Raw genomic sequence first — 144,179 nt, forward strand, 5'->3', positions numbered from 1 at the left:
ACCAGTGATTCAATGGCCCATTCATAAAGTGAATGAATCAGCTGTTTAAATGAATCGAATGAATGAATGACTCATAAAGACATTTACAATTGTAGTTTTTTATTTAGATTTCATTTAAAATAAAAAAAAAACAGGAAACAAACTTTAAAGGGATAGTTCACCAATTTTTATTTATTTATTTATTTATTTATTTATTTATTTGTAATTATGTCATAATTTACTCAAACCTTAATGCCTTACTGTACTTTCGTTTGTGGAACATAAAAGAAGTTATTTGAGGACTGTTGGTAACAAAGTGACTAAACAAAACAAACAAACAAAAAAACTTCTTTCATGTTCCATTTATGGTAGGTCATTGTAGCCTAAACATTTATATGTAATAAATTTTATGCTGAATCAAATAAAATATTTATTTGTAAAGCTACTATTTGTAGTGTCTACTTAATGCTTTCTCAATTAAAGGGGTCATCGGATGCTAAGTTCACTTTTACATGTTGTTTGAACATTAATGTGTGTTGGCAGTGTATAGACAAATCTACCCTATAATGATAAAAATCCATGCAGTGGATTAATTAATCTGTAAAAATAATATTCCCTTTTTTAAATCAAGCCGTTCTCAGATGCCTGTCGTTGTGGCATCACACGAACAGAGGCCGCTCCCACGATAGTTGACTGACATGAGCTCTTACCTCAGATCAGTTGTAACAGTCCAACCATCATGTTTTGATGCCAGAGCAGGGATGTAAGTTAGACAAGAATTGAGCGATTGAGGTGTGTTGCTTGATGTAATAATGAACGTAGTGGTCGTCATTTACTCCTGACATCTGAGCCACTAAAGAAGCAGTGGATTACGTTTGTTTGTGAAGGGAATGCGCCTCCCGATCTACATATATCAGTCTATGTTCACGTGAATCATTCGTGATCCAGCTTCACTTACAGCAGAAGTGAGTATAAGCGTTTTTTTTATGAATCTTTGTGATCGCCTTTCATAATAATGTGCTAGTTAGCAAGTTTAGCAGCTAAACGCTAAAATGGCTAAAATAAACAGGCTCGTCACTCCACAGAGAGAAAAGAGGGGCGGGGCGAGCAGAGCTCATTTGCATATAAAGCAGTCTCAACCAGAATGGGATGATTTTTGCAGAGCTGATTGTGGCAAGGTAAAAAGGGTGTTGTTTTACACAACCATTGAGAATTTTTAACCAAAGTATATTATAGACTTTTCATTAAGACCCTAAAGAATCATATCAACTTGTGGAAAATGGGCATCCGATGACCCCTTTAACACAAAAATAGCTTTAAATAAAACGCTAGGTAATTTGCAATTAATTCGATTAATTAATCGACACTTCATGTCATTCATTAGATTAAAAAAAAACGAATTGAAATATATATATATAGAGAGAGAGAGAGCGATAGATAGATATATTGTGGTGTGGTTTGCTAACACATACATCATGTGCTCATATTAGAGTTTGATTTTCATCTAAAAATGTTAAAATATGGTTTTAACAAATAGAGTTAAATAATTTCTGTTGATCTGAATTATAAATGATCTGGGTTCTGTGCCCCGTCTCCTGTTCTCCATACAGGGCATAAGTGCTGAATTAGTATTTATATGTAATGAGATAAAGAATAGCCTGTATGTGTGTGTGTGTGTGTGATTCATTCTACTCTGGGTAATGGCAATGCTAATGTGATTGTTAAGAACTGCTGGCATCAGCATATTGCATTGGCTGTTACTTTTAATCAATGGTAAGGAGAAAATCAGAGCCGCTCGTGATTGCACAAATTATGCGGCTGAAGAAGTCAGCGTGGCGTAACTACGCAAAACACAGTTAACGTGACAGTTGCTCTCCATTGGCGGTCGCTCAATCAAAACGTACCTGATCGACGCCCTTTGACGGTAACGATAAAGCACGCAAAATTAGTGTAAGGTATGAAAGAGCAACAAAAAGCAGCGGTAGTGCAAACAAACCTTTCTCCTCCTTCACAAAGCAATCAGCCGAACTTTTAATATGTCCGTGGAATATTAGCGGGGTCATTGTGTGGACGGTGATTAAGCGACAGTTTAATCTCCCGCGCTTCTGGACGGCGGGGGTCGACGGGGTATATTTGCATTAGCAATCTCTGTGAAACTTTGCTAAATTGGCTGTAGTAGAAATCTCAGCTAATGTGATCTAATTTAGTTTTCGCCGCTCTGCTGTGAATGTCAAACATGTCTGACCTCGTCCGTTAGTTATCCAGACAGCAGCCGGAGAATCTTACAGGACGACAGGTTTGAATCAGTCTGATGAGCCTTGAATATCAAATAACTAGTTTTGCATTTTATGAAGAAAATATGAGCGGGGTGTGTTCATTCATAAGTTGACGCTGTTGTGGTGGGTTAAAGTAGGTTGGTAGTTGCTATGCAGTTTCTAGGGTGTTGCTAGGGTGCCTGTGTGTGGTTGCCTAATGGCTAAAGTCAAAAGATCATCCAATTAAATTACTCTGTAAAAAGTGTTAGTCATTTTACAGAAAGATACTATTAAATGGTAATCGCTATGCGGTTTATAGGGTGTTGCTAGGGTGCTGTGTGTGGTTGCGTAATGAGCATAGTCGAAAAAGCATAAAAATGGATCACACTGTAAAAAAATATTAGTAACTTTACCTGAAAGTTTGGTTTAATGTGATATTTTATTTAATTTTACAATAAAATACTCTCAAATTAATGTTTTTCCAAGTAAAAACTATGAATTACCATATAATTTACTCTAAATTACTTCGCCATATTCTGTGAAAAACTGCAAATGATTTAACATTGTATTATATATAGTTTTATAATACAATTTACTGTCAAGTTTATGTTTTTTGCTAGCAAAAACTGCCAAGAAATTACCATATAGGCCTAATTCATGGTGAATAATGTATTTTAGGGTGATTTGTGTTATATTTTCTGCTATTTATTGAATGTTATGTATGAGTATTGGCCATATTATGTAGATAAGCCACATATTATGAACTTAAAAAAAGAATACTGTCAAATTTACATTATTTCAAAGTAAATTACCATATAGTTTACAGCAAAAATCAGTAAAAGGATGTTCCCAGAAGTGACACATTCCATATATTTTATATAAATAGTTTTGTTTTGTTTTTTTGTTCATATTTTTGTTATCAGTAATAACATTTGGGTGATTTGTGCTACAGTTTTTTTATTTAGCATATGCTTATTGCAGTATTTAGATTTTTGTGTGTTTATGCTCCGTTTTTATATGAGTATTGGCCATATTTTATTGGTAAGCCAATTTACCGTATATGAACTTGGAAAAACACTGTCAAATTAATGCATTGAATAATGCACATTAGGGTGATTTGTGGTATATTTTCTGCTATTTAGTGAATGTTATATATGAGTATTGGCTATATTATACTGATAAGCCACACTTATCTTTATGAACTTTAAAGAATACTGTCAAATTTACATTATTTCTAAGTAAATGTAAAAATTACCATATCATTTACAATGAAAAACAGTAAAAGGATATTCCCTGAAGTCCCTGGTTGACACATTGTATACTTTTTGTATAAATAATGATTGTTTTGTCTTATTTTTGTTATCAGTAATGTACATTAGGGTGGTTTGTGTTATGTTTTCTGTTATTTATTTTATGTTTATTGCAGTATTTAGATGTCATGTGTGTTTGTGCTCCATGTTTATATGAGTATTGGCCATATTTTATGTGTAAGCCACTTAACAGTATATAAAAATGTAAAAACACTGTCAAATTAATGTTTTGGTAGTAAAAGTTAAGAATTACTGCATAAGTTACCTTCGTATATACTGTGAAAAACTGTAAATGCATTAACGTATATGTAGTTTTACAAAAAATACTTTCATAGTTTTGTTTTGCAAGTAATACCTATGAATTATCATATAATTTACTTAACATATGTGACCCTGTATCACAAAACCAGTCATAAGGGTCAGTTTTTCAAAATTGAGATTTATACATCATCTGAAAGCTGAATATATAAGCTTTGTAAGGTTTGTTAGGATAGGCTAATATTTGGTCGAGATACAACTATTTGAATATCTGGAATCTGAGGGTGCAAAAAATCAAAATATTGAGAAAATTGCATTTAAAATTGTCCAAATACAATTCTTAACAATGTATATTACTAATCAAAAATTAAGTTTTCATACATTTACAGTAGGAATTTTACAAAATATCTTAATGGAACATGATCTTTACTTAATTTCCTAATGATTTTTGCCATAAAAGAAAAATCAATAATTTTGACCCATACAATGTATTTTTGGCTATTGCTACAAATAAACCCCAGCGACTTAAGACTGGTTTTGTGGTCCAGGGTCACATATATGGTGAAAAACTATACGTGGTTTAACGTCGCATGAATTACCATATGATTTAAGGTGAAAAACAGTAAAAGTACATTCCCAGAAATCCCTGTGTGACACCTCACATATATTTTGTGTCAGTAATTTAGTTTGTTTTTATTTTTGATTACCAGTAGGGTGATTGTTTTTTATTTTCTCTCATTTAGTGAATTATTGCAGTGTTGTGATGTTGTGTGAAACCCTGCTATTGTTTTTTTTTTTGTTTTTTTAAATGCTTAAAGTTATGGGTTTTGCAAGTAAATCTATGAACTATCATGTAAGTTACTATAAGTAACCTTGCATTATACAGTAAAAAAATGTAAATAGTTTAACATTGTATTATATATAATTTTATATATAAAGAAAGAATGGTCAAATTTATTTATTTTTTATTTTTATATATTTATTAATAAAATTATTTTTTTATTTTTTGCAAGTAAAAACGTATTGTGGCACCTATATTATTATGGTCGTTATCCTATGCGACCAAAAACAATGTCACAGTATTTTTTTATGGTGAATTTTTCGCCAGTTTTTGACTGTAAATTGAACAGGAAATTTAGCTGTAATGGGAGACCAGCTAATAATCCTAGGCACCTCTAATGAAATAATGTAAATATGATATGCATAATGTTTATTTTGCACGAATCGGATCTCTAAGCTGTTTACACAACGAAACCACAGAGTAACTAGATAGAGAGTTGAATTTTGCTTATTTATGAAGTGGCTTTTATGGTTTTGCACATATCTTCATCAGTCTACAGTTTTGTTAGACTTTGACTGCTGGTATTTTTGTATAATATATGAATGCAGCATGTTGGCAGAGAGAGCGCGTGTGTGTGAGAGAGAGAGAGGGAGAGATGGTGCTGGTGATCTCCTCCATTATTCATTAGGGTTCGTCTCAGACGGTAGAAGAATCCGTAGTGAGGTGGATTTGCGAATTATTATGATTCCGGTTAGCCAGCTCCAATAAGACCTTTAACTCCGGCGAGCTTAAGGCCTGTCATCCCCCGTTGACTTTAATTATAATTTCTATTCCCTCAGCTTTCTGCTGCTCTGTGGTTTTCAATCATCACACACACATCCACACGCACACACGTACACACACCTGTTTGGCCTCTCCGACCCTCTCTAGAGGAGACGCACGGACTCTGACAGCCCTATAAAGTCATTAATGGCTCCTGTAGCTCATGTTTGAATATTACGCTGAATCGCGGTAACACGAGGTCTGTGGAAAGCGGCTGATTACAAATCTTCTGGCCTTTTCCGGACACAGTTCCACTGATAGGACTGGTGCGATTCAAAGGCACATTCTGAGCTATTCTTGCGCAGTTCCTTTAAATGCATGTCGCTCGCTCTGGGCAGGAAGTGTTCATGCTGACTAGTTTAACATCACCATCCGGTTTGTGTTTTTCTCTGTGCTGGTTATCCTGTCACTATTCTGGATAACAATGAGGAGTCATCATGTTTATAGATCCTGTTTATGTTTCATCATGTTTACATTCAAATATAGATTTACTTCATATGATAATATAGTTTTATTTAATAATAGATTTTATAGAGTCTAATATAATTGGATATTTCTAATATTTACTGTAGATAATTTGAAATGCACTTTTGTTCGTTCTTTGTTGAGCTTCTTTGCTTTATATTTGTATGCATACTTTTTTAATTTTCCAAACTGTCTATATATTTCATGTATTCATTAGTAGATAGATATATGTTAAAGTGTAATTTAAATAGATATTGGTGATGAATTAAATGGAAGTGTAAAAGTCTTTTGTGGGCTCGATTGGCATGTGTACAGCAAGAGCGCCAGCTGGTGGAAAACATTTGCACTGCATTTTGTTATTTTTATTTGTATTTTTTTTTAGTAACTCTTAAATGCATTAAGATTCATTAAGATTTTATTTGTTAGGTTCAAAATTGTATTCTGCACTGCATGATCTAAATATCTGAACTGAGCAAAACAACTTAAACCCAAAAAGATGACTAAAACTAAATTTAAATAAGTAATATCAAAATTATTATATTATATTATATTATATTATATTATATTATATAATTAATATATTTCAAATAATTTATTAATGTAATAATAATGTAATGTAATATTATTATTGTTAAATATAACTAAATCAATTATTTTATTTCAAATAATAAATTACTACATTTTATATACATTATTTGATCATTTGAATACATATTATAATTAAATATTAATAAAATGTAAATATTATTAATTATTAACTAATAGGTATGCGGTTTATTATCGAATTATTAGTATAATTCAAATAATTTATTAAATAATGTAATATTATTGTTAAATATAACAAAATAAATTATTTTTTTTAAAATAATAAATTAATACATGTTTTGTACATTGTATAAAAATTATAGGAAAACTAAAATGAAATGTTATTTAGTATTATAGTTAATGTTATTAAATAACATTACCTATAATAAATCATTTAACTTTAATATCAGATATTTTTAAATATTTTATTTTTAAATAAACAAATAAATATTATTTATTTATACTTGTGTTATTCTCATTTTAAGAATTGGATAAATAATTGTGAATGCATAAAATTAACAGTATGCTGTAATTATGAATAATATATTTGAAACATATGAATTTTATGTTATATATATATATATATATATATATATATATAAATTATTTAATAAATTGGTTAATATATTGTTCAATATAACAAAATAAATTATTTTATTTAAAATAATAAATTATACATTTTATATACATTTATAAAAAATAAATGATAAGAAACCTGAAATCTAATGTTATTAAATATTAGTTAATAATATGTAAATATTATAAATGATGAACTATACTGTTATATTATTAAATATTGCATTGATTTATGTATAAATGAATAAAGATGATTAATTTCTCCATATGCTATTCTCATTTTGAAAACTGGATAAATAAATGTAAATACACAAAATGTACAGTACTCTGTGATTATGAATTATATATTTCAAATATCTAAATTATATATAAATCATATATTTCAAATAATTTATTAAATAATGTGATATTATCATTGTTAAATATAACTAAATTAATTTAATTTATTTAAAATAATTAATACATTTTATATTCATTATATAAAAATAATAAATTATAAGAAAACTCAGACTTAATGGTATTAAATATTATAATTAATGTTTTTGAATTTTAGTTAATATGTAAATATTATTAATTATTAACTATATCAGATATTATTAAATATTGCACTACTTGATAAATAAATAAATAAAGATTATTCATTTCTGCTTGTGTTATTCTCAGTTTAAGAGTAGTTGTTAATAAATTTAAATGCATAAAATGAACAGTATGCTGCAGTTGTGAATAAACATACATGAATTGTTTATTATTTATTTATTTATAAATCAATTCAATATTTAATAATATCTAACATTATAGTAAATAATTAATAATATTTGATATATTAATAATAAAATAATTTAGGTTTATAGTTTCAACCATTTTTTAAATTTTAAAATGTCACAGTTACATGAATAAAATGCTCTTCATTGCTGTTGTATTTTCAGATTAATTAGATTGTTTGAAAAGAAAATGATGCACTTTGGTGATCCTTCATCATGAATGAGGTAAAAGATCTCCAGCCCTGCAGGTCACATGCATTCACAGAGAAATGTGAAATAAAAAGCTCACGTGTGTCTCATGGGAACTGCTGCAGATTAAACACTCACTTCTCTCAAGTCAGTGATCTCCATGGTGTCAGCAGACGCTCATTACACACGTTTACTCATTACACCGACAGGATAGAGACTTCCCACAATTAACGCAGCGAGGACCTCTGAGAGCAATCCCAGGATGCATTGCACTTTTTAGTCCATGTCAGATCAGTTGCTCATGCAAAACATCTTTCTAGATTTCATTTCATGTTTAGGAGTTATGCCTTGTTGACCCAAGTCAAAAGAATTGACTTTCAAGTCTATTAAGTTAAAGTGTAATACTTAATGTCTGGAGTTTCTTAGAAGCAACAGTAATAGCAATACTAGATAAAAAAAGTTTGTCAATACATACTTTAAGTTGGCTTGAGAAAGCCGGACCGAAGTTTGAAAAAGTTAAAAAGTTAAAAAAATTCAAAAAGTTTAAAGAAAAAAAAAAACAGTTTTAAGTTCAATGGTTTTCAGTCTGAAATAGGTTGAAGTTTAAAATAGTTTTAAAAGGTTAAAGTTTGCATGTTTTGAAAGCAATTCCGTCTCAGATAGATAGATAGTCTCGGATAGTTACTAGCATGTTTTTAACATGATTAGCAAGTTGCTAGCATGTTTTAGCCTGATTAACAAGACGTTAGCATGTTGCTAGCATGTTTCTAGCATGATTAGCAAGTTGCTAGCATGTTTCTAGCAAGATTAACAAGTTTCTAGCATGTTGTTAGCATGATTTTAGTATGCTTAGCAGGTCCTAGCGTGTTTCTAGCATGATTCTAGTATGATTAGCATGTTAATAGCATGTTGCTAACATGATTAGCAAGTTACTAGTATGTTTCAAGCATGATTATTAGGTTGCTAGCATGTTTTTACCATGATTAGCAGGTTTGCTAGCGTGTTTCTACCATGATTAGCAAGTTTTTAGCATGATGCATGTTTCTAGCATGATTAACAAGTTGCTAACATGTTGTTAGCATGATTCTAGTATGATTAGCATGTTGCTAGCATGTTTCTAGCATGATTAGCAGGTCCTAACGTGTTTCTAACATGATTCTAGTATGATTAGTATGTTGGTAACATGTTACTAGCATGATTCTAACATGATTAACATGTTAATAGCATGTTGCTAGCATGATTAGCAAGTTACTAGCATGTTTCAAGCATGATTATTAGGTTGCTAGCATGTTTTTACCATGATTAGCAGGTTGCTACCATATTTCTAGCATGAATATAGTATGAATAGCAAGTCAAGTTGCTAGCATGTTTCTAGCATGATTAACAAGTTGCTAGCATGTTGCTAGCATGATTACCAGGTGCTAACATGTTTCTAGCATGATTTTAGTATGATTAGCAAGTTGCTAGCATGTTTCTAACATGCTTAGCAGGTCCTACCATGTTTCTAGCATGATTAGCAGGTTGCTAGCATGTTTCTAGCATGATTAACAAGTTTTTAGCATGTTGTTAGCATGATTCTAGCATGCTTAGCAGGTCCTACCATGTTTCTAGCATGATTCTAGTATGATTAGCATGTTAATAGCATGTTGCTAGCATGATTATTAGGTTGCTAGCATGTTTTTACCATGATTAGCAAGTTGCTAACATGTTTCTAGCATGATTAGCAAGTTGTTAACATGTATTTAACATAATTACCAAGCTGTTACCATGTTGCTAACATGATTCTAGCATGCTTAACATGTTAATAGCATGTTGCTAACATGATTAGCAAGTTACTAGCATGTTTCAAGCATGATTATTAGGTTGCTAGCATGTTTTTACCATGATTAGCAGGTTGCTACCATATTTCTAGCATGAATATAGTATGAATAGCAAGTCAAGTTTCTAGCATGTTTCTAGCATGATTAACAAGTTGCTAGCATGATTAGCAGGTGCTAACATATTTCTAGCATGATTTTAGTATGATTAGCAAGTTGCTAGCATGTTTCTAGCATGCTTAGCAGGTCCTACCATGTTTCTAGCATGATTCTAGTATGATTAGCATGTTGTTAATATGTTACTAGCATGATTCTAGCATGATTAACATGTTAATAGCATGTTGCTAGCATGTTTTTACCATGATTAGCAGGTTGCCAGCATGTTTCTAGCATGATTAGTGGTTTCTAGCATGTTGTTAGCATGATTCTAGTGTGGTTAACATGTTGCTAGCATGTTTCTAGCATGCTTAGCAGGTCCTACCATGTTTCTATCATGATTCTAGTATGATTAGCATGTTGTTAATATGTTACTAGCATGATTCTAGCATGATTAACATGTTAATAGCATGTTGCTAGCATGATTATTAGGTTGCTAGCATGTTTTTACCATGATTAGCAGGTTGCTAGCATGATTCTAGCATGATTAGCAAGTTGTTAGCATTTTGCTAGCATGTTTCTAGCATGAATAGCAAGTTACTAGCATGATTCTAGTTGCTAGGCTTGGCTAGATAGATACATAGATTAGAAATATTAGAATGGAAGTTTGAATTGATTAGAAATAGTACATAGAAGGGAACTCTTGATTTAGTCTCAAGGGAGTTTAAGTTTGAATTTTGACTTATTTAAACATTTCGTCAAAGTAAGTCCATGGGATTTTTATGATTTCTAATCTTTAATTTTATGAAAACTATAAGTCGGATCAGTTAGAAAAGATACAGCAACCCGAGTCAGATCAGTCTGAAGATCTGGGCTGAGTTTGGTGGTTCTAGCTTGAAAGCTCAAGGAGAAGCAGCGCTCAGAAATTTGGCTAAGAAGAAGAATAATAAAAAGCTTTATCAAGCCAACCTACTAATCAACCACCATTAACTAGCTCAATAAAAAGTCATTGTGAGGACATCGGTCTCTCATGGAAAATCTCAGCAAGGCCTGAAAATGTTTTAGAGACTCATTGTACAGTATTACAAGCTCTCCAGATAATTCTCCATCCCCTCACAAGTGGTTACCAGCTCTATTTATGCCTGGTAAGTACCCGAGAGAGAGCGTGCGAGGGTCTCTGCGGTATATCGCTCTGTCAATATGCCCCACTTGCAGGTACACACGACTGGGATGAAGTCGCTGACAAACACGAGGAAGAGATGACGACTTTGTCATCATTTATTGTCGCCTTTTTCCTTCTAGGATTCTCTTGTTCTTCACGGAGCGAGAGTTGTGTCGGTGAGTGTTGTGCGACAGGCCTCATTTAGAGACAGGTAGTCAATATTTCAGCGCGTGTGTGAGTGTGTGTTTGCGTCCTCAGCAGGTAACGTCAGTTTGTCGGTGTCTGTCAGCAATAACTCCACTCTGCTGGTTGACTGGAACAGCGGGAGCAAACAGACGACCCAATGCGCTCTGCTCATCTCAACCGAAGGAAGACAGGAGATCCAGATACACCTTTTACCAAGGTTAAATCTTATATCTTTGACAGAGGCTGGGAAAAATGTTTCAAGATCTTCAGTAAGTGATGGAGTATCTCGGCTGTTTTTGTTCCCGTTTCAGGTCTGGATCGCTCCTACTGGAAAACATGACATTGAATGGCAAACACTCCTTCTTATGCACTTGTTTTGAACAATCTCAGGGACTCTTGTGCTCCAAGAACATAACCTTTGTTATAGGTATTTTTTTTTGTTTGATAAGCAATGTACAGTTATAGCTGTGCAATCACATACATACATTAAAGAAATTGGGCTAACAGTTGAATGAGCAATGAACAGTATTCATCACACGATTTAAAAATCTTAGTTTACAGTGCATTAACTAATGTTAACAAACACAACTTGTGATTTTAATAATGCATATGTAAATACTGAAACTTAACATTAACTAAGATTAATAAATGCTGTAGAAGTATTGTTCATTCTTAGTTCATGTTTAACTAATGTTAACTAATGAACCTTACCGTAGTTAGTGTTACCGAAATTGGCAAGTTTTTACATTTGAATTGGCAAAATGATACATTTTTATTTACTTTAATAACAAGTATTTCAGAAATTATTCAGCTGGTTATAATTGGATTAAATATCTTAATACTTTATAAAATTATTTTTAAAAAATATATCTTTTTTCTAAATTAAAAATTATACAGTTTGTTTATTTAATATAACAATATATAACAACTGAATCTAATTATATGCAAGTATATGCACAAATATATTTGACATAAACACATAAATATAATTTCAAATTTATTTCTACATTTAGTCAATAACTAGGATTAAATGACTAAATGTAAGATTAATTAAGATGTATAATTTTGATGACAGGTATTTGTGAGATGATTTAATGGATTATAATTGGATTAAATATCTAAAAGCATTATAAGTACTTTTACAATACTTTATAAAATTATTTAAAAAATGAATTTAATATTTTTCTAAACAAAAAAAATATACATTTTTTTAATTTAATGTAACATAATATATAATAATAATATAATTATATGCAAGTATATGCACAAATATATTTGACAAACACAAATATAATTTTTAATTTATTTCTACATTTAGTCAATAACTAGGATTAAATGAATATATGTAAGATTAATTAAGATGTATAATTTTGATACTTTATCAAATTATTTTAAAAAATGAATTTTCATTTTTTTCTAAATTAAAAAAATATACAATTTATTTAATATAACATAATATATAGTAGCTGAATATAATTATATGCAAGCATATGCACAAATATATTTTTTAAATGTATGTATATATTATATTTATAAATAAATATAGATTTATTTATATATTCAGTCAATAACTAGGATTAAATGACTATATGTAAGGTGAATTAATATGTATAATTTTGGTAACAGGTATATATGAGATGATTTAATGGATTATAATCGGATTAAATATCTAAAAGCATTCCAAGTATTTTTATAATGCTTTATAAAATTCTAAAATATAATGAATTTTATTTTTGTATTTATTTTTCTAAAGTATAATAATATAATTTATTTATAAAACAACTTAATATGTAATAATTAAATATATAATTAGGTACAAGAATATATACAAAAAAATGGCATAAATATAATTATTTATATATTTATATATTTTGTTGACAACTTTGATTAGATGACTATAATGTAATTTTATATTCATAACTTTGGTAACAGGTATTTATGAAAAGATTTAATGGGTTAAACACTGCCATTCACATTTTAGGAGCGGTATGATTTTTAATGTTTTTTATGTCTCTTTTGCTCATCAAAGTTCCATTTATTTAATCAAATATACAAAAAAAGTAATATGTGAAATATTATTGCAATTTAAAATAACAGTTTTCTATTTTAAAATATAATTTATTTCTGTAATGCAAAGCTGAGTTTTCACGATGCTTCAGAAATCATAATATGCTGATTTATTATCAATGTTGGAAACCCTTGTGGTGCTTAATATTTTTTATACCTGTGATACTTTTTTCAGGATTTTGTGATGAAGAAAAAGTTTAAAAGAACAGTGTTTGTTTAAAATAGAAATATTTTCTAACAATAAATGTCTTTACTATCATTTTTGATCAATTTAACACGTCCTTTCTTTCAAAGAAAGAAAGAAAAAAATTTACTCACCCCAAACTTTGAACGGTAGTGTACATCGTTACAAAAGATTTCTATTTTAACTAAATGATGTTCTTTTTAACATTTGATCTATCAAAGAATCCTGAAAAAAATATTACAGGTTCAAAAATAAATAAATAAAAATAAAATAAAATATATTAAGCAGCACAACTGTTTCCAACATTGATAATAAATATTAGAATAATTTCTGAAGGATCAAGTGATACTGAAGACTGGAGAAATGATGCTAAAAATGCAGCGTTGCATCACAGAAATAAATTCTATTTTAAAGTATATTAAAACAGAAAACCACTATTTTAAATTGCAATAATATTTCACAATATTACAGGTTTTCTGTATTTTTAAATAAATAAATGCAGCCTTGATAAGCAAAAAAATACTTATTCAAAAACATTCAGAAATATAATGCTATAGACAGTGGTGTTTTGTAAATCATTTTATCTGATACACTAATCAGTAATTTTTATATCACAATCACGTTTTTTCTCTTTTCTTAGGCGCTGTTTCCACACCACCTCTGGTCCTGATGTCAAATACTCAGAGCTCTGCCAGTTACATCAGCATGTAAGTCTCTTTCCAAGGTTCAGTTCAGGTTTTTGTATAATCATACCTGCTGTCATTACAGAAAAAAGACTTGAGTACTGTCTTGTGTCAGAAGTTTCCTAGAAAACCACTAGAGGGCATCAGGACACAAGATACAGAAACACATGACATTAGACGTGATGCTTTTGTCTTTGACGCAACACTATTTTTTATTTTTTTTTTTATTTCTTTTAATCGTTATGATGTATTTATCAGTGAGTCACTAAGGTTTGTACTGCATACTTTTTTTTTTTTTTTTTTTTTTTTTAGAAACAGTATATAAAATACAATCCAATGCAATGACCAAAAAAGAAAATATTATATTATTACATTTTCTAATCAGACCAATTAAATAAGTGTATTGCATTGTGGGATACAGTATTCTACACAGTGTGCATACTGTGTACAGTATGCAAATAATCTGTATGCACTAAATACCCACATGACCTTCTGCATTTGCCTAAATGTGCAATACACAACAGAGCACACTGTGGCAAATGAGGTGAGGTCATGTGACAATTTGTTCCTGTTTCATATACTATTATGACAATACTAGGCATATACAATACTATATAAAATCAAAGAATTAATCAGACAGCATATAATGTGTATAATATAATTTTAGATATTTTTTTTACTAGTGGGTGCAGGACACTATAGTTCATTTATGTAAGTGAGAATAGCAAAATAAATAAATTGTGACATATTATGATGGTATATTTGATAAAAATTTGAGACCAAAAATATTTCAGACACTTCGACCTGATCATATTTTGCTTTGATTAATTGCTAATGCGACCTTTTTATACCACAGACTGAACAAAATTAAGCATTGCTTGCTAATTGGTCAACAAAGTACTGAGAGTTGTGTAAATATTGTCATACTAACAGTTATCAGATTTTTTGGTTGATCGTAATCCATTGCATACCTTTCTATCAAAGTTACCTGACATTATCAAGATGCATTTGTTCTGACACAGTTCTTGTCATATCTTTATTTTCTATAGCAAATAAACTGTGATAATGTGAGAAATGTTGAAGGCATCTGAATAAATTTTGGTTTGACAGTACTATACTATAAAGCTGATATTCCATTCCAAAATGAACCTGTTCACTGAGATGACTCATCTGAACCGATTCATTTAAATGAATCGGAACATTTGCTCGTTTTATTCATTTCGAACACATTTTGAACACATTTTCTGATGACATTTATTTTTAAACACAGTGTTAACAAAGTACCATTTTCCCCCTGAGCCTCTCTTATCATCCGTAAGGAAATCGTCAGTATTTTTCCTGAAGTAGATTTACTGGCATTCAGAGTTTATCCTCTTTAAAGATAGAGAGGAAATAATTAAACTGAATGCGTCACAGATTCCCCCTGCTAGAAATCTCTGTTTCTCTGTTTCACACCTGGGAAAGTGTCATCCTCTGCGTCACAGTATTTGTAATCTCTCCTATTTATTTAAAGAATGTAGTTTTGCATCAAAGCATGCTTAGATAGAAGTCGTTCAGCGGGCTGTAAACAAAATATGGCTCAGTCATAGGCCTTCTCTAAATATTTAGAGAAGAGTTACGGGTTATTCCTGTTCATCTAAACAGGAAAGAGTCACTTGACAAACCCAGCTGGGTCTTTTCATATATATTTCACGATTAATCGACAGATATCTCCCTAAAGCGTTTTTTTATCTGCCTTCCTGGAAAGCAGCGTCGAAAGTTATACTCTAATCACAAGGCCATATAATTGCAGTCAGATAGCGTGGCATCTGTGTTTGCTGTTGTTTATTCAAATACTGATGAGGTTTAAAACTCACAAGCACCCAAAAATAACCTCGTGACCCGTGATGTCGGTCCATCTCAAAGCGGTCCTTTTGTGGACAACACCTGCCGCTGTCTCATGGTTTACACACAAGCCTCGTTCGCCCACAGCCGTCTGTTTACCCTCGCAGAGAGAAATCAGAGATCAGGGCGATGCTTCGCGGAGGTCGCCTTCGTTTATGAAGCTCGCTTGTCATGTTCGGCTTTGTTTTGAGGCAGAAATGAAAGATATAAAGTCAAACAAGAAGAGTTTACAGATAGCAAGCCGTTGCCCTCAGTGACACTGAACGTGGCCTAATTGTTGAAGGAGCAGTTTACCTAAAAATCTAAATCAAAATGTCATTATTTAGATTAATACTGTGATTGTTTTGTGTGTTTGCAGGAAATGGTTGAGCAGCGGCATGTTTGGAACGACTTTAGCGACATTCGTCATTATTGTGATTTACATTATATACAGAAGATGGACGGGGAACGGCGTCTTCCAACTGCGTCTGAGATAAAGACTCGCCTGGGAATTTAAAGGAACAGTTCACCCAAAAATTAAAATTTGCTGAAGATGAACTCACCCACAGGCAACACACGATTTGATGAGTTTGTTTGTTCATGGAACAGAATTGGAGAAATTCAGCCTTACATCACTTGCTCACCAACTGATCCTGTGGAGTGAATGGGTGCCGTCAGAATGAGAGTCCAAACAGCTGATGAAAACATCACAATAATCCACAAGTAATCCACACCACTCCAGTCCATCAATTCCTCATCTTGTAAAGCCAAAAGCTGTGTGTTTATAAGAAACAAATCTATCATTAAAGGAGAAGTCCACTTCCAAAACAACAATTTACAGATAATTTACTCACCCCCTTGTCATGCAAGATGTTCATGTCTTTCTATCTTCAGTTGTAAAGAACTTATGGTTTTTGAGGAAAACATTTCAGGATTTTTCTTCATATAATGGACTTCAATTTTGCCCCCGATTTTGAACTTCCAAAATGTAGTTTAAAAGCAGCTTCAAAGGGCTCTAAATGATCCCAGCCAAGGAAGAAGGGTCTTATCTAGCGAAACGATCTGCCAATTTTTTCGAAAAATAAAAGTTTGTATACTTTTTAAGCACAAAAGCTTGTGTAGCACAGGTTAATGCATGCGCGTTCGCGACTTACCATTGAATCATGTTGAAAGGTCACGCGGAACGTAGGCGGAACTACAGACCCAGTGTTTACAAAGCGAACGCGCAAAGACTAAGAAAGTGCAAGTAAGTCAAACGCTGTTTACAAACAAAAAGGTACAATGTGTCGGACGATTCTTAAGTCGTAGGAGAATCAATACCTTTTTTAGCCGGAGTACACAGACGATGAACTTAAACGTGACTCGTAGTAGTGATGGGAAGTTCGGATCATTTTACCGACTCTGACTTTTGAGTCTCGTGCAGCAAAATGAACGAATCTTTTTTCAAGTCATTTAGTTAATTTTTGCAAAATCAGCGTCACGTGACAGCCCCATAAGATGAACGAACGACTCGAAAAACCCGAAGACTCGAAACAGGTGAACTAATTCCAGTACAGAACCTAACAGACGACTCGTTCTTCGCGAGTCACATTAAAGATTCATTCAAAATGAACGAATCGTTTAAGAACGACCCTTGGATGCGCATCCCAGAGCCTGTTCTACATGAGCTTTTGCGCTTAAAAAGTATACAAATTTTTATTTTTCGGAAAAAATGACCGATCGTTTCGCTAGATAAGATCCTTATTCCTCGACTGGGATCATTTAGAGCCTTTGAAGCTGCATTTAAACTACATTTTGGAAGTTCAAAATTGGGGGCACAATTGAAGTCCATTATATGAAGAAAAATCCTGAAATGCTTTCCTCAAAAACCATAATTTCTTTACGACTGAAAACAGAAAGACATGAACATCTTGGATGACAAGGGGGTGAGTAAATTATTTGTAAATTGTTGTTTTGGAAGTGGACTTCTCCTTTAAGATGTTTTTAACTTCAAACTGTTGCTTCCAGCTTAAAAAATAATAACATAACACTTCCTCCAGTGAAAAAGCTTAGTCCTTGCTGTCCTCTCACATCAAAATCCAAAAACATTTTTGTTTAGAACTGTTTTTCGGACTGTTTTCACTCATAAACACTGTTTGATCTGTGTATATTTCTCCCCTGATTTAGACCAGATGACTATTTAATAAACATGAAGAAGTCTTGATGATAGATTTGTTTCATAGAAACACACAGGTTTTCACTTCACAAGATGTTAATTGATGGATTGGAGTGGTGTGGATTATTGTGATGTTTTTATCAGCTGTTTGGCCTCTCATTCTGACGGCACCCATTCACTGCAATGGATCCGTTGGTGAGCAAGTAATGTAATGCTAAATTTCTCAGCTTATTTTCATTTTTGGGTGAACTATTCCTTTAGGAGTTTACAGAAGAGACATTTTTACTGCCACTGTCATTCCTCTCAAGTATACTGAATTTGTATTAACTAAACCGCAGTGGATCTTGGACATGGACAGAAATACAGTTGTGCATTTATCCAGTAAAAAGTCTTGACAAAACATTTCCACTTGACAAAAAACTATGCAAGACATGTGAGTTGTGAAAATATGACTGTAACTTGATATACAGTACTGAACGGACATGTATTTTTATTTGCATCAAAAAAACATTGGTGTAATTTTGCAATAAGGTTCCATTAAATAATGCTAGTTAATGCACTAACACGAGCATTAAGCATATATATTAATCTTTGTTAATAAAAATGCAACTGCTTGTTCATGTTAGCTCATGTCTAATAAATAATATAAGATATAGCTTTTGATTATAATAATGTATTAGTATAAGGTGAAAAGACTGTAACTAAGATTAATAAATATTTTAGAAGTATTTTCATTGTTAGGTCATGTTAAATAATGTAGTTATAAAATATTAATAAATGAAACCTTATAGTGTTACTAAAATATTTGGACACAGCTTTTAATTACAGAAAAAAAAAATTTGATTGTGATTTTTGGGATCCATGCATGTTTTTTTTGTCTTGTAGCTTTCTTATTTTGTCTTTCTTCTCATTTCCATTTAAACTTTTATACCATTCCTAAGAAATACAATAAACATTTTGCCATCATTATGCGAAAGGAGGTTATTGCACTTGGAAGCGTATCAGTAAACATTAATGCATCATTTAGAGAGATATGAAACATATTTTTGGGCATCTTTTGTCTCATATGAAAACACTACAGCTAAATTTGAAACTAAACTTAGAGCCTGATTCTCCGAAACTCTGCTTCCTAAACGAATATATCTCATAAACAAATCAAGGGACCAAAAAAAAAACAAAACATCAAAGTCACGTGCATGCACTAAGTCACTAGCCCAGAACTGAACATTATCTAGCATAGAAACTAGGTTGTTTACTGTCATAGATTCAGAAAGCACATTACAGTAATTGTTTATTTTAAAAAAGAACCGTTTTTGCAGCCGCACACATCTCTCACCTGGCAGATGAAAGGCTGCTAATGAAGGCCAAAATGCTCTCAGCTCAAAGAAGAGCTCTTAAAGCAAGTGCTCAGACAGGATGTGCTCAAACACAATGCTGAAATTGCTGTCCAGGCCACCATTACTAACAGAGATGAAATGACTAGCTGTTACTAAGTTCTAAGTTAGAGACAACAGAAAGACTACAGCAGACTTTGGCAGTGTATGTAAAGGTGTATGTTCAATCAGCCAGTCATTATAGCAAAATGACAGACAGAAGAGTCCTGTGTCACTGCCATGGATATATATATACAGTGGGTACGGAAAGTATTCAGACCCCCTTAAATTTTTCACTCTTTGTTATATTGCAGCCATTTGCTAAAATCATTTAAGTTCATTTTTTTTTCCTCATTAATGTACACACAGCACCCCATATTGACAGAAAAACACAGAACTGTTGACATTTTTGCAGATTTATTAAAAAAGAAAAACTGAAATATCACATGGTCCTAAGTATTTAGACCCTTTGCTGTGACACTCATATATTTAACTCAGGTGCTGTCCATTTCTTCTGATCATCCTTGAGATGGTTCTACACCTTCATTTGAGTCCAGCTGTGTTTGATTATACTGATTGGACTTGATTAGAAAAGCCACACACCTGTCTATATAAGACCTTACAGCTCACAGTGCGTGTCAGAGCAAATGAGAATCATGAGGTCAAAGGAACTGCCTGAAGAGCTCAGAGACAGAATTGTGGCAAGGCACAGATCTGGCCAAGGTTACAGAAAAATTTCTGCTGCACTTAAGGTTCCTAAGAGCACAGTGGCCTCCATAATCCTTAAATGGATGACGTTTGGGACGACCAAAACCTTTCCTAGAGCTGGCCGTCCGGCCAAACTGAGCTATCGGGGGAGAAGAGCCTCGGTGAGAGAGGTAAAGAAGAACCCAAATATCACTGTGGCTGAGCTCCAGAGATGCAGTCGAGAGATGGGAGAAAGTTGTAGAAAGTCAACCATCACTGCAGCCCTCCACCAGTCGGGGCTTTATGGCAGAGTGGCCCGACGGAAGCCTCTCCTCAGTGCAAGACACATGAAAGCCCGCATGGAGTTTGCTAAAAAACACCTGAAGGACTCCAAGATGGTGAGAAATAAGATTCTCTGGTCTGATGAGACCAAGATAGAACTTTTTGGCCTTAATTCTAAGCGGTATGTGTGGAGAAAACCAGGCACTGCTCATCACCTGTCCAATACAGTCCCAACAGTGAAGCATGGTGGTGGCAGCATCATGCTGTGGGGGTGTTTTTCAGCTGCAGGGACAGGACGACTGGTTGCAATCGAGGGAAAGATGAATGCGGCCAAGTACAGGGATATCCTGGACGAAAACCTTCTCCAGAGTGCTCAGGACCTCAGACTGGGCCGAAGGTTTACCTTCCAACAAGACAATGACCCTAAGCACACAGCTAAAATAACGAAGGAGTGGCTTCACAACAACTCCGTGACTGTTCTTGAATGGCCCAGCCAGAGCCCTGACTTAAACCCAATTGAGCATCTCTGGAGAGACCTAAAAATGGCTGTCCACCAATGTTTACCATCCAACCTGACAGAACTGGAGAGGATCCGCAAGGAGGAATGGCAGAGGATCCCCAAATCCAGGTGTGAAAAACTTGTTGCATCTTTCCCAAAAAGACTCATGGCTGTATTAGATCAAAAGGGTGCTTCTACTAAATACTGAGCAAAGGGTCTGAATACTTAGGACCATGTGATATTTCAGTTTTTCTTTTTTAATAAATCTGCAAAAATGTCAACAATTCTGTGTTTTTCTGTCAATATGGGGTGCTGTGTGTACATTAATGAGGAAAAAAAAAATGAACTTAAATGATTTTAGCAAATGGCTGCACTTAACAAAGAGTGAAAGATTTAAGGGGGTCTGAATACTTTCCGTACCCACTGTATATATTTATATATATATATATATATAGTGTATATGTGTGTGTGTGTGTATATATATCTCAGTCTCAATTCATAAAAATAACCCAATAAACTATACAATATGTTTAATATTGGGCTTAGTAAACAACCCGAAGATGAAATGATTCGCAATGTGCGCTCCGAAATTACGTGTCTGAATCAAAAGAATCGCGAATCGCGTTCCAAAGTTCCGATCTAAATAAATGATTCGTGAACCGCGCTCCGAAGTTCCGGCCTGAATCAAATGATTCGCGAACCGCGCTCCCAAATTTTAATCTGAATCAAAAGATTCGCGATACGCACTCTAAAGTCCTAATCTGAATAATGATTCGCGAACCATTATTTAGATCGAAACTTCGGAGTGCGTCCACATCTGAAATGATTCGCGATATCGGTCGAAAGATTCACGAACCCGCTTACCTCCGATCTGAATCAAATGATTCGCGATACGCGCTGCAAAGTTCCGATCTGAACAATGAGCGCGTCTGGAGCTGAAATGATTCACGAATTCTAGGCTATACGATGTCACCCTGTTCTTTGCAATGAAAGTAGACCTTTCTTTATCTTTTTTCACTTTTTATTTCATCATCTATTATTTTCATTACTGTAAATGTATAGTAATGATTTCTAATATATCTGGTGTGTCTGTTCTTAATCTCCATTTAAATGTTTATTAATTTGTTTATAAACCTATTTTTTAATCGATTTTACCCTGTTCTTGTCATGAAAATAGACCATTTTAAATAAAGATCTTAAAAAAAAATCAAATTATTTGTTCTATTTGATTTTAAAGCCACTTTGCCAGTCTAACTTTTAAACTTTTAAACAATGTAAATTTTAAACATGATTTAAACGTTCTTACCTTTTTAGGCAGGTGAGATATTTAGAAATTTATAAGCAAGACTGCTCTGATATCACATAATTTGCTGTGGGTCTGTATGAATGTTTTTTTATTTTCTCATTTCCTCGTCTCTGACCTTTAAAGCTGCTGGAAGCGATTATTTTTGGAATACCAGTCATAACGTCCTTAAGACCTGTTATTTATCACTAAAATACGTGTTTTTAGACATTCAAACCTGTCTGTGGGACAGCGAATCAGAACCGCTCTCTGTCTGTCAATCATTTGTCGCACGACATCCCGTTGGCTGAGACGTCTTTGGAGGGCGGGGTTTTGGAAGGAGCGAGGTATCATGAACCTGCTGTGTCTCGTGTCACCGCTAGATGGCAAGATGGACGTTTCTGCTGCGGCCAACCCTGACAAGAAACGTGAGTTACCGGTTCATGAATTACAAACGCTGCCAATCTCTCATTATAATGTGCTGCTGTACATCTGATGAAGCATGAAAATTCATTTACAGCACGAATGAGTGTTAACTGAAGCCATACAGTGTGTAAATTCACATGAAAACGCCATAGCTGGAGTTATTTGTTTACTCTGGATGTGTTCGGTGTTCCAAGCAGTATGAGTTGTTTAACCCTCTGGGCCCCTTCACCCATTTTTGACCGAAAAATATTTTAAAATTTTAAAAATCGTAGCTTCATCGGAATGATATTACACTTTGTGACTTTTGTTGCATTAGCTATGTGAACACGCAAAAAAATCATGGACATGATTCGGATATGTTAAAGGGTCACAAAAAAAAAAGTCAAAAAAAAGTCACACTTGGCTCCTTCCCGGTCATAGGAAATGAATGGGAAATGCAAATAAGTTTTTATTTTTTAATGACACCAAATGGCACAATTATCACTTCAAAAAATGGATTTTAAAAGCGTTCACTCTGTTTTAATGTTGCATTTATTGAAAAATACTAATAAAAATATTTTATAAATAAATATACATTAATTCTAATGGGGAAAAATAGCTCATTAAAATTGTATAAATATTGCAAATTGTCATAAAATCTCCTAAAAATTCTAAATAATAATCAAAAAATATTATTGAACAAAAATATTTTACAATGGTTTTCCTGAAAAAACAAAAAGTTACATTTCAAGGCTTCGGGCACGTTTGACCGCGAAGGAGCCAAGTGTGACTCCTAAACAAAGAGGCCCAGAGGGTTAATTGGATAAAACGTGCCAAAAAATAATTAGAAAAGAAAGATAGTGGAGACAAATTTTGATTTTGGTTTAACAAAGCTTTCACAGAGAGTTTAATACGATAAATCCTTAAGGTCTGAAGATTGCTGGCCTTGTACTTGAGGCCTTGTACTTGAGGCCTTGAATGCTGATAAATATAGATTCATTTATTGATTAATTGCAGTTTAATGCATCCTAGAGGGCTTGTGAAAGCTTGCTTTTGAACTGTTTCATATTTTAAGTTTGAAATCTTTAATATTGTTGCGTGATTATTTATTTTTGTCTCAAGTTAGAGGTTTTAAAGATATTTTGTATTTTGAAGCTGATATCCAGCTTCTGGTTGATAAGTATTTGTATTTGCATTCACATATTGTATTTGATAGGGATGCACGATATTATCGGACTGATATCGGAATCGGCCGATAATGACTTCAAATGTAAATATCGGCATCGGCCCGATATGAAACATTATGCCGATATGTTTTGCCGATAAGATGAATATGTTAACTCACATGTGCTAAGGGTGTGCTAGGGATTAGATCATGTCAGCAGTGTGGCTCATTCTTGAAGCAAAGTTTTGACTGAATGAGGAGTAGATTCACTGTTTTGGATCGCTGCATTTAAACTGAGAATACACATACAGAATGATGCATAGCAATAGCACGTGCAGTGGCAGCAGCGGCTATAGGAGAAAACGCGCCGTTGTTCCATTTGGGATAATTTACTGTTGCCTGTTTCATATCCAGTCACTAGATCGCTAAATGCACATTTTAAATGGTTTTATGGTGCTCTTTGTTGTATTTTGAAACCCAATGGCTGTGTTTGCACATGACATGATCTGCATTTAAAATAAAAAGTAATTACGGCGCGCGGTCAGTGAATTCTCTTTCTTCGGCGGCGCAACGGCAAAACACACTGTTGCTCATATGAAACATTTTTCGTGAATATGACACAAGTGAGGTACAAAGCATTCTTTATAAGTTAAACAATTGGTTAGCAGGCAAATGTTAGTAGCGACCATACTTTTGGATTCATGCCGTTCGAGCCAATACATTTAAAGCCATAAGCGGCTGTGTGTCCTGTTTTCCCGGTTGGTCACGAATTGCCACAAACTTAATAATATTTATAGTTTCTTTTCACAAATCATCACCGTCTCACCCTTTAATTTCGCAGGTTTGTTTTCTTGGCATTTACTTTTAATCCATGTTGTCGGATCATTTATGCGGGTAAACTGCGTGTGGGAAATAAAAGATTTCGTGGCAATAAATTAAGAATTCGTTAATACGACTTTTTAATTCGTTCCCTTATTTTACAAATTAATAAATTAATAAAACGTAGGAACGAATTAACAAGTTGTAGGAAATAATTATGTTCGTGTCCTGCAGCCCTGTCAGAGCGAAGTGCACCATATAAAATAATTAGAAATTATAATTAAACATGACTTAGTGACTACATTTCTATTACTTTCTTTCCATGTTGAATGCCTTTGTATTGCAGGGCTCTAGACTGATCAAAACTGTCACATGTTTTTTTTTTTTTTTAAATGTGCAAGTTAAAATTTGACGTGGTCGCACTGCTCCATACAGCGCGGGTTACAGAGTTACAAAGCCGTGGCATATTCAGGATTTCACTGATCACGCGAAGAGTAGTTTTCGTTGTGAGCGCTTCGGGTGTAGAGCCTGGTTTGTATTTGTAGTGTCAGCACGAGCCAGGCGGTGACGGCAAAAAGGACGCGACTATTCTGGAAAGATTGCGGACTGAGGATTTGGTTTTCGAGTAGGGTAAAAGACCGCTTGTTAAACCAGAGAAGGTAAACATGTTGGTATTCTTGTGCAAAAAAAAGTGTACTGTTTTGCCAGTTGGTCACGAATTGCGACATAACTTAATATTTTTATTTTCCCAAATCCTCACCGTCTCACCCTTTAATTTCTTAGGTTTATTTTCTTGTCATTCACTTTTAATCCATGTTTTCGTATCTCTTACTGTGATAAATTGAGGGTGGGAAATAAAATATTTTGTGGGAATAAATTAACAATTCGTTAATACTACATATTAATTCGTTCCCTCATTTTACAAATTAATAAATTAATAAATCATAGGAACGAATTAAGAAATTGTAGCAATGAATTATGTCCTGTTCATGTCCCGCAAAGCACCCTCACAGTCACCCAGTTTAGTTCTACTTTTCTGTTTTCGTTTTGAAATGTTGTATTCAGATTGCAAAATCGAAAGTGAAAGCATCCGAAGTTCGGCTTATAACATAGCAAAAGTAAACTTAATTTACAAAATTCAGATCATAAATAATGCTAGTCTACTGAGGAAAAAGAAGGGATTGAATGTAAACCACTCATTACTATTTATTTAATCCTAACAAATAAGTTATTGTTAAAAACTAACTTTCCAAATAAAATGATATATATCGGTATCGGTATCGGCCAAAATGAGATGAAAAAATATCGGCATATCGGATATCAGCAAAAATCCAATATCGTGCATCTCTAGTATTTGAGATTTGTGTACTGATCTGATGTGAAGATATCTGTCACTGGTTTGTGCGAATGTATCCGGTTGAACTGTTACTGCAGTTATTCTGAGCTGTAGATTGTCTGATGAAGGATGAGCGATCGATACCCATCTGAAGTGATACCCATCCTATCTCACAGCTGCCAACAGCTGTGACAGCATCACTCAATAAGTCACAAAGTCAGCAGGACAGACATTATATCACACACAATCAGGCAGCGCCAACATCAGGAGACAAGTAGAGCAGTGAACTGGGGCTCATGATGTCGTTTGTGTCAGATGTTTCTCCTAAACGTCTTGGGGAGAAATGCAAATGTGACTAAATGATGCAACAGAGTAAACATACAGTAAGAGCGTCAAGCTGGAACATGAATGTGAGATTACTGAAACATCTGCTAAGCATGAGACCGTCAACAATAAACATTACCACTGAAATGTAATGTAATTCAGAGTGAACCTGCATAGGTGTGATTTGATACGACTAGGAATGTGTATTAAATGAGTAGGTTGCTTAATGAAAATTTGATTCAAATGTATTCACCCTGTAGGCCATTCTAGAATAAATGTGAACATGCATTAATTTATCTCACAAAAAAAAAAAAAAAAAAAAAAAAAAAAAAAAATCAGTATTGCTCAAAATGAATACAGAACAGTGAAATGCAACTCGGAATATGATGCAAACCTGCAAGAATTAAAGGGGTCATCAGATGCTAAGTTCACTTTTACATGCTGTTTGAACATTAATGTGTGTTGGCAGTGTATGTACAAATCTACCCTATAATGATAAAAATCCATGCAGTGGTTTTTAATTAATCTGTAAAAATAATATCCCCTTTTTTAAGTCGAGCCATTCTCAGTTGTCTGTCTGTTGTGACATCACATCGACAGAGGCCGGTCCCACGATAGTTGATTGACATGAGCGTCTTAACTCAGATCAGTTGTAACAGTCCAACCACCATGTGATTGAGGTGTTGTGATGCTGGATGTAATAATGAACATAGTGGTCGTCATTTACTCCCAATATCTGAGCTGCTGAAGATGCAGTGGATTACGTTTGTTTGTGAAGGGAATGCGCCTCCCGATCTACATATATCCGTCTATGTTCGCGCAAATCATTTGTGATCCAGCTTTACTTACAGCAGAAGTGAGTATAAGGGGTTTTTTATGAATCTTTGCCATCACCTTTCCTAATAATGTGCTTGTTAGCAAGTTTAGCGGCTATATATGGGCATCCGATGACCCCTTTAAATGTTAAATAACACAGTTATCCTTTATGTATTTAATCTCATTTTATTAACCAATGTCTTTGCTGCTGAGCTTCGACTGTCAAATTCAATCATACTAATAAGCAAAAATTACTTTAGATAAACTAAAATTTGTGCTTTGTTTTTTTATTGCTGAAGAGTGTTGAACTTTCTTCTTCTGTGTTTTACTGTTCAGACATGAATGTACTTTTCCTTTAGCCTTTATTTCACTTTTTGGTGTGAAAGGGCTTTTATATTTACCAAAATTAGAACCTTTTATATTAAAAACAAACATGTAAGCCCAGCCCAGATTTGTAAAGTAGCGAAAAAGTAACTATGTAACAGAATTAGTTACTTTTTTTAGCCAGTAACGCAATATTGTAATGCAGTACTTTTAAAAGTAACCTTCCCCAACACTACTCACCAAAGGATTCTCTGCAGTGAATGGGTGCTGTCAGAATGAGAGTTCAAACAGCTGATAAAAACATCACAATAATGCACAAGTAATCCACACCACTCCAGTCCATCAATCAACATCTTGTGAAACAAAAGTGGATTTGTAGGAAACAAATCCATCTTTAACCATTGCTTATAAACAAAAATGACTCCATAATCCATAATAATTCTTCCTCCAGTGAAAAAGTCCATTCCCTTTTGTCCTCTCACATCAAAATTTACCAATATATTTATTTAGAACTGCTTTGTCTTGTAAACAGTGCTTAATCTGTGCATATTTTTCTCCTGATTCTGACTTTCTGACTTTTTCACTCTGAAAAATCTTGTGAAATCTTATGGAAGGTAAAAACGCCTTAACTATAGATGTTTCCTACAAACATGCAGCTTTTTGCTTTACAAGACATTAAAGGAGAATTCCACTTCCAAAACAAAGATTCACATGTAATATACTAACCCCCTTGTCATCCAAGATGTTCATGTCTTTCTTTCTTCAGTCGTAAATAAATTGTTTTTTGAGGAAAACATTTCAGGATTTTTCTCCATATAATGGACTGATATGGTGCCCTGATTTTGAACTTCCAAAATGCAGTGTAAATGCGGCTTCAAACGATCCCAAATGTGGTTGTAGATGAGCCGAGGAAGAAGGGTCTTATCTAGCGAAACGATTGGTGGTTTTCATTTAAAAAATAAAATTGAAATACTTTTTAATCTCAAACGCTCATCTTGTCTTGCTCTCCCTGAACTCTGTGTATTCTGGCTCAGGACAGTTAGGGTATGTTGAAAAACTCTGATCGTATTTTCTCCTTTAACTTCAAAAATCAATTCAAAATCATCCTACATCGCTGCAGAAATACTGACCCAGTCTTTGCAAAGTGAACATGCAAAGATCATCAAACACCCTTAACAAAAAAGGTAAAAGAGTGATACAGGACGATTTTGAAGTTGAGGGAGAACATGAGATGGGAGTTTTTCGACATAACTGTCATGAACCAGAACAAAAACACATTTTCACTTGAAAAAAGCAATCTTATAGAATCTTATGAGAGGTAAAAACACCTTAACTGTGGATGTTTCCTACAAACATGCAGCTTTGATTGACTGGAGTGGTGTGGGTTACTTGTGGATTATTGTTATGTTTTTATCAGCACCCATTCACTCTCTGACGGCACCCATTCAACGTCATTTTTCTTTTGTATAGCATATTTCAAAAACTTGTTTCAAGCAGCTTTCTTCTTTAAGTACAAGTCTCTCTTTTATCTCACTGGTGTTTGGAGAAGCGCCTACAGTAAGATCTCCTTTGTGATTTGATTTTATTTTATTTTTTTTTATTTTTTTTTTTTTCCTTCTTCCCCTTTCCTTGTGGTGCTTTGGCTGGTCAGGTTTTTATGATGCATAAAGAGGGCCGTTTTGATGTGCTTCACATTTAATCCCAGGTGCAACCCTTCCCTGGAGTCTTGCATGACGCACTCAAAGATTTCTCATCTCTCTCATCCATTGAGAGGTTTCTTTTGCGGTCATTCGGCTCAGTGTGCCTGTGTTTTGGGATAAAGCGTCTGATGATAGGAGGTCCTTTATGGGATTAAGTATTTCCTCAGGTGCTGAGCTGAGTTTTGTGGCACGCACCATTCGACCTGCTGATTATTTGATCTGGTGCATTTTTGCCCCGATTGCTTTGTTTGGGCAAGTTTGGAGGCATTCCTACTGCGGGAAATGGAATGTAGATGCACAATTAAAATGTTTGAGCGCCTGTCCACACATGTTGGGCAGGAGGTGTACATTTCCTCAATACCATGTTGCAATACGTTGCAAAAAATACCATAGAAATATACTATGCATAAAGCATATAACCATATAAAAACATGGCATGCTCGGCAAAGCTATATTTGTTTGATGAAAAATGCAGTAAAAGCAAAAATATTGTGCAATTTGATTACAATGTTTTCTATTTGGTCTTCAGTATCACAAAATCCTTCTAATATGCTGATTTGCTGCTCAATAAACATTTCTGATTATTATTAGAAATCTGTAACATTACAAATGTCTTTGTCACTGTTGATCAATTTAATGCATCCTTGCTGAATAAAAGTATTAATTTCTTACTCATATGTGACCCTGGACCACAAAACCAGTCTTAAAGGAGAACTCAACTTCCAGAACAACAATTTACAAATAATATACTCACCCCCTTGTCATCCAAGATGTTCATGTCTTTACAAATCTCTGAAGAAAAGACATAAAGAAGTTATGTTTTTTGAGGAAAACATTTCAGCATTTTTCTCCATATAATGGACTGATATTGTGCTTCGATTTTGAAATTTCAAAATGCAGTTTAAATGCGGCTTCAAACGATCCCAAATGTGGTTGTAAATGACCCCAGCCAAGAAAGAAGGGTCGTATCTAGCAAAATGATCAGTTATTTTAATAAAAATATAATTTGTTTTTGTTCCGGTTCATGACAGTTAGGGTGTCAAAACTCCCATCTCATGTTCTCCCTCAACTTCAAAATCGTCCTATATCACTGTTTTACCGTTTTTGTTAAGGGTGTTTGATCTTCTTTGCATGTTCACATTGCAAACACTGGGTCAGAACTTCTGCAGCGATGTAGGATGATTTTGAAATGATTTTTGAAGTTGAGGGAGAAAATACAATTGGATTTTTTTCGACATACCCTAACTGTCTTCAGCCAGAATACACAGAGTTCAGGGAGAGCAAGACAAGACAAGCATTTGAGATTAAAAAGTATTTAAATTGTATTTTTTTAAATGAAAATAACCAAACCTTTTGTTAGATGAGACCCTTCCTCGGCTGGAATCGTTTACAAGATTTGGATCGTTAGAAGCCACATTTAAACTGCATTTTGGAAGTCCAAACTTGGGGCACCATATCAGTCCATTATATGGAGAAAAATACAGGAATGTTTTCCTCAAAAATCTTAGTTTTTTTTCTTGTATGACAAGGGGGTGAGTACATTATATGTGAATCTTTGTTTTGAAAGTGGACTTCTCCTTTAAGTCACTGGGGTATATTTGTAGCAATAGCCAAAAATACATTGGGTCAAAATTATAGATTTTTATTTTATGCCAAAAATCATTAGGGAATTAAATAAAGATCATGTTCCATGAAAATATTTTGTAAATTTCCTACTGTAAATCTATCAAAACTTAATTTTTGATTAGTTGCATTGCCAATAATTTAATTTGGACAAATTTTCTCAGTATTTAGAATTTTTTTGCACCCTCAGATTCCAGATATTCAAATAATTGCATCTTGGCCGAATATTTTCCTATCATAACAAACCACACATCAATGGAAAGCTTATTTATTCAGCTTTCAGATGATGTATTAATCTCAATTTTGAAAAATTGACCCTCATGACTGGTTTTGTGGTCCAGGGTCACATTTATATATTGGCTAGATATAGTTGGATGTTTGGCCCATTTGCAGCCTGAAAGGACAGTGATTTGCTATTCTGCAGAGGTGGTCCACATAAAAGCTGCCCGTCCTAATGACTGTGATGAATCACAGTGGTTCAGTCTTGCTTGTTGATGAGAGTGACTTTGAAGTGATTAGCAGTCGGGCGGAAGGTCAGTGTAGTTGGTTGGCAGAAGAACACAAACATCTAAAGCCACCCTCCTCCCCGTCTACGCCTCTCACTCATGCCCCAGTTGTTCAAATATGTCACACCGAACGCTGGCAGCCACCAAAAACAGATCTACACTTAGCATTATCAAGAGTACAGCTGCATACTTTATCTGAAAGTGCACGTCAATAACAGAGATGTAGTTCGTCTAACCTTTTGCAGGTGAAATGATTATATTTCTTAGTTGTGGCTGTGTTACTATAGAAACAGCACAAACCACGCTATGTGCAAATTACATTGACACCCCCTCAACTTCAACAAAACTTTTTAATCTCTAAGTTACCAACAGGAGAATCTGTTTTGTTGATTTTTTTTTTTTTTTTTTTTTTTTTTTTTTTTTTTTTTTTTTTTTTTTTTCCATATCACATGAAGTGCAATACAAAACCATGATGACTTGACTAACAAAAATCCTACTGTAATGACGCTGGTTAATGGTTATATTTGTATTTGGTACTTCAATAAAGGTGCTTCAAAGAACACCATAATAATATCACCATCATAGTGGCTCAAAATCCTGGTATGACCACAAATATTGGTTTAAAACACTTATTTTAAATTGTAGTATTTCACAGTATTACTATTTTTACTGTATTTTTGGTCAAGTAAATGAAGCCTTGGTGAGCAGAAGACATTTCTTTCAAAAACACTTTTGAATGGTAGTATATATACACTGCTGTTCATAAGTTTGGGATCAGTAAGGTTTTTGATGTTTTTTTTTTTTAAAAGATTTCTTATATAGGGGTCGACCTATTATCGGTGCCGATATTAAGCATTTTTGTCATTATCAGTATCAGGCATTTTAAAAACTTAAATTCAAACTAAGTTTTTGACAGAGTCCTTGTTATTCTTCATTTTGACAATAATTTTTATTTTTACACCAGATCTACCAGTCATAAGTAGCAAGGGTATATTTGTAACAATCTTTCTTTTGTCAAAAATCAGTAGGATATTAAGTAAAGATTATGTTCCATGAATATATTTTGTACATTTTTTACCTTAAATATATCTTAAATATATTTTTGATTAGTAATATACATTGCTAAGAACTTCATTTTTTTCTTAGTATTTAGATTTTTTTTTTTTTCCACTCTCAGATTCCAGATTTTCAAATAATTGTATCTTGAACAAACGGTGTCCTATTCTAACAAACCATACTGTGCATCAATGGAAAGCTTATTTATTCAGCTTTCAGATGATGTACAAATCTCAGTTTCGAAAAATTGACCCTTATGACTGGTTTTGTGGTCCAGGGTTACCTATATTTGTTCAAAATATCGGTTATTGGTCAACGTGATCTGTCATAATCGGTGTCGGCATCGACCCTGAAAAACACACATCAGTTGACCCCTAATTTCTTATTCCAGCCTGCATTTACTTGATCAAAAATGCAGAATAACAGTAGTATTGTAAAATATTATTGCAATGGAAAGTACATGTCCCAAATAATCATGGCAATTTCATGGCATCATGCTCACAAAAGCCAAGGTAGTACTTTTTTGCTAATGTGCTTAGTTCTGCATAGGCTGCTTTCTTCACAATAGTATGTGTAATTCAAACAGTACTATTTTAAATGTAAAGAAACATGGTATGTTTTACCTTAGGGTCATTTTGCATCAAATCAATTCAATTTCAGAATCTTCCCCAGCTCAAATTTATGATCTAGTCAGTATTTTTCCTGAAGAAAGATGAACGTGTATAGTGATGAAAGCCAAGATATGAAATGTCATGGATGAATATTTATTGAGTAATCCACTATTTTGTAGAGGGGGGTCAAAATGACAATTTTCACTTGAGATTCGGAGCCATATTACAGGCGCATAAAAATGACTTTGGATGGCAAAAAAAGGATGGCAGCACCTGGGTCACATATACACTGCCCTCCAAAAGTTTGAAAACACCCCTGGCAAAGTGTGGTTTTGGATGATAACAGCATAAATCCTTATTATTTTTTGGTGCAAATACATTAAAGTAACTTATCATTGAAGTCCAGCAATAGTAATTTTCATTTTGATTACATAATAATGGCAACTTTTGGAGGGCAGTGTATTTGTTCAAAATATCGGTTATCCATCTACTTGATCTGTCATAATCGGTATCTGTATCGGCATTGACCCTGAAAAACACATCAGTTGACCCCTAACTTCTTACGCTCTTCAAGCCTGTATTTATTTAATCAAAAATGCAGCAAAACAGTAATATTGTGAAGTAATAGTGCAATTTAAAATGGTGGTTTTCTATTATAATATACATTAAGATATAATTTATACCTGTGCAAAGCTGATTTTATATATATATTTATGAGAACAGGTGAATCTTTATATTTCAGTGATGGTATCAGATGGTAATACTACGCCATTTTGATATATACTATGGTATGATTATTATTAATTTATTTATTTTTTATCATATTCATATATCATAGTATTTACATGGTATTCGAACCTCCTGCAGTGTATACAAGTAATAATGGCAATTTCACAGCATCATGCTCACAAAAGCCAAGTGTACTTAGTGTACTTAGTTTTGCATTGGCTGCTTTCTTCACAAAAGTATGTGTGAAAAAGTAGTATTTTTGGTACAGAAACATGGTATATTTGTATAACACCATAGGGTCATTCTGTGTCAAATCAACCAAATTTCAGCAACTCCCCCAGCTCAATTTTTTGGTTTAGTCAGTATTTTTTTATTTTTATTTTTTCAGAAGAAAGATAAACATGTATAGTGATGAAAGCCAAGATATGAAATGTCATGGATGAATATTTATTGCGTAATCCACTATTTTGTAGAGGAGGGTCAAAATGACAGTTTTCACCTGGGGTCCAGAGCCAAATTACAGGGGCGTACAAATGACTTTAGAAGGACGGCAGCATCATGTTATTTTTACACAGAGATTGGAAGGGTCTATTAGTAAAATCTGTTGACTTTAGCAATGTACGTTGCATTATATGCCAAAAATGGGAATAAAAACATTTTTTCTCCCAAGTTTGCATGCCTGTAACTCAAGAATTATTAAAGATATTTAATGGCCTATTAGATATTGGGTCTTACAAACATTCCTTTTGGCATCTTTATTTTTAAAGCCCTGTGTTCCAGAAATATTGGAATTTCAATGTGGCTTCAAGAGTAAATTGTTAAATTTAACTTATTTTCAGCGGTCAGAAACCAAAAGTGGATCACGTTGCATACACATGATACTTTATTTCTTTTAAAAAGGAATGTCTGAAGAACAAATAATGTTGAAACTAGACATGTATCTTGTTTCCTTATATCATAACAATTGGACATACTTGTCTGAGTGCCATTAATATTCTTTTTCTAAAATTTGCATGCTTGTAACTCAAGAAGTATTAAAGAGATCTCAATATGAATTTGGATTCTGGATCTTAATAAACTTTTTTTTTTTTTAAATCATCATTTTCAAGGCTCTACATGGTTCATTTCCAGACATATGGGGATCTCAATGTGGTTCCTGTCCAGATTTGTCTGATTTTTGTGTTTATCCAGTCATGACCCCAATAGTATTTTTTGTAAGGCACATTTGTATCTATTTTAGACGTTTCTCTGCTCATCTTGCTGTCTGTATTCAGTATATTTTTGATGTTTCCCAGAGTTATTTAGTCAGGTATTGTTTTGAAAAGACAGCTGACAAGATGCCCACTGGAAAACACCCTTCCAGAGCAGCGATCACCCTAATTATCATGAAATCCCGAATGACCTTTTGAGAATAGTGGGATGCTGGAAATCCTCTCTTTCTCTGAGAGGCTGAAAGCTGGTGTCAGCCAGGCAGCTGTCTCCGGGATCTGTTTACTACTTTCCGTGTAATCGATACATCCAGATGCCCGCATTGATCCAGCGCCTCAGATGTTTATCTTGTTTTGTGAAAGAGGAAGCTTTTGCCACGCTTTGCCAGCCAAGTGTCTGTGCATGGGCACGTTTTTGGTTATATTTGTTTGGTTGTATATTGCTTTGATCTTTTGTTAATTAAAACATTAATCAAACCCTTTTTTTTTTTTTTTTTTTTTTTTTTTTTCCTCCACACTGTGACGTCTTAATGCTTTAAGAGTAGATTGAAAAGCAAATTAGCAGAAAGCAAAAGCCAATTAAATTGGGTGTTGCCATGTTATTCATCTCAGAATTATAGATTGCATAAGGTCGGACGTTTTTTAAAAGCCTTACATAAATGATTACGCGAGGGGAACGTCAACAGCAGGCCTCTAGGCTAAATCTTGATTACTTCACACTCCTGATGTAATTTGTGCCCTGATAATGCAAGACCATTGCTGACAGAAACAGGAGTTTACGAATTTGACCCATTAACAGTAAAGAAAGAATTGCAAACTGTGTTTACAACCCTGCAGATGTTCGCTAACTTTCTGTGTTTGTACTCTGGTGTGACTGAAGTGCTTTTTCAGACTGTTAGTTGGCTCATAGTTTTTCCAGATTTATTCTTTAAATGATTTATGGGCTTATACAGTATGTCCTGTGGGCGACTGCATGCATCAGATCATAACAGAGGTTTCTGACAGGGTCAACGAGGACACATGAAAGAGAACTACGCGTATTAACAGCTGTTCTGAGATTAAACTATTATAAATGAACTTAACTAGTTGAATTTTAATTCTCTAACTGTCATCGAGTCATTTTGTACTTTTGTTACACTGGCATTTTAGCGTATTTTATTTCAAGTCGTTACTAAATGAAATTAGTTTGAGTTTTTGTGTTTTATCATATATATCCACTTTTCCACAAAAATATGAAGCAGCGCAAGTGTTACATTTACTATAATCAGAAATGTTTCTTGAGCAGTAAATCAGCATATTAGAATGATTTCTGAAGGATCATGTGACACTGAAGATTGGAATAATGATGCTGAAATTTCGGCTTTGCATCACAGGCATAAATTACATTTTTAAATATATACAAATAGAAAATAGTTACTTTAAAGGGTAATATTTTAAACATTTTTACTGTATTTTTGATCAAATAAATACAGCCTTGGTGAGCAGAAGAGTCTTACTGACCCCAAACCTTTGAACGGTATTTAAAAATAGATATATATGGGTCAAAGACAAAAAAGGATTTAAGCATAAAACTATAAGTGTAATACTGCTTTAAATTGTTGTTTTTCCAAAAAAAAAAAAAATAAATAAATAAATAAATAATAATAATAATTTAAAATCTTTAATTTAATTACGCTTTTGTTTTTGTTTTTCTGAGCAAAAAATAAATATCATAAATAACCTAATTTACAAAAGGCACCCACTAAAATGTCATTCAGTGTAACAATCTCATCAGGAATATTTACAACAAAATCAATTTATGACAATATTAAAAGACAAATTACTTCAATCACCCCAAATACTAATTGGTTACTAACGTTTTTAAAATTATCCATCATAGGTTTTGCCCATTTGTCAGCAAGAATTTTTTACTTATTTAAAACACAATAAAATTTAATATGCTCCCTGATTCTTTTATATATTTTAATATGTACAAGTCAGAATAAGCATGTTGTTTGAATTTTTACATAAAAATTGTGTTACACTGAATGACAATGTAACATTATTTCAACCAAATTTTGACATTTTATTTTCCAAAACTTATTTGTAAAACCTTAAAAGTAGACAATTTACATGCATTTAATGTGCTTTCTATGGACATAAAATCACTTTTGTGTGATATATACATAAACACACACACACAGTAAAATTTTAGTAAAAATTATTTTAGTAAAAATTATATAAATACAGTATAAATTATATATAAATCAGTAAAAATATAATTTATTTTAAAATACATTACCCTTTAAAGTAACTATTATGTATTTTAATACATTTTAAAATGTAATTTATTCCTGTGATGCAAAGCTGAATTTTCAGCATCATCACTCCAGTCTTCAGTGTCACATGATCCTTCAGAAATCATTTTATGATCATCATATGCCGATTTGCTGCTCAAGAAACATTTCTGGTTATTATCAATGTTGAAAACACTTGTGCGGCTTCATATTTTTGTGGGAAAGTGGATATATATGATAAGAATAACAAAAAGACAAACTCAAACTAATTTCATTTCGTAACAACATTTGAAATACAATATGCTAAAATGCCAGTGTAACAAAAGTACAAATGTATTATTATTATAATATAAATATCTTGGAAGAAGAAACGGTAATCCTTAAGTGCTAACTCAGCATTTTCTGATTTCTGAAAAGATCTGTGTCTGCATCTATCCATCCAGGCATGTCTGTTTTCATTGGTTACCTGCATAAACAAAACTGACATTTAGCTTCAAGCTTAAGCATTTAATAGCCGTTGACTTTTACTGTTACTTGGCGCTGATATTTTTTTTGCTTGGAGCTCTTTGGTGGAATTTTTTAATGGCAGTATCAAAATGTAAATTACATGTTTCATCCACAAAAGCCACAGCTAATTTCTAGTTTCTCCCTCTTTGTTCCTCTGTAATTTCTCTGTGATCTGCTGAGAGACATGAGCAGCGCTGTATAAACTGCCGTTGGCTCTTTTATTGCAGACTGTTACAAGAAAATAAAGCAAATCTTGGCAGAGATCGGTTTGGTAGCTGTCTCATTTGCATGGCTCTGACAGTCACGGAAGCTTCGTGTTAATGAAGCGCCTCGTTCGAGGCTGCTAATAAGATTTCGTCTCTGTTCAAACCCACAATGTGTTTAATCTGTCGTAATGATGCTTAACCACCAAATCATTAAACCACACCAAACTGCGTGCTTACGTTATGAATAGAAGAGTCTGGGGCTAGTTGTCACTTGTTGCATTTAGATTATTTCTAGTCAGTTTCTGCAGAGATGGCTTCGAAGGGGGGGGGGGTAGTAATGTTATATCCCAGAAACAATGATATATTACATTTTACACACATTATACAATAGTGTGGCGTGTTGTCACACTGTAAGGGGTAAGATGTCACAATGAAAACTTGCTACAAAACTAAAAAAGGATGTGGACAATATGCTTTTATTTTTTTAGTTTGTGCATGAAACAATTATAATTGGCTATATGAAAATATAATCGGCTACAGTGGCTGTGTGATGTAAATTTTGGGGAACATACACTACCAGTCTAAGTATTTGAACAGTAAGATTTTTAATGTTTTTTTAGACTGCATTTATTTGATTCAAAGTACAGCAAAAACAGTAAAATTCTGAAATATTTTTACTATTTAAAATAACTGTTTTCTATTTTAATATTTTTTTAAAATCTAATTTATTCCTGTGATTTCAAAGCAGATTTTTTTAGCACCATTACACCAAGCTTCAGTGTCACATGATCCTTCAGAAATCGTTCTAATATGCTGATTTGTTGTTGCAAAAACTATATATTAGTGTTGCACGATATACCAGTACTTAAAAAGTGTTGCGATACCCTGCTTTTAAAAACGATACGATTTCGCATCTTGGTAGTACCAGTACTTTAAGAATGCATTTTAATAAGAGCTGTATTTCTGCGTGTCTCTTTTAGTGAGTTGCGCAGACGTGCAGTTTTGTTTACTACACACATACACGTGACGCTCGCTGTGTTTTCAGCCTCTGCCGCCTCAATATATGAGTACATGAACACATGAACATCATCTCTAGAACTGCTCTGAGAGTCACTTCATGAGCATTTTACCATTTCTTTTGCAGAAAACGGTCATGATGTTATAATGACCCTAAAGGTTTTCACAGCAACATGTCAAAATAAAAGTTTGGTTTAACTTGACAGTCAGAAATATATTAATATATTGCTTAATGTAAAGATAATACTACTACTAATAATAAAAATATTATTAAAACAATGTTTAAGGAATATTTACCAGGAAAAAAATATGTACCAGAATTTATTTACCAGAACATTGTAAATACACAACACAGTATTTCTGAAAATAAGTAAATAAATAGCCCATAATAAATTATAATATTATTATTACATTATCCTTTATAAATTCATTAGACGTGCTTTTGATTAATGTAATGAAACGATTAAAATAGAATCCAGAAAATTAATGGAAAACAGAGATTCACAAATAAAACTGAATTTAAGAAAAATAAAAAAACGCCTTTTTATAGAGCCTTAAAAGCATGTCATTTTTGTTAAACTTTTATGAAATTGCTGTTAAATTCTGCAAGTTTCATGCTTTCAATTAATCAGACATGCTTTTTGATAAATTGTTTTTTTTAATGTAACCATTAAAATAGTCCAGAAAAATTAAAATGGAATTTAGGAAAAAATAAAACAGATTTCATAGGGCCCTCTTTATTTAATTGGTGTTTTATTGTAGTTGTCCTTTAGTTTGTTACTTGCATCTAGGTTCTTGTTATTAATAATAAAGGTAAAATAACAAAAAATGACCATGTCACGATATAAATCATTGTTGTGAAATAAAATTACTATATCATGAAATAAGATTTGGCTTTATTCTTTAAGCTAACTTACCAATATAGCGAAGATTTCTACCTACCTGTAGGCTTGGTAGTTGTTCACCATAATCCTGTGTAGTGGCACTTACATGTGATTATTATTATTATTTTATTATTATTATTATATTATTAATGTTTTAATAGATAAAATAGGGCTGTGTATTGCCAAGAACCTGGCGATACGATACGTATGACGATATAGGGGTTGCGATACGATATGTTGTGTTATATTGCGATATTGTAAACAAGGCAATATACTGGGATATTTCTTATTTTATGAATAGGACAGTATTTTTAGGAAAGCTGTAATTAAGAACACACCACCATATGCAAACCATATTCAATGTTATTGAATCCCCTTTTGTGCAGTACGAGGAAAGGGGGAAAATAAAGTGCGTGCAAAATTCGTTAGTTATTAAATGTATAAAATGTAAGCTTTTATAAACAGACCATTTATATTTTTAGACTCCGCTTTACAATTTAAGTTAAAAATTGTAACCATGTCAGATCATTTTGATCTGAACTTAAAAATTACATCTGCTTAATATCAATAAAAAATTAAGTGCTTGCAGGATTCCTAAAGAAAACAAAAGAATTGTAAAACAATAAAATAAATACAGATATTGGACAGATCTAAGAACCTTTTTGTTCTGAGAACTTCACAAGTTTTGGATTTTGCAAGTTTTTCAGTTTGTAATTATGCTCCGTGTGGAATCGCCAAGACCGTGTCGCAAGCACCGCCTCAACTGCACAAAACAGCCCCAGAGAAAGCGGGTACACCACTGCGCCCGGCGCTAAGGCCCTTTCATGGGACGCTGCAAGCAGCGGAACCACAGCGTGGGCACCACCTCGGCTGTATGGGCTACTTCTGTTGCACAGATGGGTGGCGGCCATGTGTTGGTTCCGCTGCTTGCCGCGTCCTGGAGCGAACGTTACCTCAAAAGCCGAAATGACGCCACACCTTACACCGAAGCGGAAGCAGGAACTATTCTTTCATCATCCATTAACGCTAACACGTATTTCCTGTCACCGTTTAAGTTCAGAGACAAGAAGACTCTAGCGGTCAGGATATAAGCTTCAAACAAAGCAACTGTCATGAATCTTGTATGATTATTTATTTTTAAATATCGATATTCCGTTTTTGAGAATCGATACAGTATCGGCGAACAAATTATCGCGATACACGTGTATCGATGTTTTCTCACACCCCTACTGTGATCTCCATTTGGATCATCTATTATTCATTTACTTTTCCTGTTCTATGTTTTTTCGTAGTATTGGTTCAGTAGTAGTATTGTGATATTTTAGTCAGGTATCGTATCAAAGTCAAAATTTTGGTATCGTGACAACACTATTGTGAAAAAAATGTATTTTCATGAATGTTCATGTATTAATATCATGTTGAAATGTTTGTAAATATAGCTGCTAATTAGCATGTATTGGTGCATATAAATATGCCTAAATTAATACATATCATGCTTACTTGTTAATTTAGTGAAAGTGATGCGTTTCGACTATTTTTAACTAGATAATTACTGTGTTTTAGTTCTTGCGTGAACATTTTTTAAATTTAATTGGCTACAGTAGCTGTTTGAATAAGATTATGGAAGTAATTTATGAAATATGTCCTCACTCATTTGATTAACTCGTTTTGATGCATAATATCATGTTAAAATATGTTTGTAAAATATAGCTGTTAGTTTGCATGTATTGTTGAATTAGTGCATATAAATACTGTAGGCTCAAATAAAAAAAATACATAAATGCATAAATAAATATCATGCTTCCTTGTTAATTTTTGCTGAACCTGGTATGCTTTGATTATTTTTAGATATTTTAGTATGTGTATATTGGTTACACTGGCTGTTTGATAGAAATTCTGGGAATAATAATAAATAAGTATATATATATATATATATATATATATATATATATATATATATATATATATATATATATATATATATATATATATATATATATATATATGAAGAGTTCAGATGCAAAAGCCTCTAAATCCATCTGACATTTCTCTTTAAAATAAGCATTGTTATCAGGTTCCTTTGAATAGGTTTCTATGCAACTAGTACCGGCACTTCTAATTGAGCTGAGGCTGGGATTTAGCGAGTTTGAAGTAAAAGTATTTGATGCACGCATACTATGTGTCAAAAGCATTCACTCAGTATCATTATCTCATTTTTGACCGCTTTGGTTTTGCATCTGAACTCTTCATATAAAATGGTCTTGCCTGTTTGCTTCAAAGTGAATTTGCAAAACTCACACTTAATAAGATTCTTTGTATCTAGTCATTTAAAAGCTTGTGCCAACGTGCCAAACGAAAGGTTTACACGTGTCTCAGCATTCACTGCTCGCAGTCACATTGCACCTATTTCCCAGGAAGACATTTGGTTTTATTGATGTGTGCTGTATACGGTATAATGGCGTAAAATAAATGTGTTATGAGTGTTTTTGTCCTCGGGCCGGACTGGAGCTGAGGACTCATTAGCACGTGCTGCGGTGTTTTGCAGACGTCCTCCGTCTCCTGCAGCGCTTGTCAGGGTTGGATACGGTCGCTGAGGTCATTAAGACTGGCAGACCCTTTCAGCGTTTTGGATTCAGTGGCATTTTTAGCGGGATATAAGAGTTAATGTTCAGAAATATTGAGAGGAGAAATGTTTGTAAAACATAAGAGAAACAAATAAGCTTGCTTTTTGAGGAAAGGGATTTGGGAAATCTCATTCACGCTATGAAATTTAGCATCATTAAGCCATTACCTGCGAAATGTGTTTGTTTATTGCGATTGTTTATCAGCTCTTTACTTATCTCGCACTAGCAGATTGTTAGAAAACTCTAAAATGCTGGCCTCGGGTTTGAGATCTTATTTTTGACCTCCCTGCATATTTTTATCTTTTATTTGATGTTTAACAGCATCATAAAATCATTCTATTTTCTTTATTTATCTGCATCTATTTGTTTGTTTTTCTAGTGACTGATATGAAATAATTTTCCAGAAATTCACTGAGGGAGGGGAGGAATCTCCTCATATCTGAGAAGTGAGATCATAAACAGATTTGACCTTGTAAACTCACAATATTGCAGTCCTGGAGGCCTGTTTTTTGTTTTGCTTTTTTCTGATGCCTTTATAGGACTAACATATCGAATATTCACAATTTATATTATTTTGCCTGCATTTGTGAATATGGCAATGAATTTAATGCACTTGATTTGGCTGTTAACTTTTTAAGAGTGATTAGACTAGCTAATATAAATATTATATAGATGATAATAAAAAAAAAAATTATATTTGTTTTACTGTGTGTGTGTGTATATGTGTGTGTGTGTGTGTGTGTGTGTGTGTGTGTGTGTGTGTGTATGTATGTATGTATGTATGTATGTATTATTTCTATTTTACTGTTTTACTACCGTATTTTTTTTATTATATGATTACGTAATATATAGTAATATAGCTGTTAACTGTCATGTATTGCATATTAATAAAAAAAATAATTTTTTAAAAATATTTATTTAGGGAAAAAATTTAATTGTTAGTTATTAAAAACAAACTTTTACAAATGTACTATTTAGGAACATGGATATTTTGAATATAATGGGTTGCCCTTTTGATTTAAAAAAAAAAATACAGATAAATTTCAAGTTTAAAAAATATAATTAAAAACTTGACAATATTAGTGTGTAAATTTTTAGTTATCTGAGCTCACTACCCTTATTCATTTGGCTTGTGTAGTAATTATCTTTGTTATCCATAAAATAACAAGGCAGGTCTAAATGCATTGCTTTTCCATTCACCACATGCTTTCCGTCCTTGGAAAATCTCACACTTTGAACCCCAAGCCAAAGTTGTGGCACAGCAAAACTATCCAGAGAGGGGAGCCTGTTTTTATGCTCTTGGATAACACATTAGACCCAATGCATTATCTTCACTTCAAAAGGCTTTTCACAGTGCTTGTGTGCTGGATTATTTTCCATCAAGCTGATCAAACAAGATGAAGATCACAAAACCTGTAAGAGGAACTGTGCATAAGTCACGCTGGGATCCTGGGGTTTGTTTTCACCTTTGTGTCACCTCTATTGTAGAGGAATTAATTTGATCTGGATGCGTCTCAGTGCTGTCAGATCTGAGAACAGGGCATTAGAGCTTTGATAAATTATCCTCAAGCATCTACTTTAAGGAACATTGTGGGTGAAATTCACCTTGATGACTTTAGACAGCCTCTGTGGCAGTGGCATGCTGATTATTAGACAATCATTTTGAGCTCTACAAATTATTTCTGCCGTTTGAAAGGACAAACAGCAACACAATTAGAGTAACATTTACTTATAGTAGAAGTTTAGCAGTTTAAACTGTGCAGCAATTATGTTTTCAAAAACCAGAATGTTGTGGTTGGTTTGCAGGGGGTTGCTAGGCTGTTACCAGAATGCTGTGGTTGGCTACATGGGTGTTGCTAATGCCAGAATGTTGTGGCTGCTTTCTCAAGTGTTATTGCTAGGCTATTGCCAGGGTGTTATGACTGGTTTCCAGGGTGTTTCTAGACTATTTCCGGAAAGTTGTGGTTAGCTACAAGGATGTTGCTAAGCTAATGCCAGAATATTATGGCTGCTTTCTAGAGTGTTGTTGCTGGGCCATTGTCAGGGGGTTGTGCCTGGTTTCCAGGGTGTTGTTAGGTTATTGCCAGGGTGCTGAGGTAACTTCCAGGGTGTTGCTAGGCTGTTATCAGGAAATTGTGGTTGGTTTCCAGGGTGTTGCTAGGCTGTTATCAGGAAATTATGGTTGGTTTCCAAGGTGTTCCTAGGCTATTCCCAGAATGATGTGGTTGGCTACAAGTGTGTTGCTAAGCTAATGCCAGAATGTTGTGGCCGCTTTTTAGGGTGTTGCTAGACTGTTGTCATGGTGTTGTGGCTTGTTTCCAGAGTGTTGTGAGGCTAGTTCCAGAATGTTGTGGTTAGCTAGAAGGATGTTGCTAAGCTATTGCCAGGGTTTTGTGCCTAGTTTCCAGGGTGTTGTTAGGATATTGCCAGGGTGTTGAGGTTAACTTCCAGGGTGTTTCTAGGTTCTTGCCAGGATGTTTTGACTGGTTTACACTGTGTTGCTAGGCTATTGCAAGGGTGTTATGACTGGTTTCCAGGGTGTTTCTAGACTATTTCCAGAATGTTGTGGTTAGCTACAAGGGTGTTGCTAAGATAATGCCAGAATGCTATGGCTGCTTTCTAGAGTGTTGTTGCTGGGCCATTGTCAGGGGGTTGTGTCTGGTTTCCAGGGTGTTGTGACTAGTTTACACTGTGTTGCTAGGCTGTTATCAGGAAATTGTGGTTGGTTTCCAGGGTGTTGCTAGTCTATTCCCAGAATGTTGTGGTTGGCTACATTGGTGATGCTAAGCTAATGCCAGAATGCTATGGCTGCTTTCTAGAGTGTCGTTGCTGGGCCATTGTCAAGGGGTTGTGTCTGGTTTCCAGGGGGTTGCCAGGCTCTTGCCAGGGTGTTGTGACTAGTTTACACTGTGTTGCTAGGCTGTTATCATGATATAATGGGTGGCTTCCAGGGTGTTGCTAGGTTATTGCTGAGGTGTTGTGTCTGGTTTCCAGGGTTTTGCTAGGCACTTTGCAGGATGTTGTGGCTGGTTACAAGTTGCTAGGCTATTGCCAGGGTGTTAAAGCTTGTTTCCAGTGTGTTGCTAGGCAGGATGTTGTGGTTGGTTTCCAAGGCATTTGGAGGCTTTTTGTAAAATGTTGTGGCTGGCTCCAAGGGTGCTGCTAGGCCATTGCCAGAATGTTGTGGCTGGTTTCCAGGGTATTGATAGGCTCTTGGCAAGATGTCATGGCGGGTTACAAGTATATTGCTAGGTTCTTGCCAAGATGTTGTGGTTTGTTTCCAAGGTGTTTCTAAGCTATTTTCAGAATGTTGTGGTTGGCCACAAGAGTTTTGCTAAGCTAATTCCAAAATGTTGTGGCTGCTTTCTGGGTTGTTGCTAGGCTATTTTCAGGGTATTGTGGCTGGTTTCCAGGGTGTTGCTTGGCTGTTGCCATGATATAATGGATGGTTTCTAGAGTGTTTCTAGGCTCTTGCCAAGATGTTGTGGTTGGTTTCCAGGGTGTTTCTACGCTAATTCCAGAATGTTGTGGCTGGTTTCCACAGAATTGCTGAACTATTGCCAGGGTGTTGCAAGACTGTTGCGATATATTACCAAGTTGTTGCTAGGCAGTTTCTAAGGATGTTGTGTGTGGTTTTGCTAGGCTATTACCAAGATATTATGGGTGGATTCCAGGGTGTTGCTAGGCTATAGCTGAGGTGTTGTGTGTTACCAAGGTAATACCTGGTTGTTGCTAGGCTGTTTCTAGGCTATTGCTGAGGAGTTGTGCACCAGGGTGCTGTGACTGGTTTCCAGGGTATTGTTAGGTTAGTTGATTTCTATGTAGTAAGAGTCCACCCAAAGTCTCTATTATATTCTGGTCTCTAGATTTGTAATTGGCTTCTTTTTCTTTTTAACAATTCCAATGTAATTTTTAGGGATTTAAATCCGTAAATATGACCAACATGAATGCTTGTTTTTGGAAACACCACAAATATTCAATTAAATCAACTAAACAAAACCTAATTTGCAATGCACATTATGCTTGCAAAGTTGTTTATTGTGCTTTTGGTTGTTTAAATCCACAAGAGGCCACCTTAAATGTTAATAGATTTTGATGAGCCAACTGATGTCTTTTGAAATGAGCTTGGTTAATGTTGTTGTGTTTAGTGCACATTGTAGGCACAGCGTATAATTGTGTATATATTGCATAATACCTTTCTCATTTTGTCCACCCAACAAGCATATTGTAAGGTCTGCCTGGCTTTGAGCAGAACTGTGAATCTGTCTCTCCAGCATGAGTAAACAGCACTACCTCATTCATCCCCCAAGACAGAGTGTTTTTTAGTCTGTCAGTAGGTCTCATTCCACCCCGGTTTTCATGAATCAAGTCGAGCTCTTACCTTCAGTCTGACGTCACGACTCCCCGTGTTGCTGCGCAGAGTCACAGACGTGAGACGATTGCCAATATCTTGTCGGAGACAAACACTCTCTCAGGACGAGCGTTAAGCTCAGCCGGCGTGTGCACTGAATAGCAAACAGCTCTCCATTGACACCGAAGGCTTCACACAGCGGCTGTCAATCACTCGTCAGGATCTCTCCTTCGACTGCATTACATGCTGCGTTTAATGAAGTGCCCTTCAATGTGTTTGTCTCATCTGAAGTGCTCACAGTTAGACATGTGCACGCTCCAGAGACTGCTCCAATAGAGATGCACACAGCTGCCTAAGACAGTCATTGTGAATTAAAGGAGACGTGTCATGGAAAGCAGGATTTTTCTTGCCATTTAGAAACTAGAGTTTTTGTTTTGTGTAGACATGCTCACAATGTTAACAGTTTCAAGCTTCCTTCCCAGTCTACTTCATTTATCAAAACTAAACTGCAAAAAATGGTTTGCTAGAAATTGTAGGCCTGAAACTGCTCTGTGCAATTGCACAAGATCAATCGCACATTGTTGCATTACGAAATGTCAGAATGCAAGCACAAGTGCATGTTTGCATTCTCAACATAGTTTATTTCATTAGCATAAACTCTTCAAAGGTCAGTTTTCTTTTTCAGATCAACTACTGTCATGGCAGAGCACCATTTAATAGATATTTAAAGGAAGCACTATCACCCCTTTAAGGTTTGGAGTTAAAGGATGTATATAAAACATGTGTAATGGGACTAAGTGCTTGCACAAATGCTTGGCCAATCCATTGCATTTAGTATTTTTTTTTTTTGGTGTTTTTATCAACAATTTTTGGTTCAGTAAATCACAAAGTTCGAAGTGGACTTGATGATAATTCAAGTGTAGGGTATAGCCTTTTAATATGTTCTAAAAAACAAATCTTGCATGCACAGCATCGTTTTAGGTGTTGTATGCATGTTTAATGAATGCACAGACAAAAATAGGCATGAATGATGTGATTAACTAGCCGCCATGGCAAAGGTCCGACTGCTTAATCTCCGTGTTGCGGACAGCTGTGACACCTCCTAAAGTGAAGTATGGAAACAGCTGTTTAATTTAGCATTATGTGCTTGACCTTCCTCAACCCTCTTTGAGTTCAAGATGACTCGGCAATAAAACTTCAGATGAGAGGCATGTGAAATGGGCCGTTGAAGAAAATAATTCACACATAATCTCTGCGAGCGCATACGAGGAGAGACTTTTCTAATATGAACTGCAGTTGAAATGTCATTGGTCTTTTAAACGTCGAGTGATTGGTTTTCAAATATGGATAACGCCGGCTATGAAGAGAAAGAGGTGTCTGAAAGTCTCAAGAGTCTCTGAGGATTAAATGCTGATGGAGTTGTTAAATGTTTTAGTTCTGACATACGTAAGTGCAGAGAATCATGGGAGATTAAAAGGCTCATAAAAGACAACATTGTTATGCAGGATTGTCATCGCTTGTCTCGTTTGTCTCTACTACCTGACCTCTACTGCTGAATTTTTTACGATTTTTTTGTTGCACAGACAAAAAAAAGCACAGACAAAAAAATATATCTATCTATCCATCTAGCTAGCTAGCTGCCTGCACAGACAAAACCAGGCATGAATGACATCCATCCATCTGTCTGTCTATCTGTCTGTCTATCTATCTATCTAGGCATGAATGACATCCATCCATCCATCATCTCCATCCATCTCCATTTATCCGTATCCATCCATCCATTTCCATCCATCCATCCATCACCATCCATTTATCCATCTTCATCCATCATTCCATCCATCCATCTCATCCATCTTATCTATTCATCAATCTATCATCCATTCATTCATCCATACATCTCCATCTATCATCCATCTATCTCCATCTTCCCACCCATCCAACCATCTCCATCCATTTATCCCTCCATCCACCCACCCCATGCATTCATCCAGCCATTTCCATCCATCTTATATATTCATCCATCTCCATCCATCCCCATCCATCCATCTTATCTATTCATACATCTCCATCCATTTATCTATCCATCCATCCATCTCCATTCATGAGTTCATTCATCCATCTGCATGCATCCATCCATCCATCCATATCCACCCATTTATTCATCCATTCATCCATCTCTTTATCAATCTGTTCATTCATCCATCCATCAATTCACCTCCGTCCATCATTCCCATCCATCCATCCATCCATCTGTATTAATCATCCATCCATCTATCTGTATTAATCCATCCATCCATCCATGCATCCATCCAGCCATATTAATCCATGCATCCATCCGTATTAATCCATCCATCCATCCATCCATCCATCTATCCATCTATCCATCTGTATTAATCCATCCATCCATCCATCCATCTGTATTAATCCATCCATCCATCCATCTGTATTCATCCATCCATCCATCCATCCATGCATCCATCCATCCATCCATCCGTATTAATCCATGCATCCATCCGTATTAATCCATCCATCCATGCATCCATTCATCCATATTAATCCATCCATCCATATTAATCCATCCATCCATGCATCCATCCATCCGTATTAATCCATCCATCCAGCCATCCCCCATCTATCCATCCATCCACCTATCCCCCATCTCCATTCATCTATCCATCCATCCATCCACCCATCCCCATCCCCCATCTCCATTCATTTATCTATCCATCTATCCACCCATCCTCATCCCCATCTCCATTCATCTATCCGTCCATCCACCCATCCCCATCCCCCATCTCCATTCATTTATCTATCCATCCATCCACCCATCCCCATCACCCATCTCCATCCATTTATCCATCCATCCATCCACCCATCCCCCATCTCCATCCATTCATGCATCCATCCATCATTTTTCAAAGTTCAGTGCTTTTTAAACTTGCTTTACTTCAGTTTTATCCTTACATTTAAATGTAAATTTTGCATCTTGTTTGCAACCCCACTCCAAATCCAAGTCAAATTAATGATGTGATTTGAAATTCAAAAGACATTTTAAATTCAGTTTTCAATTCAGAATGGCATAAGTTATATTTGTTGGGCTGGAAATAATAAATATTTTGATACTGGGGTTGAATGAATATATAATTTTTTCGTATAGTTTTGAGTCCCAAATAACACACAAAGTGTGAAAAATTGGTGCAGAAATGCACTTCTTTAAATGTGTCTATATTTGACTCCATATATTTGACTAACTCGGCCGTCTTGTAGAACGTGACTATAAACACACACGAGACAGTGATGAGACACGTTCGAATGACAGAATAACCTCCAGGAAAACAGTGCAGCAGACAATACTGTGACCGTGAGACTTGCTGGATCTAAATTTAAACACCTGAACTTAACCAAGAGGAAGTATTTGGAGGAAGGAGCATTGTTTATTTGCATGTTGTTTTGCAACGTAAGAATTTCCAGTACGGACACACGGATGAAATGGGATGCGTGGTTTCCAGGGCTCAGAATAGCTTGGAAGATTCCTCCATGAGAGTGATGTTATGAGCAGCACAGCAGCATCAGGTTTCAACTGTAGTCACTTCCGCAACACAAACAATGCAGGCGGACATGCTGGTATGTCACGCCTGTGTCTGTCCGATAAAAATAAACGGCTAGACCGCTTCAGGCATGGAAAGTGTGTTGTTTCAAAGGACGCCCTAAAGAAATGCATACTTTTGGTGCACCTGAAGAGCAGTTTGCATGGAATTAGAGCTGTTCGGCATGCACAACACGTAGATATCATTACACGTACAGTTGCAGAAAATAGAAACGGAAAGGGTTTTTGTACCACATGATCTGTCAGTTCTTTTGCAGTGCTTTAGTAGGCTACATTTGCATAGTATTACTATATTTTAAAACATGCTTTGCATGGTCTGACAATAAGTATGGCTACTTTTATGCGTTGAAAACTTAAATGCTTGGTTTCTTGCGATGTGTTATGCATTGTTTTTGGACATTCTGTTGATTTGTCATTTCAAAAGTGACGTGGAATCGTTAGTAAGATGCATTAAAGCTATTTATTTTTTGCATGCAAAGAAAATATTAAATGAATGCATTTTTAATGCCTTTAATGCAAACATATATTTATTTCTAGCAAATATATTGCATTGCTAGAAACAGGCAGAAACGAGCAGAAACAGGTTTTGTAGCACATGATTTGTCAATTCTTTCGCTACAGTTGGCTGCATTTGCATATTGTATTGGAAATATTTTGCTTTGCGTGGTTCAACAATAAGAATGGCTACCTTTATGCCCTGCAAACTTAAATGCTTAGTTTCATGTAATGTATTATGTATTGTTTTTGGAGATTCTGGTATTTCGTGATTTCAAAAGTGACTTGTGGAATCGTTAATAATGTGTTGGAAGCTACAAACCAATCAGTAAATGTGTGTCATTGTTTTTCAGACAAAAGTATGAAGTTGCATTAAAGCTGTTTATTTTTTGCATGCAAAGAAAATATTAAATTAATGCATTTTTAATGCCTTTTTAAAACTTGAAACAAAAATATAATTATTTCTAGCAAATATATTGCATTGCTTATTTTTATTTTTTTATTTTTTTGCACTCTTGTCTACATCTTGATAAACTAGATTTTTTATTTTATTTTATTAGACATCCCAGTTGCAGAAAATAGAAACTGGTTTTGTAGCATGTGATCTGTCAGTTCTTTCAATATAGTTGGCTGCATTTGCATACTGTATTGGAAATATTTTGCTTTGCATGGTTTAACAGTAAGAATGGCTACCTTTATGCTTTGCAAATTTAAATGCTTTGTTTCTTGTGATGTATTCTGCAGTGTTTTTGGAGATTCTGTTGATTTGCCACAAATATTAGCTTAAATTTTAAAAGTGACTTGTGGAATCGTTATTAAAATGTTTTGAAAACTACAACCCAGTCAGTAAATATGTTTAAAGCTGTTCATTTTTTGCAAAGAATTCATGTAGAAATGCATTTTTAATGCCTTTTTAAAACATTGAGAAATATAATTATTTCTAGCAAATATGTGACCTTGGACCACAAAACCAGTCTTAAGCAGCACGGGTAGTATATTTGTAGCAAAAACCAAAAATACATTATGGGTCAAAATTATTGAGTTTTCTGTTATGCCAGAAATCATTAGGATATTAAGTAAAGATCATGTTCCATGAAGATATTTTGTAAATTTCCTATCATAAATATATCGAAACTTAATTTTTGATTAGTAATATGCATTGCTAAGAAGTTCATTTGAACAAATTTAAAGGCTGTTTTCTCAACATTTTAGATTTTTTTTGTTTTTTTTTGTTTTTTTTTGTTTTGTTTTTGCACCCTCAGATTCCAAATTTTCATATAGTTGCATCTCAGCCAAATATTGTCATATCCTAACAAACCATACATCAGTGGAAAGCATTTATTATTCAGCTTTCAGATGATGTATAAATCTCAATTTCGAAAAATTGATACTTATGACTAGGGCTGCACGATTAATCGAACGATGTCGTGAGGCGCGTTTAGTCAATGAAGCCGGTACTTTGATTAGTAGTAAAGCTCCATCACGTGCATTCAGTACAAAATCGAATTCGATTTTGAGCGCGATTTTGGCGTAGCTTGTCAGTGCTTTACGGCTCTGTGTATTGCTTGCTCTGTGTACTGAACGCACGTGATGGAGCTTTACTACTAATCAAAGTACCGGCTTCATTGACTAAACGCGCCTCACGACATCGTTCGATTAATCGTGCAGCCCTACTTATGACTGTTTTTGTGGTCCATGGTGTGGTCCACGCATATATAAATGCCCTGCTAATTTGTAAATATTTTTGTACTTTTGTCCACATCTTACTAAACTTTTTTTATATATATATATATATATATATTATTAGATATTTTATTAGATATTCTTCTTTCCTTTTTTTGCATGCAAGTGTAAACAATACTAACAATGATGCTTGTCTTTGTAAACATCACTAACTAGTGCAAAATCATTAAAACACCTTCTCCAACCTGCAAGAACTCTCTCGAAGCTCCCCGTATTACATCAGGCATTTCCTTATGCTTATAAAACGCGTTTAATTAGAGCCTATGCAGTTTTGTTCACACTTTCAGTGCGAGACTTAACAGGTCGTCTGTGAAGCACTGGCTGTCACAGACCCTACAGCCATTACAGAGGTGTTGAGAAAAGTGCCGTCACCCCTAGACTGATCCCAGACCTGTTAGAAGCTTCTTAGATCAGTACAGTTAGGTTTATGTAAGAACAACCTTGCTGTTTGTAGTGAGAAGTATTTATATTTATATTAAGATTTATGCTTTTTTCTTTTTTTTTTTTTTGCAAATGTTAAATATGCCCTTATGAAAAACAAGTACACTTTAGCATACAGTGCATGCAATTTCATAAGTACTTCTGCTGTCTTTGAAATATGGTTAAAGTATACTGCAGAATAAGCATTTATGGTAAACTAATGTCATTTCTAGTGCAACTTGAATGTAATGTATTTGTAATTTAATTTTTAATGATAAAGTTGCAATTTAGTACATTTCAAATAATAGTTACAGTTCTAATAAAGTACTTTTAGATGTGCTTTAGAATGTTAGTCAATACATTAAAATAAGTGTACTTTAAAGCATCACAAGATAAAAACATAATGTTTTAAAACATTTTAAAGTAAAACTTTTAATTTGACATGATTACAAAGTGCTCTTTTTAAAACTTAAGTGTTTTAAGAAACAGTCATGAAAATGTACTTTATTTGAAGCAAAGGATAAGTGCACATTCATTACAATTAAGTGCATTTTTTCACAAGGGTGTGTATCTTCAAGTAAGATCATTTAGTCAACTTATAGGAGTACAATAGCATATAGATGACCTCAAAACTAACGAATGGTCCCGTTTTGATTTCGTGGGGTCTCTCTTGAGGATTACGGTCCTTTTTGGAGGGTTTGGACGTGCCGTTCAGAACAGCTTAGTGTTGATGGATGCGATCGCGGCAGAGGGGATACTGGGTGTTGGCTGTGTTTCACAGCATTGTTCTCCAGCTATGCTTTCTCCGGTAGGAAGCCCCCGCCGCACTTTTTTTTTTTCTTTTTTTTTTTCTCCCCCAGAGTTCTCCTTGGCTTGCTTGGTAACACACTGTGGGTCTTTCAGGATGCCCCCTCCGTCCTCATATTTAACCCCACCGCCTTCCTCTCCTCACCTCCTCCCCTCCTCCATCGCAAGTGAAAAGCACTTCCTATTTCCCAGCCAAGTGGTATGGGGAAGCCTTGCCAACTCCACAGCTGGTACTGCCATCCACTTTCTTCTGCCAAGAAAGAGATATTTTTCCTGAGAGACTGTCACTAATACATTTGCATGTTGCGTTAAAGTGTTGGTGGTAACTTTATGGCTTGTTATAAAAGCAGTAAGCCATGTATTAAGGATATTTTATTACGGTTACGCAGTGTTGTTGAAATAGAAGTAAAATTAAATGCCATAATCACAAGATTACTCTAATGCACAGTAGTCTAGTAGCTTATTGCGCATATATATATATATATAAACCTAAATAAAAGTAATTAAAAACTGTATAGAATATGTAAAATAATAATAATAAAAATGACAATAATTAATCAAATTACGAAAACTGCAACTAAAAGGAAAATGGAAATATAAAAATAAAGCTACTTTAATTTTTTAAATGTATAATAATATAAATAATAAACACTGACTCAAAAATACTGGAGTAGTTTTAGACAAGTTATTAATTGTTAATAATTAACAGTAATAATTAATTATTAAAACCAAAATAAAATAAATTAAAGCTGTATAGAATATTTAAATAAATAAAAATAATAATAATAATAATAAATGACAATAGTTAATAAGATTACTAAAACTGAAACTAAAAGGAAAATGAAAACATTAAAATTACTTAAATTTTTTGAATATACAATAATATAAATAAATACTGGAGTAGTTTTAGACAAACAATCCCATTTTTGTCAGTAAATATGTTTAAAAAAAAGTAAATGTTTCAGTTTATTATAATTATTCATTATTAAAATTATATCTTATATAATAATAATCTTACTGACTTTTATATAATATTATCCTAATAATGAAATAATATTAATAAATAATTAGTGCTGGGCAGTGATTTTAATAAAACCCAAATAAAATAAAATATAAATATTAGAATAATGAAAACTGTAAATGCTTAAAAAATATGCTTTTATGCGATTATTTGTGATTAATCATTGCTCAGCCCTATAAATAATATTAAATGAAATCTTAAGAATAATAAAAATGTAATAGAGTAGTAGTAATAAGAATAAAAACATTTTTTCTGCCAAGTAATATAGTTTACTTGTGTTAAACTTGTGCATATATACTGCCTTGTTCAGATAAAAGCCATAACTACTGTATGCTCTGTTTATCTCATTTTACCTCCTTTTTTATCCTTTCTGTTTGCTTTTTTCCAATTTTTGCAGTTCTGGAGGCGATCCACATGTTAATGAACGTGTTAACACATCTGCTTAGCTGTCATAAGTGTGAGTGGCATGACTCACGTCCTCAGAGAACATCAGCAGTGACTTTAAAATGCAGAATCTCATTTATGCAGCAGCACTAAAGGAAGACATTACCTGTTTTATGCATAATTTTCTGCACACCTCCGTATCGGCCTCAGCGAGCTAATGATTAAACAGTGAAATGGGCTGTTACATCCTGAGGCCGGGGATTAGAAAAACACATGTTGAGCAGAGGATGTGGGATGGAGAAGCATTAAAATGTTGTCTGTTAGGGAATGTTATTGGCACAAGTAGATGGTGCATGAATTATAGATACAAAAGCGAGTGTGCGAATAAATATTTTTGCTTGCATTGTCTTAAAACCTGATTTGATAAAGGAATTAAATGCATAACAAAAAGTTATTTTATAGCACTCTTCATACATAAAATGCAGCTCAAAGTGCTTCACAAAGTAAAATAAAAAAAAAAAAAAAAAAAATGAAAACGCAACACTGGCAATGCAATTTTTATGAAGCCCATTTCTGACTTTATTCACAGAATTCAATTTTTTTTTCTTCTTTTGTAAGATATTGAGTTCATATCTTAGAATTCTGAGGAAAAAAAGTCAGACTTCTGAGTTTGTATCTTGCAAATCTGACATTTTTCCTCTGAGTTTATATCTTACTGTTCAGAATTTTTTTCAGAATTCTGAGTTTATATCTTGCAATTCTGACTTTTCTCTGAATTCTGAATTTCTTACAATTACAGTATGTTTATTTACCATAATTCAAAGTTTGTCTCAGAATTGTTTTTATTTTGTGATTTTGAGTTTATATTTATAGTTCTCACAATGCTGTTTTTGTCTAACAATTCTAAATTTATATCCCACAAATATAATTTTCTCAGAATTGTGAGAAAAAGAACATATGTGATGTAACCTCGGAGTCATGCCTTTTTTTCTCAGGGTGCATCTTACTATACAGACATTTTATTTTATTTTTTTTTTTTTTTAAATTCTGAGTTTACATCTTGCAATTCTGAGTTTATATCCCACAAATATTAATTCTTTTTTTTTTTTTCAGAATTCTAAGTTTTCATCTTGCAATTTTGACTTTTCTCTGAATTTACACAATTACAAGTTTATTTACCATAATTCAGACTTTTTGTCTTGCGATTTTAAGTTTTATATCTCTCAGTCCTCACAATTCTGAATTTTCATGTAACAATTTTGAGATTTTTCACCTAACAATTCTGAGTTTTTATCTTACAATTCTGAGTTTATATCCCGCAAATATGATTTTTATTTTCTCAGAATTTTGAGAAAAAAGAACTGTGTGATATAAACTCGGAATTCTGACTTTTTTGTTTTCTTAGAATTTTTGCAAGTTTACATCTTGCAATTCTGAGTTTTCTCTGAATTCTGAATTAGTTCACAAAGTTAATATACCATAATTCATACATTTTGTCCCAGAATTGCAATTTATATCTTGCAATTTTGAGTTTATACATGACAGTTCTCACATATCTGAGTTTTTATCTAACAATTCTAAATTTATATCCCGCAAATGACTTCTGAACTGTTACTGTATATAACCTCGGAATTCTGACTTTTTTTCTCTTAATTTCAAAATTACGAGTTTATATACAATTAAGACTTTTCGACTCAGAATTGCACATTTGTATCTTGAGATTTTAAGTTTATATCTCAGTTCTCAAAATTCTGAATTTTTATCTAACAATTCTAAATTTATATCATGCAAATATGATTGCCCCCCCCCCAAGAATTGTGAGAAAAAGAACTGTGTGATATAAACTTAGAATTCTGACTTTTTCACTGATTTCTGAGTTTACATCTTACTACTCTGACTTCTTTTTTTAATTCTGAGTTTACATCTTGCAATTCTGAGTTTATATTCCGCAAGTATGATTTCTGTCCTCAGAATTGTAAAAAGAACTTGTCAGAGTTTTCAGAAAAAGAATTATGCAAAATAACTTCTTAATAGTATAAAAGTCTTTTTCTCTGAATTCTGTTTATTATATATAATTCAGACTTTTCATCTCAGTATTGCAAGTGTATATATATTTCGATTTCCGGTTTCTATATCAGTTCTCACAATTATGAGGTTTTATCTTGCAAAAGTCAGAATTCCAAGAAGCAAAGTCTAAATAGTTCTATATAAACTGAGAATTCCAATATTCTGTGTTGGAAACAGGTTTCCATAGTTTTCACACAGTATCAATAAACAGTTTACTCAAGACTGTTTTGAGTAACTCTGAGTCAAGTCAAATGTCTTAACTTGCCTTTTAAAAATATGAATGCTTGAATTCATACTGAAAATACAATGACATCATTTAAATGTGTGTATCGGCGCTGATAGCATCTGTTAAACTTGCCTGCAGTTGTTTCACACCTCATGTTAAAGTTATGCAACTGTTCAGTAAAGCATTCTGTCATTTAGAACAAGCTGACATGTCTATTTGAATGATGATAACTTGCATGGGAATGGCTATTTTGCAACTTGCGTTCTTATCTGAGCTCTTGATCGTGCTGACGAGAAGGAAAGACATGCAGGGGAAAATGATTTAGCGGAATGATAGAGAATTGATCAATCTAGGAAGACTTTACCCACAGGAAGCCATTACCACAAAGAAACAAGTGTCCTGTATCTCGCACACACAAACACTCGGATAACTTCACGTTGGGTCTAGGTTTAACTCTCAACGGTCTCATTTCAACAGGCCTGTGATTGTGTTTTCCTGTTGCTGACCATGCTGACGTCTTCAGAGACGGGTAGGGAGCAGCTTACCTATAGATAAGACAGGAAGAAAATCAGTCAGAAAATGGCAGCGTGTCACGAGAGTAAGAGCCGTCTACGTAGGGCACTAATGTTTGGAGACCCCTCATTTCCTCACTGTGTTTGGGTTGCACGGTCCCACATATAAACACATCCGACTGTGTTCAACATGTCAGTCAAAGATAATTACAAGTGAATGTTGAACTTGCATGCTCAAATGATGAATGCTCAGTTAAAGAAACGAATGCTTCAAATCAGCATATTAGAATGATTTCTGGAGTAATGATGCTGAAAATGTAGCTTTGTCATCACAGGAATAAATTATATTTTTAAATATATGCAGATAGAAAACGGTTATTTTGGAATGAAATAATATTTCACAATTTTACAGTTAAGTGTGGAGTCTTGTTTTGCATATAAGGGTCAATACAGATATGCATAAAAATATTAAAGCATTAATAGAAGGTTGACTTTGGCAAATATTTAGCAAATTTGGGCATTCCTTTGCAACACTGAGTTTTCTGTGATGGTAAGTTTTCTGCAGGCAAACTTTTTCCAGCAAATGCAAAAATCGAATCGAGTTTTGATTTTTTTTTTTTTTTTTGAGGCCTGTCTGTGGTTTTGTTTTTTCATAAGCTGTTACAAGGTTTTGGGAAGGTTTGAAGTGATTATTGTAGGAATCTGATTTGTTTTGGAGGCAGGTTAGATTCTAAGAGAGAATTTGAGCAATCCGTGACTCACCAGATCAAACACATTCCCTGACGGCTTTCAGCATCTGCCTGCACGTGTGGAGGTGCTACAGAATTCCCTGGAATATGCATTCCTTCTAATCTGTTCTTTCATTTTCCAAACATAAGGTGTGGAAGGGAATGCTTTGTTCTCTTTGTTTTGTTTTGTTTCGTTTTGAAGGTAGATCAGGGTTATTACCGTAAACTAAGAGCATAAAAAAATTTTTGATTCTTGAAATAAACAAAGTCATTTTTATGTTATCTACAAACTGAAACTGAATCAAACGTATGAAGACAACAGTTACTTAAATGACAAAAAAAAAAAAACAACAACAAAAATACTGTCTAAAATATACATGAAAATATCTAAAATAATAAAAAAAAAGTCTATATATTTTTTTAGAAAAAAATATGAAACCTACTAAAAATGCTAAAAATGACAAAGCACACAACAAAAGTAAAACTGTAATATAAATTAAAAAGAGAAAAACTAATTCAAAATATTAATAAAAAAATATAATAGTCATACTAAAATAGCATTAACTTAATGTACTAAATTAACTAAAACTAAAACTGAAGTAAAGAAAAATAATAAAAATGATATATACATATTTTAAACAAATTATTAAGCAAAATTTGAAAGTAAAATATATTCAAAATATTAAATATAATACTAAAATGGTATCCAAATGATGCTAAAATAACATTTCTCATTTTAATGTTGTTAAAACATGAAAACTTGATGTACTAAAATAGCTAAGCTAAAACTAAAAAAAAAACTATAAAAATTACAAACCCAGCAAAATTAAATGAAAACAGAAAATGTAAAAATAAAAACTGATTTAAAATATTTGTAAAAACCTTTCTCGATAGTACTAAAAGAACATTTATAATTTGAATTTAGTTTACTTGGTGTACTAAAATAACCTAGAAATGTAAAAATAAAAGATTGTTCAAAATATGAAATATTGTAAATACTAAAATAGTGTCCGAATGATGCTAAAATAACATTTCTCATTTTAATTTGGTTGAACTTGATGTACTAAAATAACAAAAATAAAACTGAAATAAAACTTAACTATATTGGTATATTTAAAACAAAAACAAAAAACTAAAACTGATTCAAAATATTTGTTTAAAAAACAAAAACCCTCAATATCACTAAAAGTACATTTCTAATTTTAACTTAGTTCACTTGATATACTAAAATAACTAAAAAAGAAAAAAAGAGAAAATAAAACATGCAAAATGTTAGTAAAACTATAGTAACACTTAGATGGATGCTTTCACATGGAAACTTGGAGAGGAATCTCCAGTTGGCTCAGACTGAAGCTCCATATCCTCGCATGACCTGTAATTATAACAGACCGCAGTTTGTTGAAAGAGATTGAATAGGAAACCTGGATGCATTGTACATCTGACACAGTCATTTAGCTCCCGCTCAGGTTCCCTCCTCAAGAAGCGTCTTATCTACAGAAAAACACATCTTGAGGAAAGACCATGTGACCTGCAAAGGTGGAGGCAGGAGTGAGTTTGTGGATTCAGCCTGTCGTTTGTTTGGGCTTTGGTTTCCTTCGCCTCCCCGTGCGCACACACAGACACGCATTTTCGCTCGTCTTTCTTTCATCTGCACGCTGGAGGGTGTGCGCCACACCCTGCCCTCGCATTCCATTCTAGCAAGTCAAACGAAAGTAAGGTGAGAAAATGAGCTGGCACTTGATAGGACAAACTCCCCACAGGAAGCAGAAGCGCAGCCAAAGTGTGTCCACCCAGACAACCAAACCCACTGACATTCCTCCTCCATCCTTATGAAGTTACACACACTAGACCTATGATCTGCATTCATCAAGACGTGCCTCGCTGTGTCAGGTCCTCAAAAATCACTTGTTGCATGTTTCTATGGTAACAGGTCTTAATTAGCTAAACGTATTCACCCCTTCATAACACAAAATGCACATCTTACAGTTTGTTTAGGATATAATAATTGGGATATGAGATTTTATACATGTGTATAATCTAAAAACTGTTAGAACTCCCTACAAAAAAAAGTGCTCATTATTATTATTATTATTATTATTATTATTATTATTATTATTATTATTATTATTATCATTATCATTATCATTATCATTATCATTATCATCATCATTATTATTATTATTATTATTATTATTATTATTATTATAATTATATAATTCTATTGGGACTCCAAAAAGATACCATGCCATTACAATACATTTACTATTATTTAACATTAATTAATTAATTAATTAAAACTATGATGGTATGTCAATACTAAAATAGCATTACTTATTTTAATTTAGTTTGACTTGATGTACTAAAATGCCTAAAACAGTAAATATTATATATAATGAATAAAATAATTCATAAATAAATAAAAAAAAATCAATAAACAAACAAATAAATGGTTGAAAAATAAAAATATAATGATATGAATGATTAAATAAATGATTAAATTATTGAATAAATGAATGAACAAATAAATGCGTAAATAAAACAAAAAATGAATGAATCAAATGTTAAAAACAAATAAATTATTAGAAAATAAATAAAACTAAAATAATTAATTAGTGAATGATTGAGTAAAAAACTTGAATTAATAAAATAAAAAGATGAATAAACAAATAAAATGAATTAATAAATAAAAAATAAAATAAATTAATTAATTAGTGAATGATTAAAAACATGAATTAGTAAAATAAAAAAATGAATAAACAAATAAATAAAAGGATAAATAAAAGAATGAATGAATCAAAAAAATAAATGAATAAATGATTCAATAGAAAATAAAATGAATGATTGAATGAACAAATAGATGGATGAATGAATAAACAAATAAAAATGAAATGAATTAAGAAATAAAAAATAAAATAAATAATTAATTAGTGAATGAATGAGTAAAAACATTAATCAAATTAAAAATGAATAAAAGGATAGATGAATGAATGAATCAAAAAATGAATGAATAAATGATTCAATAGAAAATAAAATGAATGATTGAATGAACAAATGCATGAATGAATAAATAAAAAATAAAATGAATTAATTAAAACAAAGTTAATTAATTAATTTAATTAATTAGTGAATGAATGAGTAAAAAACATTAATCAAATAAAAAATGAATGAATAAATAAATGGATAAATAAAACAGAATGAATGAATCAAAAATTAAATGAATAAATGATTTAATAGAAAATAAAATGAATGATTGAACAAACAAATGGATGAATGTATAAATAAATAAATAAAAATAAAATGAATAAATAATAAATAAATAAATTAAATAAATGAATGAATAAATAACTGAATAAATTAATAAAAAAATAAATCTACCATATTATTATAGATAAATTGGTTGGGACAAAGATACCATTTTCCAGTAACTTAATATTAATGAAAACTATAAAGGTATGTCAAGCATGTAAAATTTTAATTTAGTTTAACTTGATGTACTAAAACGCCTAAAGCTAAAACTGTAAATAATGAATGAATGAATGAATGAATGAAATATAATGAATTAATAAATGTAAAACATACATAAATGGGTTAAAATTAGTGAATGAATGAGTAAAAATAAAATGAATTAATACATTAAAGATAAATGAATGAATAAACATTAAATAAATGGATAAATAAAACAAAATGAGTGAATAAACAAATAAATGGGTAAATAAAACACAAAATGAATAAATGAAATGATAAATGAATAAATAGAAAATAAATAACAAAAAATAAATAAATGAATGAATGACTAAAAATAAAATGAATTAATAAATTAGAAAATTAATAAATAAACATAAATTAATAAATAAAGGAATAAAGATTGAATAGAAAATAAAATGAATGAATACTTGAGTGAATATATGGATGAATAAATAAATAAAATGAATTAATACATTTATAAATAAATAAAAATACATAAAAATAAAATGAATGAATTAAAAATAAAACAAACACGTAAGTAAATAAATAAATGAGTGAATAAACACAAATATATCATATTATTTTATATAATTCTGTTGGGAAGATTCCATGCCATTACAAAACATTTACTATTTTTAATGTGAATTATTTAATTAAAACTATGATGTTATGTCAATACTAAAACTGTATTTTTTTTTTTTTTTATTTAAACTTTGTTTAATTTAATGTACCGAAAATTAAATAATATATAAAAAAAGATGTAAAAAAAATACTACAAATTTACTAAAACTTTACCTAAAATTGAAATGAAAGCCAAATATAAAAATAAAAACATAAAACATTAAATAATCTTATCACCATATGACATTATTTTTTTAGTTTTTCTGTAGTATCTTTAGATAAAACTACTTCTGAGCATTGACATTTTCCTGCTTTTTTTGTTAGAAAGGGAAGATAAATGAGTTTAATCTTAATCTGCTTCAATCTTGAACAGTTTAAACGGTTGAATTTGATTTTCAAAGCCCACAAACTTCATCTTTGGCTGCTTTGTTAGTATGCAGCAGTTGTTTGTCTTGTTTATCCTGAACGGAGAATGTGTCCTTCCAGACAGACAGACGGTTCCCAACACAGATAACACTGAGACATCTGATGAACTGATTCAAATCTTTTATGCTTATTTAGTATAAAACAATAACTCTGGGTTGCCCTGTACTGAGGTCGTCTATTCATTGCTGTGCTTTCGTTCTCATATGAATACTTCTGTTATCTGGAAGCAATCATTCTGTGTTGAGCTCTACCGCTCACGTGTCTCCTGTGTCCCGGCATACTAGTGCAGAACTAATGGCTGAAATTCACAGCCTCCAGGGACCGTTCTGCCCCGCTCAGGCACAGCTGCTGCTTCGCTCACCGCGGTAAATCACTTCGTTAACACACCGCAGGTTTGGGTGGAGAATGGAAGTGAGGAGAGAAATGTTTTGTTTGCTTCATACTGTAGTTGTAATCTCAGAAATGTGAATTTAAAGTAGAATAGACATGTTCCCATTTGTGTTTAATGCCATTTGAATTAGCGCTCATTACCAAAACGCATCTCGAGTACATTTCTAGTGCTCAGATTGCTGTTTCATAGCGCGAGAAACATTGAGTTTTCAATGTATTTGGAAAAAGTATCACTAGAATGTATTTTTGAATTTTGTCTTGTTTAAATCTTAAGTATTTTATATTTTTTTTTTTTTTTTTTTTTTTTTAAACTGTATATTAACATTTGTTATTCAGTTGCCTTAAAGATAAGCTTGCTGCTGACAAAAAAAAAAATTAATTAATTAATTAAAAATGAATGAATAAATAAATGAAAATAAGTGAATAAATAGAAAATAAAACAAGAATTAAAATGAATAAATAAATGGATAAATAAAAATAAAATGAATTAATAAAATAAAATGAATTAAATTTAAAAAAATAAATGAATAAACACATAAATTAATGGATAATAAGATGATTAAATGAATTAAAAATAAAATGAATGATTGAATAAGTAATTGCCAGACTGAATAAATGAATAAACAAATAAATAGATAGATAAAACAAAATTAATAAATTGAATAATAAATAACAATAAGTATAATATAAATAAATAAAAATAAGTGAATGAATGAGTACAAATAAAATGAATAAACAAATTAATGGAGAAATAAAAATGAATGAATGAATGAAAAAATAAATAATTAAATAAAATGAATTGAAAAATTAAAAAATTACTAAAAAATAAATGGAGAATAAAACTGAATGAATATATAAAAAAATAATGATTAAATACAAAAAAAAATGAATGGAAAAATAAATAAATAGATAATGATTGAATGAATTAAAAATAAAATGAATGATTAAATGAATAAATGACTGACTGAATAAACGGATAAATAGGCAAATAGAACAAAATGAATAAATTAAATAAATAAATGAATAAAACAAAATAAATAAAGCATAAATAAAACAAATAAATGGGTAAAAAAAACGAGTAATGATAAAAAGAATAAATAAAAATTGGATAAATAAAACAAAATGAATGATTAAATGATTTAAAAAATAAATTAATAAATTGAGTACAAAAATCCAAAAGAAGGACTGGATGAATGGATGGATGAATAAAAAATAAAATAAATAAACAAATAAAAATAAATTAAATAAATAAATAAATAATTAATTAATTAATTAATAAAAAGTGAATGATTAAATAAATAAATGACTGAATAAATGAATAAAAATTATTGAATTAAAAAGAAAAATGAATAAATTATTAAATGAAAATAGAATGAATTAATACATTAAAAATTAAATAGATGGATAAATAAATAAATAAATAAATAAAAGGATAAATAAAATGATAAATAAAACAAAATTAATGATTGAATGATTTAAAAAAAAAAAATGAATAAATTATTGAATACCTAAAACCAAATTAATGATTAAATGAATGCATGGATGAGTAAAAAATAATAAAAAATAAAATGACTTAAATAATAAAAAAAAACAAATAAAAAAAAATGGATAAATAAAAATAAAATGAACGAATTGATAAAAAATGAATGATTAAATAAATAAATGACTGAATAAATAAATAAATAAACATAAATAAATCAAAATTAATGAATTAAAAAGAAAAATGAATAAATTATTACATAAAATGACTGAATGATTGAATGGCTGGATGAATAAATAATTAAATAAAAATAAAATGAAATTAATAATAAATTAAAAATGAAATAGATAAATAAATAGAATGATAAATAAAAGGATAAATAAAACAAAATGAATGACTGAATGATTTAAAAAATAATAGAATAAATTATTGAATACATTAAACCAAATGAATGATTGAATGAATAGATGGATAAATATAAAAAATAAAAATAAAATGGCTCAATAAAGTAAAAAATAAATAAATAAACAAAAAATAAATGGATAGATAAAAATAAAATGAATGAATTGACAAATGAATGATTAAATAAATAAATAACTGAATAAATGAATAAACGAAACAAAATGAATGAATTAAAAAGAAAAATTAATAAATTATTAAATGAAAATAAAATGACTGAATGATTAAATAAATAAATGGATGAATAAATAATTAAATAAAAATAAAATGAATTAATAAATTAAAATATAAATACATAACTAAATGGATTTAAAAAAAAAAGCAACAAATTAAAATAACATAAATGCTTGTTCCCCAATGCTTTCTCAGAGAACAATTTTGATTTTCCCCATCTGTGGTTTTTCTGTCAAATTACACAAAATCAACAGGTTTTGTTTTACATTTGTAAGTTTTTGCAGAGAACTTTAACGTGCACCCGACTGACCCGCCAGACGCTGAAAACCACCGCCAACATTTCAGCCTTGATAAACATGAGAAAAAAAGCATTTTGTTTATCGCACTTGTTGATGCTCGGGTTGCTAATTGGAGGCTGTTTATAGTATCTGCCTGCTTTAAAAGCCTTCGTTCCAAATTACGCACTGGCATGAAAACACACTCTATCAGCATTCTCATCAAAGCCAAAAGCAAACAGTAATGTGCAGGATTTTTGGTAAGAACTCCTCCTTCACAGGTTAAATCTCTGAGGACCTCTGCATTCAACAGAAATGCTTCATTTGGCATTTCTACAGTCTTTTTAATGCTTTTATGTGACTGGCTCATTACAGGCCTCGTTTTCAGGAGAGTTTTTCTTTTTAGTGGTAGCTAAAGTACCTCCTTTTGCACCACATCCAAATATTTACTTGGCTTGAATTTGTTAAAATGCACGAGAGAGAAAGCCGCTGTGCCATTGGACATTTCACAAAGGCTTTGTATTATTTAGCTGTGTTGCATTCAAAGCTGCATGTAGGGTTTCTCTAGTTCTGTCCAGAACAGATTGATGTTTTGTTGCTTTATGTCTGTAAGAAACAAAATAATAGTGCTAGTATTTGTTTTGTACAATCACTCACATTTACCATGTTTTACATGTTTAACATTTGGTTTAAAGGTCATATAATGTAGAAACTTTTAATCACTAAGCTTTTTATTGCATTAAAAGTGACTTTAATTATTATTATGTGACTCTTAATTATTATTATGTGACTTAATATTTATTCATTTATTTATTTATTTATTTTTAACATTGTCTCTTCTAAAGAGTATTTAATACTAAATATTGAAGGACTACTGAAATGAAAACTGAAGCTTTTCATTTACTCACACGCATGTCATTATTTTTTTTTCTATACAATGACAGTGAATGGTAAATTATACTGTTTAAATAGGATGAAACAGCACTGCAAAACATCATAAAAGTAGTTTATATGACTTGATATACTGTATTTTTTGTTAATATTTTGAATTATAATTTTACTATATTTTACTATAGTGTTTAGATTTGTCTGTTAGTGTTTTTAGCTTATTTTTATTTTTTATATTTTTGCTGTATTTTATGGTCTTTTTTTATATTAGTATATTTATGTATTTATTTTAGTTTTAGTTTAGTACTTCAAGATTTTTAAATGTTCAATTTCAAATACTCAAACTACATGAAAATTCGAATGTTAAAATATTTAATGTTTAAATAATATTTAAATTATATATTTATTGTTTATTTTATTTTTATTTTATTTCAAATAACAAAAAATTTTTTTTTTTTTTTTTTTTGTTTTTTTTTTATGGTTTTAGTTAACTATAATAACCCTGACTTGAGAATTATATTATATTATATTATATTATATTATATTATATTATATTATATTATATTATATTATATTATATTATATTATATTATATTATATTATATCATATTATATCATATTATATTATTAAATTCTCCTGTTTTGTTTAATTTAGTTATTTTTTGTTTTTGTCTTTTTTACTTCTGTTTTTTAACATGTTTATTGTATTCTTTATTTCAAGTAATTTTTTTATGGTTTCAGTTAATAACTCAGACTTGAGTATTATATAATATAATATTATATTCTCCTGTTTTCAGTTTATTTAAAAAAAAATATATATTTTTTTGTTGTGTTTTATGGTCTCTTTAATGTGTTTTTTTTTTTTTTTTTTTTTTTTGAATCTCTGTTTATGTAGTTTATTTATTTATTTTAGTTTTAGTTTTTTAATTAAAAAAAATATATATATCTATCTATATCTATCTATATCTATCTATATCTATCTATATCTATCTATATCTATCTATCTATCTATCTATCTATCTATATATCTCAAAAACTGCTACTTGAAATAACATACAAATTATATATAATATTGTTACTTTAACTATAACATACAATATATATATTGTATGTTATAGTTAAAGTAACAAGTTTTAGACATTTACTGAAAATAGTCCCATTCATTACAGGTGTGTATTAATGTGTCATAAGGCACAACAGAAACAAATGAAATGAGGTGAAATTAATTAAGTAAATAATTAAAAAATAATAATTTTTGGTGAATGATGCAAGGTTTTGCAGTGACATTTCCTATATCTTGTTATCCAGAGCACTTTAAGTATTGCAATCTGGCTTGTACACTGTTGCGATATTATTAGCTTTGCTAATTTCTATTTTAGAAATTCGTATCAAAGACAGTTAGGTTTGCATTGAGTATAGTGTTCATGGTGATGGTCAGAAGGCCTCCGCCTCGCTGTCACAACAGGAGGATGGTGACAAGAGCATCTATTTGTGTCCATTTGGTGTCGGTTCTTAACTTTACACGCTTTACTCACTGTCTGTGTCCATCACACTCGATTGATCCGCTAACATTTACCACGTTACCATCAGCGGCTCATGATACGTCACTCGTTATGTGAGCGCCCACGTCCCAGACACAAACTGTTCAGCGTTTAGATGTTCTTTCACAAGTGAAGGCTTGTGCTACTGGACTTTTATTGAGAAAGTACAGTTGGCAAGATCCTCTGCTCATAGTTTAACTTTATAAAGAGATTATACAGTTGAGGTCAAAAGTGTACATACACCTTGCAGAATCTGCAAAATATTAATTATTTTGCCAAAATAAGAGGGATCATACAAAATGCATGTTATTTTTTTATTTATTACTGACCTGAATAAGATGTTTACATATAGTCCACAAGAGAAAATAATAGTTGAATTTATAAAAATTACCCCATTCAAAAGTTTACATATCCTTGATTCTTAATTCTTTTTTGTTTAGTGATAGTTGTTGATGAGTCCCTTGTTTGACCTGAACAGTTAACTGCCTGCTGTTCTTCAGAAAAATCCTTCAGGTCCAACAAATTCTTTGGTTTTTCACCATCTTTGTGTATTTGAACCAAGCGGCAACCTCCCGGTCTCCCTCTTGAAGCCAACATGTAAGTGACTAAAACTGCAAATCATCGACTGGCCGCTAGAGACTGGCTGCAAAAGGGAGTCATTCCCATAGACTCCCCATGTTAAAATGCCCAACTTTACAGCAGAAAAATATGTTTACAGCCTGGTGCAAAAAGTGGTTTTGGTCTATATAGCTAATTTTGCCCTTCATGTCAACTGTGAGGGGGTGAAATTTTTTTATAACTCATCCATTTAATTTATATTAAGCCTTAAAGTTCTGCATAATTTAGGGCGTGGCCACTTGACTGACAGGTGGATTGCCGCTGCGGTCACCACCGTCGCACTAGGCGGGCGTAGTTTCAGTAACCAGCTCCACCCACGTCCCACCTATTTGCCCATTTTCGATTATCCGAGAGTGATGTGCAGTGACGCGATTCCAAGATGGCAACGGCCGACTCCCGCCCACTAAGAGCTTCAGAAATGCTCTTCAGAAACCTACGGGTGACATCACGGACACTACGTCCATATTTTTTACAGTCTATGATTTGAACCCTTTCCAGCAATGATCAGTATGATTTTGAGATCCATCTTTTCACACTGAGGACAACTGAGGGACTCGTTGCAACTATTACAGAAGGTTCAAACGCTCACTGATGCTCCAGAAGGAAACAAAATGCATTAAAAGCCTGGGGGTGAAAACTTTTGAATTTGAAGATCAGGGTAAATTTAACTTGTTTAGTCTTCTGGGGAACATGTAAGTATCTTCTGTAGCTTCTGAAGGGTGGTACAAAATGAGAAAAAAAAAGATATTTAGGCAAAATAAGAAAAATGTACGCATCTTCATTCTGTTCAAAAGTTTTCACCCCCTGGCCCTTAATGCAACATTGCGGTTCAAGCACTCCTCAGAAGTGCTCAAGATGTGGGCCGAAGGGAAATCAAACTGCACCCCAGCCCAAATCGGCTGGACGCACTATTTTAAGGCATTCTTCATTCTGTTCAAAAGTTTTCACCCCCTGGCTCTTAATGCATCATTTTTCCTTCTGGAGCATCAGTGAGCATTTAAGCCTTCTGTAATAGTTGCATATGAGTCCCTCAGTTGTCATCAGTGTGAAAAGATGGATTTCAAAATCATAAAGTCATTGTTGGGAAGGGTTCATATACACAAAAATGCTGAAATACCAAAGAATTTGTGGGATCTGAAGGATTTTTCTGGAAAACAGCAGACAGTTTAACTGTTCAGCACAACAAGAGACTCGTGAACAACTATTACTAAACAAAAACACCGCTGTGGATCATTCAGATAACAACAGTATTAAGAATCAAGCGTATGTAAACTGGGTCGGGGAACTTGAACGGGGTCATTTTTTATAAATTCAACTATTATTTTCTCTTTTGGACTCTATGTAAATATCTTTTATGTGAAATATCTTTTTCAGTACTAAATAAAAAAACAACAACGTGCATTTTGTATGATCCCTCTTATTTTGATCAAATAATTAACATTTTGCTGATTCTACAAGGTGTATGTAAACTTTTGACCTCAGCTCTAATGGTCTCTAAATTATCAACGTGAACAAAACTTAGCTGTTGCTTACAATCTGTACATGCCTTCTGTTGTCTGATAGGTAGTTTATACTTATTTAGCAAGTAAAAGGCTTTTTAGTATGGTTTAAAATCATGCCCAAATACTCAAATATGATCTGTCAGGCTTTTGGGAACACTTATTTGTTTATCTCTCAATCATCACTGTAATGCATTGCATTACAGAGCTTTGATCATAAAACTAAGCATTTATAGTAAATATCGTCTTACTAAGATATTATGGGGAGATTTAGAGTGACCACTGATATTGGGCTTGCTCAACAAAAGCACATATGCAAGCTTTTAAAAAGTATTTTGTCTATAGGTTCAACAAGCTGTTCCCCAAAAAACAAGAAAGAAAGAAAAAAAACATCTGCCTATTATTTCATATATCAGGGTTTAATGTAATTTAGCTTCAAAAACATTAATTTTTAAATCCATCTCTCTCCATCTCTTTGCCACTGCTTATCTTCCTCTTCCTGTTGAACCTCAAACGAGATGCAATTTTCTGATTGCGGTTCAAGCACTCCTCAGAAGTGCTCGAGATGTGGGCCGAAGGGAAATCAAACTGTACCCCAGCCCAAATCAGCTGGACGCACTATTTTAAGGCATTCTCATGTCCTCATACGCTCCAAAAACAAACCCGGCCCTAAAGATAGCCAACAACAACAGCAGCGATACTGGGCTTGATCAAACCATCAGCACTGTGCTGCACCCAAAGGCTACTTCAAAGGGCAAGATGCTAATTGTAGCCTTGGTTTTGGTCGTATCATTAGTCAAACAACACCCAGTAATCAACAGCACAACCCTCGTGTCACTGGGCGTCCGGTGATGGCGTTTACATGCTCCAACTGAGACCAATGTTTTCCACTACTCACTGAAAGTTCATCAGTTGAATTACTGTACATGTGTAACTGTAACTGTTCATTAGTGTCAGCTTTAAAACAATATACTGGAGCAGTGCTGGTTTGAGTCAAGGATGTTTATTAAGCTGTGGCTTTTGAATCGGAGAGATGTTTTAGTTAATGAAACGGATCATCAAAGATGTAAATGAGTAGATGAGGAAGGAACAGATTTGGAGAAATTTAGCATTACATCACTTGCTTACCAACGGATCCTCTGCAGTGAATGGGTGCCGTCAGAATGAGAGTCCAAACAGCTGATAAAAACTTCACAATAATCTACAAGTAATCCACACCACTTCAGTCCATCAGTTAACATCTTGTGAAGCAAAAGAGGTGTATTTTTAAGAAACAAAATCCATCATTAAGATATTTTACTGTCAGTTTGTTGCTTTTGGCTAAAATATGAATCCTCTGTCCACAATAGTACTTTCTCTAGTGAAAAAGTTGTCTTGTCTGAATCAGGAGAGAAATACACTACCAGTCAAAAGTTTTTGAACACTAAGATTTGTAATGTTGTTGTTTTTTTTTTTTTTTTTTTTTTTTATTATTATTATTTTTTTTTTTTTTTTTAAGAAATCTCTTATGATCACCAAGTCTGCATTTATTTGATCTAAAGTACAATTTTGAAATATTTTTACTATGTAAAATAACTGTTTTCTATTTCAGTATATTTTAAAATGTCATTTATTCCTGTGATTTCAAAGCTGAATTTTTAGCATCATTACTCCAGTCACATGATCCTTCAGAAATTATTCTAATCTAATTTGCTGCTCAAAAAACATTTATTGGTATTATGTTGAAAACAGCTTTTTTTTTTTTTTTAGCATTTATCTGAAATAGAAATCTTTTGACATTATAAATGTCTTTATCATCACCTTTGATCAATTTAAAGCATCCTTGCTAAATAAAAGTATTTATTTCTCTAATTTCTGTCCCAAAAAGAAAAGAAAAATTATACTGACTCCAAGCTTTTGTATGGTATAGTGTATAATGTTCCAAAAGATTTTATTTCAGATAAATGTTGATCTTTGAATTTTTCTATTTATCAAATAATCCTGAAAAATTTACTCAACTGTTTTAAATCAAATCAGCATATTAGAATGATTTCTGAAGGATCATGTGACACTGAAGACTGGAGCAGTGATGCTGAAAATTTAGCTTTGATCACAGGAATAAATTACATTTTAAAATATATTCAAATAGAAAGCAGTTATGTAAAATAGTAAAAATATTTCACAATATTACTGCTTTTGTTATTTTGAATCAAATAAATGCAAACTTGGTGAGCAGAAGAGAGTTCTTTAAAAAACAAAACAAAAAAAATCGTAATGTTCAGAAACTTTTGTCTGGTAGTGTATGCACAGATCAAGCACCGTTTACATGTCCGAAACAGTTCTAAACAAATATGTTGGTGGATTTTGATGTGAGAGGACAACATGAGATAGAGTTTTACATTGGAAGAAGCATTATTATGGATTATAGACTAATATTTTGGCCAAAAAAGTAATGGTTTAAAGTTAAAAATGCCTTAATGATAAAATTGTTTCTTACAAACATGCAGCTTTTCGATTCACAAGATGTTAATTGATGGACTGGAGTGGTGTGGATTACTTGTGGATTATTGTGATGTTTTTATCAGATGTTTGGACTCTCATTCTGATGGCACCTATTCACTGCAGAGGATCCATTCATGAGCAAGTAATACAATGCTAAATGTCTCCAAATCATCTACATGTTGGATGGCCTGAAAGTGAGTGCATTTTCAGCAATTTATCATTTTGGGAGAACTGTTCCTTTTTTATTAATTTAATGCACCCTTGCTAAATAAAAGTATTCATTATAAAAAGTAAACCTTACTGTAGTGTACAATCGTAAAACCTAAACACTGCACATGTTAGTTTTACATTAGTTTTACAGAAATTTTTAAAGGTGAAGTTCACTTGCAGAACAAAAATTTACAGATAATGTACTCACCCCCTTGTCATCGAAAATGTTCAATTGTTTTTTTGAGGCAAACATTTCAGATTTTTTTTTCCATATAGTGGACTTCTATGGTGTCTGAGAGTTTAAACTTCCAAATTGCAATTTAAAAGCAGCTTCAAAGGGCTCTAAACGATCACAGTCGAAGAATAAGGGTCTTATCTAGTGAAACGATCAGTTATTTTCTATAAAAAATTGTCAATTTGAATACTTTTTAACCTCAAATGCTCGTCTTGTTAAGCTCCCATCCCTACTGTTTAATGTCATACTGTTTAATTAACGCTCGTCTTGTCTTGCTCTCCCTGAACTCTGTGTATTCTGACTCAAGACAGTTAGGGTATGTTAAAAAAAACTCCAATGGTATTTTCTCCCTCAACTTCAAAAATCATTTCGAAATCATCCTACATCGCTTCAGAAGTACCGATACAGTCTTTGCAAAGTGAACATGCAAAGCAGATCAAACACCCTTAACAAAAAAGGTAAAACGGCGATATAGGATGATTTTGAAGTTGAGGGAGAACATGAGATGGGAGTTTTCCGACATACCCTAACTGTCATGAACCGGAACAAAACAGTCCAGGCAGAGTAAGACAAGACGAGGGTTTGACATTACAAAGTACATAAATTGTATTATTTTTATGGAAATAACCGATCATTTCGCTAGATAAGATCCATCTTTCTCGGCTGGGATCATTGGAAGTAGCATTTAAACTGCATTTTGGAAGTTCAAAATCGGGGCACCATATCAGTCCAAAATGCTGAAATGTTTTTCTCAAAAAAACATAATTTCTTTACGACTGAAGAAAGAAAGACACGAACATCTTGAATGACAAGGGGGTGAGTAAATTATCTGTAATTTTTGTTCTGGAAGTGGACTTCTCCTTTAAAGGGATAAAATGTCTTTTGTTTACTCCTTGTCATGTTGTCTGAAACCTGTGTGACTTTCATTGTTCCCTGAAACACAGAAGGAGATATTAAACAGCCTATGTCATCATTCACCTTCACTGCATGGAAAAAAAGATGCAGTGAAGGTGAACATCTGCTTTTGTTCAGTGGAAGAAAGAAAGTTTCAAACAACGTGACAGTGAGTAAACGATAACAGATTTGTCATCTTTAGGTGACTATACCTTTAATGACCTTGTGCAAAATTCTATTCAATTTTTCAGCTCAGCTCATGCTGATTTTTGGCAGCGAAGTGTGCTTTAGGTTACAGTACATTATTCATAACTTCAAAATGTTAAATACAGACACATACTGAATATCATTCATGTAGTGAATGTTCTTACATGTGTTAGTGTCATTTCCACTCCAGGAGTTCCTGGAAGGCAGCATACTAACGCAGATGGCCGCGAGTTTCCCTGTCACTCCCACATCCCGTTTCCTTATGTTTATCATCAGACGTTTGAGGGAAGGATGCTTCATATATCCATATCCTCTACAGCTGCACTGTAAAGCTTTGCTTCACAGCTTTCTGAATCAAGGCCACGTGTTACACCCAGCAGAAGTGTCAGGAACTTCTGTACTGGAGGAAACTACATGTGAGGGCGATCACACTCCTTCCAGGATTTATGACAAAGTCATGGCCATGTTCCTGTAGCACATAGACCCTGCCAAAATCAACACGTAATCAGTTAACACAACATCTCCTGAGTTTTCATTGTTCATCACCAATGGTGGGCTTGAGTACTTGAAAGTACAGATACCCCAATAAAATATTACTCCAGTAAAAGTATTAAAGGATTAATTCCTTATCATTTACTCTCCCCTATGTCATCCAAGATGTTCATGCCTTTTTCAGTTGAAAAGAAATTAAGGTTTTTGAGGAAAACATTCCAGGATTTTTCTCCATATAGTGGACTTCAATGGGGACCAGAGGATGTGGAGGTCCAAATTGCAGTGTCAGTCTTATCTAGCGAAACATTTGTGTGCTTTTTTTTTTTTTGTTTTTTTTTTTGGCCACAAATGCTCATCTTGCACTAGCTCAACCTTACGTATTATGTAAGCATTCATGTGTGTTTACAAAGCAAACATGCAAAGAAAGACAAACGCACTTTGCAAAAAAAGGTAAAACGATGTCGGATGAATTTGAAGTTAGAGGAGAAAATGATATGGATATATATATATTTTTTTTTTACCAATGTCATTATGCTATGCATGAAGACATTGCAGAGCTAGTGTAAGATTAGCATTTGTGGTTAAAAAGTACATGATTTATTTTTTTTTTTTTTTTTTTCCCCCAAATGACCAATTGTTTCGCTAGCTAAGATCCTTATTTCTCGGCTAGGATCATGTAGAGCCCTTTGAGGCTGCATTAATTTATATAGTGGAGAAAAATCCTGTAATGTTTTCCTCAAAAACCTTAACTTCTGTGCTTAAGTATTCAAAGTAAAAAAATTATTACCATGGCTACCGTTGTTTGCGAACCAATTTAACAGGTCCATTAAAACGAATTTGCTCATTAATGAATTGGAACCGCTCTTGCGTCACGGAGCAGTGACGATTTCTCCAGTTAAAATAATGAGGAAGAACAACATGTTTTTAAGAAATGGAATGGAATAAACAGTATAATATTATGCTTTGGAATGTAGTAAATTAAAAGGAAACATTCCTCAGAACAAAAACTCTGATAAAGTACAGATACTTGAAAAAGTGTACTTAAAGAAGTTGTTCACTTCCAGCACAAAAATTGACAGATAATGCACTCACCCCCTTGTCATCCAAGATGTTCATGTCTTTCTTCAGTCGTAAAAAAATTGTTTTTTAAGGAAAACATTTCAGGATTTTTCTCCATATAGTGGACTTCAATGGTGCCTGCGAGTATGAACTTCCAAAATGTAAACAGCCAAATTTGATAGCCTTGTGGGCAGCGTGCCAACATACAGCGCCGTTGCGTCCCGTGTTCGAATCCCGACTCGAGGACCTTTCCTGATCCCACCCCCATCTCTCACTCCCACTTTGCTTCCTGTCACTTCTGATCTGTCCTGTCAAAATAAAGGCAAAAAATGGCAAGTAAATAAAACAAGTTACAAAAATCTTGAAAAAAATTAGCAATATTCTCTGCTCCCAAATGCTGGGGGCGTGTCCGCTGTCTGCGCTAAAACCATGCCCACTCACGGGAAAGCTGGCGCCTCTCTCAGCTGTCAAATACAAATAAATTTAAATAAGGGAAAGCTTATAAAATATATAGATTTTTTTGTTTACATGTAACATAAAAGATGACATACTTTTAATAAAGTTAGAAAAATGCCATTACAAAGGTAGAAACAAAATTCCACTGTAAATCCCTTTGTCAAATATCACCTCGTAATGGGAAGGCTAATTATTCATCAGATTTTTGGATTATTGATCAGAAGGTGCCCCTAAAATTTGACTGTGCTCCTAAATTTTGTGTGTTTAGAAACAATGATCTGAATTGCCTTTACACAGACTTTAAGTACAGTAACAAAGTTCTTGGTGGTTGCTAGGGTGCTGAGGGTGGTTGCTAGGGTGTTCCGGTGATTTCCGGTGAAAAGAGTCTGCTTTTAAGTCTTACTGATCTTGTGGTCTGTAGGCTCAGGTCCATATTTTAGTCTTTTTCTTAGGGATTTGTCACATGTTTTATGGTCAAACGATTAATCTGATCACTTAGTAAAATAACAGCACACTCTCCTCAACAGCAGGCATGATTTAAGGAATCATTCATCTCTGCATGACAAGAAATGCATTACCAATTTAAAGAACTTGGCATCCCATCAACTAGAATCCGTATGGAAACACCCATTATGTGAAAACTATCCCCCACATGAATGAGAGGAATGAGAGTCATTCAGGCTGTGGAGTTTTTCAGAAACAGGTTGAAACTGAAACAGACATTGCTCATTTAGGTCTTTGTTTTGCCTTTGGCACAGGCAGTGCTTCTGAAGGCCACTGTGGTGAGTTTCAGTAGGTGGCGCTGTTCATTCAGCCAAACTTGCTGACTCACAGATCGCAACGAATGGAGCAAAGAAGCAATCACTGCAGCCTTAAACCCTGAGATACAGCTGAAGGTGAAGTGAATTGAATGTTCTCCTCAGAGGAGAAACATTGTTACGCGCTCATATATTATGAAACCCGCAGCTCCCAGACCAATACTTACTCTGGTACAATTTTATCCCTTTTGGGAAAACTGCAGTCTATTTCTCTGATTGGTTAGCTTAATAGAGTAGAACAGACTTTGTGAATTAGGGCATGAAGCCCGTTTTGTTCATTTCGCCCCCTCCAAATTTAATAAGCACATTTCTCCTGGAAGAATGAGCGTAATTTAACGAAGAGAATCTGATAGAGAAGCACAGGTATATCTGACCATTTTCACTTCTTTTCAACTTAAAACAGTTTGAAATGAAATACTAGATTAATACTTAATACTATATGCAGTATATACAGTTTACTGACACAGTATAACCTATGTGTGTACAGTAAAGACAACCTTTGTCCAGTACATTTCGCCTGCTTCTCCCATTTGCTTTTGACTAATCAATCAGATAAAACAATAATTTCTCATATTAATTTGAATATTTAACATTCACTTAAATGGTATGAGATGACTGGATTTCAATCTTTTGATTCAGATCGGAACGTGGGTTTCGCGAATCATTTGATTTAGATCAAAACTTCGGAGTGGGTTTGTGAATCTTTTGATTCAGAACAGCGGGTTCGTGAATGATTTGAGTCAGATCAGAGCTTCGGAGTGGGTTTGTGAATCATTTGATTTGGATCGAAGCTTTGGAGCGGGTTTGTGGATCTCTTGATTCAGATCGGAACGTCGGTTTCGCGAATCATTTGATTTAGATTGAAACTTCAGAGCGTGCATCACAAATCATTTGAATCATAATGGAACTAAGCGGGTTTGTGAATCTTTTCATTCAGGTCAGGACTTTGAGGCGCATATGGTGAATCATTTGATTTCAATCGGAACTCCCCAGATATCTTCGGAGTGGGTTCACGAATCATTTGATTTAGTTCAGGACTTAGGAGCGTATCATGAAGCATTAGATTCAGATCGGTACTTTTGGGCAGGTTCGCAAATCATTTCAGTGCTTACAAGTCGCGTTCTGAATAATGGTTTGCGAATCATATGATTTGGATCGAAACTTCGGAGCGGGTTCGTGAATCTTTTAATTCAGATCAGTACAGCGGGTTTGCAAATCATTTGAGTCAGATCAGAGCTTCGGAGCGGGTTTGCGAATCTTTTGATTCAGATCGGAACATGGGTTTCCCAAATCATTTGATTTAGATCAAAGCTTTGGAGCGGGTTTGTGAATCTTTCTTTTGATTCAGATTGGAACATTGGTTTCGTGAATCATTTGATTTAGATTGAAAATTCTGAGTGGGTTTGTGAATCTTTTGATTCAGATTGGAACATTGGTTTCGTGAATCATTTGATTTAGATTGAAACTTCTGAGTGGGTTTGTGAATCTTTTGATTCAGATTGGAACGTCGGTTTCGTGAATCACTTGATTTAGATCGGAACTTCAGAGCATGCATCATGAATCATCTGAATCAGAACGGAACTAAGCGGGTTTGTGAATCTTTTCATTCAGATCAGGACTTTGAGGCGCATATGGTGAATCATTTGATTTCAATCGGAACTCCCCAATAATTTTCGGACTGAGTTCACGAATCATTTGATTTAGATCGGGACTTAGGAGCGTATCATGAAGCATTAGATTCAGATCGGTACTTTTGGGCAGGTTCAAGAATCATTTCAATGCTTACAAGTCCCGTTCTGAATAATGGTTTGCGAATCATTTGATTTGGATCAAAACTTCGGAGCGGGTTCGTGAATCTTTTGATTCAGATCAGAACAGCGGGTTCGCAAATCATTTGAGTCAGATCAGAGCTTTAGAGCGGGTTTGTGAATCTTTTGATTCAGATCGGAACATGGGTTTCGCGAATCATTTGATTTAGATCAAAACTTCTAGTGGGTTTGTGAGTCTTTTGATTCAGATCGGAACAAGGGGTTCGTGAATGATTTGAGTCAGATCAGAGCTTCGGAGTGGGTTTGTGAATCTTTTGATTCAGATCGGAACAGCGGGTTCGTGAATCATTTGAGTCAGATCAGAGCTTCGGAGTGGGTTTGTGAATCTTTTGATTCATATCGGAACAGCGGGTTCATGAATCATTTGAGTCAGATCAGAGCTTTGGAGTGGGTTCGTGAATCTTTTGATTCAGATTGGAGTATTGGTTTTGCGAATCATTTGATTTGGATCGAAACTTTGGAGCGGGTTTGTGACTCTTTTGATTCAGATCGGAACATCAGTTTCGCGAATCATTTGATTTAGATTGAAACTTCTGAGTGGGTTCGTGAATCTTTTGATTCAGAACAGAACAGCGGGTTTGCGAATCATTTGAGTCAGATTGGAACTTTGGAGTGGGTTCGCAAATGTTTTAAATTCAGATCAGAACTTCGGAGCGCGTATGGCGAATCATTTAATTCAGATCATAATACACAAAATATACAAAATGTCAATAAATTACATTATATATGTAATTATAGAAATTGCATTTACCATCACCTTGGAATTATAAGGTTCTATCTGATATTTTTGTCAAAATTAATTATTTACGTATTCTTATTCTGTGACAACTTACATTGTGTACATTATTTTGTGTGTGTGTGTGTGTACTTGTTTTTGCTACATTGTGGGGACCAAATGTCCCCACAAGGATAGTAAAACCTGAAATTTTTGACATTGTGGGGACCAGCCTGCGGTCCCCATGGGTACAAAAGCTTATAAATCATACAGAATGAGATTTTTTGAGAAAGTGAAAATGCAGAAAGTTTTCTGTAAGGGTTAGGTTTAGGGGTAGGGTTAGGGTAAGGGGATAGAAAATACAGTGTGGACAGTATACAAACCATTGCGCCTATGGAGAGTCCCCGCAAAGATAATAAACCAGACGTGTGTGTGTGTGTGTGTGTGTGTGTGTGTGTGTGTACATTTTGGGACTTTCTTATTTAGAAACCAAGGTACTATCTACAAAGTATATGGAACGCTTTGAAGCTCAATATATCAAAAGCTAATTTAATTTTGTGCATGTTTAAGTAGTTTAAATAAATAAAAGAAGTCAAGAAAGAAATGTTCAACATTCTGGATGTGGAAAATCAAATCAAGCCTATTGAATCAGAGGATATAGCTGTGGGATTTTTGCATCTAGAATCAGATTACTGACTGCTTTCCAAGCCTGTTGTACGTAATGAATATCACATAAAACTTTTGCACTAACATGTAGGCAGTTGTTTATTTAGTTGTTTCCCTATGTTGTTTCCCAGTCTGAAAAAAAAAACAAAAAAAACCTTATTTCACAAGTAACAAATTTCCCATGACGATCACATATTGCACATAAACCTTGTGTGCACTAATATGTCTTCCATGACGCTAATGTTTATTCATTTAAAGTAGCTTGTTTATCCATCGCAACACGATTCTGGGAACTTGTGTCAGTCTCCTTTTTGTGAGACGCATTTCAGCCAGCGGCGAATGGGTAAACACTATTGTTCCACTAAAACAGCCTCGGATAAGAGACCTCATTAGCTTAGTAATGTTATTTGGTCTGTGGCTTTAACTTTTCTGTGAATTTTATCAAACTAACCTTTGTTAATTACATTGCATCGCTTGATGGCGGAAGATAAGGTGCTAATTGCTGTAGGTGCTATTAGCGTGGCTCGAGCATCTAATGGGCTCGTGCAAGTCGCACATCAGGTGCCCTGCGCTGATCAAAGTCATTTGCCAGAGACATACAAGAGCTGTTATTTGAACCTATACGGTAAAGTTAGAAGTGCTGCTAGGTGTAAAGGTGGATTTTCTAAGCCTGTCTCTTTCCAGATGGCAAACAAGGACGCTAGATCTGGCTGGATTTGCTCTCTCTCTCCACGCTTCTCGGTGGCCTGTCACCTCACACGCCTCCCGAGACCTTCAAGGTCGAATTAATAGTCAAATTTGTAGCTCTCTGTCCAGCACGGGGATTTTCTCCTCAGCATTATGTAAATTTCACTGCATATATTTGAAATTTAGAGAGCTGTCTCGGTAGACTTTTGCATCGAGTGGCTGGTAGCTCGTTTTTTTGTTGTGCTACAAAATATTAGGCCAGGAACTAACTTTATGACCCTCCTTGTCAGGTTTTGGCTGGGAACAAGAAAACAATAGTGTGAACCTTGGACAACTCCCAGTCAGCGGTATGACAAAATGCGCCAGGAAACACCTCGTTACCTCTTCAGGAAATACCGTTTTCTCCTTCTACACCTTCTTTTGAAACGGCTGAAGAAATGTGTTTTATGCATTATAAGAGAATCTTGTTCATATGCAAACATGGCAGCTGGGCTCGCATTTTGACGACATTTTATAATGCAAATATCAAACTGATCAAAAAATCAGATGCACCCACAGTCATATTCTAATATAGTACATTTATAGTAGGTTTAATCGCGATTAAAATAAAAGTTAGAGTTTGCCTAATGTGTGTACTGTGTGTAATTATGTATATATAAATACACACAAATTAATGTATATATTTAAGAGAAAAATATTCTAATATGACTGTGGGTTTGACAGGTTGCCAGCCCTAATTTATAGTATTTATATATAGTGCTAACTGGTAATTAAATAGGAATTTTAAATTCTAAAACACTTTCTTCTTTGCATATGAAGGTAGATAGAAGTTGAATGTACATGTGACCACATGCACTGGAATAGCACTGTGCCATGCTTATTCAAATTACATCAGTGTCATTCTTTTCTAGGAAAACAAGTGAGAAAGAAACATGTAAACGAGGCTCATGTGCTGGATCCATTATTTGCCTGACACAATTAATGTTGCATTAGTGCTTTGTGCTATTACCTGATTTGCATCATATTCAGTGTCACATGATCCTTCAGAAATCCTTCTAATATGCTGATTTGCTGCTCAGTAATTTTCTTATTATTAATGCTGAAAACAGTTGTGCTGGAGTTGGGCTGCTTCACAATGCAGAGATTCAGCATCATTTCGTTTTGTGTCTGGATGCAGCAGAAAGAACATGAAGTTCAGGATTTATTGATTCGTCAGAGGCCTTTGAGCAGTTTTTCTCTGAAATAGTTATCTGACGAAGAACATTTTGAGTAAGAGCTTAATTGTGTTCCCTGGGTTGGTTGGGTACTTGGGTTATTTTTGTAATTGCAGCCTCTTTTGGAAATGATGCAAGTGTACAAGTACATGTAATCACAGTGCTTTATTCGTCAGTAGGACAGCTGTACAATCAGATACAACAATAATTTCTCATATTAATTACAATATAGGCTTATATGCTGATTTAGCATTTACTTAAATGGCATGAGATGACTGGAATTCAACTGATTTCCTAATGAACTGTCACCAACTCACCTGGATATGTTCGTAGATTGTGGAAAGTAGTTATTTTTGGAATGGAAATATGGATATTTTGTTTTTAAACATCATATTTTTTCGCTTATTTTAGTTAATTTTATAAAACCGGAGAGCTATGCCGGTAGTAGTGCTGATATTGTCATGTAAACATGGCTGAAGGCAAGAAAAGAGTAGGCACAGACGAACCGATTCAACTGAGTGAGTCATTTACGCCGAAACGGCTCCGATTGATTCAAACTGGTGACTTCAATCATTCTGTTTTAGCTATTCACTAGAGAAAACCCATTCAAAAGAACCATTCATCGAATTTTGACATAGCTTTTTGAATCTCCGAATCAGTTTCGTTGTAAAATTATTATTCATATCAGGACTTTGTGGTGCATATGGCGAACCATTTGATTTCGATCAGAACTTCGGAGCGGGTTCATGAATCTTTTGATTTAGATCGGAACAGCGGGTTCGCGAATCATTTGAGTCAGATCGGAACTTCGGACCGGGTTTGTGAATCTTTTGACTCGGATCAGAACAGCGGGTTTGCAAATCATTTGAGTCAGATCGGAACTTCGGAGCATGATTCAGGTCGGTACTTTAGAGTGGGTTCGCAAATCATTTCAGATCGGGACGCGCTCCAAAATCCCAATCTGAATAATGGTTTGTGAATCATTCGTAAATCGGTACTTTAGAGTGGGTTCACGAATCTTTTGATTTAGATCGGCACTTCGGAGCATGTATGGCTATATAATTACATATAAATATATATTAACTATATAAATTACATATATATATTTACCATCAACTTGGAATTATAAGGTTCTATCTGACATTTTTGTCAAAAATATGTTTGTTTTTTTTTGTTTTTTTGTTTTTTTTTAACATATGGTGAACATGGAGTTCAGGATTTATCGATTCGTCAGTGGTCTTTGAGCAGTTTTCCTCTGAAATGGTTATCTGGCATAGAACATTTTGAATAAGAGCTTGATTGTGTTCCCTGGGTTGGTTGGGTACTTGGCTTAGCCTATTTTTGTAATTGCAACCTCTTTTGGAAATGATGCAAGTGTACAAGTACAAGTAATCACAGTGCTTTATTCGTCAATAGGACAGCTTGTGTCGTTCATTTAAATAAAGCCTTTTGGATTGCTGTCTGTCACCTGATGTTTTTCACTTTGTGTCAAGTGCATATGACTGATTAATGTGTGATTTCATCAGGTCATTAACCGTAGATATAAATATGATTTCTGCCAAAGGTTTCTGTGTCAGTGTGTATCTTTCTCTCTCTCTCTCATTATATGAGTCTGTATAAAGGTCAGTGTGTGTTTTATCAGTGCAGATCTCAGAGTGTTTGTTTGGTATATCTAACAGCGCTTTCCTTCTGTAGCATCCGCAGGACGAGCCCTCCACCCTTATCAGTCAGGCTCAGATAACTAGATTCTCCATTTCACCCTGACCAGCGGCAGATGCAATACATGAGAGGAGTGTGTGTGTTTGAAAGCGCAATGATTGGCAGCTTTATCAGTCATGTTTAATGCTGGTTTAATGATCAGTTCCATCCACGCCGTGAGCAGAGATAGACAGATATGTGTCAAATCTTGTGGGTCGCTGCTCTGTTACAGGCATTTTATGTTTGTCAGGAACTGTTAGTCCTCAGACAATGTTTACAAACCATTTACTTCCATAACGTGACACATTCCCAATATTGAAATAATATAATCCAACAGGATATTTATTGAGAATTTTATTTTGTCGTTTTTTCATTGTCTAAAGACAAACAGATACAGCTTTGTAGAGATAAGAGTCATTCTACAGAAATGTCCACGTTTGGTATGTCTTAAAATTAATTCCTTATTAAAACATTTAAATTTAGACGACTTTATTAGATTACCTTTTGATTTAATAAATACATATAAATGACAGCTTAATGATTTTTTTTTTAATCTTTTTTGTGCAGTTATTTAAAGACCACACTGGTGTTACCTTCTTTGGCAATATTAAAGGTTTTTATGAATTTTTTTTTTCTTTTTTTCAGCACATTTGTCAGAGTTACAGAAAAATAATGAAAATGCAAGAAATAAGAAGATTATGTTTTATTTATTTAATATGACAGAAAAAAACACAGTAACACCAGTGACGTACATAAGGCCTGATATACTGATCTTCACTTTTGTTACCCATAAGGTAAGGTAATTTTCATGAAAAATGCATTTTACAAAATGACTGCTTTAAGGTATCAAACCACATGTTGTCAGTCATGGTATACTCACTAAATTAAGTAGTTTAATCCATTTGTATTGTAGTTTTTTACAATTCCCTAACAATAAAGTAGGTCACGCCAGTGACTTAAACTAAAAGCTTCATATGAAATCATGAGATAAATGAGAAAATTTCTGATAACTGAAAAGAGACAGTGGACTTAACATGGGCACTTTTTAAATAAATCTTTAGGAAATGGGAAGAAGGAAGTTAAGTGATGTCATCAGTGTGAATTTTTTTTTAAATTTATTTATTTTTTTATTTTTTCCCCCAAAATACTCTTTTTGTTAAACAGTAACACCAGTGGCACAACTCCAGTAGAGGACTTTTATTAAATGGTTCATTCTATAATTGTGGGTACATCTCATGCCTGTAAAGTATATTTTTAATATATTTTCATCAGTATAAAGCCCTGATACTTAATTTTCTAGTACACACTTATATTTTTCCCAATCACATTACTATATGTTAAAAAAGCCATATCTTTTGTACAAAAATGACGTTCATATCACATACAACCCTGGTATTCAGCTGTCCGATTTTGTAGTTGCTTATTCTACTCTACATTTAAGCTTGAAAATGACCTCAAATATACATTTATTTCATAGTTTTGCCTTAAGTTAAATTAGGTTGTCAAGACAATTGGGTATGTGCTTAAAAAAAATAATAGTTTATTGTGATATAACTTGTTTTATTTGTGCCCGAAAAACCATTGTCAACTAAGTTACCCACTAGAATCCCCCTCACGCAAAAAAAAAAAGGAATGGTTTGTCCCATTCTCGCATAATTTGCACAGTATGATGATATTTCCTCTGGAAGTACATGGATGAAACACTACTAGTTATGTTCTCTCCCTTTCCCCTAATATTGGTTAAACTAGCAAACCTGTGTCAAGAAGACTGGATTGGAACAATGAATTGACTGTCAACAGTGTTACCCAAGTATTATTGGTGCAAATTTTAAAAAGACAGTTTAACTTTATGCTTTGTTTATGAAAATATATTTATAAACACACCATATGTTTAGTAGTTCTAGGTTTTCATGTTGAGGATAGGCCCATAAGAATAAAAATGTCAACTAAGTTACCTGTCAACTGTGTTACCCAGTAAAGATAACATGGTGGACAGTAGCAAACATAGATGGAATTTTATGCACATATTCCTACAGATTACCTTTATTTATATAGCACTGTACCTGTTTGGATTTTTGGGAAAAATTAAAACTTTTTTCTTCACCTTGTCAAATTCTAAATGTACCCCTAATTATAGAATGACCCATATGTTTTATAATATTTATTCAGCATGCCGTTTACATCATATATGTGACATCATATAAATAAGCTTTCAATTGATGTATGGTTTGTTAGGATAGGACAATATTTGGCTGAGATACAACTATTTGAATATATGGACTTGAGGGTGCAAAAAAATCTAAATATTGAGAAAATCACCTTTAAATTTTGGAAATGAAGTCCTTAGCAAAGCATATTAGTAATCAAAAAATAACTTTTGATATATTTACAGTAGGAATTTTACTAAATATCTCCATGGAACATGAACTTTACTTAATTTCCTAATGTTTTTTGGCATAAAAGAAAAATCAATAATTTTGACCCATACAATGTATTTTTGGCTATTGCTACAAATATACCCCAGCGACTTAAGACTGGTTTTGTGGTCCAGGGTCACATATTTGATAGTTATGAATACAATATTGCATTTTAAATGGTAGAAAAATCTGTTTTTGACCTCAAAATAAAGCACTGTATTACTATATTTTATATATATATATAATATTAATATTATTAAAATTATAGTGTAAAACACTATATATACTATACAATAAAGAGGCAATCTGTACATGGCTGTGGGGACGAGTGGTTTGAATTCTGTATAATTAATTTAAAAACAAATGTTCCCAAATTAATGGCTCAAGAAGGTGTTCAAATAACATATTGTTTCATTTAAAATATAAAGAAGTTGTAACCCTAAAGTGTTTTACAAGTGTAACATAATATTTCCGTACAGGCTAGGAATAGAAAAATTGACATTTCCATAGAATGACCCATAAACAAACAATTATACAAATAAATAAATACAGGGCAGACAATAATATAATGTATGTGGAAAACAGAAAAGGTTAAGGGAAAGTTTTTAATATAGTCTAAGAAAAGAGAGCACTTCGTTTTATTTATTAAAAAGTATATGGTAAGTGGTTAAAAGTAAAGGGAACGGATGACGTAAGCTCAGAAGAAAATGTGTTTCAGAACTGCGGCAAACTGCTGCATTTAAAGAAAGATTATTAAGACCGTTATTTTCTTTTGGAATAATGTGCACCAGGGGTGTGTATTAAAGTAATAGTTCACTCGAAAATGAAAATGTGCTGAATATGTACTCTCCCTCAGCCCATCCTAGATGTAGATGCTTGTTTCTTCATCAGAACAGATTTGGAGAAATTTAGCATGTTTTGCTCATCAATGGATTCTCTGTAGTCTGTAGTGAATGGGTGCCGTCAGAATGACAGTCCAAACAGCTGATTAAAAACATCACAATAATCCACAATTAATGTGCACCACTGCACCCCATCAATTAATGTCTAATGAAGTAAAAAGTTGTTTTTTTTTTTGTTTGTTTTTTTTTTGGTTGGAAACAAATCTATCTTTAAGATGTTTTTAACTTCTTAATATTTGCAGAGTCCATAACCCATAATAAAGCAGTAAAAAGTCCTCTGTTCTCCTTTCAAATAGAAATCCACCCACATATTTGTTTAAAACGGTTTGGAATTTTTCACTTCTAAACGGTGCTTGATCTGTGCATATTTCTCTCCTGATTCACAAATTCTTCACTGGAAAAAACAATCTTATGGATTATGGATATAGCTGGAAGCAACTGTTTGTTAAAAACACCTTAATGATGGATTTGTTTCTTACAAACAACTTTTCTCTTCACAGGATGTTAATAGAAGGACTGGAGTCAAATGGATTACTTGTGGATTACTTGTGGATTACTTGTGGATTACTTGTGGATTACTTGTGGATTACTCGTGGATTACTTGTGGATTACTGTGATGTTTTTTTCGGACTCTCATTCTGACGGCACCCATTCACTGCAGAGCATCCATTGGTGAGCAAATCTGTTATGCAAATTTTCATTTTTGAAATTTTCTTTAAAAAACAACAGACCCCGTTGACTTTCATTGTATGAAACTTTCTTCAGAATATGTTCTTTGTGTTGCGCACAGCATGGTGACAATGATGACAATGTTTACTTTTGGGTGAGCTATCTCTTTAAGAAAGCTACAGTAGCTACAGTACAGTAGGTTTTGTAACATAGCTAATATGTGCATAACCCACTAACCTATGGCATGCTCTTTTAGCTTTATTTTTATAATAAGCATAAACTGAGTAGATTTCTTGGCACTTTTTCTCACATAAAGCAATTTTTACTCAAAATTGGAGAGTAAATAATGACAGCGTTCATTTCTGGGTGAACTGTCTCTTTAAGAAGGTAGCTACAGTACACTAGGTTTTGTAACAGAGCTAATATGTGACTCTGGACCACAAAACCAGTCATAAGTTGCATGGGTATATTTGTAGCAATATCTATCAATACATTATGTGGGTCAAAATTATAGATTTTTCTTTTATGCCAAAAATCATTAGGATATGAATTAAAGATCATGTTTCTTGAAGATATTTTGCAAATTTCCTACCTTAAATACATCAAAACTTTTTGATTAGTAATATGCATTGCTAAAAACTTAATTTGGACAACTTTAAATGTGATTTGTTTTCAATATTTAGATTTTTTTTTTTTGCAACCTCAAATTCCAGATTTTCAAATAGTTGTATCTCAGCCAAATATTGTTCTATCCAAACAAACCATACATCAATTGAAAGCTAATTTATTTAGCTTTCAGTTTAAAAAAAATGAGCCTTATGACTGGTTTTGTGGTCCAGGGTAACATATGTGGATTACCTACTAACCTAATGACATGCTCTTTTTGCTTTATTTTTATAAGAAGCATAAATTGAGTAGATTTGTTGGCACTTTTTCCTTTTCTACTCGCATAAAGACACTTCTGAATGTGGAAATGGGTATTAAACAGTTTATCACACACATGAGTCACTTTACAAAAGACTATTCATTATGCATGTCTGCTTTCCTGTTTGCTGATATCATTAGTGGTGTTTGGTAAGGAAAGCAACTATTGCTTATATAAAGCCTGAACATGATCTACGCAAGCATGTTAATGCAAACGATTGCTTTTATGTGTCGTTCAAGTCTGAATTGTGTCAGATTTGGGTCTGAGCAGCATAGTGCAATGCATTGTGGCAATGCATTTTGGGTTAGCACTGTTTGATTTTAGTTGATTAAAATGTGCAGTTGCATTGAAGGAACTGAAAACATGCCATCAGTATCTGTGCATTTCAAAAACAGAAAGAACGATTTTATTGAACCATGACAGTTAGTGTAATTCACATGAACAGCCTTTTTAAGGAGGTACTTGGCGAGCGGAGCTTCCGTTTCTTCTGGATGAGAATCTCTGAAGCAGTGAGCAGCCTCTCATCTTTGTGAGACGGTGGAGTTTGTTGCCATGGCGATGGAGGAAGAGACAGAAAGGGAGACGAGCATTAAAGTGCGAAGTACACTGCAGCTGCCACATGACGCCACAATTGTTACCACAGCAACATACTCGGTCAGTATTTCCATATGAATGAAATCAAATAGAGGTTAACCTCTGTGCATTTCCTGAATGTTGATCGGATTGACAGTCTTATTGCAATGAAAGAAAATGTCCTAGCAGATTACGTCATTAATCTCTCATTTTTAAACCACTATTCATGTAGAGACACTTTTTACCAACCAATCAGATCCTGAAGGATAAGTCATGCACTACATTTATTCCCATTGTATATCAATCAGTTCGAAATACAAGTAAAATGGTTTAAAAACATTTAATGTTCACTTTTATGAAGTAAAAAATTCGAAGTTCAGTCAACTAAAATAAGTTTATTAAACTTGAAATGTTAAGTTGTACTAAGTAACAACTTAGATATTTGTGTTTGCTTAACTTAACCGATGGGTAAGTAACCCAGCTGCCTTAAAATTTTAAGTTGATTCACCTCAAATATCTAAGTTGTCACTTAGTATATTTTAACATTTCAAGTTTTTTTGGAGTTGACTGAACTTAAAATTTTAAGGCAGCCAGGTTACAAATTATTTTAAGTTGACTCAACATCTTATGTACCATGCAGAATTCTTTGTTGTATTTTCCTGTCAAAATAAAGGAGCCCCTTTGGATTTCTTCAGCTTTTAAGAAATGCCGGTTTCTCCAGTAGTAGGCGGAACTAATGCGCAAACGACAATCTCATTGGATGGCACTCACCTGTTATCGTCCCTGATTGGATTTCAGCAAATCAGTTTGAGCGAACGCAGACATGATTAATATTCATGAACCCAGCAGCCCATTAATAGCCCATAGTGCATTTTCTATTGTTATTAGTAGTAGAATTTGTAGTAGTTTTGTTATCTTATCATCATTATTTTTATTTTTTTATTCCTTTTTTTACAGAAACACTAAATGACAAACAATATCTTAAATATTACCACCAGTCCTAAGATCAGTCAACATGATAAATATGCAATCATACATGGTTATTCTAATTACTAAAGTTTTAATTACTAAAGTTTAATGCTAAATTATTATATCATATTATAATGCTTTGTCTGTAGAAGGCTTATAATATTTACAGTATTTTATTTTTTATTTGATAGGTGTCTCTCACAATGTCCCACAGCAACATTAAAATACATTATAGTAGATTAGTGTATGTTTTATAATAAAAATTTATTCTATTTAGTGTCCATTTCATTCAAGTTATTTGACATCTGAACTTTTTTTTTCTTTTTTTTTTTTTTTTTTCAAAGTAACACGACAGTTACTTTCCCTGGTATTAGTTACATTTATAATGATGTAACTGATGTTACTAACTCAGTTACTATTTGTGAGAACTAACTAGTCAGAGCAAATGGGTTCAAATTGAGCATCACAATGCTGTAAATAAATGGAAAATTTAAAATTATGCATTTTTATGCAATTCAATTTGATATTAGCGTTTCTCACAAATGCCTTTGATTTAGTGTAAGTTTAACAAATGCCTGACAATGGACGGCAACGACTCTTACGCTGTAAATTGCTGAGCTGATTTATCTGTTTTAATAATCCTCTGGTCATCAACAGTGTTGGGCATGTTACTTTCAAAAGTAATTAACTATAGTTATTAGTTACTTCTCACAAATAGTAATTGAGTTACATCATTATAAAAGTAACTGATTACCAGGGAAAGTAACTACTGTGTTACTTTTTAAAAAAAAAAAAAAAAGTTAAAATATGTCAAATAACTTGGATGCCCCCAATATTAAATGTTAAATTAATGAAATTTAAATGAAATAAATTAAATTTTTCCAAACTAATATTAAATATCTGATATCCTGTATATACGAAAAATAATACTGATAAGATAACAAAACTGCTACGAATTCTTGTACCAATAACAATGAAAATAAAGACGTTTACATGGTGCACTTCAATTCTGCATGTTATAAGACTCTCTCGCTCTGTATCTTTCTTTCCATGTGTATGAGACAAAACGACAGCTCGTGTGTCTTCACATTGGAATATTATAATAAATTTTAGTAACACTGCATTTTATTGTCATTAATAGTAATGGCGTTGTAACGGGGGAAACAGTAATTTGTTTGATTACTCGTTACTGAAAAAAAAACGCTGTTTATTTAAAACGCCGTTATTCCCATCACTGGTCATCAAGCTAATTAGATGGATGCAGAGGCTGTTCAGGCCAGATGGAATCTACAATCTCTGTTCGTTTGCTGGCTTTATGGCTGCAATGCTATTGCTGTGATTTGGTCACACAGACCAAAACAAAAACAGACATTCTGTCACAAATCGCACATTTCAAAAGTAGAATTACTGCACCTTTTAAGTTATCAGGTCTTTGATAACATTCTCAAAACCACAGCACAAAAACATTATTTACGAAATGTTCTCAAATGGTGCGTTTTTCTCAACAGTTTAGTTAGGTGGTGTTCTAACGTATTTAAACGTTACTTATTGTTTCGGAATGTTCAGAGAACATTCAGTGTAACATTCCCGTGTTTGCAAAAGGACAAAATGTAACATTAATGTTTGCCATAACCAAGAAAAAAAAAGCAGTTTAAAAATGGCAGTTTTAAACATTCAGAGAACAACGTTTTCATAACTGAAAAGTTGGAAAACCATTCTTAGTACACATTTTTGTTGTTGAACGCAGGGTTTAGCCGAGCATTCAGCAGACAGATGAGCAGTCAGAGATCTTCGGCTCAGATGGGTTTGGGGAGGCTGTGAACTCTCTCTCAGCTGCTGTCACAGATCTCCTGTTACCCTCCTCCTCTCTGACATCAATATTTCTGTCACATCAGGGTGCTTTAGTCAGGCCAGTTTAGTCATTTCTGTGTTATTGCCAGCTTTAAGGCAATCTGGGGCCGTGCAGCCATGTTAAAAGTCTCAGATTTCAAAGGCCTTTGCGTCTGAGAAATTCCCAAGACTTCACACACATTAACTTTGTGTGACCTCAGGAGATTTTTCTTACGCCATAACATTTACTAACTGCATTTTTACATTTATTCACAATAGCGCAGTTTTCAAAAGGTTCAAGTGGCCGTTTCATAACCATCTGCTGACTTGAGATGCTCGTCACATGTGTAACTGTTTATTATCATGCGAGGGAACCAACTGACATGGACAGAAAAGCAATTCATGAGGAACAATGTACCACTGAGATATATCATAGTAGGAATGCCAACGTCGTCGTCAGTCTGAATTAATGATCATGAAATTCATCTTTACTGTCACAGACTGAAAGAAAAGTCACAGTGAGGTTTTTAATATCTCAAATACTTCTCCAAGACTAAACGGGGAACAAATCAAGACTTTTGCTTACTGTAAGTCTGAACAATGATCTCAACAATGTCTGAAGATTTGGCAAGAAAAGAAAAGACAGATCTCAAATGAATATTAAATATAAATATATAAATATATAAATATATATAAATAAATAAATAAATAAATATATAAATATATATATATATAATTTAAAATGAAATTTTCTATGTAATATACTTTAAAATGTAATTTATTCCTGTGATGCCATGTTGAATTTTCAGCGGTTTGTGAGATTGCTAATGACAATGGCAAATTTAATTGCATAAAATGTATCATTTTTAATTGTATGTTTATTTAAAGCATTATGGTGCTCAATTTGAACCCCATTTGCTCTGACCTTTGCATTTAGCCAGTTATTACTGGTCCAATTGTACAACTTAAAACAGACCTTTTCTGTTTAGTTAAAAGGTTTTTTCTTTCATTTACTTTTCAGTGTTTACTGTGTACGCTTTCTGCTTTCTTACAGCCTCATTATCTGCAACACTTTTCATGTGGAGGTCAAAGCAGCGCATCTGTAGACTGTTTATGGATACCGCATTATTATAGTATTCAAAAGATGACTATTCACTCGCTATTCATATAGTGAATATATGAATATAGTGAGACTATAGATCTCATGCTCGTACCTCAATTTTATTTAGAGCTGGAAACTGATAAAAAATTAGCAATTTGGAACAGAAGTAGGACTGGGCGATTATGGCCAAAAAATGATCTCAATAATTTTTTTTCATATCACTCAATATTGATAATTATCACGATAAATGTCAACTTTTTATTTCTTATTTAAGTTTAAAGGCAGATTTTTGCTACATTGTGAAAGTTGTAAAAACCAGACAGTTAAATGTGGCTTTGAAATATTATTTTTGGTCAGAACAAAACACTTCATGTTTTTTGAATTCTTCACACTTTTTCCAGTAATATTGTTTCAAATCAAGAAACAGGTTTGTGTTACCTGATAATATTAATAATAAATAATAACATTATTTTGTCTCTTAGAAATACACATTTGATAGTAGCTTCAGTTAGGATGCAGATGTAGATTTATGTTCATTAGTAAAATCAGTAATATCTGTTTAAAAAAAAAAAAAAAAAAAAAAAAAAAAAACTGTAGCAACCTAATTTTTATATGGTGAAATTTTTGTATTTGTAATTAAGTTGGCTTGAGAAAGCCAACACTCTTCAAACTCCAACTGACAAAATTCAAATCTTAACTCCCAGAATCCCTTGAGGGTCAATCAAGCTTCCCTTCTGTGTACTATTTCTAATCCATTTACACTCATTTAAGCTTCCACTCTAATATTTCTAATCTAACTATCTAAGTCATGCTAGCAACATGCTAGTAACGTGCTAATCATGCTAACAACATGCTAGTAACATGCTAATCATGCTAAAAACATGCTAGTAACATGCTAATCATGCTAACAACATGCTAGTAACATGCTAATCATGCTAACAACATGCTATTAACTTGCTAATCATGCTAGCAACATGCTAGTAACATTTTAACATTTTAATCATGTTAACAACATGCCAGTAGCATGCTATTCATGTTAGAAACATGCTTACAAAATTCTAGTAACATGCTAATCATGCTAACAACATGCTATTACCTTGGTAATCATGCTAGCAACATGCTAGTTACATGCTAATCATACTAGAAACATGGTAACAACATTCTAATCTTGCTGGAAACATGCAAACAAAATGTTAGTAACATACTAATCAAGTTAGAAACATGCTAACAACATTATTAATATGTTAATCATGCTAGCAGCATGCTAATCATGCTAATAACATGCTAGCAACTTGCGTATCATGCTAATCATGTTAGAAACATGCTAATCATGTTACAAACATACTAGTACTTTACTAATCATGTTAACAACATGCAAGTAACATGTTAATCATGATAGAAAAATGCTAGCAATGTGCTAGTAACAGTCTAGTAACAATATTCATGTTAACAACATGGTAGTAACATGTTAATCATGCTAGCAAAATGTTATTAATGTGCTAATCATGCTAGCAGCATGCTAATCATGTTAGAAACATGCTAACAACATGCTAGTAACATGATAATCGTGCTAGCAACATGCTAGTAACATGCTAATCATGATAGAAAAATGTTAACAACGTGCTAGTAACTTGATAACAACATGCTAGTAACTTGGTAATCATGCTAGCAATGTGCTAGTAACGTGCTAATCATGCTAGCAAAATGCTATTAACTTACTAATCATGTTAGCAGCATGCTAATCATACTGGAAACGTGAACATGCTAGTAACATGCTAATCATGCTAATCATGATAGAAAAATGTTAGCAAGGTGCTAGTAATATGCTAACCATGTTAACAACATGTTAGTAACTTGGTAATAATGCTAACAACGTGCTAGTTACATGCTAATCATACTAGAAACATGTTAACAACATGCTAGTGACATGCTAATCATGTTAACAACATGCTAGTAACTTGCTAATCATGTTAGCAGCATGCTAATCATGTTAGAAACATGCAAACAACATGTTAATTGTGCAAGCAACATGCTAGTAACATGCTAATCATGCTAGAAACATGTTAGCCATGTTAGTAACATGCTAATCATGTTACAAACATACTAGTACTTTACTAATCATGTTAACAACATGCAAGTAACATGCTAATAATGATAGAAAAATGCTAGCAATGTGCTAGTAACATTCTAGTAACAATATTCATGTTAACAACATGGTAGTAACATGCTAATCATGTTAAAACATGTTAACAACATATTAAATCATGTAAGCAATGTGTTAAATCATGCTAGCTGCTATGCTATGTTATGCTATGCTAGTTGCTTTCATACTTTTACAACTGCTTCAAACTTTCAGGCTAGGCTTTCTCAAGCCAACTTAAAGTTTTTTTGTTCCGCCTTTTCCGCAAAAACATTGTATCAAACTCTTGGTATCGTTTATCGAGGAAATTCATATCGTGCGATAATTATTGTTATTGATTTATCGCCCAGCCCTAAGCAGAAGCTAATATTTTCAACCCAGTAAGCATGAAATTCCGATATCTTGTAATGTAAATCAATGAAATATTTATTAGCACTGAGAATTGTGACTGCATGGCCAGTGTTTGCATTCACATAACTGGATGAAGTATGTATCAAGACATGGGGCATGATTACAGTGATAACTACAGTAGACATACGGATCCATTTTAACAGTCGTCTCATTTATTCTGTGCTCTCGAGGGTGAATTGTTTATCTCTGTGTAACATTAGTATTCAAATGCATTCAGAGCTATTGGGTGACACTATGAGATCATTCCTCATGCTTTATTCATTTTTCAACCAATAATTAGTCTTAAACAGCTTTCCTGTTGAATGTAATGATGCGGAAAGACTTTAAGCTAAATATGAAATGGCTCTGCATCACGTACCGCTCAGTTCATGAGTTCATGCCGCTGTGGTTTAATGTGCGTTCGTTTCTGTGGAAGTGCGTTATGATAAAAAGTGACAATCTAAAATGTTTGGGACGGAGTAATAAATAGAATAGTCTCTTGTCTTATATTGTTTTATTAGAAATGAGGATGATGCTAATGGAATGATATCTGAAATAAACAGGACTAAGTTTGTGCTAGTGTCTTTGGCATGCAGATAAAGAGAGTTTGAGAATCAAATCATTAGTAGTCATGTGACTCACATGTGACATGATGAATGAGACATGGACAGGATGTGTTTATTTCACATCTCTTTCATCATTTGAACCCTCATGTTTATTTATTTATATGTTGGATAAATTGATTATATTATAGTGGATCTAAATTTTTTTTTGTGGTATTCATTTCATTTCATTTCATTTCATTTTTCATTTCATTTTCATTCATTCATTCATTCATTCATTCATTCATTCATTCAATCATTCATTCATTCATTCATTCAAAACATGCTGTATCTCCCCCAAATATTTAAATATTCAATATCCACTTAATAAAAAATAAAATAAAATAAAATCCACGCTACCGTTAATTTATAAATATTTATTTAATGTGTGCTGTATTTAAACATTGGATTTCCTTTTTTTTTTCCATTTAATATTCACAAAATACAATAATTCAAGAAATTAAACAAATAAAAATCCATTCTACAGTTAATTTATAGATATTTAATACATGCTGTTTAAAATTTGAATTTCTTATTTAACATATATATATATATATATAATTTCACAAATCCACTGTAAAAAAAAAAAAGTTTTTAAAAATTAAAAAAGATAAGTCCATACTACTGTCAATTTATTGATATTTATTAATGTATGCTAATATGATATATGTAAATATGATATATTTTAAATATATTTTAAAATAAAATTTGGATTTTCTGTTATTTTTTTAAAACGTAATATTCACATTTCCACTGTAAAAATAAAATACAATAATTAAAAAGTTAAATTCATACTACTGTTATTTGATGCATTGTGTATTTAAAATGTGGATGTCCTTTTTAAAAAAAAAAATTCACACATCCACTGTAAAAAAAAAAAAAATATATATATATATATATATATATATATATATATATATATATATATATATATATATATATATATATATATATATATATATATATATATATATATATATAATAAAATAAAATAAAATGGGGAAAAAATGTTAAAAAGATAAATCCATACTATTGTCAATTTCTTTATATTTATTTGATGTATGCTATATTTAAAATTCGAATGTACTGTTATTTAAAAAATAATAATATTCATAAATCCACTGTAAAAAAAAAAAAAAAACTTTTAAAAGTCAAAAAATTAAAAGATAAATCCATACTACTGTCAATTTTTTGATATTTATTTGATATATGGTATATTTAAATTTACTATATTTCAATATTTGAATTTACTGTTAGTTTAAAAAAAAATAATCTTCACAATCCACTGTTAAAAAAAAATAAAATGAAATAAAAATAATTTTCAAAAAGTCAAAAAATTAAAAATAATCTATAATACTGTAAATGTATTGATATATGCTGATATATGCTGTAAATATATTTTAAATAAAATGTGGATTTCCTCTTATTGGTAAAAATATTTAATATTTACAAATCCATTGTAAAAACAAAATAATAATATAAAAAATTAATATATAAAACAAAATAAAATACTGTCATTTTATTGATATTTATTTGATGAATGCTGTTTTCCGATTTTAATGTTGACAAATCTGTAATATCAGTTTAATAGTCACAAAATAAAATAGTCACATCTGCAAAAAATAATAGTAAAATCAAATAAAATCCATTCAGCTGTTAGTTTATGACCTGACCTGAACTGAACAGTGAGCACAAGCAGTGGTTTCAGTTGAACCTGACCTCAGCTGAAAGCAACCGCAGGGCTTTTCCCACAATGTCAGCCAGACCTACGCATTTGATCCTGGAAATGTAGAACGCATCCCTTGTAAAAACACAAAGAAACAGGAGAAGCTGGGCTGTCCTGTCTGGGTTTGAGGCCTGACCCGACGATGTGCGGCTGGTCTTTTTGTGCCATCTTATCTAGAGTGACCGAGAGCGAGATACGACCTCTCTTTGTTGTGCGCTGAGAGCAGAGCCGTAACGGCAGATGTTTGCAGATATCACAGCGAGATTGTGAGAACAGCCTTGAGGGTGACATGGTGTTGTTTTCAGCGGTGAATTTAAATGAAAAAGCTTGGAATGTGACGACACGTCCTTCACCCGCATCAGACTCTCTTTGTCTACAATATTTAGTATACAGTCCAGAATATGTACATCTCCTGTATGCATAAAATATCTGCTTTATGACATGCTTTGTATGCATAAATGTGCAACACACTGCATGCAATACAGCATCCCATGATGCAATGCACTTATCTCAGTTTTGCATTTCGAGTGTTATGAATTGGAAGTGATGGCAACTCTTTCTTGAATTATTCAGGATTAGATATTGTAACACAAAATTGGATTAAAAATAAATTGTTGCATTTAATTTTGCATATAATATATAAAATACAATATATATTATACTATTTATTTATTTATTTTAGGGTTGCAATCACTGAATTAATCATGCAACATGCAACTACATTGCTACATTTTCTAGCATTTTTTTTTACTATTGTGGTATTTATAAATATTTTGTATGAGCTTTTTTTATTGCATTTTCAGTTTTCATTTTAAGTTAAATAATTTTGTTCATGATTATTTTTAATTAGTATATATGTAAGTTCTAATCATTTTATTATGTGCAATATGCAACTACATTTTCTAGCATACTATTTTTCACTATTATGGTATTTATAATTTTGTATTTGTGCTTTCATTTTTTTTATTTTATTTTCAGTTTTCATTTTAAGTTAAATTAAGTTCTAAATAATGTTATGTTCTTGTAATTTTGTTTTAATTAGTGTTTATATTTATTTCAGTTTTAGTTTGTTTTTTAAGTATTATTTATATAAGTTTTAATAATTTATTATGTGCAACATGCCACTACATTTTTTTTTTTTTTAGCATACTATTTTTCACTATTATGGTATTTGTTAATTTTGTATTTGCTTTTATGTTTTGTATTTTATTTTCCGTTTTCATTGTAAGTTAAATTAATTTAAGTTTTAAATAATTCGATTTGTTTTTTTTTTTTTAGTAGTGTTTTAATAACTGCTTTTCATTATAGGTTTTTATATTAAGCTTGACTTTAAGTTTTAGTATTTTTTGTTTTCTTTTTTTTTTCCTTTTTCTTTAGTACATTTTTTATTTTTTTTATTTTTAAGTAATTTTACTTTATTGCCAAGGCAGCATTTAAAATTTTTGCTGAATGTAAGTTTTTAATCAAATATTTGTTTTATTTCATCTCCTTTTTATTTAACAAATCACTTTAGTTAAAATTATAATGAATAATTTTGGCTTTAGTTAACAATAACAAGACTGTTTGAGGGTCTGTCTGAGATTGAGATTCGTCTGAACTGCCTGACCTCATATTGTGCTTTACAACTACTTTAGAAATCCTCATCCCATGATTGCACAACAATAAGCTGTCAGTCTGCGAGTGCTGGCACATCTGTGTTGTTCGCACCTCACTGAATAACTTAAAACACAATTACCTGAAACATCTGTTTGGTGATATAATCTAAAAAAAATAGCACAGTTTATATTCTTTCATAATGCAAATGTGTTCCTTTTTATTATCACCTAAAATAAATGTGAAGTTCAAGACGCTGCATGCAAACTTTTGGAAATGAGTCTTGATAATCATCTTATCATTGCATTATTCACATGTAGAATTACTGTACTAACCTGTCTTGTTAATTCAGCTGCAGGCAATTATGAGTAAATGACACGTAGTAGGCAACAACCTCTTCAGTGTCTTTAAATATAGATGCTTTGATGTTTGCATGACCTTCTTGATCTAGTGGAGGTGTCCTCGTTCTTGCAAAATTTCTTTTGTTCAACTTCTGGAAATTTAGTTCTTGAATTATGCAGCAAGAGAAACATTCGTTTGCAGTTTGTGTTGTTCTCATGCAGGTTTAGAGAAGCCTGATGTTATTTCACAGTGGATGCCATCCTTTGAGGTTATGAAATGAATATGCCTTTTTTGCTTCCCTGGATAATTGGATCAAGTGTTCTGAACCCCTCGTCACACAGCTCATTACTGAGGTCCAAACAGGATGTTATCTGTGGAGAAATGAAGTGATCAGCATGAGGATCTTCAGGCCTAATGTTCAAAAACAAAGTAAATAGTGCCATTTAAAACCAGCAAAGAGTAGCTCACCCAGAAATGAAAATCAGCTGAAAATGTACTCACCCTCAGGACATCCAAGTTGTAGATGAGTTTGTTTTTTCATCAGATTTGGAGAAATTTAGCATTGCATCACTTGCTCACAAATGGATCTTCTGTGGTGAATGGGTGCCGTCAGAATAAGAGTCCAAACAGCTGATGAAAACAACACAATAATCCACAAGTAATCCACACCACTCCAGTCCATCAGTTAACATGTTGTGAATGTGCATGACGAGGTCTGAATAAAACAATAATTTCTCAAATATTTATTACAGTATATACTGAAATTCAGTATTCACTTAAATGGTATGAGATGCTTCAAACTGATTTCCTTTTGAACTGCCACCAACTGAACTGCAGTGGTCAAACGATTTAAAATAATAGTGAATTAAGCTACAAACTCGATCATAATGTTTCCATCTAACCTGTATTTTCATATGTTAAAGAGCTTACCTGAATATGTTCGTAGATTTGTGTTGGATGTCGTCTTTGGAATAAAAATATGAATAATTTTTTGTAAACACATTTTTTAGCTTATTTCTGTTAATGTCATTAAACTAGCAAGCTAAGCCAGTAGTACTTACTTGTCACTACGTGCTTTTTAACTGGATGTAGTGTTTAATTAAAACACACTAATCATTTTCCTTGCATTTTTCAAGATTTAAACACTTTGGAACAACATCTGGATGACAGTTACAGACCTCGTCATGCACATTAGTCTTTATCTCTTTTATGCACTTTACCTTTATGCATTCATTTCTTAATGTAATCAACATTAATTTACTTTTTTTTCATATTATATTACTATGATTAACCATGTTTAATCTTATGTTGAGTTGTGATGTAAAAATCTTTGAGATTACAATACACAAGAGGATGTTGGTTAGCAGCAATTGTATTTGCTTGGTAATAGTTGTGGAATTTATGCTGGTCAGACAAAGACAGACTGATCATAAAAAGAAATGCAGCAAAGGGTATTCAGTAAACTTTATTCAAGTTCCGACTTGTTTTGGATGTTTTAATTCTGACATAAAACCAGAACATTTAACAATGCATAACAAAGATTTATGCCTTAACAAATACAAAGTCAAAGGGTATGTAATAATAATGCATGACTTAAAAAATATGTTGAAACTGTCAAAATAGATGAGTTGCAGCATGACTGTTTTGAAAGAGTTACAGTTCCAAATGAAACTTCTAGATTCACATCACCTCATAATTTGTGGCAGAGGTTGTTTAAACGACCGATTTTACTTCCAAATTTTAATTAAGCATGCAGTAGAAAACAATACACCTTTACTAGGCTAGTTACCTTAAATGACGATCAACAGCTGAATCGTAACTGGAACTATGGACTTGCGCTGACGTAACGTGAGGTAGGAACGCCCACAGCGGGTTATGATTGGTTGATTGACAGGTCAAATCTGATTGGCTAAATAGTACGAGTGACCAGTGTGGGAGGAGTTCGCTGCCAGGAAAGTCTCAAAAACACACACGCAAGTCTAAAAAATACACACGCAAAAAAGGCTATTCACACACTCACAGTCTGTGATAAACTCGTGATTTTGAAACATTCAAAATTGTTGTACACAGTTGTAAATCTGTGAATTGTGTTTTGCAATTTGTGAAACATATTTTATGAATTTATATTCTTATTTTGTGCACGTGAATTGTTTTTTGTAAATTTTTTTTTTTTTTTTCGTGCACGTGAATTGGGTTTCATGCATGTGAATTGGGACACGCATGTGTGCATCGTGTCTTTTGCGTGAATTATTAATGGGTCTAATCTGCTTCCATATTTGGATGCCAAGTTCACTTTTTCATGTTGTTTGAACATTAATGTGTGTTGGCAGTGTATGTACAAATCTACCCTATAATGATAAAAATCCATGCAGTGGTTTTTAATTAATCTGTAAAAATAATATCCCCTTTTTCAAATCAAGCCATTCTCAGATGCCTGTCGGTGTGGCGTCACACCCACAGAGGCCGCTCCCACGATAGTTGATTGACATGAGCTCGTACCTCAGACCAGCTGTCACAGTCCAATAACTTTCCTTGTTTTGATGCCAGAGCAGGGATGTAAGTTAGACAAGAATATCTCAGATTGAGCGATTGAGGTGTTGTGTTGCTGGATGTAATAATGAACATAGTGGTCGTCATTTATTCCCGACATCTGAGCCGCTGAAGATGCAGTAGATTACGTTTGTTTGTGAAGGGAATGCCCCTCCCGATCTACATATATCAGTCTATGTTCGCGCAAATCATTCATGATCCAGCTTCACTTACAGCAGAAGTGAGTATAAGCGTTTTTTTATGAATCTTTGCAATCACCTTTCCTTATAACGTGGTAGTTAGGAAGTTTAGCGGCTAAACGCAGCTAATGTAAACAAGACCGTCTTTCCACAGAGAGAAGAGAGGGGCGGGGTGAGCAGAGCTCATTTGCATTTAAAGGAACAACCCCTTAGAATGAGATGATTTTTGCAGAGCTGATTTTGGCAAGGTAAAAAGGGTGTTGTTTTACAAAACCATTGAGAATTTTTAACCAAAGTATATTATAGACTTTTCATTAAGACCCTAAAGAATCATATCAACTTGTGGAAAATGGGCATCCGATGACCCCTTAAGAAAAAAAACGTGCTTTTACTATAGTAAAAGTGTAATAACCATGTTTTTTTTGTGAAAAAACGATATTCGAAAAGAAAAAGATAAGAACGAAAAGATATTCTACAAGTACATTTGTTAAATTATGGTTAATTTTGTGTAGTTACCATAGTTTAACTACCATGTTTTCACTTTAAGAGGGCACATAAGTTGAATATAGAGATGCAGTTTTCACTGCTTTAGCGTTAACTGAACTTTGGATAGTTTTCATGTACTTGTCTAGATCAACTTTGCATAATGAAAAGAGAAAGTTAGAGCCAGATTTTTGTGTATGTATGTGAAATTAAGTTATATTTTCCTATGTTCTTTTTGAAGTAGTTAAATAATCCAAAGAAAACATCTTTAAAACAGAAAGAAAAGTCATTTACAAAAAGAGATTGGATGAACATTGATCAAATCTGGCCAAAATGACTCTGTATGTGCACATTGCCAAGTGAATGACCTCAGAAGAGTGACAAAAACAGCAACTGACTTCAGCGTCTGAATAGTCTATAATTGCGTCCATAGGCATTTTGTGCAATTTGTATTAACTCATTAATCTGTTGATTAACTCTTAATCTGTTGTTTGTCCTCTTCATATTTAAGGAGAGAACTATAGTTTCCAAAGTGGACATCATTTGTTATGATTTTTCAAGGGACTAGAATTTAGTAGGGATGCTTTGACATCCCTACCAATATCCAGCGACTGCTAAATTATCCCTAGCAATAGTTTTGATCAAACAATTAAATGTCTGTTGTCAGCCATTGTTTCCCCATCAATGCCAAACCTATTCTCTTGATGGATTGAGGACTCCCTGTTTTAGCCAGAAGCAATGGTTTAAAGTTAAAACATCTTTATGGTGAATTTCTTAAAAACACACAGCTTTTGGCTTCACAAAGTGATGGACTGGAATGGTGTGGATTACTTGTGGATTATGTTTTTATCAGCTGTTTGGACTCCATTAGTGAACAAGTGCTAAATTTCTCCACATCTGATGAAGAAACAAACTCGTTCTGAGGGTGAGCACATTTTCAGCAAAACTTTTATTTTATTTGGGTGAACTATTCCTTTAAAGAACTAGAAACTATATATATTGATTAAAAGAACATCAAGAACTTTTTTTCGAGAACTTGGGTCTTTTGCAATAAGAAAGAGCTTTCTTTGGTGGTACAAATAAGTTTCTGCTGCTCTCATTCTGTGGTCTTATCTGCTCTGGTGTTTGTTGCCGGTAAGCAATTTGCTGAAAATTTTCAAGGCCTCTCTTGATGTGCCTCCCGCCCAATGGAAACGGCCTTGCGATTAGATTCTGCTGCGTGCAGCGTTTGGAAATCACAGGCACAGTCAGAGAGTTTGAGACTTGATAAGCGCACGGGCCTCTGATGCTTTAATCAAACTCTTTACTGAGTTTAATTTCAGATAAGATATATCATGTGTTCAACTGTGCTTTATCATGAACGGAAGCAAAGAAAAAGTAAATCAAGGTCATTTGGGGGGTTTTGTATTTAGGTGTTTGCATGTTTACATGCACAGTTCTTTAATGGAAATACTGAACATGTTTTTCACATTACGCTGCATTTAAGTTTATTATTCAGCATGGTCATTTAATTAACTCATTAATTCTTTTGCATGGCCTTAGTGCAGTAAGCACACGTGATGCAAAATGTAGGTCGTGTTGATTTATGTTGATTAATTTTATTGTTTGTGCAAAACTGGTTCATTGAAATTAATTGCTGCATTTCATAGTGCTTGTGTTTGGAGATTTCAATGAATGTAATTTATCCCAATAAGCTGACCTAGAATTCTGTAATAGACTAATATTGGGATATTAGCGTGCATGCAAGCATGTCACTGCATATTAAATTATATTAGCATAATAATAATTTTGCCCTGCATTATTACCTGCCGAACAGTCTGTTTCACTTAAAAATACTGTATATGATATTATGGCAGTGAAATGCATGCTGCTTTTTTAAATAATTGCAGGTTGCTAGTGAATATAGTTGATGGAAGGAAAAAAAAAAAAGACATCTGTTTTGTTTTTCAATCAGTCATTTGCAATTGAAATGAAAAGTATTTAATTGCATTTGCATCCCAACAAATGCTTTCATTTCGTTTTTTTTTTTTTTTTTTTTTTTTTCTCGCATGGCAGTTTCTCACAGGATGTCGAATGTAAAAGAAGTGTCATGCAGTGTGAGCGCTGAACGTGTTGGAGATGCACCTGCAGTGGGCCGCAGGAAGCGCACACAATAGAGTTTGTGTCAGCTCTGAGCATCCTGTTTGGGAGGAAGTCAAGATTCCTTTGGATACGTGCACATGCACATTAACGTCCCATTCACTATTTACACTTTTACACACATGTAAGCTTAACGTCAACAAGAGATTTCTTTATTAATGCACATTTCTGCTTGTATTATGCATGAATCCTCAGTACGTTTGATTTCTAATCTTTCATCAAAATGAAATAACTTGCTCTGAAATGACTTTTCTTTTCAGCTGATGTCATCAGCACCTCTTACTTTTCATGACTATTCACCATCCAATCAATTCTTATGGATAAAATCAAGTCTGGTCCGACATGTTTGTCTTTTACCCCAAAAAATAAATAAATAAATAAAATGTTGAAATTTAACAATTCAGTCAAAGGTTCTTTAACACAAAGGTTCTTCAGATGTTAAAGGTTCTTTATGGAACCATTTAGACAAAAAAGGTTCTTCTATGGCATCGTGAAGCACCTTTATTTTTAAGAGTGTAAATCCACTGACATATTTATTTAGAGCTGTTTTGCAATAGAGGACTGGATGAAAGCAATGGTTGAAAATTAAAAAAGACTTAAAAACGCATAGTTTTTTGCTTCACAAGATGTTAATTGGTGGACTGGAGTGGTATGGATTACTTGTGGATTATTGAGATGTTTTTATCAGCTGTTTAGACTCTTTTATAATGACGGCACCCATTCACTGCAGAGCATCCATTGGTGAGCAAGTGATGCAATGCTGCATTTCCCTAAAGCCCTTTAATGCATCACATACGAAGTAAACCAGGTTGCGATGCTGTTCAATATTGACTTAAATGGAACTTAACTTAAAATAAAAGCATTGTAAGTGCTGGATGTGCATCACTGATTTTAAATGTTCTTTATATTTAAGTGTATTATAAAACGAATTTGGGACAAATCAATTTCAGTTCCAGTGGGGCAGGGAGCTTCCAGTCAATGAGCAGCTATTGATTTATGTCTGGCCCTTTAAACTCCAGCATAGTTCAATAACAGAGAGGTTACAGGCCGGATGTTTGGGTGACGTGATGTTTTGGTTTTCTGTTGACGACAGTTGCATTTTGTCATTTTCTATTTGTAGTCCACATGTGTCCGCAGAGGTAGTCAGGGACCTTCCAGTGCCGGATAGAACAGCAGCAACACTCTAGGAAACATGAAGTCAAGATCGTCACTCTCTCCTACTGTGCAACAAGAGGCTGTTGTGTCAATATTTTTAGCTCTTTAGTAATTATAATGTCCTGTTGATTTAATGCAGAGCCAGTGGTTTGAATGAAACGCACAGTATGCAATTTCATATACTGATTGAGGGCACGAACCGTTAATAGCTCGCTGTCATCAGTGAAACGCAGTTATAAAATGTTCTAGAGCAGGATGGGTCAAACAAATCGAACGAGACGGATGTTCTTGTGATGTAACAGGCTTTAGTTTGTCACCTTCCGAAATCACCTGGACTGAAAGCCTCTAAATGCGTGTTAATTCTGATGTTTAACACAGGTGATGTAACTCTGTTGTGGATGCTCAGGTTCATATAATGTGAAATTACAGTGATGGCCAAAATTATTAGAACACTAGTATTTTCACCAGCTAAAAAAAGTCTGTAGTGTGTCAGTAGGAAATAACAGCATACATTTCCAAACATTTATTTTGCCATTAATTGTAATAATCCAGTGAGACTTTTGTTTGCACAAGGTGTTTGACAAATGAATCTAATCTCATCATCATCCAGTCTGTCTGGAATGACGTGAAGAAACAGAACAGTTGGCTAAATCCAGAAGAACTGTGGCAATGTCTCCAAGATGTTTCAAGAGACCTGCAAATCTACCTGAAAAAGTATGCGCAAGTGCACCTAGGGCAAAAGCTGCTTTAAATGCAAACTAGCAAAATAAAATAAGTTTTGTATTTATTTAAATATAATATTATATTTTGTTATATTTCAGGTGGTGTTTATTTTTATTAAAAAGTAATTAAAAAATGTTTTTTTATTACTATAATACAATCTACTGATAGATACAGTAGATTTAAAGTAATAACTGATGCTATGAAGACATGAGGAGCTATTTTTAAATGTGGTAAATACATTTAATGTAAATCTAAAAAAAGTATAAAAGTGGTTTATAAATATGCAAATACAATATTTAAACATACAAATCAACAGTTGTATAAACTGCATAAAAACATCCTGTTTTAGTAAGTTTAACTGAACATAAAATGTTGTTTGTGTGCCTGATACTTATTTTGTTTTATAAAAAAAGCATACGATGTGAAAGATAATGTTGATAATTCACAGTAGGTTTAATATTTTCGATGTTTGATTTGAATTTGAAATCAAAAGTGGTGCCGATGCTTACTATATGCCTGCAGTGTGAATATTGTAACCTATTTATATGTCCGCCAGTATAAATAAGCTGCTTTTGTGTGTGATGTGAAACAGACCTATTGTTTTGCTGCCTATAAATTGTGCGTATTTCCTTCTCTAAATGTAAAACTAGTTTCCTAAAGGAACATTTCCAGTTGAACCAGTGGATTGCTTTCATTTTCCCTCTTCAGTAAATGTGCAACAAAGTTGTATTGCATTCTGCTTGTACAGTGGATGGGTCATTGAGTGCAGGCTGATTCTTTGAAAGCACACTGATCATTTTCATTATGCTCTGGTTTTAGTGGCCGTATCTTGTGATACATCAAGCCTCAAGTGTTCCTGAGCTAATCTGGACCCGATGAAGATCTCCTTTTGTCACACTCACCTCATTAATGGACTCTAACTAATGGACGTATGTTCTCATACGGCAGAACACAGTAAGATCTTGGCAGTATCTAAGATAAGCTTTTGTTCGGAGAGTTTCATTACTGGATTCAATGAAACATTCATAATAGGGTCATTTGTCTTTTCGGTGTGCTGTCAACTGTGATTTTTGATTCCGGCCTAAAGATATTTTATCACCGTCCCTGTGTGCCAGAGCAGAACTCTATTTGTAGAACGTCCCAATAATGAAACTATTCTCCAGTCTGAAAATGAAGTGTCAAATGTCTTGCCGGTCTGCCGTGTGAGGTCTGCCTCCAAGCTCTGTTAAAATAAGATGAAATTCAGTAAGAATACATCATAAATAATGTGGCAGGGCATAAAAAAGGACAAATAATTCAAGTAAAGCAAAGAGAACAATGTTCTGTGTGTGTTTTTGTAGTGTATTTTCTGTTTCTCCAGTTTCAAGCAAATCACTGAAGTGTGTAATTTGGTCTTACTGTATATGATTTATTATTATTAATTTGTTGCTGTTGAATGCTAACTGCCTTATACTTGGTTAAAGAAATAGTGTACCCAAAATTGAATATGCATTCACTCTCAAGCAACCCAAGATGTAGATGAGTTTGTTTCTTCATCAGATTTAGAGAAATTTATTGCATTGCATGACTTGCTCATCAGTGGATCCTCTGCAGTAGTGAATGTGTGCCGTCAGAATGATATCACAATAATCCAAAAGTAATCCACACCACTTCAGTTCAGCTAGTTGCTCTTTTCTAAGAAATTACAGTCATGGGAATCAAATCATTTTAAGCTTCAAAAGGGCAAAAAACACCTTGAGTGGATCAGGAAGGAAGTCATACAGGTTTGGAACAACATGACAGTCACTACATAATAATCCCACATATCAACACCCGGGCAACCACCCAGAACAACGCATGGAAAAAGTGACTTTTGCAAGGCCAGAACGTGTTAAAATCTAGCTATTTTGCTGTTTTTGCATGCAAAAATGTCAGCTATAAACATGCACATACCTGCTGACTTGTCTCAGCGTTTCTAGTTGACACTTTAATTGTACCGTTAAGTTTATGTGGATATTTTTATAGCCTCCCTAAGGATGTGAATAAAATTCTGAAATCCTCTGTTCTGGTAAAATAACACCTTTTTAAGAGGGACTGTCAACACTCGCTCACAGAAGCACTGGGAATTATTCGCACAAAAAGATGAGAGCAGAAATTATATGCGAAAATTAAACCAAAAGCCTGGTTAATGCAATGTAGTATGATTATGTGAAATGCATCACTGCACTTTGCACGTGAATAAACTCGTGGCATGTCTTTGAATGTCTCTTTGTCCCGTTTGTTGCAGGGCGATTGTTCTAGTCGTGAGACTTTTTTTTTTTTTTTTTTTTTTTTTTTTTTGTTGTTGGTTTATGGCGGCTTTTGTCTGGGCATGTTAGTGAAGGTGTTTTCCTTTTGTGTGATGACTCAACCCTTGGCCCGGTGTCCTTTGATTTATCACAGGCGGTTATTGTTGCGACCTGTGTGTTTCAGTGCCGGAGGTTTCCCACCGCATGCCTCGGTTTCGGTGGAGGCGCTCAGGTGTTTGGAATGTGATTGCAGAGGGAGTGTCGAGCAGAAACCTTTATACCGTAGACACAAGATCAACAACTGAATTTAATGACATGTTTACATAGAGAGAATCTTTTCATGCATGTCACACATTTAGCTTAATTACCACTTCCTATCTATATCTGTCGTTCTATCGTTCTATCTATCGTTCTATCTATCTATATCTGTCATTCTTTCATTCTATCGTTCGTTTGATTGTTTGTTCATTCATTCTATGTATCTATCTATCGTTCATTCGTTCTATTGTTCATTAATTCATTCTATCTATAGTTCTATTGTTCTATCTGTCTATCTATATATCGTTCATTCTATTGTTCATTCATTCATTGTCTATCTATAGTTCTATTGTTCTATCTCATGTTGCTCTGTCTATCTATGTATCTATATCTGTCGTTCTTTCATTCTATCTATCGTTCATTCGATTGTTTGTTCATTCATTATGTCTATCTATCTATCTATCGTTCGTTCGTTCATTCGTTCTATTGTTCATTCATTCTATCTGTAGTTCTGTTGTTCTATCTGTCTGTTTATCTATGTCTATCTATCTATCTATCTATCGTTCATTCTATCGTTTATTCTATCGTTTGTTCATTCGATCTGTCTATCTATAGTTCTATCTCATGTTGCTCTGTCTATCTATCTGTCTATCTATATCTGTCGTTCTTTCATTTTATCATTTGTTCAATTATTGTTCTATCTATCGTTCGTTTGTTTGTTCGTTCATTCTATTGTTCTATCGTTCGTTTGTGCATTTGTTCTATTGTTCATTCTTTTTCTATCTATCTATCTATCTATCTATATCTGTCGTTCTTTCATTGTCATTCGTTCAATTGTTCATTCATTCTATCTATCTATCATTTGTTCGTTCATTCGTTCTCTTGTTCATTAATTCATTCTATCTATAGTTCTATTGTTCTGTCTGCATCTATCTATCTATCTATCTATCTATCTATCGTTCATTCTATTGTTCGTTCATTCATTCTGTCTGTCTATAGTTCTATTGTTCTATCTCATGTTGCTTTCTGTCTGTCTATCTATATCTGTCGTTCTTTCATTCTATCTATCGTTTGTTCGATTGTTTGTTCATTCATTCCATCTATCTATCGTGCGTTCATTCATTCGTTCTATTGTTCATTCATTCTATCTATAGTTCTATTGTTCTATCTGTCTGTCTATCTATCTATATATCGTCCATTCTATTGTTCGTTCATTCATTCTGTCTATCTATAGTTCTATCTCATGTTGCTCTCTGTCTATCTATCTGTCTATCTATATCTGTCGTTCTTTCATTCTATCGTTTGTTCAATTGTTCATTCATTCTATCTATCGTTCGTTCGTTCGTTCGTTCTGTTGTTCTATCTATCGTTCGTTTGTTCTATTGTTCATTCATTCTATCTATCGTTCATTCGTTCGTTCATTTGTTCTATCTATTTATCTATCTATCTATCGTTCGTTTGTTCATTTGTTCTATTGTTCATTTATTCTATCTATCATTCATTCGTTCATTTGTTCTATTGTTCATTCATTAATTCTATCAATAGTTAGTATCTATCGTTTGTTCATTCAATTGTTCATTCATTCTGTCTATCTATAGTTCTATCTATCTATATCTGTCGTTCTTTCATTCTATCTATCGTTTGTTCAATTGTTCATTCATTCTATCTGTCTGTCTGTCTGTCTCTGTCTATCTATCTATCTATCTATCTATCTATCTATCTATCTATCTATCTTTTGTTCAGTTCTTTTATCTATCCTTCTATCTGTGATCTTGTCTTTCTGTCTGTCATTTATAAACACTTGTGCATTTTAAAAATTTGTTCATTAAAAAATAGAAATATCAGTTGATTTATACAATTTGACATTTCTGTTTGCATATTTATAAACTACTGATCTGTTAAGATTTACACTAAATTTATTTAAAGACCACATTTAAAAATTGATTTGCATGTCTTCATAGCAATGTAAAATTATTTCTTTAATATTTAAATATTACATGACTATTATTTTCATTTTTTTTATAATCACCGAAACTTACAGCTGTTTTAATTCCAGTGAGTTTCTGTCATGTCATGATCTGAAAAAAAAAAACCTTATTTAGCCTACTGAAAACAGTATGAATAATCTTGATTATGACAGGTGCTTTAGAGTTATCAGCAAATCATAATTATATAACTTCTAATCTGCCACATCCTGTGATGGATGGTTTATCCATCTTGATTGATTAATTGTGCCTGTGTGTTTGTAGAAATCCTGTTCATCATGATGCTCACTGACCAGAAACAGGCTTTTTATTTTTGTTCTACAATCCTCCACGCCTCCAGCTTAAATACTGAGAATCTGAACTTCTAGCAAACCCTTCCAGTTGGAGGATTTAATTTCCGTGACTTTGTGCTATTGAGCAACATGATAGCATTTTCTTATGCTTTCGTGTCTTTTGCATCATTGCAGAAACTGTCAAATGAAACTATACACCTGTGGAGATGAAGACTTCACAGGAATTAACCACCCACCTCGTAGACATCCCATAATACCTGCAGGGCTGATACAGATGATGTTGATGTCAGTAAGGCTTCTGTTTTATTACCAGGAAAAAATCTGTGAGTCTTGACTGAGCGCATGGATTCAGGATGTGTTGACAAGAGAATAAATGGAATTTATTAACTGTAAATCTGAGCCAGATCTGCAGCAGCGATGTTACTAAAGCACATCCTTCTACACATGGTTCTCTGGTAAAACACTACTATAATGTTTTTTGTCAGGCGGGGAGAAACAAGAAATAAATCATGTTTATTGTGCACAGTCAATTCTGTTTAGACTGAATTCAGCCAACTGAGTCATATTTCACCTAAAAGCAAAAGAAAGAAAGAAGAAAATATATAGTGCATAATGAAAATTGCATTGTGATACTGTATTATTTTTATGACAATTAAATCCCCAGTTCTCATAATTGCAATGCATTTGGATTTTATTTCATTTTATTTCCTCATTTGGGGGTAAATGTGACCTGGAGTTCCATCTGTCCATCCATTCATCCATCAAAACATTTGTCTGTTAATTGCATTTATTTAGCATTTTATTTTATTATTTTATTTTTTTTTATTCTGATCTCAGGGTTTTCATGAGATTCGTCCATGTATCGGTGTCATCCAAGGTTGTCCTCAAAAGTATGCAGTGTCAAATTCACTTCATTTTTCACCTCTGTGAGTTTTTCTCGAGTCTGTGTTACATCACGGTCCCTGAGCTGAAGTGAAACACCCGAGCTGAAATCAAACAGTCAAACGTGTTTCCTCACCAATTACTGGCACTTCCGGGAATTCTGTCTCCACTTTTTTCCACAGAATGAACCCAACAATCCTAAGTAATTGTGCACCTAACAAAAACATCAACAACTGTGGCATGTGCAGTCAAATGAGGCCTTGCATTGTACATGAAATCAATAGAATCAGTTGAGCTTTTATGAGGTTTTGTTTTGTTGAAGCCGAACCAACGTCAGACATTTCTGCCGAGTTCAGCTACCCTAAAGTGCAACAAAAGCCTAATTATTTTCTTGTTTTACTGGAGTATTAAAGAATGTTTTTAAAGTATTTGGACACCTAATAAAATGTCATTGCATTAGAAAAAATGTCAAAGCAAGCCAAGTGCATTCTAAAGTACAAACATATTTATTAAGCAAAACATTTCTCAAAACAAAACAGCAAATGTAGTTTTAAGACACATGTAGACATGGTTAACGTGTCCAGATAGTTTAAGCAGCCCATTGTGTCTTGTGAGACAAATCTACATCCATTGGTTAATGGTTAATGGATCTGTCCTTCTAGTTTGTCTTGTGGTTTAAGTGGTTACTGTTGGCCTTGAGTTATTCACTTAAACATTACTTAAAGGATTCCATAGGTAATAGTTTAATCAGTCTGAATGTAATTACAGTAGACAACATACTGAAAAAATTCCTGCTGTCTGGGAGGCCGGCCGTTCCAGATCAGGAACTGCAAATTCCATCTGTTTTATCGACAGTATCTAGATTGTAAACATTCAATGGCATTGTTGGAAGTGACTAGAAAAGTTTAGGCAACACAAATGTCATTTTAATAAGAGACTCTTTTTTCTGGCTCGGAAGCAAATACGGATTTGTGTATTAAACAGCATAACAGATCAAGTCATCTGGGATTTAATTAAATGATTTTAAAAATACAGTAAAAGCAGGAAAATTGTGAAATATTTTTACAATTTAAAATAACTGTTTTCCGTTTGAATATATTCTAAAATGTAATTTATTTCTGTGATGCAAAGCTGAATTTGCAGCATCATTACTTCATATCTTTAGTGTCACATGATCCTTCAGAAATCATTCTAATATGCTGATTTTCTAATTAAGAAACATTTCTGATAGTTATCAATTTTTAAAAACAGCTTCATATGTTGTGAAAACTGGTTGTTTTTTTCATACTGCAAATACTGCATCCACCATCTTTCTCTGTTTATTTTCAGAGTATTTTTCTAGCCATCCACCTATCCACCATCAGAAATAATGCCAGCCTGTCTGCCAGTCGGCCAGTCGGCCGTCTGCCCAACGGGAATGTCACCAATGACGTACCATAATTAACAATGTCCATCAGCCTGAGCTGAGCCGGGAGAGATGCCTGCGTGTTGGCGAGGTATTGATGGGTGTTGTGATGTTTTTCTGTGTGGTGAAAGTGTTTGGCAGCAGGATTCGCTCCATTGCTGACCAGCGGCTCTGTCTCACAAGAGATTTGGCGGACGGTGGAGCTGAGATGGATAGATGGGTGACAAATCTATCCTCAGAGGAACAGACTCAGAGGTTTAGCTTTCAGAGCTGTGGAGAATTAATACAGTTAAGGCTGGAATACACTATACAACTTTAGCTCCGATTTCCCCTGATTTACAGTCTGGAGAAGTAAGCTGCCAAAAGTCAGAGCCAGTCTGGAGATTTGAATTGACAGAAGGAGCTTTTGCACTGCAGGAACCAGGACTGTATTTAGTTCTAGGAACTCCGTTTGGGGAAACTAAATTAGCTCATATTTCAGTTCTATAGGAACTATCAGTTTTGTACGCTGATTGGCCAAACACATAGGAAACACCGGCTACCCAGCGTTTTTAAAATGCAAACATGGCAAAACGACAATAAAGGCATTTACCTGTTGTCGGCAGCGTTGTTATTTTCTCAGCCCCAAAGATATGTAACACTGCAAGTTGTCATAGGAGATTTAAGGCCCGTTCACACCAATAACGATAGCTATAAAGATAATTAAAGCTGCGCTGAAAGGGCTCTCGCACCTAGGCTCACCTCCACCTTGTGGTTTTAGGAAAAGGGCGAACGGAGAGCAATATGCATTTAAAGTGATAAATATAGGAGGAATATGTCAAAGTCAATTACATGTGCCAAATTTCCTGCTCCTAGAACTGAATATTGGCATGTAGATGTGTTCAGGCCAGGACTTTGTTTAAACATATGAAGTTTGGTGCAGATTGAACATGGTATGCTTGAATTACTGTAAAGCATGACACTGTTGCCAACAGGTGGCGCTATGGTTATACCGAATATTGGCCCTTGAGATGTCTTCAGGCCAGGGCTCTTACTAAACGTGAAGTTTGGTGCGGATTGGACATTGCATGTTTAAGTTAACGCAAAACAAGTCATTTCATGTTGCCAGCAGGTGGCGCTATGATTATAACAGAATATGTGTAAATGTGTTCAAGCCAGGGCTCTTATCAAACGTGTGAAATTTGGGGCCGATCGGCCATGCACGGCTGAGTTACAACAACTTCTTTTTCCATGATCGAACTTTGTCACGCCGCCACAGACACACCCTATAACGAAAACTCAAGATCTTCGTAATTTAACATCGCAAAGGCCTTTAGAGTAGACTGACCACATATAATGTTGATGTCATTAAATCTCTAGGAGGGGTTTGTTACAGCGTAGAACGTCACTTCCTGTTGCCAGCAGGTGGCGTTATGGCTATAACTGAATATGAGCATTGGCATGCGTTCAGGACATGACTCTTATCAAACATGTGAATTTTGGTACGTATCGGATATTGTCTGAATTATAATAACTTCCTGTTTCATGGCGAAACATCAAAGTTTGTCAGGCTGTAACTTTTTTACTATTTTATTGAAAGTAGTCACATTAAAAAAAGGTTAACCACTAGGATTTAAAATGAAATACTATTACCAACAAACGCTTGTTCCATTTATACTTATCTTTTTTTATTTCTTAGGTGAAATGTTGAATCAAAGAATAATGTACCCAAAATAAAGTTAAGAAACCCCCAATGTCTTTGAAACTTCTCTCAAAAAAACAAAAACAAAACAAAACAAAATGTCTTAGCTGCTGAATGATGAACCTTTAAGTTAATCATCACGGAGAAAAAAAAACTGGTCACTGAAAAAAACATTGAGTGCGTTGAAATATGTTGATCTACTTTTGCATTGATTTAACGACTGTTAGATGATTGAAGAAATGAAACTTCACAATGGTATCCAAAAACCCACATCTCATTCAAACAGCATACCAAAAAACATTGAGTGCGTTGAAATATGTTGATCTACTTTGCGTTGATTTTAACGACTGGCAGATGATTGAGGAATGAAACTTCACAATGACGGTATCCAAAAAAAACAAATCTCGTTCAGACGGCGCACCAACTAATCAAACAATCATGTACCTGGACAACAAAGAAGTCCTTAAGCTGAGCTTAAAACGAAGGGTTTCTCAACCAGGACTTCCCAAGACAATACAACAATTTGAGGTAGCTTCAAGGGACCATGCGTTCCCTCTACCACAACTGAATCTCTTCCTCATCCAACCACTCACCTAATATACCTTCTAGGTGTACCTAACCAGCGCCCTCTAGTGCCCTGTAGTTCCATTAGATCAGCCTATTTCTTTCCATTATTCAACAGATAATAAAAAAAACAGTGACAGACATTTCATTCTGTTACAAGGCTGTCACAGACACGCCCTTCAATGAAAACTCAAGATCTTCGCAATTTAATGTCATAAAGGAAATTAGATTAGACTGACCAAATTTGGTGTTGATCTGTTTAAATCTCTAGGAGGAGTTTGTTTAAATACAATGCCTGAAAATGGCAAAAAACGACACTTGCAGAGAAAATTCAAAATAACAGACTTCCTGTTGGGTTTCGGACTTCGTGCTGGGGAACTTTTTTTGTAGGTATTGGTGTGTTACATGTATATACTGAATTTCATCGTGTATGTGAAACATAGTTCGAGGGGCACTTCGCTGAAATTTTATAGGTGGCACCATCAAGCCATTTTGCCACACCCACTTTTGAATCCCATATCAGATGTAAAGTGTAAATGTGATTCATTTTGGAGAAGAAGAAGAATCTGAACAATTCCAATAGGGTCCTCGCACCACCGGTGCTCGGGCCCTAACTATTTATTCTAGCGCACACTCATCTGCTGCTTTAAATTCTTAAGCTAGTGATTGCACGATTCCAATGATATTGTTTCTCTGTGGCTTTATCAGTACAGCTGTGGTGTGGACTCTGCTATACTTTAATACTGAGAATGATTTTTAGAACTATATCTTTATTGTTATCTTTATAGTTATCATCCTTGGTGTGAACAGGCGTTTAGTCATATTTCCATGCTCTTTTAATCACATAGATTGTGTTTACATTCCATCTCCATTATCAAGAAACCCATGACACACAACAAAAACCGCAACCGGTTGTTGACGTTTGTAAATGCATAAAGATGTTGGTCCCTTTAGAGTTCCTGCTGCTGGTGTGAATGCAGGAAAGGAAAGGACATGTGGCCAAGTATGGCCACATACTTGTGTCCCATACTTGGAATTTGTGCTGTGCATACTAGGGTACAACGGGGCTAAAGGCACCCTGGGGGTAAAAGGCGCCTATGATATTATTTTCCTCCGAACCACTAAATGGCACAAAACAGTGCGTAGCACTTTCCAAAACATCCACTTTTCAAGATAACCGTGCAAATTTGTGGGCACGATCGTGGGCAGCAGCACAAAGTCGCTTCTGTGCTTACTTGATCTAATAGTTGATGTTTTTAAAAATGTTGTAGATGTAAGTAGCAAATGAGAATTGCTAAAAGACTAAGAGACAAAGGTGGTCTTAATGATTTTCAGTTTCAAGATAATTAAAACAGCAGTTTTTACATAACGAAAAAACATGTAAAAGTATGGTATTTGGGGTAAAAAGCGCCCCTGCTGTCGGGGCTGAAAGGCACAATAATTAACATGATAATTCATAGAAGGCTGACTTTTCCATTTGTTGACATGACATTGTTAGATTCAGATGGTAAATGTCATATATTATGTTGAGTGTCCATATTCACCATATTTAGAATGAAACCATCATATTTAAAAACATGATATTAATCGTATCATATAATAAAATATAATTTGTTGCTACTACTGTAAAGCTATATTAAATTGCTATGAGATCTCATTCAATGCTTTCATAATCTTTACATTTTTAAAATGATTTTGTTTCTGTATTTTAAAATGTTTTATATTAACATATTTTAATGGCAGTATATTTATTGAAAAAAAAATTCTTTTATTTATCAAAATAAGCCGAAAATAGTACAAACTTTGTTAAAGTGACTGTTTTGAACAAGTATTTGTATCAATGCTGTGTGCCTTTTACCCCATGCTGGTGAGCCTTTTACCCTGTGTGTGAGGTAAAAGCCCCCCCCCCCCCCTTGCCACCTCATGTATTTATAAGATTTTTAAACAAAGTAAACGACTTGTATGATTTATTTTCTCACAAAATCTGTTGCTACATAAATGTTAAATAAAAATGTATATATTTTTCTGCAATCATACACTTTGGATGCAGTGAAAAGCACGTTTTTTTTCTTAGGGTGTGCCTTTAGTTCTGTTGTACCCTACCCATTCAAGTGCACACACAGCAGTGAGTAGTGAACAAACACACACATACCGTGAACACACAACCGGAGCAGAACAGTAAATTGCCGTAAAATTACCAGAACGACTTTACCAGTAAATACAAAAATGCGCTGTTCACAAAGGCAACAACATGCCATCTTTTTACTGGTAATGCCCCATTCACACATCACTTTCAAAATACGGTAAATTCTGTGGCATCATTAACCAGAAATGACCTCTAAACGGCTGTACCTCCCAGTATTGTGTTTGTAAACATGGAAGGGTATACGTGGTCAGTGTTTTTGTTTGTTTTCTTTTTTGTGTCAAACGGTCACATATTTGCAGCTGCTTTTGGCCTAGAAACATTGCATTAGGCCTGGAATACACTACACGATTTTGCCCTGATTTTCCATTGATTTACAGTCTGGAAAAGCTGACGCTGGTAGCTGAAAGTCAGAGCCAGTCTGCAGATTTAAGTCGACAGATTCTACAGAAAATCGCTTTTTTAGCTTCAGACTCTGTTTCCAGACAGTCGGGGTATATCAGACATGTTTGATATTTTCAGCTGATTTTAGAACACATTGTTTTTATTTGCCAAGTGTCTCCTAGCAACAAGGTGCACATTTCTGCGTGAGTTTGTTGTGATCGGAACGACTTCAAAAATTGTCTGAAAAATGGTCCTCAGTCGTGTAGTGTATGAAGGGGCAGTTTTTCTGTCACTACTTACAAAGTCAGTATTTGTATGAAGTGTTTTAAAGGGGCGCTATTATGCTTTTTCACTTTTTGAACTCTAGTCAGTGTGTGGTGTGCATCTTTGGGCATAAAAAAGATCAAAGTTACGAATCTCAAAGTCCACTCCAAAAGGAGATATTTCGTTTTTAAAAAATCCCTTTTCAAGAACTACAACGAACGTCTCCTTTGGACTACAACGTTTGTTTTCCGCATGCAATGATGTCACAACGCCGTCCATTAGAATATCATTGAAATAAATCCCGCCCACGGAAATTCTAATTGTTGTGGGATTAGCCTAACTTTAGCGATGCAGTGCGGAGAACCACTTCAACAAGCCACAGCACGGCGGGTATAAACACAAGCATTGACCAGAGTGGCCGCTTCAGAGCTGTAACACACCGCAGATGTGGGCAGTACAGGGGGTCAAAACACATGCCGAAGCCGCGATCTACTCCGCTTGCGCGTCGGAGCTGTAACGCACCGCAGTGTGTGGAAGAGATTTATTCATCATACAGTGTAGATAGCTTCACTTATAACGCGAGTGTTTTTTAAAATGCAAAAACTTGCGCTAGGCTAGGCTAATCAGTGATGATGTTCTTTGATAATGTTAGGCTGCTTTTAGACTTATGGTGAAGCTGGTTTCGGGTAATGAAACTAAGTATGTAAATAATTAAATACATTAGCATGATAATATCATGTATTGGCGATCTCGCAGGCTGATGATAGGACCCAACAGTACTGTTGCGTATTATTTACTCACCCTCCATGCATCCTAGGTGTATATGACTTCCTTCTTTCAGACAAATGCAATCGGAGTTATATTAAAATTTATCCTGGCACTCCCAAGCTTTATAAAGGCCTCCTGTAGCGAATTGATGCGTTTTTGCAAGAAAAATATCCATATTTAAAACGTAAGAATCACTGTAATCTAGCTTGTGCTAACCAGTCACAACACATTTTCTTTTTCGGAAGGCGGGCCTTCATTAAACCCGGAACTAATCGAGCCTTATGTGCCAGGCTGGGAGAGATGTATTGTAATATTGTAAATTATGTTAGAAATAATGCGTTTTTCAAACCACCAAGCATGAAAGCATGTTCTAGTACACCCCCAAAACAAAATCAAGACTTTGCAAAAGAGCATAATAGGACCCCTTTAAAAATCTGTTCAGGTTTTAGAAGTTGTGTTTTCCAGGCTTTAGACGACTTCAAAACCAAACTAATGAACTATCCACTTTTATCCTGAAGGTAGAAGTCTTGCCCAATTGGAACGATGCTTTACATTTCTGCTCTCTGGTGTTTCTGGTCAAATTAACTTATTTTCCGTGCTAAAAATGTTTTTAAAAAACACATGGCACCATAGTTTCATCACTTTTTCACAATGACTGTCTTTTTGCAGTAACTCACCTGTCACCAGTGTTGCCAAGTCTGTGGTTTTCCCGCAGAATTGGGCTACTTTAACACTGTTTCTGCAGGTTGTTTTTCATGTCCGTGGGTTGAAGTGACCCCAATAACATAATATTTAGCCTCTGGAATGCTAATTTTACCAGGGGAATTTCACCAAAAAACAAGTACAATGTTAATTTTCCCAGGGGACCCCCCTTGAAATGTGATTGGGCTACTTTTGGGTTAGTAGTGTTTCCCCTAGGTTTACAGTTTTGTTTCAACATTTTAAACAATAGGGCCCTACATTCTTATACTTTTTTCCCCAGAAATTCTTGTTTTAATTGTTCTGATAATCAAATGAAGGCATTTTTGTAAGAAAAAAAAGTCAGAATTGCGAGTTTATATCTTACAGTTCGGAGAAGAAATCACAGTTGCGAGATATGAACTCGCATTTGTGAGGAAAAAAGTCAGAATTGCAAGATACAAACTTGTTTTTGTGAGGGAAAAAGTCAGAATTTTCATATTTTTTTAGTCTGTTTTTAGATATAAAAAGATATTGCGAGATTATAAACTCGCAGTTGTGAGAAAAAAAAGTCAGAATTGCAAGATACGAACTCAGTTTTGTGAGAAAAAAAGTCAGAATTGCATGAAAAAATCAGAATTGTGAGATACAAACTTGTTTTTATGAGAAAAAGTCAGGATTTTTATCTCAGTTTTTTTAGTCAGTTTTTAGATATAAAAAGATATTGCGAGATATAAACTTGCAGTTGTGAGGAAAAAAAGTCAGAATTGAGAGATATAAACTCACTTTTGTAAGAAAAAAGTCAGAATTGAGAGATATAAACTCACTTTTGTAAGAAAAAAGTCAGAATTGCGAGATACAAACTTGTTTTTGTGAGAGAAAGTCCAAATTTTTGTTTTTTTTAGTCTGTAGATATAAAAAGATATTGCGAGATATAAACTCGCAGTTCTGAGAAAAGTCAGAATTTCATGAAAAGTCAGAATTGCGAGATACAAACTTGTTTTTGTAAGAAAAATCTCAGTTTTTTAGTCAGTTTTTAGATGAAAAAATATCGCGAGATATGAACTCGCAATTGTGAGGAAAAAAAAGTCAGAATTGAGAGATATAAACTCACTTTTGTAAGAAAAAAGTCAGAATTACGAGTTTTTATCTCACAGTTCTGACTTTATTTCTTGCAATTGTGAGTTTATATCTGTTTATATATTCATAGTGGAGAGCTATAAAATAGACAGTAGATGGTTGCTTTGGGTGGTCGCTAGGTTGTTGTTTGTCTCTATGCTGTGGTTTACACAATGACGTGAAATATACTGTGTGTCTTTTATCTGCTGGTGACGTTCACCAAACTTCAAGCACACCGTCAGTGTTTACTTTGTTTGAAGAGATTACACTGTGCAGCTTCACCGAAACCACTGAGTTCTTTGAATGAACACTAAGCATTTGTGAAAGAGGTCAATGTATAGCATAAGAGCGCTGGCGATGACAGTTTTATATGCTTCTGAGCTTTTTGGTGGATTTAGTCTTTGTTGAGATGGGCAGTGTCAGCTGGCACCCAGCTAGTGTTTGCTTATGAGTCTTTGCACCTGGCGTTTGTCAGTAGCTGCTGTTTGACATTTATTTAAACCTTCTCCATATTAAACTGAGGGTGCTGCAGGCACATCGCTGCTGAAATTAGAGATGGTTCCCCTGTGTGCCTTATTTTATAGTTTTAGTAACGTTTTAGCCTGTTTGTGCACCAAGTTTAATAATTTTGTTGATCTTGTCTTTGACCTTTAGAAATAAATAGCCTGATTTTGCTGTTGTCCCCTCAAATAAATGTCAATCTTATTGGATTATAATAAGTAATACTAAAAATAATAGGGCACTATGATTTCTGCGTTTTTTGGACAATAAGATTTTTAATGTTTTTTTTTTTGTTTGTTTAAGAAGTCTCTTCTGCTCACCAAGCCTGCATTTATTTGATCAAAAATCAATTTTGAAATATTTTTACTATTTAAAATAACAGTTTTCTATTTGAATATATTAAAATGTAATTTATTCCTGTGATCAAACCTGATTTTTCAGCATCATTACTGCAGTCTTCAGTGTCACATGATCCTTCAGAAATCATTCTAATATGCTGATTTGCTGTTTAAGAAGCATTTTGTGTTATTATTATTATTATTATTATTATCAATATTTAAAACAGCTGAGTACGTTTTTTTCAGCATTCTTTGAATAGAAAGATCCAAAGATCAGCATTTATTTGAAATAAAAAGCTTTATACACTATACCATTCAAAAGCTTGAAATTAGTGTAATTGTTTTAGGGAAATTAATGATAGAAACTAATACTTTTACTTAGCAAGCATGCTATAAATTCATCAAAAGTGATGATTAAGACATTTATATATTACAACAGAATTTTATTTCAGATAAATGCTGTTCTTCTGAACTTTCTATTCATCAAAGAAATCTGAAAAAATAGAATTTTAGAATCATTTCTGAAGGATCTTGTGACTGGAGTAATGATGATAAAAATTCAGCATTTAATCACAGGAATAAATTGCATTTTAAAATATATTCGAAAAGAAAACAGCTATTTTAAATAGTAAAAATATTTGACAATTTTACTTTGGATCAAATAAATGCAGGCTTGGTAAGCAGAAGAGGCTTCGTTAAAAAACATTAAAAATCTTACTGTCCAAAAACTTTTGACTGATAGTGAAAAAAGACTGATATTTAATTATGAAGTCTGCAAACTTGTAGATTAAATCATAAAACACAGAATCCATAAAAAGAAATAGACAACACAGAAAATACTAAGGGGGAAAAAACTGTAATAAATGATAAAATTGTTAACTTTTTCACAATTTTAATTGATTAGAGATTTAAAAAATAAATTACATTTTTGTTAAACAATTTAAGAAGGATTCCATAAAAAAATAAAATGATTTCATAAGGCTGTATAACATCATATATAATATCATATAATGCACTATAATATAATATATTATAATTATATTTGTTTGTGTGTTTGTCTGCTTGCATTAGAGTCATGAGAATGTAATGTGCTTAATTGGTTGAAGATGATTCATGATACAGTTTGTTACAAAGAATCTTCTTCTATTTGAATAAGTTTTTGGGGTGAAACATGACCAGGGCATGTTAATGTGACCTTAATGTGACCTTAATGTGCGAGGCACACCAACCAGGATCCCGTTCACGTTTGCCTGGAGCGTGTCACGCAGATGTCAGTAGAGCACGGTCTGATATCAGTGTGCATTTGACTGATGACTCAGTCGTTTAAAACCACATAGGTGTGTATAATGATTAATGTGCAAAAATCTTGCTGCATTCACAATCTTTACTGAAATATGGTGGATTGGTTTTAATGTGGTGGTTTAAAGGCATTTTGCATTCACAGGGCACAAGTGATGAATACATTTTTCAACGCATGTTGAAATAATGCCGCCAGGTTTGAGATTCATTCAGAGCGAGTGAGATTAATGGAATACTGTATACAGGAAACGGAGACGATCCCTGAGCAAATGTTAGCAGGTTTAGTGAAGGTGGTGTCGGAGATATTGCACAAACTGTGTGTGGGAGAGAGAGAAATGCATAGGATAACTGTAAAAATTGTTTGTACTGATCCAAACTGATCAATAGATCGTTTCATTTCAGTGTGGGGTGTTTTGGGCTCTAAATGCTCGAATTAAAGCTTGAATCTTCTACTTTGGAATCAATACTCGAGGGCTCTTTTTAAATATAACAAACAATCCTTGAACTGACTTAATTTGCTAATTGAAGTTTAGTTTCTACATGAATGAGAACAAATGTATATTTTTTTCAATGAATTTAAGTGTAATTTGTACATAGTGCTGTCAAATCAATTAATCATGTTTGTGTCTACATAGCATATGTGTGTATGCTGTGTATATTTCGATTTTATATATATATGCATATATAATAATGCAGTATATTTAAATATTTATATATGAAGTACATATAAATATTTATTTTACATTAAAATTTACTTAGTTTGAGCTTTAATTTCTACACGCATGAATTGAGTAGAACTGTGTATATATGTGTATATATGTGTATATGTATATATATACACACACTTAAACTCAATTTATGCATGTAGAAATTAAAGCTCAAACTAAGTTTTATTGTAAAATATTTATATATACTTCATAGTTATATACAGTATATAGTTTGTTTTAGTGTGTGTATGTGTGTGTATATGTATGTGTGTAGATATATATATATATATATATATATATATATATATATATATATATATATATATATATATATATATATATATATATATATATATATATATATATATATATATATATATATATATACATATACATATACATATACAATATATACATATATATATATATGTGTGGTATGTGTATATATACATATATGTGTGGTATGTGTGTATATATACATATATATATATATATATATATATATATATATATATATATATATATATATATATATATATATATATATATATATATAATATACATGCACACTCATACACACTCAAACACACAAACTATGTATAGCTATATACTGTATATAACTATGAAGTATATATAAATATTTATTTTACAATAAAATGTACTTATGTATATATGTATGTGTGTATATATATATATATATATATATATATAATGTAGTTTCAATTTATTAATTCAGTGTAATATATGCATATTAATATAGACAGTGTATATAAGTACAGCATAAATTACTGTTTAATATAATTAATATATATTTAAAATAATATAATTTAATATATATAATTTCTACATGCATGAATTGAGTACAACTGTATACATTTTCAATTAGTATATACAGTGTAATAAATATATTTTTTTTTTTTTACATATAATTTTTTTTTTTTTTTTTTTGATATTACATGATTCGCTTGGAGCATTAAATAGATTTTAGAAATTGTCGTTGGTGGTGCATAAAAAAACTCATGTGACCCGGGACCACAAAACCATTCATGAAATTTGAAACTGAGATTTATACACTATCTGAAAGCTGAATAAATAAGCTTTCCATTAATGCATGTTCTGGAATCTGAGGATGCAAAAAAATCAAAATATTTAGAAAAATCAACTTTACAATTTTTATATATTTACGGTGGGAAATGTAAAAAATATCTTCATGGAACATGATCTTTACTTAATATTCTAATGATTTTTGGCATAAAAGAAAAATCGATAATTTTGACCCATTAATTTATTGATCAGTTTTTTTCATTGTTCGAAACTCCCTCCTCATGTGATGGATTTCCCCGTTTCCATTTTTTACATGCTTTGATTTGGATGTCTGTAGAGAAAACTGTAATGTGAGATGGGATGATGTAGAGCCTTATGAGAATTTGACCATAAATAAAAAGATAAATAAATCATTATTTCTAATATTGGCTTTTACTCCCTCCCTCCCAGAGCTTATTTATTGAGCTGTTTGTGCCCCGTGGGTCCCCAGATGTGTTTGGAAACCCTATCCAGGCGTAAATACATATCTAGAAGAAAATCAATGTTTTAATAATCTCTTTGCAGATTATATTACATGAACAACTCACTTCTGCAGCACATGATAGATGCCTTTGGGTGACTAGGGCTTGAAATCTAGACAGCAAGCCAACTTAATTGTATATTTGCATTCATGAACTCTCAGCCTATTCTTCAAAGTGCATCTTTTCTCAGGAGGGTCGTGTAAATCAATCCCAGCATCAAACAGATCTCATCCTGAAGGCAAACCATCAGCTTTATGGAAAGCAAAGGCGCGTTATTGTATAGTATGAAATTTCACATTGCTGTCTGCCACGCTGGATGCTCTTCTGTCCGTCTCTTTAAACCCTCTCCAGCTGCACAAACATCTCTCCCCAGTAAAAACACATCTGTTTAATTAGGGTGGCAAACCTACAGTGAACCCCGAGATCAGAAATGCAGAGGACTGTGAATCTGTGAATAACAGGTATGTTGTGAAGTTTCACAGAGCGACTGAGTGCTTATGAATTTAAACAGAACATTGTGTGCAATGTACAGAACAATCTGTGAAATAACCCAGAGGAACATTTCTTTACTTATAGTTTGCTTGTATGCCCTTTTCTTTTTTTTTTTTTTTTTTTTTTTATAGGAATAATTCACCCAAAAATGAACAAATCCTGAGAATGTACTCATCCTCAGGTCATCCAAGACATAGATGAGTTTTTCTTCATCAGAACAGATTTGGAGAGATTTAGCATTCACTTGCTCACCAATAGATCCTTTGCAGTGAGTGGGTGCCGTCAGAATGAGAGTCCAAACAGCTGATAAAATCCACAAGTAATCCACACCACTCCAGTCAATCAATTAATGCATGTGAAGCTGCGTGTTTGTAAGAAACAAATCCATCGTTAAGACATTTTTTAACTTCAAATGTATTCATGCAAATTGCATCTGGCTAAAATATCCATAATCCATAATAATGTTTCCTCCAGTGAAAAATTCATCTCGTCTCAATCAGGAGAGAAATCTGCACAGATCAAGCACTGTTTACAAGCCAAAACCAAAGTCCAAAACAGCTCTAAACAAATATGTAGGGCCCTATGATTTCCGTGATGCAGAAAACGCGAACAGAATCACGGAATCCAGTCATAAAAAGGAATTTACTGTAAAACAGGGAATATCACAGAATTTATAAAAGTTTGGATGAATAAGTCAACAGTAGGTCATTACACTTAAATCGCAATATGGACTAGTAGCGGAGAGTAAATAATAAATAAATAATTAAAACAATTCAAGATTGTACACTCAGGTTTTGAAACATTTGATGAAACTTAAATTTAAAAGAAAAAATGTAATTTTTTTTGCAAAGATTAATGACAAAATATGTTTGCATGTATATTTCATAAAAACAAGAGGAACACAAAAAATCTAGCTTGTATTACTTTTGACCCACCCGTGTGTTACCTTCTTCCCAACCAACGGGGTCGAAAGTAACAAGTCGACTTGCTTTTTGATTAATAACATGTAATTTAACCATTTAAAAAAAGAGTCCAGCAAAATTTACATGGACAAAATGGAATCCAGAAAAATTAAAATGGAAAAAACGGAATTTGGGAAAAAAATAAAATAAAATGGAATTTGGGAAAAAATAGAACCCTAAAGATGTGGTGTATTCTGATGTGAGAGGACAACAGGAAATTTACTTTTTCACCAGAGGAAGTGTTATTTTGAATTATGAGTTCATACTTTGGTCAGAAATTACAGTTCAAGGTTAAATGTCTTGACGATGAGTTTGTTTCTTACAAATACACAGCTTTTCACTTTACAAGATGTTAATTGATGGACTGGAGTGGTGTGGATTATTGTGATGTTTTTATCAGCTGTTTGGACTCTCGTTCTGACGGCACCCATTCACTGCAGAGGATCCATTGGTGAGCAAGTGACGGAATGCTACATTTCCCCGATTCTGCTGAAGAAACAAACTCATCTACATCTTGGATGGCCTGAGGATACATTTTCAGCAATTATAACAAAGTATAACCTTGCTTCGTTTAAAATTCTTTAAAGGAAATAAAAATAGTCTTAAATGAGAGAATATTTTTACTCAGTAAGAGTATAGAGCTATAAAATAATAGCAGCTCAGATAATTTTTCCTTGACTTTGGATTGCAGAATTTAGCATTTTGGCAAATTTTAGTACTGTTTTAGACATTATTGTGATCTGTTCTGAGAATTTTTTAATATTCTAGGAGTGTTTTTCACACTCCTAGAAACATCCGAGAGGCTGAAAAGAAGAATGAGTTTCAAGTGAAACTTGATATTCAGTAAGAAAAACTGCAGGGACTTGATTTCATCAATCAACAATTGACTAGATGGTGACTCAGGAATCACATTAAGAAGGAAAATTGATTTGTATGTCAAGTTTAAGCAAAAGTATCCATTTGCTTTATTTAATTTAATTTCTGTTTGTCAGGGAGAAACAATCCAATTTTTTTATGTATTAATTTGTTTTGGTATGAGAAACCAACATGAAAGTCTAGCAACAGAAGTGTTTTTGTATTTTCTCAGCACTCATTTTTGTGTGCATCTATTAAGATTAAGATTGCTTTTTGTATGCATTTCTCATTTTCTTTCAATTTCGAAAATCATTATTCTATTTCTTCCAACTATACAAGACTGCGCTGATGTTTTAGTCAGCCAAGTTATTGATTTGTGCCTTCTTGTTTAGCTTCCTCACAGACCATTAGGTCAAATGTAAAGATTTATATTTTCATAACAACGTGCAAAGAGTACGAACGTGTTCGAATGCTCCTTTGAAAGCTCTTTTGTGTCAGTGAAATCTTCACTCCTCCACAACCACAAGCCCGCTATTCTGCACACGCGAGCTACTCCAGAAGCCCCATTGTGTGGCAATGTACATTGCATACAGTACCGGTTGTGTTGCAACAATTGTCTGCATTGTGTTTGCTTCTCTAGGTAACACACAGACACTGAGAGCAGTGTTCATGCTGTACATACTGTCTGCTACGCTGAGCTGCATCAGCAGTGATTTCCTCAGAAATGAAGGCATGCAGACATCGCAATTTGCCTTGTCTGGTTTATAGAAAACTTGCAACAAAATCCTTATTCTCAGTTTTAACCCTGTAAAGTTTAAACTTTCAGTCAGACGACAGAAGGCATGTAGTAGGTTGTATGCAACAGGTTTTTCAGCCAATTTTTGGTCATGTTAATAATTTAGATGCTTAGCAAATTGTGTATCAAATACAGTAGCAAAACATTATAGCATTTGAATTCCCTACTGCCCCAGGAGATAAAAGTGTCAACGTCAGCTTCAAAGCAATTTTTACTTTTTATTATTAAAATACTACTACTAATGCTAATTATAATTATTATTAAAATTTTTTTACCCAGTTTCTTTTGTATCTTGAACTGAAATGAATTGCCTTCATAATCTCATGAATTGAGATCTCTTCTGAAACTCTAGAGGAGATTAAGGCTCTTTTTCTAAGGCGAAACATCAGGCCTGTAAGCAATGTTAAATAGACTGTTGTTTGTGATTTTTATTTCCTGTAGTACTAGATGCAGTAAATCCTGATGTATGTGGGTAAAAGGTGGAATATTGTACAAGTGAATGTCAAATTTTTTCTTACTTGACAATGTCAAGTAAGAAAATCTGTGAGAAAAAGCCGTCAGGTGTGTTGAGGAATGTCAGGTGTGGTCGTGTTGAGGAAACCGGGCGGATGGAAGATATGTGTTAATTTCCCACTGTGCCAAACGGCATGAATGAACTCGTTGCAAAGCCGCAAATATGCAGTAAACAGCATTTCTGTTGAGGTTTCCTCTGTTTGTTCACTTCCTCAAAGGCAAAGCGTTGTAATTAACAACGTTTGTAAAGTCAGTATTATGCATGCATCATGTTTGTCATACAAAATTTGATTTACTCTGATTGTTTAACGAAATTAAAAAAAATTGTGACTTTTTTGCATTGTAATAATGAGAATTGAGGTGAAGGCATGGTGAAACATGCACCATTAGTACTTGGTTCTCAGTATACATATGCAGATGACTCCAAGACCATGATGAATCTTCTTACAGAGGAGAGGTTGAAGTGCTGGATCTCTGATGCAGTCACAATACAACCTGGAGCTAAACACACTCAAGACTGTAGAGATAATAGCAGACTTGAGGAAAAACCAGGAGAGGCTGCACAGCCACTGCAGCGGACTGTTATGATTTCTGTGCATTACATCTAGAGACAAAATCAGTTTCCCCCCAGGCTATCTCCACCTTAAATAGCTAGCATACCAATTGCTATCAGCATGTTTTTATAATTCAGTAAGCTTAAGGTGTTTATGCATGCTGAGTGTTAGATAGATACTATGTAAACAATTTTTTTTTTTATTTATACCATTGGATATACAGTACATAGCGTGCACATTTGTACAAATGTCTTCTGATTCTAGATGTATATTACTTTATTGTTCTTAATTTTCTTTTTTTATACTTAATCCAACTTTAGATATTATTTCTACCCTTTTGTGTTATATATGTGCATTTACAGTATGCATGTATGCATGTACCCAGAGCTCCTGGTAACTAAAATTCAGATACTGAAACAGTTTGCTCAGCTTTTATTTTATTTTATTTTATTTTATTATTTGTTTTAATTAGCAGTATATTAAAAAAATTGTCTGTCTGTTATATTCCTCCTTTTACAATATTGACGCATCAGTCATTTATTATTTTTATTATTATTATTATTATTATTAATAAAATACTTATTAATAATTAAAATACTACCAATACTACTAATTACTATCAATTTATAAAAGTTATTGTCATTTTAGTGCATAATACAAATTATTATTATTATTATTATTATTATTATTAATATTAAAATATTTTGTAAATCTTATTATTGACATTTTAGTGCGTAATACAAATACTAATAATAATAATAATAATAATAATAACAATTCTTATTATTCTTCTTATACTACTAATAAAATATTATTAATTTTCATAAATGTTTTGGTATTTTAGTGCGTAATACAAATGATTGTAATTTTTATTATTAAAATATTTTGTAAAAGTTATTATTGACATTTTAGTGCATAATAGAAGTAATAATAATAATACAAATTATTAGTGATTTTCAATACAAGTTGTTATTATTATTATTATTATTATTATTATTATTATGATCAAAATAATATTTTCACATTTTTATTTAATATTATTATTATTATTATTATTATTATTGTTGTTGTTAATAATTTGTAAATGCTATTGTTGATATTTTAGTGTAGAATACAAATAATCATAATAATTTTAAAATACTACAACTAATAATAATGCTAATAATAATTATTGTTAAAATATATAAATGTTTATTAGTATTTTAGTGCATAATGCAAATTATGTATTGACATTTTAGTGCATAATATGAATAATAATATAAAATATAAAATATTATTATTATTATCATTATGCTAATATTATTATTAATATTCATAAATGTTTTGGTATTTTAGTGCATAATTTTTATTATTATTATTATTATTATTATTATTATTATCAAAATAATAATATTTTTTATTTTAAATATTGTTGTTAATAAAATTTGTAAATATTATTGAGAATTATAATAATTAAAATACTACTACTAATAATAATGATAATTATTATTATTAAAATGTGTAAATGTTATTGGTATTTTATTGCATGATGCAAATTATTTTTATTATTATTAAAATAATATTACATTTTATTTATTTATTTATTTATTTATTTATTTATTATTATTATTATTATTATTATTATTATTAATAAAATAATGTGTGAATGTTATCATTGATATTTTAGTGTATAATACTACTACTACTACTACTACTACTACTACTACTACTACTACTACTACTACTGTAATGTACAAATGTTATTGGTATTTTAATGCATAATACTAATGGTTGTTGTTGTTGTTATTATTGGTAACATATTACAGTAAGGTTCATTAGCTAATTCTTCTACAGTATTTATTTCTTTTAGTTAATGTAATTTCAGCATTTACTAAGCATTATTAAAACCAAAAGTTGTGTTTGCTAACGTTAGTTAAAGCACTGTGAATTAACATGAACAAACAATGAACGACTGTATTTTTAACAACTAACATTAACAAAGATTAATAAATAGTGTAATAAATTTATTGTTCATTGTTCGTTCATGCTAATTAATACATTAATGTACATTAATGTAAATGACACCATATTGTAAACTGTTACCTTATTATTATTATTATTATTATTATTATTATTATTATTATTATTATTATTATAAAAATATTATGCAAATTGTCATAGTGCTCAAAAATCTTAATGGCCCTAAAATAGACTTTGGCTTATTTATCCTAAACTTAATTTCTTATTCTTTTTTTTTTTTTTTTTTTGCAACGTCTCCTACAGTTTAGTGCCATTCATTCTTTAGATACAAGCAGCTGCATTCACACGACTATCCTGTAAAGATCTCTCGACTTTCTGTGCTATTGATCGTGTGATTTTGAGCTAATGTGATTGTTCATGCAATATGAAATCTGTTGTGCACCGCCTTGACGAAACCCTCTAACTTGAATTTACTGAATCGAATTTCTCTGTGAAACGAAGCCTGTTTAGACACGTCAATGAAAGGCCGGAGTGGCTGCATTAGCCCTAAAAGCATCTCAGACTACTCTGCATGCAGTCGCCCTCTCCGTTCAAGACGGAAAAATCTGCGTCTGTTGTGGCTCAGATCTGACGTGTTGAGGTCTTGCATGGACAACAGATTCAGACACGGACAAGTACGTGAGAAACTGGGGCAAATGTGTGATGTGTCCGTGTAATGTAGGACACTTGGACACACTACTGAAGGATGCTGGATTTGCCAGCAGATTGGTGTTAAGTAATCGGGCGTGATTCATTGTCTTCACATGTTGTTTGCCATCTTTTGAGAAATAACATGGAAGAACTGTATCCTCATTTACCACACAATTCACTTGTTTAGATCAGGATGAGCTTCCTGTAACATGCTTTATGAACTGAATTGTTTTTATGCATGTGCAGTGCTGTACTCCATGTTTACAGTGTTAAGTTGTGGCTTAGATCCCTCAGAGTGAAATATGTGTTGACTGTTCATGCTGGAATGAAAGACATGAACCACATGAACACTATGTAGTAATACTGCATGTCTGGAGGTATTTGAGGTCTACAGTATGATGACATTATGGAAAACATGCTGTATACAGTAGCTCATAACCACTTATTGTAATCTAGCATTTGTGCATAGCTTTCTTTGTCCACACCTAAGGATGCAATTCTGCAAACAATTATATCTAATTATATCAGCGGCACTTAAGAGAGATTTCATTAAGAGAACTAGCACAGTGCATTTTCATTACAAGAACAAGCACCAATTTGCAGCTATAGCTACAGTTTTGATGTCAACAGATCTAAAGCAGAGTTGCTAGGTGTGTTCTTTTGTTTTGAAAAATCATTTAGTTTGTTGTGTTTCTTGATTTGCAATATTGAAGTGAATGTAATATTTCAGTTTGAGTATATAAGTATTATTATTCAAATAATGTATTTATTTATTATATTTTTATGCAAAGATCTAGTCATTTAATTTACGATGTTAAAGCATCAGTAATAATTTGTTGTTGTTGATAACAGTAATTTTAAATATTTTTATTTTAGTTTTACTACTACTACTACTACTACTACTACTACTACTACTACTACTACTACTACTACAAGTATTATTATTTATTTAATTTTTCATTCGTTCATTCAATTCTTTAATAACCTTTTAATTTTTTATTTAGAGAACTAGTTGTTTGCTTTACAATAAAGCATATGTAATTTTATTATTATTAATAACTATTAATGCTGTTGTCATTAATGATAATATACAATAAAATAACAACAAAAACTATTATTATTATTATTATTATTATTATTATTATTATTATTTTATATATATAATTTGTTGTTGTTAATGACAATATTAATAATTATTTATTTTAATTATTTTAATTTACTACTACTACTACTACTACGACTAGTATTATTATTTATAAATAATTTACAATTATTATTATTTCATTATTCATTCATTAATTTTTCTTTAATCACTTTTGTTTTTTGTTTTTGTTTTTTTATTATTATTATTATTATTATTATTATTATTATTATTATTATTATTATTATTATTATTATTATCACTGCTGCTGTTGTCATTAATGATAATAATAAATTGAAATAACAACTAAAATTATTAATATTCAAATGATGTATAAACATTATAGTTTATTATCATATTTGTTATCAATTATTATTGTTGGTTAAGTTTTTTTTTTTTTTTTCTCTCAAAGATCCAGTCATTTGTTTTACAATATTAAAGCATCAGTAATAACTGGTTGTTAATGATGATGACTATTTATTTATTTATTTATTTATTTATTTATTTATTTAATAATTGTGAATTATTTATTTTAATTATTTTATTTTAATCCTCCTACTACTGCTCTTAGTGTTATTATTTATTTTAATTTACAATTATTATTATTATTGAATTATTCATTCATTTAATTTTCTTATGACTTTATTACTAAGAGATCCAGTCATTTGTTCTTGTGTGCTGAAGGTCTGTGTAACAGCACAGATAATTGTCCTGGTCAATATCGGGGGCCGTGTACGTGTTATGTAACTCGAAAAGCGTTATTTTGTGAATTCCGCCTATTAAGTAATCTGGCATTGACTCAGACAAGACAAAATGGCCTACATTTCAAAGTGACAGATGATGCTAGAAAGAGACTCCAGGCGGCCAACTGTGGGGCTATACTGATCTTGGACAACAAACGCCTCTCTGTTCCTCGATTCTTTCCTCATCAGGGCCAAGAGAGACGACATACCAGCTGGCTTGATACTGACATGAAAAAATGAAAACTGAAGCTTGACATTATAACCGTGTGACATAAAGGCCCAATGTTCTTCCTTTCGCTTCTTTTCTTTTTTCCTATCCATTAAATACATATTCACATTGACTCTGGATTGCATCATGTGCCACCTCCTTGTACTGTAAATAAAAAAGCAAGCCAGCAATGGCCAGCATTGATTACTGTTTTCACAATGAGATTTGCTCCATAGATGGTTGCTATGGAGCCTTGGTTATTCCAAGATGAAATGTTTTTAACTTAAAAACAACTAGCTGGGTGATGGTTTCAGATACATGTTTGTCATACCGTATGTTCATATGCAGTGGTACAGGACTGTTCATCCAAAAAATGAACACAATAATAACAATTTTCCACCCTCGTGTTTTTCCTAACCCATGGCGTGCATGGAAACAAAAGCTGTTTCTTAGGATGACAGCTTCAGTCACCATTCACTGTTGTTATATGGAAAGATTCAATGAAATTGAATGGCAACTGACCTAACATCTTTAGTGCTTGAAAGCAATGAGAAATGGGGTGAAAACATGGTGAAACTGTATGAAAATAAATTTTACTGGGTCTAAAATATGCTTTGTTTTCGTAAACACTTCAGGACCAATTCTCACTATTCACTAGTTGCTTATTAGCATGTATATTACTAACATATTGGCTGTTTATTAGTACTTAGAAAGTACATATGACCATATTTTAGATCCCTTAAACGTCATAGTTAATAGTGAGATTTTATGCAAAATGTGTATTTTTATTTTTATTTTGTATGGTAAAATCTGGTTTAGAAAAGTTAAATAAATCCTTTGTGTTCCTTGATTTGCAGTATTGAAGTTTAATATAATATTTGAATTGGAACGTAAGTAGTATTGTTTAAATAATTTATAAGCATTATTATTTTTATTTATTACTGTTATTTAATTAGGTTTAAATATATATTTTTCATAATTTTAAATATTTATTCATTTAATTTTCTTTTTTAAAGCATCAGTAAAATTAGTTGTTATTGTTAGTGATAATAATAATTTAAAATAAAATTATTTATTTATTTTAATTTTGCTACTACTACTACTACTGCTGCTATTATTATTTATTATTATTATTATTATTATTATTATTATTTATTGTTATTTTAAATATATTTAAATATATATTTTTCATAATTGTAAATATTTAATTTTGTTTTTACTTTAATTTTTACTCAGAGAACTAGTCAGTTGCTTTACAATATTAAAGCACACATACTTTATTATTATTATTGCTGTTATTTGTTGTTGTTGTTGATAATTTTGTTTAACTATATATTTTTTAAAAATATATTTTAAAATATCAAAAAATTTATTTTAGTTACTTTACAGTTTTAAAGCATCAGTAAAAATTAGTTATTATTGTTAGTGTTAATAATAAAATTATTTATTTTAATTTTGCTACTACTACAACTACTACTGCTATTATTATTATTATTATTATTTATTGTTATTATTTATTGTTATTTAATTATATTTAAATGTATATTTGTCATAATTGTAAATATTTAATTTTCTTTTTACTTTAATTTTTACTCAGAGAACTAGTCAGTTGCTTTACAATATTAAAGCACACATACTTTATTATTATTATTATTATTGCTTTTTTTTTTTTTTTTTTTTTTTTTACTCAGAGATTGTCATTTACTTTACAATTTTAAAGCATCCGTAATAATTTATTATTGTTAATCATTTTTAATAATTGTTAAAAAAATTTTACTACTGCTAGTATTATTATTTATTTTAATTTACGATTATTATTGTTGTTGTTGTTATTTAGTTCATTCATTCATTCATTCCATTTTCTTTTAATAACTTTTATAATTTTTTTTTCTGAGCACGAGTCATCACTAAAACAATCTAAGTTTTAGTGACGTTCGTTCTTAAGCCACAAGAAGCTGCATTTACAAAAAATGGCTGGACTTTTTGATATTGATCATGAGATTTTGAGCTAATGTGATTATTCATGTTATATTAAGACACCAAAATTGAAGTCATACAGGTTTGGAATGACTTTAAAGTGAGGAAATGATTAAGATTTCATGTTTGAAGGATATTACAGTCATGGTTGTGTCCTAAACATGATTTTTCATGGTATTTGTTCTAAGGAACGGATTTAGTGTAGCTCACAGTCTATACAAGATGCAATTGTAAGCCATCTGTGTTCATACGCTTTTGGTTTGATTCATCGTGTAAACCTTTCATTTATCTTTTGTGCACGCTGTTTATCTTTAAATTACGACTAATTACAACAAATGAGTTAATTAGTGCATGATGATGAAAAGACCAACAATTTGTTGTCTGTCAGAGTGAAGGTGTAAAGCGTCATTATTTTTTTTTCACTTGACCCAAATGCAAAAAACTAAATGCTATTAAGTGGTTTTAAGCATTGCATTATAAAGTACAAAATCAAACCAAGTAGTGCATGTGAGGGCTTGACGGCGTAGCGTAGGGAGTTTGTGCTGGGCAGACAGTAGGTGGTGAAACAACACTCTTTTCATGTTTTTCTTCCCTTTTGTGAGCATAATGTGTGTTTTTGAAGTCGCTTCATTGAGCCCCTGGAGATTTACGTAATCGACTGCTTTGGCACTCAGATGTAGGGACAATGGGGGTAATTGCGCTTCAAAGAAGAAACAAAATACAACACCTCCACCATTATTATTCATCTTTAATCTTCATACACACATCAAGACAAGACAAACGCCGATTGCGGTTTTGCCACTGGCCTTGCATAATGACACCGTGATGGCCCGGGAGATTGACGTACAGTAAGGACAAAGCGCCAGTCATGATTATTGTAACGAACAATTAAATAACGTGTGCTCACACTGACGTAATTCTAAGATCGTCTTTATTAAATAAATAAATACTGAGTTCTTTCTGATAATAAGTTACGTCCATGGCATCGCAGGTCATGTCCACAGTGAAACGCAGCCCGGTTCTGGAAGAACCGAACGTGCAGAACTACAGCATCGGATCGTTTCGCTCTGCAGCCCGTGTCCTTAAACAGGAATGTTTTCACAGTTAAAATGAAATCTGCTCTCAAGAGAGCTACATCCAACCACCCTGCCTTGGTGAAACCTCCTTTCCTCACTGTTCGGCTTCAACAAAGCAAGATTTCTGCATTAAAAAAGAAACACCTAAACGCCTCTGGTTCCAGCCCAGCTCGGTTCAGTCCGTTCGCAAAACTCATAATCCATGACGTCTCCTCCCATCTTCGACACTCCCTCAAGCCTAAGTACTCCACATTCTTGTCCTTTTGAAGTATTCCAGTCTTTCGTTTCAGTTGCATCTCTGCAACAGCATGTTAAGTGCATAGTCCATGCGGCTGCGCAGGTCCGCCGAGCAGCCGGAAACGAGCAGGGTGCTGAGCCGCAGCGTGGTGGACACGCGGTCCTCGTTGATGTACGTCAGGAGGTATTCTTCACTCTGATTGCACAGGATGATCTTGGTGTGATCGTGGTAGAAGTTCACCTGCAGGAATAGCACGTGTTTAGCGATCAAGTAGCGAACAGTGTGCATGTTCTTGCATCCTGGAAGTACAAAAGCGAAGGCTTACCTGGAAAGTGCCATCGTTGAAGAGCATCATAAGTGCTCGATCAGATTTGAGCCACTGGAGAAGATACAATCTGGGTTTGCCTGCATCTGTTACGTTGGGTAAATCACCTCCCTGTTGAAGAAGAGCAAGTAGTAATCAGAAAATCTGATGGAGTCTGATAGAACTGCTTGAATTGACACTGACATTGTTTTTGAACTGAATTGAATAAACGTTGAACTGACTAGCTAAATAGCTAAATGACAACACTATTGTGTTCTGTAGAGCTGCTTATAGCTAAATTGAATTTCAGTGTCACATTAAATAAGGACAATACTTTTTTTTTTTTTTTTTTTTTTTTTTTTTTTTTTTTTTTTTTTAGAGCTTAGAATTTCTCATATGTGATCCTGGATCACAAAACCAGTCTTAAGGGTCAATTTGTTTAAATCAGGGTTCATACAGATAGTGTAAAATGAAATTCTATGTTACACTATCTGTACATCCATGTATGATGTATGGTTTGTTAGGACAGGACAATATTTGGTTGAGATGCAACTATTTGAATATCTGGAATCTGAGGGTGCAAAAAAAATCTAAATCTTGAGAAAATCACCTTTAAAGTTGTCCAAATGAAGTTCTTAGCAATGCATATTACTAATCAAAAATTAAGCTTTGATATATTTACAGTAGGAAATTGATAAAGTATCTTTATGGAACATGATCTTTACTTAATACCCTAATGATTTTTGGCATAAAAGAAAAATCGATCATTTTAACCCATACAATGTATTTTTGGCTATTGCTACAAAGATGCCCGTGCTACTTAAGACTGGTTTTGTGGTCCAAAATTTTGCATAACTGATTCTGTTTTTTTCCTGTTCAATACTGAAAAGCTGCTTTGAAACAATCGGTATTGTATAAAGCGCTATAAACAATGGTGATTTGACTTGATAGCATTCACAGCCCCCCATTCACACCCATTTCAACCAAGCGAGGACACTTACATCCATCAGATTCTCCTCCATGTAGTGAGCGAAGTATTTTAAGATGGTGACCTGGCCGACAAACTGCTCTGGGGCTTCGGTAGTGGAGAAGACTGAACATTGCCCCAGCTCTGCATAGTAATGCACCGTCCTAAAGGTCAAAAAGACACGTTAGTCTTCGAAAAATCAATGATTTTTAAGCTCAAAAGACATCTGAGATGTTCAACGTACTTTTTGTCCGACAGCAGGCTCATGTGTGTGCCGTTGTTGAAGAGAACGCCAACTGTGTGATCTGACAACTGGTAGCCAAAGCCGTACTTGTTGGAATAGTCCACCCACTTAGTCACCCACTGGAAGCTGCTGTTCACGCTCTCCTTTGAAATGTTATTAGCTGTGAATAAGAGATTGAAATGGATTATTAAAAGCGACTTTGCATTTGAGAAACAGATGGAGTTCAGACCGTTGCCAGATACGCACCTTCCGGCATGTTCTCCAGACAGCCTCGCAGTACTCGGGCCACGGTGTCCGCTACGCTTCCCATTGTGCTATCCTCAAGACCTGAAGACACAAAAACCACCAAACCCATTAGATATCACATTGAAACATCCACAAGCATCCTCACTTTGGTAAAAACGTGCCAGCTCTTACATTCGCTGCTGCTACTGCAGCTCCCGAGGGTTCCTCGCACTATCATTCGAATGCTGTCTTTAATGTGCTGTTTGCTGCTGGTGTCCTTCGTCGGGACAGCTGGTTTTCCGGCAGCTGGGATGGGGGGTTTACTATCCTGTGGGAAATTAAGGAATGTGGGGTTAGGTTACGGGCTTAAACGTTCAGCACAACTCTGACGAAGGATGAAAAAGCTCACCTCAAGAGTTTGCCTACAGGGTTGAGGGCTGATTGACGTTTTCCGGAGGTCAAGGCATAGTTTGTTTATGTCTTCCTCCTCCTTAGCTGGTTTATCTACAAGAAGCAAGACATTTATCAATCTGATTATGCAATTGAGGTAATGCAAAAATGGTTAAACTAGGGTTGAAAGTGCTTACGTTGAGTCTCCAAGTACTTGGCTTTGTCCTTCTTTCCACCAAACAGGGCGGCTGCGGCTTTCTTGAAGAAGCTTTTGGCAGGGCTTGTGTGGTGAAGGTCTGGGGCTGCATGGCAGCAGTTAGCAGACAGTCTGTCTGGTGTGAAACCCTGATATAAGCAGAAAAAAAATGAAGCTCAGTCAATATTTCATTGTGTGGGAACTCATAAAGACAGTTCAGTTTCCACAAAGAGACACACACCTGGCAGAAAAAGTCGTGCCGTAGGATATCATCGAGTTGTGGCCTGTCCGTTGGGTTTTTGGACAGCATGCTGCTGATGAGATGCTTGGCTTGGGGCGACAAAGATGACGGCATGGAGTATCGCGCTTCACGGATGCACCGGTACGTTTCTTTAAGATTAGTAGTCTCAAATGGAGGTCTTCCCAAAAGCATGGTATACCTGTTTGGATGCAAACGATCCATCGTAAATATGCATATCCATGACATTTGCATGAATTCCAATTGAAATCTTGGCCAACATACTTACATCACACAACCGAGAGCCCAAATGTCAGATTCACATCCATGCCCTTGCTTGTTGAGGACTTCAGGCGACAAGTAGTTTGGTGTTCCACATATCGTTCTTCTACGGTTCTCGACCGGCTCGAGCTTCGCAGCCAAACCAAAGTCTCCAACCTTGAGCTCCATAGACTCATTGATGAAAAAGTTACCTGGAAGAGCAACAGAATTAAATCCACGCATTTCACGGCTTTCAGTATTTTATCAGTTCATGCATTCGTTGCTGTATTTTAGGGTTTGAATGTATGCATACCTAGTTTCAGGTCTCTGTGGAGGATTTCTTGCTCGTGGAGATACTTCAACCCCGAGACGATCTGTCTTAGGTAGTACCGAACCTCCGGTTCTGTAAGCACCTTTCGGGCCTTAAGAATATGTGCTAGTGACTGAAGAACAAAAACACGTGTAAGCAACAATATTTCCTACAAGATCCATGTCATCACTTGAAGAAGGGCGTCAGTAGCACTCACCCGTCTGCTGCAGTATTCAAGTAGAATGTAGATATTATCTTTGTCCTCGAAATGGTGGTAGAAGTGAACGATGTGTTTGTGATGCAGGGCTCTGTGCAATTCGATTTCTCTGTCAATCTGTCAAAAGGTTGCAAGCTTAATAAACAGTTCAAGCAATGCAGACAAACAAAAATTTATGACAGCATGAAAGCAAGTTACCTTTTCCCTTTGGTGAGGTTTGGAAACACGCGTGTGTGGAATGATTTTGGCTGCATACATTTTGCCCGTGCTCAGATCTGTAAATTCATAGCATTTGGCAAAACCGCCCTGCAACAGAGACAGAGCATGCATTATTAGACAGTGACAAACTAGAGTATTACATATAAATACAATATGTTCAAGTGGTAATCTTTTATTGAAATGTATGCATAAGTGAACACAATACCAAGCTCAAAACAGAACAGCTGGTGCACTTTCAAATACACTTTATTGACTTTAATACCATATTACTGTACGAAATGGTGCTCCAAAAATACTATGGTATCACCATAGTACTTTTACATTAGTCAAATGTAAAATATTTACCTTGCCCAAAACTTTTCCTCTACAGTAACATTTCCCAGTGCCAGAATCCGTGATGATGCGTGACATTTCCTGCGTGGCATGAGCGTTATTATCCTCTAATTTCCCTCGTCTGCTCTCGGTGGGTCTGTGGTGTGTGTGTTCACACATCTTGCCGTTATTCACAGGCTGATGATGATGGTGGTGGTGGTGAGGGTGGTGGTGTGTTATAGTCCTGAGTATGTCCATGCTCGAGTCCCGACTGGGAGAAATCACCACAGAGCCTCGGTCTTATAGACGCGCTCGGTCGCTCCACCCAGTTATTTTATTTTCACCGGCGCGTCATGCGCGTTATGCGCGTTCACTGAACGCTGGAGCGAAGACTCGCGTCTCTAATCAGCGACTTGAACTGCAAAATCAGTGTTATGGTTTGACATGGAATATTTTATTCCTTTATACAGATCTGTAAAGCACAGTTGTAAAAACTTTCATTACATTTAATTTAAATATAATGCATAACTTTAACGTGCAAAAAGAAAACAAAATAATATTATTTCAGATTTTTCAATCATTCTTTATTATTCATGTATTCATTTTATATATATATATATATATATATATATATATATATATATACATACATACATACATATATATATACTTAAAACTCTCTGTATTGTACCACATACATTTTAATTTTCAGATTTTTACGCATTTTATTTACTAATTATTACTTTAATCAATCTGTCCATATAATTTTTTACAACATTTTGTATCTACAAGTTTGAGTAGGACATGCATGGGCATGTTTTAATAGACTGTATGTTACAGTAAAGCTCTCTAGCGCAACCATGTGGTGGATTTACACTAGTTTTAATGGATTTGAATGTGGTGCATGTATGACTCATACTATGACACTCCTGTTACACACTGACATTATACACATAACATTATTGATTTATATTGACAAGAAGCATTTAACCTATATACAGCATAATATGATCATATTTAGAGTCTAAAATATAGAAATAAGATACATGTACTTGTGGTTTTATCATCATTTCCCCCACATATTTACTTAATGTCAAGTCTAATGCATATGTTTTGTGTTTTTGTTTTTGTCTTTATAACAGCTGGTCTTGTAAGATGCACTCAGAATCGAACAGTATGGTTATGGTGAACTTCTGTAACCTCCTTTATTCAAGGAAACGGCCATTCACAGTCTCACAGGCAAATGAAGGTAACCCATATTACACAATGCA

The 144,179-nt window shown here is 33.3% G+C and overlaps 1 protein-coding gene and 1 long non-coding RNA gene across 2 annotated transcripts; one reads left to right on the top strand and one right to left on the bottom strand.

Moving 5' to 3' along the window:
- Positions 1–22,710: 22,710 nt before the first annotated feature.
- On the top strand, positions 22,711–106,189 carry LOC127172164 (uncharacterized). The gene is made up of 3 exons (XR_007828596.1): positions 22,711–22,745; positions 88,131–88,302; positions 105,759–106,189. It is a non-coding gene; the product is annotated as an uncharacterized LOC127172164 (long non-coding RNA).
- Positions 106,190–138,625: 32,436 nt separating this feature from the next.
- Positions 138,626–143,188, bottom strand: plk2a (polo-like kinase 2a (Drosophila)). Its single transcript, XM_051121330.1, has 14 exons — positions 142,942–143,188; positions 142,576–142,683; positions 142,378–142,494; positions 142,164–142,293; positions 141,879–142,062; positions 141,593–141,791; positions 141,353–141,500; positions 141,175–141,269; positions 140,958–141,093; positions 140,787–140,867; positions 140,541–140,700; positions 140,331–140,460; positions 139,351–139,461; positions 138,626–139,265 (listed from the first exon to the last, which is right to left on the bottom strand). The coding sequence occupies exons 1-14, from the start codon at positions 143,164–143,166 to the stop codon at positions 139,074–139,076; spliced, it is 2,016 nt and encodes a 671-aa protein (XP_050977287.1). The 5' UTR covers positions 143,167–143,188; the 3' UTR covers positions 138,626–139,073.
- Positions 143,189–144,179: the final 991 nt, after the last annotated feature.

The sequence above is a fragment of the Labeo rohita genome, chromosome 10 (assembly GCF_022985175.1).
Source record: "Labeo rohita strain BAU-BD-2019 chromosome 10, IGBB_LRoh.1.0, whole genome shotgun sequence".
In the NCBI taxonomy this organism is placed as follows: Eukaryota; Metazoa; Chordata; class Actinopteri; order Cypriniformes; family Cyprinidae; genus Labeo; species Labeo rohita.

Bases quoted from the DNA above. Each gene is read 5' to 3' on its own strand.
- plk2a (XM_051121330.1), bottom strand. From the start codon at position 143,166: ATGGACATACTCAGGACTATAACACACCACCACCCTCACCACCACCAC. The intron at 141,792-141,878 runs GTAAGTATGTTG...GCATCCAAACAG, and splicing joins TGGGCTCTCGGTTGTGTGAT to GTATACCATGCTTTTGGGAA. The intron at 141,094-141,174 runs GTGAGCTTTTTC...AATTTCCCACAG, and splicing joins CCTGTAGGCAAACTCTTGAG to GATAGTAAACCCCCCATCCC.